The 122,857-nt window shown below is 39.4% G+C and overlaps 27 protein-coding genes across 32 annotated transcripts; 10 read left to right on the plus strand and 17 right to left on the minus strand.

The window, feature by feature from the left end:
• Positions 1 to 5,821: 5,821 nt before the first annotated feature.
• LOC119560307 lies at positions 5,822 to 7,641 on the minus strand. The gene is made up of 2 exons (XM_037873680.1): positions 7,608 to 7,641; positions 5,822 to 6,594 (listed from the first exon to the last, which is right to left on the minus strand). Exons 1-2 carry the CDS (start codon positions 7,639 to 7,641, stop codon positions 5,822 to 5,824), a joined length of 807 nt encoding a protein of 268 aa, XP_037729608.1.
• Positions 7,642 to 8,831: 1,190 nt separating this feature from the next.
• LOC119560308 (sulfhydryl oxidase 2-like) lies at positions 8,832 to 9,716 on the minus strand. Its single transcript, XM_037873681.1, has one exon. The coding sequence runs from the start codon at positions 9,714 to 9,716 to the stop codon at positions 8,832 to 8,834; it is 885 nt and encodes a 294-aa protein (XP_037729609.1).
• A 384-nt stretch (positions 9,717 to 10,100) lies between these two features.
• LOC119560309 (sulfhydryl oxidase 2-like) lies at positions 10,101 to 10,988 on the minus strand. Its single transcript, XM_037873683.1, has one exon. The coding sequence runs from the start codon at positions 10,986 to 10,988 to the stop codon at positions 10,101 to 10,103; it is 888 nt and encodes a 295-aa protein (XP_037729611.1).
• A 262-nt stretch (positions 10,989 to 11,250) lies between these two features.
• Positions 11,251 to 13,049, minus strand: LOC119559882 (sulfhydryl oxidase 2-like). The gene has a single exon (XM_037873019.1). It carries the CDS (start codon positions 13,002 to 13,004, stop codon positions 11,373 to 11,375), a length of 1,632 nt encoding a protein of 543 aa, XP_037728947.1. The 5' UTR covers positions 13,005 to 13,049; the 3' UTR covers positions 11,251 to 11,372.
• Positions 13,050 to 13,195: 146 nt separating this feature from the next.
• On the minus strand, positions 13,196 to 14,993 carry LOC119559880 (sulfhydryl oxidase 2-like). Its single transcript, XM_037873016.1, has one exon. The coding sequence runs from the start codon at positions 14,963 to 14,965 to the stop codon at positions 13,298 to 13,300; it is 1,668 nt and encodes a 555-aa protein (XP_037728944.1). The 5' UTR covers positions 14,966 to 14,993; the 3' UTR covers positions 13,196 to 13,297.
• A 257-nt stretch (positions 14,994 to 15,250) lies between these two features.
• LOC119559881 (sulfhydryl oxidase 1) lies at positions 15,251 to 17,012 on the minus strand. The gene has a single exon (XM_037873017.1). The coding sequence runs from the start codon at positions 16,990 to 16,992 to the stop codon at positions 15,328 to 15,330; it is 1,665 nt and encodes a 554-aa protein (XP_037728945.1). The 5' UTR covers positions 16,993 to 17,012; the 3' UTR covers positions 15,251 to 15,327.
• A 110-nt stretch (positions 17,013 to 17,122) lies between these two features.
• Positions 17,123 to 18,196, minus strand: LOC119560313 (sulfhydryl oxidase 2-like). The gene has a single exon (XM_037873689.1). The coding sequence runs from the start codon at positions 18,194 to 18,196 to the stop codon at positions 17,123 to 17,125; it is 1,074 nt and encodes a 357-aa protein (XP_037729617.1).
• An 8,628-nt stretch (positions 18,197 to 26,824) lies between these two features.
• On the minus strand, positions 26,825 to 48,329 carry LOC119559883 (RCC1 domain-containing protein 1). The gene is made up of 5 exons (XM_037873020.1): positions 48,132 to 48,329; positions 46,875 to 47,394; positions 46,490 to 46,565; positions 45,913 to 46,433; positions 26,825 to 26,959 (listed from the first exon to the last, which is right to left on the minus strand). The coding sequence occupies exons 1-4, from the start codon at positions 48,214 to 48,216 to the stop codon at positions 45,999 to 46,001; spliced, it is 1,116 nt and encodes a 371-aa protein (XP_037728948.1). The 5' UTR covers positions 48,217 to 48,329; the 3' UTR covers positions 26,825 to 26,959; positions 45,913 to 45,998.
• On the minus strand, positions 44,299 to 44,893 carry LOC119559885. The gene is made up of 2 exons (XM_037873022.1): positions 44,776 to 44,893; positions 44,299 to 44,712 (listed from the first exon to the last, which is right to left on the minus strand). Exons 1-2 carry the CDS (start codon positions 44,778 to 44,780, stop codon positions 44,448 to 44,450), a joined length of 270 nt encoding a protein of 89 aa, XP_037728950.1. The 5' UTR covers positions 44,781 to 44,893; the 3' UTR covers positions 44,299 to 44,447.
• Positions 48,330 to 48,436: 107 nt separating the features above from the next.
• On the plus strand, positions 48,437 to 50,266 carry LOC119559884 (ADP-ribosylation factor-like protein 3). Its single transcript, XM_037873021.1, has 4 exons — positions 48,437 to 48,574; positions 49,502 to 49,630; positions 49,694 to 49,825; positions 49,884 to 50,266. Exons 1-4 carry the CDS (start codon positions 48,572 to 48,574, stop codon positions 50,157 to 50,159), a joined length of 540 nt encoding a protein of 179 aa, XP_037728949.1. The 5' UTR covers positions 48,437 to 48,571; the 3' UTR covers positions 50,160 to 50,266.
• Positions 50,267 to 50,473: 207 nt separating this feature from the next.
• On the plus strand, positions 50,474 to 51,377 carry LOC119560708 (ADP-ribosylation factor-like protein 3). Its single transcript, XM_037874305.1, has 4 exons — positions 50,474 to 50,702; positions 50,765 to 50,899; positions 50,953 to 51,189; positions 51,246 to 51,377. Exons 1-4 carry the CDS (start codon positions 50,562 to 50,564, stop codon positions 51,291 to 51,293), a joined length of 561 nt encoding a protein of 186 aa, XP_037730233.1. The 5' UTR covers positions 50,474 to 50,561; the 3' UTR covers positions 51,294 to 51,377.
• Positions 51,378 to 51,608: 231 nt separating this feature from the next.
• On the plus strand, positions 51,609 to 52,030 carry LOC119560950. Its single transcript, XM_037874688.1, has one exon. The coding sequence runs from the start codon at positions 51,625 to 51,627 to the stop codon at positions 51,985 to 51,987; it is 363 nt and encodes a 120-aa protein (XP_037730616.1). The 5' UTR covers positions 51,609 to 51,624; the 3' UTR covers positions 51,988 to 52,030.
• Positions 52,031 to 52,081: 51 nt separating this feature from the next.
• Positions 52,082 to 55,364, minus strand: LOC119560949. 2 transcript variants are annotated; one of them, XM_037874687.1, is made up of 3 exons: positions 53,372 to 55,364; positions 53,043 to 53,312; positions 52,082 to 52,991 (listed from the first exon to the last, which is right to left on the minus strand). In XM_037874687.1, the coding sequence occupies exons 1-3, from the start codon at positions 55,308 to 55,310 to the stop codon at positions 52,306 to 52,308; spliced, it is 2,895 nt and encodes a 964-aa protein (XP_037730615.1). In that variant the 5' UTR covers positions 55,311 to 55,364; the 3' UTR covers positions 52,082 to 52,305. The 2 variants fall into 2 exon arrangements, 1 of the variants encoding a protein (XP_037730615.1); XR_005221049.1 differs by having other exon boundaries at positions 52,850 to 52,991; positions 53,043 to 53,308.
• Positions 55,365 to 55,562: 198 nt separating this feature from the next.
• LOC119560682 (delta-1-pyrroline-5-carboxylate dehydrogenase, mitochondrial) lies at positions 55,563 to 58,189 on the minus strand. The gene is made up of 3 exons (XM_037874256.1): positions 58,060 to 58,189; positions 56,883 to 57,463; positions 55,563 to 56,822 (listed from the first exon to the last, which is right to left on the minus strand). The coding sequence occupies exons 1-3, from the start codon at positions 58,137 to 58,139 to the stop codon at positions 55,627 to 55,629; spliced, it is 1,857 nt and encodes a 618-aa protein (XP_037730184.1). The 5' UTR covers positions 58,140 to 58,189; the 3' UTR covers positions 55,563 to 55,626.
• A 30-nt stretch (positions 58,190 to 58,219) lies between these two features.
• Positions 58,220 to 58,886, plus strand: LOC119560685 (uncharacterized protein C15orf61 homolog). Its single transcript, XM_037874258.1, has 2 exons — positions 58,220 to 58,404; positions 58,562 to 58,886. The coding sequence occupies exons 1-2, from the start codon at positions 58,248 to 58,250 to the stop codon at positions 58,690 to 58,692; spliced, it is 288 nt and encodes a 95-aa protein (XP_037730186.1). The 5' UTR covers positions 58,220 to 58,247; the 3' UTR covers positions 58,693 to 58,886.
• On the minus strand, positions 58,871 to 61,416 carry LOC119560683 (lysosomal acid phosphatase). The gene is made up of 7 exons (XM_037874257.1): positions 61,104 to 61,416; positions 60,934 to 61,029; positions 60,356 to 60,484; positions 60,144 to 60,257; positions 59,942 to 60,079; positions 59,307 to 59,711; positions 58,871 to 59,248 (listed from the first exon to the last, which is right to left on the minus strand). The coding sequence occupies exons 1-7, from the start codon at positions 61,242 to 61,244 to the stop codon at positions 59,084 to 59,086; spliced, it is 1,188 nt and encodes a 395-aa protein (XP_037730185.1). The 5' UTR covers positions 61,245 to 61,416; the 3' UTR covers positions 58,871 to 59,083.
• Positions 61,417 to 61,841: 425 nt separating this feature from the next.
• On the minus strand, positions 61,842 to 63,158 carry LOC119560905. The gene has a single exon (XM_037874604.1). It carries the CDS (start codon positions 62,736 to 62,738, stop codon positions 62,073 to 62,075), a length of 666 nt encoding a protein of 221 aa, XP_037730532.1. The 5' UTR covers positions 62,739 to 63,158; the 3' UTR covers positions 61,842 to 62,072.
• Positions 63,159 to 63,216: 58 nt separating this feature from the next.
• On the minus strand, positions 63,217 to 66,343 carry LOC119560906 (cell adhesion molecule-related/down-regulated by oncogenes). 3 transcript variants are annotated; one of them, XM_037874605.1, is made up of 5 exons: positions 66,022 to 66,343; positions 64,824 to 64,982; positions 64,434 to 64,549; positions 64,155 to 64,368; positions 63,217 to 63,986 (listed from the first exon to the last, which is right to left on the minus strand). In XM_037874605.1, the coding sequence occupies exons 2-5, from the start codon at positions 64,927 to 64,929 to the stop codon at positions 63,343 to 63,345; spliced, it is 1,080 nt and encodes a 359-aa protein (XP_037730533.1). In that variant the 5' UTR covers positions 64,930 to 64,982; positions 66,022 to 66,343; the 3' UTR covers positions 63,217 to 63,342. The 3 variants fall into 3 exon arrangements, with proteins under 3 accessions (XP_037730533.1, XP_037730535.1, XP_037730534.1); XM_037874607.1 differs by having other exon boundaries at positions 64,824 to 64,992; XM_037874606.1 differs by lacking the exon at positions 66,022 to 66,343 and having other exon boundaries at positions 64,824 to 65,926.
• A 2,515-nt stretch (positions 66,344 to 68,858) lies between these two features.
• Positions 68,859 to 69,961, plus strand: LOC119560759. Its single transcript, XM_037874380.1, has 4 exons — positions 68,859 to 69,107; positions 69,162 to 69,316; positions 69,381 to 69,503; positions 69,566 to 69,961. The coding sequence occupies exons 1-4, from the start codon at positions 68,955 to 68,957 to the stop codon at positions 69,771 to 69,773; spliced, it is 639 nt and encodes a 212-aa protein (XP_037730308.1). The 5' UTR covers positions 68,859 to 68,954; the 3' UTR covers positions 69,774 to 69,961.
• LOC119560760 (protein chibby homolog 1) lies at positions 69,923 to 70,879 on the minus strand. Its single transcript, XM_037874381.1, has 2 exons — positions 70,719 to 70,879; positions 69,923 to 70,580 (listed from the first exon to the last, which is right to left on the minus strand). Exons 1-2 carry the CDS (start codon positions 70,779 to 70,781, stop codon positions 70,251 to 70,253), a joined length of 393 nt encoding a protein of 130 aa, XP_037730309.1. The 5' UTR covers positions 70,782 to 70,879; the 3' UTR covers positions 69,923 to 70,250.
• Positions 70,880 to 71,131: 252 nt separating this feature from the next.
• LOC119560757 (paramyosin) lies at positions 71,132 to 73,324 on the plus strand. Of its 3 annotated transcripts, none has more exons than XM_037874378.1 (5): positions 71,132 to 71,243; positions 71,326 to 71,695; positions 72,156 to 72,653; positions 72,704 to 72,903; positions 73,036 to 73,324. In XM_037874378.1, exons 1-5 carry the CDS (start codon positions 71,209 to 71,211, stop codon positions 73,238 to 73,240), a joined length of 1,308 nt encoding a protein of 435 aa, XP_037730306.1. In that variant the 5' UTR covers positions 71,132 to 71,208; the 3' UTR covers positions 73,241 to 73,324. The 3 variants fall into 3 exon arrangements, with proteins under 3 accessions (XP_037730306.1, XP_037730305.1, XP_037730304.1); XM_037874377.1 differs by having other exon boundaries at positions 71,194 to 71,243; positions 71,323 to 71,695; XM_037874376.1 differs by having other exon boundaries at positions 71,216 to 71,243; positions 71,298 to 71,695.
• On the minus strand, positions 73,254 to 74,721 carry LOC119560758 (vacuolar-sorting protein SNF8). The gene is made up of 3 exons (XM_037874379.1): positions 74,177 to 74,721; positions 73,536 to 73,682; positions 73,254 to 73,469 (listed from the first exon to the last, which is right to left on the minus strand). Exons 1-3 carry the CDS (start codon positions 74,644 to 74,646, stop codon positions 73,322 to 73,324), a joined length of 765 nt encoding a protein of 254 aa, XP_037730307.1. The 5' UTR covers positions 74,647 to 74,721; the 3' UTR covers positions 73,254 to 73,321.
• A 10,764-nt stretch (positions 74,722 to 85,485) lies between these two features.
• LOC119560423 (gliolectin) lies at positions 85,486 to 93,497 on the plus strand. Its single transcript, XM_037873860.1, has 2 exons — positions 85,486 to 86,303; positions 92,226 to 93,497. Exons 1-2 carry the CDS (start codon positions 85,808 to 85,810, stop codon positions 92,363 to 92,365), a joined length of 636 nt encoding a protein of 211 aa, XP_037729788.1. The 5' UTR covers positions 85,486 to 85,807; the 3' UTR covers positions 92,366 to 93,497.
• Positions 93,498 to 100,996: 7,499 nt separating this feature from the next.
• Positions 100,997 to 102,188, plus strand: LOC119560314 (putative gustatory receptor 93b). Its single transcript, XM_037873692.1, has 2 exons — positions 100,997 to 101,968; positions 102,030 to 102,188. The coding sequence occupies exons 1-2, from the start codon at positions 100,997 to 100,999 to the stop codon at positions 102,186 to 102,188; spliced, it is 1,131 nt and encodes a 376-aa protein (XP_037729620.1).
• A 436-nt stretch (positions 102,189 to 102,624) lies between these two features.
• Positions 102,625 to 103,868, plus strand: LOC119560422 (putative gustatory receptor 93c). Its single transcript, XM_037873859.1, has 2 exons — positions 102,625 to 103,659; positions 103,710 to 103,868. The coding sequence occupies exons 1-2, from the start codon at positions 102,625 to 102,627 to the stop codon at positions 103,866 to 103,868; spliced, it is 1,194 nt and encodes a 397-aa protein (XP_037729787.1).
• A 261-nt stretch (positions 103,869 to 104,129) lies between these two features.
• LOC119560424 (putative gustatory receptor 93b) lies at positions 104,130 to 105,859 on the plus strand (the record flags this gene model as incomplete). The annotated part of the gene is made up of 2 exons (XM_037873861.1): positions 104,130 to 105,140; positions 105,479 to 105,859. Coding segments are annotated over 2 exons (1,170 nt in total), but the record flags the coding sequence as incomplete, so codon positions are not given.
• A 9,942-nt stretch (positions 105,860 to 115,801) lies between these two features.
• LOC119560315 (gustatory receptor for bitter taste 93a) lies at positions 115,802 to 117,139 on the minus strand. Its single transcript, XM_037873693.1, has 2 exons — positions 116,045 to 117,139; positions 115,802 to 115,990 (listed from the first exon to the last, which is right to left on the minus strand). The coding sequence occupies exons 1-2, from the start codon at positions 117,137 to 117,139 to the stop codon at positions 115,802 to 115,804; spliced, it is 1,284 nt and encodes a 427-aa protein (XP_037729621.1).
• Positions 117,140 to 122,857: the final 5,718 nt, after the last annotated feature.

The following is a 122,857-nucleotide window of genomic DNA, read 5'->3' on the forward strand; positions in this document are numbered from 1 at the left end:
GGTTTCTTCTCGTTCTGGCCATGCTGCAGCAACATTAATGGGCACAATAGAATGCCTGGCATTCATCAACCCTATAAGCCAACTCATCAGCAACAATTTTTGTAGCATTTTTAAGTTAATTTACCCAACAGGAAAAACATTCGAGATTCCTGTCGCCATCTCAGTCTCCATCGCCATCGCCATCTTCATCTCCATCTGCAACTCCATCTCCGTTTCCATCTTCATCAGCGTTTCTAGTGTCTAACTAAAAATCTTCCTCTGCATTCGATCATTTATGGCATTTTATTTGGCGCGTCAGCAAATGTTGCTAAGCAATTTATTTATGACATTTTTTTTTTGTGTTGCCCCCAGTTGTTGCCACTGCTGTTTAAATGCTGCGCGCCACATTTGCCAACTCGGGATCGTGCGGCAATGTGTGGCACAAAAAAAAAAAAATAAAGAAACTGGCCGCATGACGCGTCCAAAACGCGCGACAACTCAAATCTTGTAACAGCCGCAGCCACAACATGACAAGCGACTCAAGTTCCATATTCATTAGTTACGATAAAAAGAAAAAAAACTCAAAACGGAGGAACGAGGAACAACTACAGTAAGAGCCATGATCATCAGGCAACTAAATGTGGCTAATGACTGCCAAGGTGTCTTGGCTAAAATACCCTTGATACGCTGGCCTTCAAATTGCCCAACTAATAAGCCAGCATAAAAATCACAACCAATTCAGGCCTTTCCTTCCCACAAATTGAATCTGTTTTCTATCATTTTTTATGATCTTTAAATTTAAAATACCCTTGCGAAAAAAAAACAGAATGGGAACAGGAAAATGGGGGGAAGAAAAACATCGAAATCAGAGGGGGGGAAAATAGTAGCGAAAATCAAGCTGGTTCAACATTGAGTTGGACAAGTGAAGGAAAACCTGATTTTTCCTTTCGGCCCAGCACAAACATCGCCGCCAGGGGGGCCGGATATGGCCAAATTGCTAGGGTTCCCGGCCGCCGGTAATTGGCATTGCCAATGCCAGCCAACAACAACAACGGGCGACAGCAATAGCCACAAAAACAAATGCAAGGAGAACGACAATTTTTTCTGTAGTTTTTAGCAAAAATAAATATGAGTCCACCGCTCTGGACCTCAAGCTGGTCTAAGGTCTCTGGCTCTCTCTCTGTTTGGGCCCTTTTGTTATAGGTTTTTATGGTTTTCATGCCCTCTCTAAAGGTCTATATAAAGGGAATGTCTGCAATCTTAGGATCAAATATAAAAATAGGGATTGGGAAATCTTTTTTAAATGCAGATTCCATCACATTTTATTGGGTCTAAAATAATAAAATTATAAACTATACATTTTTACTACGTCCATCCAAGTTCTTTATTAAATATTTGTTTATATATACAAGTTTTCCCGTTAAGCTCATCCTGCCATATTTTGTCAAGACTTGGTAGTCCCAAATAGACCAGGTTTACTACCCAGTGTGTTGAAAAATCTTGGGATAAATAATTACTAATACCAACCAAAACCTCTGCTTTATCTAGGAAATAAGCTCAAATTCATGTATAATATATAGGTCACTTAATAACTAATATGGAAAGATGTAGAAATACATTCTTAATTTTGTAAGCAATGTAAGACAATAATTTTTTTAAACAATTTCGAGTATTTTAATTATTTTCATATTTGAGTTAATGAATTGTAAAAATTAATAGAACTTTTTAGTTTTCATAAATATATTTTGATGTTAAAGGTGTTACTTATAGAAATATACTAAGTACTTACAATACTTTATTTTTTTTCATATTTGTGTTTAAGGATTGTAAATATTAATAGTTAATATTCAATAATATATTTTAATAGTAAAGGTGACACTGTCAAAAATATGGATAAATTCCCAAACAGCTTATTATACTTCAAAATTTTTAAGTTCCCAGCAAGGGTATTACAACTTCTCCCATAATAGTCGTCATCAATTTTTTCCGAACTTTTTTAGGCAGCGACAAACGCCAGGGAAGACAGATGTGCGACATTGCAATTTGTTACAGTTGCAGTTGCATTAACGTTGCAGCAGCGGCGGGCGGGGAGGCTGCGTTTTAGCCAGGGTCTGGGTTTTTTTAGACCCCTTTCAGACCCTGGAACCGAGTCTTAAACTGGCACTGAGACCGGGAGACTGAGTTTGAGGCTTGGGAAGAGCTGCGAGCAGAGCAGCGGCAATAGCAACCTAAATATTTTAATGCCCCGGCCACATTGATGGTTTGCTTTTTGCTGATGATGTTGCCTCTGCCGCTGCTGTTGCTTCTCTGGCAATTAACATTTTTTGCGTGCACAAATATTTTCGACTTGGGAGAAAGAAGGCTGTGGCAGTTGCAGCGGCAGATGCACGTGAAATTCACAACAGAAGCTGCTGCTGCAGCAGTTGCATGAAACTCAAACAAATTAAACCTAAGGTGAGTACAAAAAAAAAAAAAAAAAGGCATAGAAAAATGAAAAATACATGCCAGCCAACTGAAAAAACAGCAACAATTGACTCTGGCCCGGCTGAAAACGTAACGAAATATGTTAAAATGCAACCAAGTGAGTAAATTGTGCGCAACAACTGGGAGAAAGGGGGTGGTGTTTGGGGGTTTGGAGGAACTGTTTATGTAGCCCATGCAGCTCACCCACTCAGACACACACACACACACACACACACACACACACTCGGGCACTTCATAAACTAAGCAAATTATTATTTAAAAGCCCACCAAGGGGGAGGGTCTGAGCCTTGGGTTCGGCTTTGGGCTGCACTTGTACAAAAATTATGCACAAATTGTTTTAATTACGCGCTGCCGCAATTTGTGGCAACTCGCGGGGGGTAGGTGTGGCGGCATGGAGCATCGGGCTCAACTGTGTGTTGTGGCAACAAACTTTGGGAAAATTGTTGCCAAATTGCATTCGGTTTGACGATTTTTTGTTCCCTTTTTTTTGGCTACCCAGATTAGCTTCTCTTGGACCAAGTGGGCTAAATAGGGCTGCCGAAACATTTAATTTGAAAGAGTTTGGGGATTTTGGGTATCTGGGTTTCATAGAATATTAGTGGATTTGAAAAAAAGGCGAACATATTCCTCAATCGTTCTTTAAATCACTGGTAAACATGGATACTTAATATAAGTTCTTAAATTTAATTGACTTTACTTGGAGATTGAAAAACATTATTAAATGCGCCTAAAAGCAGGCAATGATATATTGGTCTTAGCTTGCATTGTATTTGGTAAATTTTTTTCTGGAAATACCAATTGTTGTTATAAAGGTTACACTAAGACAAATAATAAAGGTATTATTTTGATCATTGCTTAATTGGGAAGTAAGAAAAGGTATTAGGAGTAATTGGCCTAAAAGTATGCAATAGATATTTCAAAAATAAAATAAATTTTCAGTAGTACAATATTATTCTTTGAATGTACATATGTACTTTAAACTGCACCATTTTGAATTATTCTTAAAAAGAAATTTGAGCAAACGCTTTTAAAAAATATACCAATAAAATCTTTGTTCAAATATTTTATAATGACCCCTTATAGAGTACCCGTGGAGCATCTGCAGCTTCACTCAATCTTCCCCGAAGCCCTGGTTTTGTGTGCCTGATGTTGTTTTTTTTTCGTTCTGTTCTATTCATATTGTTTTTAATTATATGTAGCTACATAGAAAAATGCTCAAGTTCGGCATAGAATATGGAGTGGGTGGGGGGAGCTCGGCAGCCAACGGCAAAATGGGACCCACCCATTTGATGGTACCGCTTCTCGTCCCACCTGCACTGTCCTACAAGTGCCTTAAAAATATTTTCACTTTACATTTTTTGCGTGCGAATTGTGGGGGTGGGGGGGTTGGATGGTCGGTAGGTTGGTGGGTTGGTGGGTTGGCAGGGGGTGGCTAGCGAACGGTAGCGCCAAGATACACAGACAATGTTGCTTGCCGCTAAGGCCTGATAATTACCAGGTTGTTGTTGCAACGAACCGCCCCCCTCCCCACTCCGCCCTCCCTGCCACTAAATTTATGCTGCCTTCGCATGCACACTCAGGTGTAGCAGGGGTGTGTGTGTGTGTGTGTGTAGAAGTCAAGTCAATCTTTAGACTGTTTTTACATAATTATAACAACGAGCTGCCTCCACCGATGATGATGCTTCTTCAGCTGGCATTTTATTGTTTTCGCTTCTCGTAACCCTTTTTTTTATATTTCTTCTGCCGCTACTGTTGCGGCAATTTAAATGCCTAAACAATAATTTGTGCATAATTCTGGACGGGGTTATTGTTTTTGGTTAATGCATGCGCTTAAACCAGCCCAACCCAACTCAGGCATGCCAAGTCGCGATCTCTGCCAGCTGGCAATTACGTTATGCAAATCTTTTTGGGCCAATTAGAGAGCACTTCCTTTAGGGCTAGGGCTGCCCAAGGATCTCCTAAGCCATCTCCCTTACAAGACAAAAGCCACAATATCCGTTTTCCATTAGAGGGCCACCATACATTTTGTCCATATTTTACGCACTTTACGCAGCGATTCGGGCCCTAAACAGTAAGATGGATGGAATGGCAATGCTATTCGTTCAAATGGGCGCTGGTTTCCGGTTTCCGGTGCCGAGATATGGTCGAAAATTTACGGCCTACCTTGTGAAAGACCTCGAGTGCTATTCGCGGAACCTTCAATTTCCTGGGGCACGCACAAAAATCCAAGGAAAATGAAGTACAGTTGTGTACAGTTGGCCCGGGCATTATATGTTTTTTGCCACCCAACCCAAAGGATTTTCCACATTTCCACCATCGATGGGTGAGTGCAAAAATATCGATAAACTGCACACTGACCCCGCCCACAAATCCCAAACTGCGTGCATTTTATTTATTTATGTATATTATAAATTTTACATACACATCATTACGTTGGGCCCAGAGTTAGCTCTTTTTATGCGGTAGGGTTTTAGGGTGGTTGTTTGCGGGGTGCCAATTTACGCACAATGAAGAAAGTTTCGTGGGCGTTCCACCATGGGGCTCCATGGGCGGGGGCTCTATCCAGAGGGAGGGGTTTGGGGGGTTTCTGGTAATTTTTAGCTTCCGCTTGCTGTTGCTTATTTGGGCATGACTGAACCGCCGCGGATGGCCCACTACCTCCCACGCCCAACCGAATAAGTCAGTCCGTTTGTCAGGTGGTGGCCACCCCTCAGGTGTGCATGCGTGAAAATTTTTCCACCACATCGATTACTTTACGCAAATTAGTGCGTAGATATTTTGCAAAAATGTTCTATAAATAATTCATGTACAGTTTAGTTTGATGTGCGGGTAATCGGTGTAATACGAGTGCCGTTGCCTTTGCCGTTGAGGTTACCTTTTGCCCGGGTCAGTTGACTTGGCCCCTGGCAGGACCTAAATGGTCCTTCGATTGGACATGGATATGGAGATGGGAATGGTTGGTGGGTGGTGGGCGAAGGCACACACACGCATTGTCGCTTCATTTAATCTAAACGCTTAATTTAGAAAATTTATGCAATTTTCATGTCACTATCGGGGGCCAAGCAGGCATACCTCTTTTTTCCATATTGCAATGAAGGGAGATTTAGGAGGTTTCAGATACTTAAGTCCGTTTGATTCTTTGCTATATATATTTATAATAGAAATCGCTGTCATATAAGTCTAAAGAGCTTTGAAAAGTCACAGTCACATGTTAATTATTTAGATTGGTATTTGTCAGATAAAGTAAACATGAAGATAATCTTATCACAAGATTACTTAAACGTTTTCAGTTAGATAAAACCTAACATAATCTTAAATCCACCATTTTTCGAAAACCCTTAAAATAAAACACATAAACTTAAGCGAATTCATTCAAAAATGTAATAACAGCCATTGCAAAAGATCTTCCACTGGCGCTCTTTGGATACAGTTTAATGGGCCTGCGGAACCGAGGGATAATGGCCAGTTTATGATCCTTTCTCAAGAACTTAAGACCGAAATTTCCAAAGAATGTGACATTGTCCACAATGCGAACCAATATTTTTTCCCTTTTCAAGAGGGCCAGCACTGTGTCTCGGCCCACTGTGGATCCCCTCTCGGATTGATCGGCCAGAACTATATAGGAGATGCACTTGCAAGCTGTCTTCCTAAAGAGCGATGCCACCGTATCCGTGCTGAGAATGGGTTTGAAGTTTGGAGAGCCGGGTGTCTTTAGTTCAACCGACACCAGGGCGTTCAAAATAAAATTCCGCAATTTATAAGGGGGAGATTTATTCCTGTTTTCAATTACTTTGAGAATTTCTTCCTTTCCTTTTTCCCTCTGTTGTATGCGTTTATACTCGCTGGGAAAAAAGCGAACTCCGGGCACCTTGAAGTCATAGTTATCACAATCAATCTTGTTGATCGGACGGTTGCAGTTGATCAGATAAACGTCCAGGAGACGGGGTATATCAGTTAAAAAACTGGGAACATCCGCCTCCACATCTCTAATCTTCGATTGGCTAAAGTAGACAACGGAGGAGACTGGACTGTGGCTCAAGAGGTCGTCCAAGTCTTTGTTGATCCACAACAACTTTCCTTTGGGCCGCACCTGAATTATTCGGAATGGCTCGGTCAGAACAGCTCTGAATTCTGGAATCAGAGCCAAGATTAGTATTAGTATCAGCATTTTCCCCGATCTTTTAATGATTACTAACTTAAAAACCAAAAAGCTTAATATGGAACTTGCTTATCACTTTGTAAGAAACGTGTATTCTAAAAAGTTCAACTAGCCCCTAATTACCATAAATAATTTAAACCGTTTACCGTATCAAACGAATTTATTTGTATTTAACATTTAAGCCAAGTGCTTCATGTCCGTTCATTCAAAAACTTTATTACAGCCCTCGCAAACTCATTTCCATTCGCCTTTTTAGGATACAGTTGAGTGATCCTCCGCGACCAAGAGATAATGGCCAGCATTTTATCCTTCTCCTTGAATTTAATGCCAAAGTTCCCAAAGAATGTGGCATTGTCCACGATGCGCACCAATACTTGTTCTTTTGATAAAAGAAACAAGATTGTATTACGGCCCAATGTGTCTTCCTTTTTGGACTGACCAACCAGTACTAAGTGGGTAATCTTCTTGTTTCCTGCTTTTCTAAAAAGCGATGCTATGGTATCCGTCCTAAGAATGGGCTTAAAGTTTGGTTGGCCCGGTAACTCCAGTTCCATTCGCACCAGGGCATTCAAAATGGCACCCAGCATTTCAGAGGTGGACTTTTTCTGGATTTCCAGTCCGTTTTTATTTATTCCCTTCATTTCCAAGCGTTTAAATTGGTTGGGAAACACACGAAGTCCTGGCTCCTTATAGTCATAGTTTGTACAGTCATTCTTGTTGATCGACCTTTTACAGTTGATATGGAAAATGTCCACAAGACGGGGTAAGCGAGTTAGGGCAACGAGGACTGGAGAAACGTAGTCAATGCCATCCCTCTTGTCTCCCACTTCGGCGTTGTTAAAATAGACAACGGACGGAAATGAATTTCGGCTCAAAATCTCATCCAAAGATTTGGTACGCAATAAAAGCTTCACTTTATGAGTTAGTTGCAAGATTCGTGAGCCATTTACCGGATAAAACCCGGAATAAAAGAGAAAAAACATACCCAAAGATAAGATCCCCGCTGTTAATGTTCCCATTGTCTCGGCTTAAAAAGAACTCTGACTAGAAAACAAAACAAGAAAACACCTTTGGGGTTCCGCTCATTTGTCAATTACAACGTTCCATTAAATTATTTATTAGATGAAATTTAATAGAAACTCTAATTTATTACATAATCCTTATGTGTGCCTTTGGGAAAGACGGTCCGAATCAGTTGAGATTTTCGATACTAAAAATTCTTTTTAGATATTTCAACACTTCATCGTTCCTCCACTCGTAGTTTTCCTTTCGACATAGCGGACAATCTTGTTTTTGGGGAAACTGAACTTTCGCCAACCGTCGATTGATATCATTATGGGCTTCCCACAACCAGAGGATCTCATCGTCTTGGGTCTTCACGGCATCAATGCTTCGATACATAGAAAACTCCCAGAAATTCACGTAGCACTGTTGGCAACCCAAAAAGTAGTTGGCATATCCATGAATTGCCCACAGTATATCTCCTGGTTTAAATATATGTGGTGTCGTGGCAGCTTTTATGGTCATAAAATGAAACAAAGTCCATATGGAACAGTTAAAGTCCCGGGAATTGGGTTTAAAAGTTATGCAGCCAGAGAAGTGACCACCTTCGATCTTGTCTTTGATAGAACTATTAAAAGAGCTCTGCAGTTCGGTTCCAAAAATGTCTCGATCATATTTCTTCGACGATATCATGGACTTATAAAGCTTGTTCATCCCCAACCTTTTGTCTTTGTTTAATGGATTTAAGTAGTTCAGAAGCGTCAAGATGTTGCGCAGAACTAATAGCTGTTTTCCACCCATATCATTCACCTTGGGAAGCTCAATATTTAGTATATTGAAAATTGCCTGCTCTATATCGGCCTGGTAAATCCTAGTTGTTCCGAAAAGAGTTCCTTGGGATATGAATAAAATGGCGAAAAGTAAGCCACAAAGCTGAAATTGCGAGGATCTATCCATTCCACTAAACTAATGAGAGTAAAGTTTTTCTTTGTTTAGTTAGGTAACCGAAGCTAATTAAGTTTCTTTGCATTTTAGCTTTCCATTATTACAATAACACTATACCCGTTACCCTTAGAGTAAAGGGGTATATTAGATTAATCGAAAACTATGTAACAAGTAGAAGAAAGCTTGGTGAGTGCCGAGCTAAAGAAACGAATTTTTGAAATTTGAAACAGAGATTTATTTTTAATTTTCATATTCGCTTTCTCTATCCATAAATATAGTAGCCGCTTACGTTATAAAAATGATGAAGACCACTTAAATATTTCACCACTTCGTTACGCCGCCAGCTGGAGTTCTTGTTCCGACAGGGTGGACACATATCAGCAGTGGGAAACTGGACCTTCGGGAACATAGGATCTCCGGGTTGATTAGCAGTGAGTTTGTTGAATTCATTGTGGGTTGCCCACAGCCAGAGTATCGCCTCTTTATGTGTCATTTCGGAATCTATGGGCCTGCGCTTGAACATCCCCTCGAAATTGTCAACGCACTGCGGGCATTGATAAAAATACTTGATGAAATTGCGAAAAATTGATAATATGTCGCCAGGTGCGTATTGGTAAATAAAGGGAGGTGTGGCATACACATTTCGATCTAGCAAATGGTGAAACAATATCCACAAGGCGCATGGGTAGCCCCGCTCATGGGGCTTGGAGGATGCACAGCCAATGTAGTTCTTGGTATTGAAGACTCGTCCAAAGTCTTTTCTGGACTTTAATTTTTCAGATAACTGCTTCCCAGTCAGACCATTAGATTGCTTTACGTCCCACTGAAGCCCATACATCAGATCATCTTCTCTCTTACTTAGTGGCTGAAAATTTTTAAGAAGTCCCATGAATTCATCCAGTGCGTTCCTACTTTTCCAGTCTATAAGTGGTACATTTGGTAGAATTGTGACAATAAAGTCTTCGATACCCTTGAGCATATCGGCTTGGTAAACCCGCACAGTTGTGGATGGTTTTTCATCTGATTTGACTCCGAGACTCTTTAAGTTCTCTTTTACGGCAACTTCGTGGAAATACTGGGACATCACTCCGGAGCTGAAAAGCAGGACACAAAACAGTAGTACCCATAAATCTGCTGAGTTGGCCATGTTAGATCGATCCATATCAGGCCCTCTGAGCTCCCCTGTTGGTCTTCTACTAATATAACCTGCTAACGAACTCTGTGTATTTATAGACGTATTCCAATTTTCCTCACTTTAGTTATGCAAACGATTCAAATCGTCACAGATTACGATTACGATGTTATGATTCTTTGTAATAAAAATCTTCAGAGCTTGGAGATTAAAACACTCCAAAGGGACCCATTTGCGAAATTTGATATGCAGGAGTTTGTCGATTGAATAAGAAAACTAAAGTTAATATTGTATATTTCCTGCTTTAGTTAGCTTAATAGCTAATAATAGATACTAATAGAGTCCCACTATTATAAAACACTTTAATACATCGATTTTATATGTCTTTTATCTTAATATTTACAAATTGGGGATTCCGTAGCGGCTTAAATTATGAAAGCGATGCAGACGCTTTAAATATTTCAGCACTTCGTTAGTACGCCAGCTAGAGTTGTTGTTCCGACAGGGTGGACACATATCAGCAGTGGGAAACTGGACCTTCGGGAACATAGGATCTCCGGGTTGATTAGCAGTGAGTTTGTTGAATTCATTGTGGGTTGCCCACAGCCAGAGTATCGCCTCTTTATGTGTCATTTCGGAATCTATGGGCCTGCGCTTGAACATCCCCTCGAAATTGTCAACGCACTGCGGGCATTGATAAAAATACTTGATGAAATTGCGAAAAATTGATAATATGTCGCCAGGTGCGTATTGGTGAATATGGGGAGGTATGGCATACACATTTCGATCTAGCAAATGGTGAAACAATATCCACAAGGCGCATGGGTAGCCCCGCTCATGGGGCTTGGAGGATGCACAGCCAATGTAGTTCTTGGTATTAAAGACTCGTCCAAAGTCTTTTCTGGATTTTAATTTTTCAGATAACTGCTTCCCAGTCAGACCATTAGATTGCTTTACGTCCCACTGAAGCCCATACATCAGATCATCTTCTCTCTTACTTAGTGGCTGAAAATTTTTAAGAAGTCCCATGAATTCATCCAGTGCGTTCCTACTTTTCCAGTCTATAAGTGGTACATTTGGTAGAATTGTGACAATAAAGTCTTCGATACCCTTGAGCATATCGGCTTGGTAAACCCGCACAGTTGTGGATGGTTTTTCATCTGATTTGACTCCGAGACTCTTTAAGTTCTCTTTTACGGCAACTGCGTGGAAATACTGGGACATCACTCCGGAGCTGAAAAGCAGGACACAAAACAGTAGTACCCATAAATCTGCTGAGCTGGCCATGTTAGATCGATCCATATCAGGCCCTCTGAGCTCCCCTGTTGGTCTTCTACTAATATAACCTGCTAACGAACTCTGTGTATTTATAGACGTATTCCAATTTTCCTCACTTTAGTTATGCAAACGATTCAAATCGTCACAGATTACGATTACGATGTTATGATTCTTTGTAATAAAAATCTTCAGAGCTTGGAGATTAAAACACTCCAAAGGGACCCATTTGCGAAATTTGATATGCAGGAGTTTGTCGATTGAGTAAGAAAACTAAAGTTAATATTGTATATTTCCTGCTTTAGTTAGCTTAAAAGCTAATAATAGATACTAATAGAGTCCCACTATTATAAAAAACTTTAATACATTGATTTTATATGTCTTTTATCTTAATATTTACAAATTGGGGATTCCGTAGCGGCTTAAATTATCAAAGCGATGCAGACGTTTTAAATATTTCAGCACTTCGTTAGTACGCCAGCTGGAGTTGTTGTTCCGACAGGTGGGACACCTATCCGTAGTGGGAAACTGTACCTTCGGGAACATAGGATCGCCGGCTTGATCAGCAGTGAGTCTATTGAATTCGTTGTGGGTTGTCCAGAGCCAGAGTATCGCCTCCTTATGGGTCATTTCGGAATGTATGGGCCTGCGCTTAACTATTTCCTCGAAATTCTCAACGCACTGCGGGCATTGATAAAAATACTTTATGAAATCGCGAAAAATTGATAATACGTCGCCAGGTGGGTGTGTGTCCTCATCTACAGAATATAAATTTTGAACCAGCAAATTGTGAAACAATGTCCACAGGGCGCATGGGTAGCCCCGCTCATGGGGTTTTGAGGATGCACAGCCAATGTATTGTTTTACATCGAATACTTTTCCAAAGTCTTCCCTGGACTTTAATTTCTCAGATAACTGCTTCCCAGTCAGCCCATTAGATTGCTCTACCTCCCACACAACACCAATCATCAACCCATCTCCTTTCCCATTTAGTGGGTGACACTTCTGAAGGAGTCTCATGAAAGATTCCAGTGCTCTCTTACTTTCCCCGGCTATAAGTGGCACATTTGGTAGAATCGTGACAAGAAAGTCTTCAATACCCTTGATCATATCGGCTTGGTAAACCCGGAGGGGTCGCTCAACAGCTTGACTTAGGATCGCTTTCTGTTTCATGTCGAAAAGCTCTTTAGGACTCGGGGCTTTTGTTGTGGCTGGTTTTTTTTCTATTTTGACTCCGAGACTCATTAAGTGCTCTCTTACGGTAGCTGCGTAAGACTCTCCAGTCTCAATTTGTGGTTTTAGGAAAAGGTGGCTTCCATAACGATTTAGGATGGCCAGGTTTTGTGTAGAAGGTTTCAGGCCAAATTTTGCAAATATCTGACGGTCTTCTATGATACGCACTTTTAATGATTTCAAAGATAACAGCTCCAGTAGAGTTCTTACACCAATCAGTGAAGATTTGGGTTGATAGACTAAAACCACATTTTTTATGCTATTATATACGGAGTTTTGTGTGATAAATACACCGTCAGCAGAGTCTTCCATCGTAAATGGTCTAAAGAGATCCTCATCTTCTAGACTGAACTTCAGTTGACTTAAATAAGAAGTCAGATGCTGTTTAATTTCATCGGGCTTTCTGCTAGCGATCTCGATTCCCACCAAATTTCGATCGAATTTTGGAGGATAGTAGCGCACCAAGGGGGTTTTTCTGACTTCCAATTTATCACATATTCTGATATTCTCGTCCTTGGCACAGTCAATGGCGTAAACCTTAAGCAGCCTGTCCCAATCTCTCAATTTCCTGGCCAGGCTCTTAAAGGTGGGAGCAAAACTTATGCAATCTTCGTTTAAGGAGTTATAAAATTGGACTAATTTTGATGTCGGCAGGTCAAGTACAAACCCCACTTCCTCTGCGTTAATCTGATTTACATTGTCGATGGGATGATATAACCGAAGCTGGGACTTCACTCTAGAGGAGAAAATCAGGACACCAGATAGAAGTATCCATAAACCTGGTGATGTGGTCATAGTTTGTGATCTGACGAGTCTCGATCCATATCAAGTTCACAGAGCTCCCCTGGGGTCTACTCATATAACCTTTTAACAAACTCTATTAATAAATTACATTATTTCGATTTTCCTCACTTTCGTTATGCAAACCAAGTCAAATCGGTGGATTTTACAATCATAGAAAACCTTGAAAGTAAATCAAGCAAATGTTATACTTTTTTTTATTTTTATTTTAGGATCATTCCAATATAGGTTTTTGAGATTATATATAACAATAGTTGTTATTTCCATTAGGATTTAAAAATACATCATCAATCGTAACCTTGTGGAGTGGGAAGTCCGTAGAAGCTTAGATTTTTCTTATCATAGAGTGTTTTTAAATACTTGAGAACTTCTTCGTTTTGCCACTCTGAGTTGTTGTTCCGGCAAGTGGGGCAATTGTCGGGGCTGGGAAACTGAATCTTCGGGAATTTGGGATCCTCTGTGGAGTCGCCAGCAATACGTTGATTGACTTCGTTATGAGCAGCCCATAGCCAAAGGATTTCCTCGTCGTGCGTTTTAACCGATCTCATGTTCCGACGAATGGCCATCTGTTGAAAGTGCTCGGAACAATCCGTGCAGCCAAAGAAGTACTTGGCGAAACCGTGAATGGTTATTAGTATTGAGCCCGGTGCAAAGTAGTTTGGTGGCTTGGCAGCCTCCACTGTCAAATAATGAAACAATGTCCACATGGAGCAGGTAAAACTCCGCAATAAGGGCCGTGATCCAATGCAGCCAACGTAACGCCTTCCCTTAAAAATCTTACGATTCTTTTCTAGGGAATCAACCAAGTCCGCAAACTCAGCTCCTTTAATACTCTGCAAGGGTTTTAGCGAATTGCGCAGATCACCCATTAATAACTTTCCATCTTTGTTTAATGGATTCAGATAGGTCAAAACCGTAATAATATTCTTAAGGGCATTCAGGTTATTACCCTCCAAAGAGAGAGTTTTGCGAAGTTCGATATGCAGGAGTTTGTCGATGGCCTGCTCCAAATCAGCCCGATAGACCTTCGGTGGCGGCTTGAGGACCTCGGCAAGAATCGCTTGATGTTGCTGGTCCAGGAACTCAGTCATATTTGAGCGTGCCATAATGGGAAGAGGTGGATCTGGTTTATAGTTCAGGTTCTTAAGGAAATCCCCTACAGTAGCTGCGTAGGCTTCACTTGTATCCGAAGAAGCTGTCAGATACTGGGCACTTCCATTTCGATCTATTATGGCCAATTTCTGGTTGGATGATTGGAGTCCAAAGTTGGCAAAATCTCCTGCATCCCCAACGATCCGCACTGCAACTTCTTTGAATGGAAGCAGTTCCAGTAGAGTGTCTCTGCCAATCTTGGAATCCTTTGGCTGGAGGACAAGAGCAATGAATTTTACCGGACTTTCCAGATCTTTAAAATCAAGCAACAGAGATTTTGTATCGTCATTTGGTTTTAGAGGGCGAAAGTTTGGCTGGCCGGGTCCGTAGTCATTTTGGGATAGCATTTCGGCCAGCACTGACTTAATCAACTTGGGATCCTGTCCTGGAACGACAGCGCCAAGAACTTGGTGGTTCTTTTGTGTGTCGGGACTGAAGAACCGCAGTGAGGGCGTCTGCCGGATATTGAAATCCCTACAGAGCCCTGCATTTCTCTCCTGGGCGCAGTCTACGCCGTAAATGCGGAGAATTCTACGCCACTTGTACAAGTCACGGGAGAGGGTCTTGAAGATAGGTGCGAAGCGTTGACAGTCGCCGCAGAAACTGTTGAGGAACTGCACCAGCTTGCCGTTGCTCATGTTGAGAGCCGGCCTCAGCGATCCGATGTCCAGCATGATCACATTGTCTGTATCGCTATAGAGACTCGCCTCGTTCGCCGACTTTCGGGCATTAATCCGAGCTGAGACTTCCGCGGGGGCGAGGAGCAGCAGGCCATAAAGAAGCGTCTTGAGTAAGAGAATCATTTCCACACTGTGCTCACAACTCAAATGAGCCACTTCAACTGATTCAATCGCAAGGGCTCTTTGGTAATTATAGCCGCATTTGGATTCGCCCTGCTCCGGTTGTTAAGACCCCCCCCCATTCCCAATCTCTCTTTCTCTCAAAACAGGTTTTCTTAATTTTGTGACTCGCTATTCTATGCAGGTACGCCCAAAAGAATTCACGAATTTCATATTTGTTTATATGTAGATACAGAAACAAAACATCAAAAATCTTAGCTCAAGGTAACATTGGTAGAGAAGCAGTAAATAAAATAAAAACTTGAATGGCATTAACTTGACTTTTATTCACATGCTGATAAACGCTATACTAGGTTTGTCAGTTTCTAAGAACGATTAAAGGTGGGCAATCCGTAGAAGCTAACTCTTTTGAGATTGTAAATGCGTTTTAGGTATTTTAGAACCTGAGCTGAGTTCCATCTTTTCGATTTATAGCAGGCCGAGCAGTGTTTCTTCAGCGGGAACTGCACTTTGAGGAACTTGGGATCTTCTGTGGGATCCCCTGACAATCGCTTATTCACTTCGTTATGGGCTTCCCACAGCCAAAGGACCTCCTTGTCATGTCTCTTGACGGATCCTATTTTTCGCCTTTTGGCCATCTTTTGAAAGTGCTGAGAGCAATCCGTACAGCCGAAAAAGAACTTGGCAAAACCATATAGGCTTTTTATTACGGTGCCTGGAGGAAAAGCACCGGGGCTGTTCGCCGACATTACGGTAAGGTAATGGAACAGGGTCCAAAACGAGCAGGTAATACCTCGCGTAAATGGTTTTGAACCAATACAGCCAACGTATCGCTTGCCCTTGAATATCCTTCCCGGACTTTTTTCAATTTTGTTTACTGCGGTTAGGAACTCTTCTCCTGTGATTTCATTAACCAAAAAGAGGTGGTTTACGAGGCGGTCGATTAATTTCCTTCCGTCTTTGTTTAAAGGATTAAAACGCTGAAACAACTTAATAAGCAGTCGAAGAGCCATTAAGCTATCGCCTTTTATAAGTGGCGTCTTGGGTATTTCAATGTGGATAAGTTGGTCAATAGCCTGTTCCAAGTCCGCTTGGTAAACTGTGGGTGGAGAGACCAGCATTTTTTTCAGTATAACAGCATCGAGCCCCATTGGCAAGACCTCTTTTGGACTTGTTGTGGTCGCCAATCGGGGAATACTGGTAATCCCTTTTTGCCCCAGAAATTCTACAACACTGGCCACATAGGCAGAGCTACTTTCATTGTCAGGCGTAAGTGGCTCTACTTTACCAGTTCCATCTAAGAGGGCTACTTTTTGGTCACTTGGCTGCAGTCCGAAATTAGTGAAGAGCTGCGCATCATTCAGTATCCGAACACCCACATGTGGATAAGGAAGCAGGTCGAGAATCGTTTGAATTCCTATCCAAGAGTTCTGTGGCTGAAGAACAAGCAAAATATATGGCAGATTGTGGCCGAATCGATCGAAGATGGTGGAAACATTCTCAGTCGACTGAATCGGCTCGAAGATGGGCTTCAGTTCCTTCGTTCCACTGTAGTCATTTTTAGCCAGATAGCCTGTAAGTAATTTCACGATTTTCTCAGGATCAGTAGTGCCAATATTGGTACCGAGACCCATTTGTGACTTTAGAAATTTGGAAGGATAGTAGCGCAGAGTGGGCGTCGATTTAATGGCAAAATCACGACATAGCCTCACATTTACCTCTTCGGCACAGTCCACGGCATATATCCGGAGAATTCGGTTCCACTTTTGCAGTCCTACTGCCATTTTCTTAAAGGTGGGTGCGAATCTCCGGCAGTGTCCGCAGAAAATGTTCATAAATTGCACCAACTTTCCGAGAGCGGGGTCGGTTAAAGTTCCCTGTAAAGTGGTGCCGGTTACCATATGAACATTATCATATTTTGAGTACAGAGTTTCCTTTTCAGCTCCCTGGATCCCAATCAAAAGTGTTCCTTGTATAATTAGGGTAAAGAGGAGGCTCTTACCAAACGATAACCCTAAGAGCCGAAGCATTTTCTAGAGACTGTTTTCAAAATGCGAATGCAACCCTCCATATTGTTTTAAAATGAAACGAATTACATTTATCTCATTAGCATCGCTCATTATATTGTTGTGTAAGTAATTACCAAGGTTGATGAATATTTTACCGTTTCATACATTTATCTTTTCGACTTCTTTTGGAGGATTTTAAAAGCTCAGTCATATTTTTTCCAACGCTATCCCGCGAATTCATAAAAAGACCTGTTCGCCTCGTCTCGCCATCCTTACCTTTAAGTCGAAACTTGCTCAGATTCTTTTTTTGGTAAATGTGCTTTAAATATCTCAAGATAACATCTTTTCGCCATTTGAAGTTCTTAGTTTGGCACTTTTTACAGTATTTTGTACTGGGAAACGCTACTTTCTTAAAGAATGGATCTAGACCCAGACCGCCTACTTTTTTTGAAAAAGCGTTGTGAAATTCCCACAGCCACATGATCTCTTCGTCATGGTATTTAAACCAATCGTATTTCTTTTCTTTCGCCATGTCCACAAAGAATTCACAGCAATCCGGGCATCTGGCGTAAAAGTTCTTGACGATATTCATAATCAGCTTGACCATATCGCCAGCTTCGTAGGGTGGCCGGAAGAATCCCTCTCCAAGGTCGGATCCCTGGACGGTCATGAAGTGAAAAAGCTGCCACAGGGTGCAGGTCCAGCCCCTTAACTCCGGCTTTGATCCATGGCATCCCACGTAGTCCGTGGCAGCAAACACCTTGCCATTTTTCTCCTCGTAGTCAACTATCCATTCGTGTATCTCGAATCCAAAGAACCGAACACCACAGATCAGATATTTTTTAAAATCCTTGAGAAATTGAAGTTGGAGGGGTGTGCTTAGGGGTTGTAAGGTACACAGGGTGTCAAGGAGCTGCCTCATAACTCGAAGACCCTCTCCTCCGAGGATATCATGCACCGTTATCTCATAGTTCAACAAGACCCCAAGTGCCAGCTCCAAGTCCGCATAATAGATCACTAACTTTGCACTCCCTAAATATCGAATGAGAGCCATGTCCTCCCGATTCAATTCCCTTTCATATACATTAGTCCGCAAGTCGATTGGTGGTGCTTTTTCTAAATATGTTAAGTTTGTGTCGTCGATTAACTGAAGTTCCTGGGCGAAAGATTGTTTTGCAAAGTTGGCCAATAGCAACAGCTTCAGATACAAAGTGGGCACAAACATTACAGTCGTCTTTTTCAGGTGATTATCGAGGTGAAAGCTAGGGACTACTAAAGTCGCCTACGAGTTGGGTGAAGTTTTAAAGTGGCGATTGAAATTGCTTCGATTTGATAAATTAAAAAGTTAATGCTTTCCTTGGTGAGAAGTAAAAAATCTTAAAAAGATCTGTACGACTAGCTTGTAAAAATTTTTCTGTGAAAAACCTACTTATTTAAGATAGTAAAAAAACTTTAATATTATTAGCAAGCTTTAAAAAATATGGGAAAGTATCTATTACATTATTTTAATTTAATATTTTAAAGTATATCTCCGCAATCTGTGGCAACTTCACGGTTCTCGGGGTCCTTTGTCAGTTTAATATCCTGAATGGCCCTCACACTTATTACATGTAAGTGACTCTAAGCGACCCCAATGGGTTTTCAATTATCAAAACACATTCAAATGTCGAAATGCCAGCAGGATGCTGACCCGAAACAACCACAAGTACATGAGCCGAATAACAAGCTGGGGATTTTCGCACACAAGCACTCGTTTTAGCCACTCAGCCACACAAAACACATGCAACAAGTTTGGTAATAGTTTGCCCCCCAAAGAGTGGCCAAAATATCAGATGCAAAATATGCCAAACTTTGCGGCTTGCCTGTCTCATTTACATGGAGAATCCTGCTAACCGCAGTTGACGTCACGGATTATGGCCATGAGAAGATGAAACAAGACAAGCGCCACTCGAAACTTTCCTCGCCGAACTTGTTCGGGTGTGAAAACAAGCCTCAAATGCAGCTTAAAACTTTTTGGCAACAGTTTATGAGGGGCAAAAGGGGTTCATTTTTCCCCCCCGCAGAATCCTTACCACTGCCACAATCTGGCCAACTTTCAACTGGCTAATTTAATTTGGCCCAGAGTCCTGGAGGCTGTTGTTTCTGGCATATTTTATGGCGAATTAACTGTTAAAAGGCGTTGCAGCGGAAGTTGTTTTGATATTTATTGGGCAGATAAGATTGTTAAGGAATTAAGGAGTTTATAACGCTATTAAAATATTTAATAAATTATGGGATGCTGCAGAAATGCCTATAGTTTTGAAATTACTTATAATGAATATGCTGTTAAAAAAATAACATCGTCTTTCTAAATAAATCCTTTAGACTTGTCAGTTTGTAAAAGAGCTTTGCATACTTTTAAAAGATTTTATGATCCTATCTTTGGCACCCTTTAATAAATTCTAAATATTTTTGAATATCATCTTTATTTAGCTCGATTAATTAATACAGATTTGATATATAGTTGTACTTTACAATATGTAAAATATTTATATATATGACAAATAAATATAGTAAAGATTTGAACATTTATTGTAAATATAAATACCTAATGCCCTAAGATTTTAAAATCATATTTATTACTTTGGCTCCAAAAACTCCAGTTGTTTTATTCACTATCATTTTCTAGTTAGATTAAATAATATCGATTTTATAAATAACCGTCGATTGCAACATGTTAAATAATTAAATACAATTTAGTATAATAAAGATTTAAACACTCCTGTAAATATAAATATCCAAATCATCTGTAAATGATTAAAATATGAATAAAAGACCCTCCTCCCACTGATCATAATTCTTTGCACACCATTTATGCCCAGCAAGCATTTTGTTTAATTAGACTCTGGGCCATTTCCTTTTACCGCAACAATTGTCGCACAAACTTTCAATCAGCAAAAAATGAAAAAAAACCGAAACACAATGAATAGCTGGGCAAACACGGGCTTAGTTCTCAGCCAAACCGAACACCAATCCCCGAACCCATAACCACCCATCCAGATCCGGGCACTGATAATCAACAATGCGCTGACTGACATGAACAATGTAGCAAATCGGTTTGCAAATCAGGCAGCAGAAAACGGAGCCAACTGAGTCACTCAGACATGATGGCAGTCGTCAGTAAAAATTGCGTAAAATACAAATATTGTGCCAGACTCATTCCACTACTTTTTCCCCATTTTTCTCGATCCACATTTTTTTTTTTTTACTTTTTGTTTTCGATGCTGTTTTGTTCTTGTGCCAGGATGCACTGCGTGAGCTTGATATGGGGATATGGGATAGGATATGGTATAGGGATAGGGAACTCGAGAGGGGGAAGTCCATCAAAACGATTTGAATGCGTCGCTGACGTTGATGAGTTTGAGTGAAAAGCGGCAGCGTATGGCAGGACATCGAGGGGCGTGGTGGGGGAGGGGATGGGGATGGGGCGACAGGAAGAGGGACAACAACGAGCCAAGTTCGTCAATCAAAAGCTAAACCGAAATCTCTTCATGCGTGGAACAGAGCAGGCAAAGCAGGGCATAACGGCCAAAGGATGATGCAGGATTCAGGACTACACTGGAGGAAAAAATAAAGTTGAATATTCACTTTGATATTATATTCATATTTATTTCAAAATTAATAATTACACTTAGCCCCTGACAATCAAATATAGTAAAAAATATACCAAAAATAAATTATTAAAGATTTTTATACAATGCCCGACTATTATTTTCAGGGAATGTAAATAATGATAATTCTTGATCTGTTTTTTGATTCAAAAATCACCCACTTAGCATCGACACTCGTGAAAAAGGAAAATATCATGATTTTTGAAGTTGAGATTTTAATAATGTTCCTCAAAAATAATGTTTATTTTGTATTTTAAAACTCAAAAATAAGGAATATTTCTGAGTTTTATTTTTTGGATCAAAAATGATTTTTTTTTTAGTTTTATTCATAATGATTACAGTCCCCGATTATTTTTATTAAAGCACCTTTTTTTAACAACACGATATCAGAATGAAATTTTTGGATGTTCCTAAGTAGTTAGATTCTGATAAGCTTTCATATATAATTTACTTTAAAATTAAAATTACCAGAAAATATTTTGTTTATCATTAAGGCCATAGAGATGTTAATAAAATTCCCTCACAATTTAAAAAGTATTTCCATCAGTAGGCTTTAGGATATGATAAATTAAATCTGAAAATGTTATTATCCTTAATCCCATAATTGTTTCTTCCTGTGCATAAATGGCTGATGACGCTGAGGATGCGTTTGCTGTTTGTTTTGTTTTAATTTTCTCGATTCTTTTTTTTCGCCTGACTTTTTCCCTTTTTCCGCAGCCACTCCCCCACTTGCCAGGGTTCTTGCTTTTTTTTCGTTATTTGAAAAACTCTTCAGCTGGTGAATTGTAGCCATGTTTTTATTGTTGTTGAGTTTGGTTTAGTTTGTGCCGCTCTAAGCGGTGGCAGCCACCAGTTAGCAGGCATTACCAGTAGCCAGTATCTGTTTACATTCGCCCACTTGGCCGTGTGGAGCGGGAAACGCATTTGACATTTCATCTGATGACTGTCTGAAATCGCCGCTGATGATTTGATGCGTTTGCAGTGTGTGCGTGTGACGGGAGGTTGGGGGGGTTTTCGGATTGGGAGTAGGGGGGCTTTGGGGGGACTGCAACAATGCCCTGAAATTTGCATTGTTAGCAAAACACTACACAGCGAAATGAACGGGCCAAAGTGCCCGACAAACGCACCCACACGCACACTTGACAAGTCGCCAAACCAAACCAAACCCAACCAATCCTAACCCAACCGAACCGAACCGAAACCAATCCTAAACCAGAGAATCCCCCGCATGGGCATGCCCCCCAGCTTTTACTTCCGCTTTTAATTAAAAATAAAAAATATGTACACTCAGGCATAGAAAAAAAAGAGGATTTGCAACCAAACCAAACAATAACCTGCCGCAGCAGGCCAACAAAAATGGATGAGGGAAAAAATTTTCACAATTATTTGCGTACAAAAAGGCTGCAAAAAAAAAGAAGCCAGAGAGAGAAATTGAAAAACCACATTGCATCGGGGTGGTCCTGCAGGCAGCTATTTGCATATGCGTATCTCACAGATACGCACTTCGGACGGGGAGTAGCTGTGAAGGGTCCTGGGCAGGATAACTGGATGGCAGGACAGCAGCAGAGGCTCTTAATTTGTCTGCAAATGCAGCAAACTAATGAAAATTACGCAATTTGAAAAAATGGAAAAAGTTTTTGAACAGGTCGCTGGGAGAAAGGGGTCGAAAAGTAGGGGATGAGATTAATGAGAAGGTACAGCAGGTAAATGGGTGGGAAAACAACTCATATATGTTCGGCTTGATATATTGGCAAATGCACTTCCCTGTCATAACAAAATAAATGATCCGACTTCATATTAGATCTTATTTTGAATATATCAGAAAAATCAATAAACAAAATAATGGTAATGAAAATAAAAACGAAAATAGAAACTAATGCCTGTCAAATTTTAATTGGAATTATAAAGATACATTGTATTATCAAGTCGATGATTTTCGGGTTAAGTTCAGATCAACAAAATACCAGCAGACTTTTTAAAGACAATGCCCCATTGCGGAATCACAAATATTTAAAAGGTCCTGCGAATCAAGCTTTATACTTTTAATTAGAAAATTCGAAAGGGATTTCTCCCTTATAGATTAGAATTGTTTAATAATTTTTTTTGGTGGGTTCTTATAAATTCTAAAAATATATTCATAATTGAAAGGCCTTTACGATTTCGTAATAGATTTTTCTATTAAGCCAATATGACCCGCGAATGAACTCTTAGTTTGCCACCTCGACCAGCAGGGTAAACCAAACTAGAACTCTCCATTTCTCGTGCATTAGCAAACAGGACGATGCAAACACATCCTTCCTGGGCGCCGGCAGACTCAAATCGAATTAAAACAAACACTTTTAGTTGATTTTTTTCACATCAATTTCACGGAGCCAGCAACTGCAATAGACAGCCCGAAGCCACAAGAGCGGAGACTAATCTAAATAAGCTTAATAATTACCTGAATAAAATATAAAAACAGGGGGGAACTGAATCGAAATGAATCGCAGCCACATAGTTCCCAGCCAACAAACATAGCTGGCAGCCCATTTAAAATGCGTTTGTGTAATTGATGATGTACAAAAGTCGCGATGATGCCTCATTAAAATGCACTTAATTAAAATGCAATGGCAAAATCAACAGCAAGTGCAACTGCAACTGGTGGAGCGTTTAAGACGAAATCCAGTTTGCTTTTCGATAGAAAAAGTTGGAGACGAAAAAAACCCGAAGACAGGCCAAAGAGTCGAGCAACAAGACGGCAAAACACCAAGAATGAAGAGTGTCGCATCTGATGAATATGGAACTTGCAACTGACTTTGACTTTGGCTCTTGTTCCTTTGCAACTATTTCGATGCGTTGCAGAAATTGCTGCACGAATCCGTCGGAGCCACATCCACATCTATAGTACGTCCAGCTAACCGAACCAACCCAAGCTGGTCGGCAAAAAATGTCATAAATAAATTGCTTAGCAACATTCACTGACGCGCCAAATAAAATCCCATAAATGATCGAATGCGATTTTTAGTCTATGCAGCAACGGCGGTGGCGACAAAATGAAAAACAGAGGGAACAACAGCAACTTTAGAACAAACTAAACAAACAAACTACTGAGCCGGTGTGTTTAACAAAGATTTTGAATACCCTTTTAATTTTAGTTTAATATAGGTACTAAATACTAAATATTTAATACACATATAATATTTGTATATGTTTTTTAAACTTTTCTTTCTTTCTGTTAAATCCAAGTTACTTTTTTAAATTTGGTTTAAAAATTCATTTGATTTATAAATAAAAATATATTCCTATTTATTATTAAAAATGTCTGAAAAAATCGTAAGACTCTAAATGTTGTTAGGATGTTACTATTTTGTTCGATAAATAAATTTTATTTACGCCCAGAGATTGAAATTAATTATTGTCTTAGATTTTTTTTAAGGCCCACTGTTCGTCAGATGTATTTTCTTAAAAATTTTGGCTAATTTGTATACGTCTTGCAGGCATGGGTAAACATTTGTATACTTAAGTGTCTTTACTTAAACTTGCAGAACTTGGATGTTCTCATAAAAATAAAATAAAATTAATGATATAAAATAAAACAAAAAAGTATAAATCATCGAAGTCTTTAAAAAAACGCACATATAAGAAACGTACACGATCTCTGGTAATTTAAATAAATATATTTGGTTACAAATCTTCAAAAAATAACTTAAAGATTGGGATCTCTTTGAAATTCCGGTACCAAAAAGGGATAGACTAATCAAAGCTTAGCTGTTATAGCCAACTTTGCAATAGAGTAGGCCAGATAGGCGTTGTGTAGACAACGTTGTGATGTGACTTTTTCCAGCCGCCAAGTGAGCAGCCAACTTCTTGTTGCGACTTTTTTAAGAATTTCAAATGTTTTTCCTGGTAAATTAACTAAAAATGCGCTGAAAACGCTTGCAACACAGCAGCAGCGATCTCGACTTTGGCTTGGAGGCAACCGTTTTTGTGTCGCTATCGGCAGATGTGGACGAAAAAAAAAATGAGAAAAAGAAAAACAGATAGACCAGAATCTGGAGAAGAACAGCCGAACGCAGCAATTTCCTATTTTACCAAAGTGGTCGCAGCAGAAGCAGAAGCAGCAGCAGCGAGTCCGCGTCATTAATGTGGCTTTTAAATGCGTTTTTCATCGCACGAGGGGAAAATCGGTGGAAATTGGAGACGGCGACAATTGGGCGAGGAGGTGGAAAAGGCGGTGGACGAGGACGGAGCCAAGTCAAGTGTGCACCTTAATTATGTGCGGCTCTTGAGAGTATTGGCTGATTTTGTAATTAGGTTTTCATTAGAACTGGCCCACAACTATGGGTAGTCCAACTTGTTTTGTGTATGCCTACCAGATATTACAAGATACATGGCATTCCGCTCGCGGAGTTCATAACTTCCCGGCTAATTTGTTGCAGGTCACCTGACCCCCACACACATGGAGTGGTTCCTCCTCGGGCTGATTGAGTTATACCCGTAGCAGTGCCCATACCCATACCCCTTACACCTTGCCGTACATATGTAAACAACCAGTAGCCAAGTGTTTGGCCAACACGGGCAATAAGACAAGGCTAACGACTGCCGGCACCACAGTACCACCCATCGAAGAGCCCCACGAGCCCCACACGAGCCACACTCGCAGTCGAGACTCCCAGCCACAATCAAAGTGAAAGATACGGCTAAAGAGCCAGCGTCTGCATTTGTCTTGGCCACGATGGGATGAGGATGAGGATCAGCCGGTGTACAGCTAAAGCTCTTTAGCCGAGCCGACTTGAGCATCCATTGAGCCAAAGAACTGCTAAGCCGTACACTGTGAAAATTAGTTTTAAATCGGTATTGCTTATTACAATATAATATGTCTGCCTATTTGTAGATACCAAAGGGTTATGTGATAACAGTTCTCTATAGATATAGATACTTTGGAATTCAATCAATTATAATAGCAATAATATCATAAAACAAGGATCTATAATTTACATCTGTGTTTTAATAATATATCTTAAGCCACTCAAGTACATTAGTATTATAAAGGTATTAACTTGACTTGGTTTGTAGGAATTTAAAAATACTATTCTTAAATCATGAAATACACTACTTATATAAATATAGCATCAATTTTGCTTGTAAAAGTTATTATATTTATTATAAATTCATTGGGTTTGTAAGATATTGTATAATATTTAAGTTATACTTATAATCAGTCTTAGGTTATTAACATATTTGATATACATATTAACAAATAAGTAAGAAATTAACCGAAGTTACATTTAATAAGGCTTATACATTTTTATTTTATTAATTATAAATAAGTTTAATGACTCAAAGAGGACATACTTAATAACATTATCTTAATTTCAGTAGTCCTTTCTTCAGTGTAATTCCCATGTGCGGCACTTTCTTTGGCCGTGGATTATGCAGACAGAATCCAAGAGGAGGCTGGAGTATGGAGTATGGAGTGTGGGGTATGGGCTGTTGGATGATGATGATGCTGCCAGTGGAGTCGTGGATAGAAGGCGGCTCTGTTCACGTCTCGCAACTGCATTTTGATTTATCCACGCGCTGCTCCTGCCGTTGCTGTTGTTGCTGCTGGCGCTTCGCCTTCTGCTCGTGATTAGCGTGGCGTTTCAGAAGGTGTGTCCCAAACACAGACAGCCATAAAGCCATATAGCCAGAGCCACTGGGCCGCCATTGAGCCACCTTGAAGCCACCATTGAACCACCTAGCACGAGCACCTGAAGTAGCCAAATGCTGGCGAAGGATTCGCCGGCAGCCAGCATGAATGAATGAGACGAGATGTGGAGCCACCGCCACTTGGCGATGGCATCAATGAAATCGAATGGCGGGGATCGGAATGTGTGCCAGCCAAGATCAAATGCTCTTTCGATGGCCAATCCCACGGGCAGGTAATTAGCCCAGACCACACAGGCTGGAATTTACATATTAGGCGGGCTTTTAGCTGCCAAAGAAGCCGCAAGATGGAGAAAAACTAATAAAAAATATATAAAAAGTCATGACGTTATACAAAACAAATAAAATACAACAGGAACACAACTAGTAACAAATAAAACTATCCATTATGTTATATAATATATTATTATTAATATTTAACAAGCTAAACAGCTTCAAGAATGGAATGTTTGAGAGTCTCTGTAAGAATCCAAATAAAAACCAATGACCTAAATGAACCATTAACTATGGTGTTCAATGGTTTTACAGGGTTAGAGATGTGAAGAACAGCTTAATCACATAAACAACCATTAATGACCACTCTGGGCTAAATATTTGTATTGGCATAACCTTCAGAGCGGTTAAAGCACTCAAGAAAATATTCGCACACCCTAGAAAGAGTCCAATAAAAGGTTTCATTAGTTAGAGAGAATCTAAATACATTTTAAAGATTTTCTTTACATATTAAAAACACCTAACAGATAATTTCTAAAAATATCTCAAAAGACTATAAAAATATAACTCTTAACTTTATAATAACTAATTTAAAGCCTCTTTCTTTTATAGGGTATTTTATTTTCCCTTCTCTTCTTAACAAATGACACTCTCTAGGCCTCTTCTTTGGATACTTTTTGTAATAATGTTCTATAAAAATGCAAAAATTATGAAAATTATCTTGCTGTTTTTGTCTCTCTCGACCGTCTTCCCTCTCTGTTACCCAGCCCCAACGGTTTGCATTTCGTGGTAACTGGTTTTTGTGTGCTGTATTTTAGCTATTTTTGGCGCATTTCGTTTTGATTCCTGTTCTGTCCTCCGCCGTGGGACGCGTCAATGAACCTTTAAGCCGAATGCATTCGAGAATAACTACCGCATTTCAGGGAGTTGGGCTGAGTTGAGTTTCGTTGTCCGGCCGCGACACATGTCTATGAATTCTAATTATTCGCCGAGACAGCGGCAAAAATATGCAAATTCTCATTTTGTCTAATACCTTAAGCGGCCGATCATAAAAGCCAATCAAATTCCCTGACATTTCCTGAGTGTCAATCACTGGCCATAGGTATTCACTGGATACAGCTGAGAATACTCTTTTTTTTGCGTTGGAAGCCTTTGCCCGTGAGGAATATTTCCTCCCAAGTTCGAAAAACCACAAATCTCGAGTGCACCAAAGGTAATCACTCCTCTGATGATGATGATGATGATGATGGGGACAGGGACGATGAAGAGACGCTTTTTTCGCAGCTTTGGGCCCAACAACCCGTTCCGATCGATTCACTGACCACGGCCAAGGAGCCGCCAGTTGGCCACTGCCAGTGGGCAATCAAAAAATGTGTGGCAAAATCAGCGCTGAAATACTTTTTTAATGAACCTCTTCCTTTGCAGCAGCCACTCAACAATTTGGCGACACGAAATCAAAGTCATTGCATCAGTGGATGGGATGGTTTGAAATGGTATGGGATGTGCTTAGTTGGGTTGGGCCACAAAATGGGTTGGAACCGATCCTCAAGACAAAATGCGTTTTATAATTGCACACGCACTTTTTGTACTTTGGCAAAAATTAGAAGCAACGCCAGCGCCACACTCTTAAAAAAGAAAAAACAATATTAATACTTGATTAAAAATGAAAGACATACAAAAATCAGGAATGTTCTTTAATGGACTAATATGTTGAACGCAAAGATGTCATACAATGGAGATCACCTTTAAAGTGCAACTAAAAACACAGGAATTGATTCTTGATTAAGAGAGTTGCAATAAAATCACTAGCATATCGAAATTCCCTAAAAAAGGTATCTACAAGTATTCAATAAAATATTCTAATGCGGAAGTCCTTCGATCTGTTTTTTTCATTGCTTACTGTTAGACACATTCGTAAGTGATTTCATAACCCAAATGATGGCACCCAATATTTAAAAAAAATTCCATCTTTATATGAATAAATTATTAAATTATTTCAGCTTTAGATATTTATCTATTGTTCAGTGATGAGCGTTTATAACTTCGGTTGAGATAACCATTTTTTTTAGTGCATCGAGTACCTAGAACTGAATGAACATTAAAGCTCAAATCGCGCATCATGTTGCCATGTCAGCGGACGGAGGCAGGCGGCCAAGTTAATGACATTGCTGCAACTGGCCAGCTGAACAACAAAAAAAGAGCCTGGCGACAACTTTGGCCAAAGACGTAGTCAGAAAGCAAGAAAGGCAGCATTAACAACGGCAACAAGAACAACAGGCAGCCGGCGTTGATGAGCAAAAAGTGGACATTTTGATTTTAGAAAAATATATAGAGAACCACTTTTTTGTGCCTGCGGTTTTGGTTTTATTTCATTTGTTGTCGCACATCCACATTCATGTCGCTTGCCTCCATCTGAGTGGCTTCATAGTTGGCCAATAGCAGCAGCAAATGCAGCAGCAGCTGTCGCCTGTTGCCCGTTGGCCAATACATATATGAATTGAAAAAGCTGGCTAAAATATGTCCAACCCGCCTGGCTAAAAGAACTTTGTCAGCCTGCCAGTTTTTTTGTCCAGCGAGCGATAGCCAAAAATTTACGAGTGCCAAGTGCTATGGACAAAAAAAAAGCAAAAACATGGGTTCTTAAGGATCTGAGTTATGAAGGGGCATGTAAGGTGACTTTGGATCAGCAATCAGAATAATAATTCCATCATTTCTATCCGACGAAAAATAAAAACGCTAAGCTAGGTATTATTTCTTTACCTCCAATAAACAAGTTTTATAAAAATATTTAGGGGTTTTGAATAAAAGTTTTAAATGTCAATATAGGTTCCTAAAAGTATGCAGTGAATAAAGGACAGTCGTCTTTTGATTTAATTCCGTGTACTTTCAAGTTATAAAGAAATTGTTGCATACTTTCAGACACCTACAATTACATATATTTTTTCTGTTAAAATAAAAAATAGTTTATATTTATACTCATAAAATGTAATCAAAAAGTAATTTTTATACGGTCTTGTGATCTTTTTTTTAAAATTTGTGTATGGTTATGGTTAAAAAAGCCTTTAAAACTTACTTATCCTGTCCCATTCCTTACAATATTTAGCATTTAACCTAATTACAAATTTAAACCCAGTTGCATACACAAAATTGGTAAATATCGCTGATGTGAACCATTTTAAACGCTTTGCGTGTCAGCGGACCACTGGCGATGTCATGCAAAACCTGGCCATTAACAAATCGGGGGATGTCCATATATCTCCCTGGTGGGCCATATGAATATTCCGAAAACGCCAAATGCAATTGGCAGTCATCAGCATAAAGCGATGAGCGGTGAAGGACTGAGACAAGCGCCTAATTAAAAATCCAATTGAATGTTTCCTTTTGGCGCTGCCGTTGACGGTTTTTAAAACGGATGAAAAGAAGTTGAGTCTCGGTTTGTATTCGAAATGCAGCCTTAATTAAATATAATTTACAATTCGCCGGCGGTCATAACTTTCCAACAAAAGGCCGTGACAGCAAAGGCAGTTTCGTTGGTCGGAGGGGCGGTGGGCGGCGTAGGATGTGAACAAGGAGGGGGCGTGGCGCCTACAGGCCATGAAAATGTTTCGACCAAAACAACAAAAGAGCATGTTTCGAGGCAATAATGGACGATGTACTAATGTCATTCTATGGTCTCGGCCAACGACAGCAACATCAGCGGAATTTTTTCGTCCGAAATTATCATAAATTTGTCGTTGGCCGTTTCGATGTTGTGGCTGCATAGAAAAGGTTAACATGGTTTTTTGTATTTTTTGTATATTTTTTTAACCGCGTTTTAGCTTAGCCCGGATTGGCTAAGCTCTTTTCAAATATGCGCGGCCACCAAAAAAAAGGGGCCAAAACGAAAAGCGCTGAAATTTACGGCTAACAGGGCAAAGCAACTAATTCCAGAATTCGTCACACGCTAAAATTCTGACTTTTGGTAAAAAAAAGTAAAAAAAAAAAGAATAAAGAAAAAACCACCTGAATAAATGTATCTCTTCAAAATGGAAATATTTTAAAGTAGCTTAAAAGTCCCTAAAGGATTCAATTTGGTAAAATGTTTTAAATTTTTATAAAGCTATAACGATTGTCTTAAATATCTTTTGTAATAGTACATTAGCAACCATTTTCATCCTTCAGATACACTTAATTTCCAACCTTTGATAACGATTTGGTTAAGTGACTTAGCTTGCCAGATTTGCTGTTCCTTTGACTAAATTATCTCCCACTGAGAATCTTTATATCTGCCTCGGGGATCTCCGAGCCATTCAATGCTGCTGCCGTCCCTTATTTTTTGCTTAATTATAAATGCAAAGTTCTCTGTCTTTTTTCGAGCTACATTTTTTTGCCATCGCATTTTTCGGTTTGTTTTGGGCCAGAAACATTTTTCGTTTGGCCCTGAGTGACAGGGCTTTGTGCCCAGCTGGGGAAATGAATTTTACTTTTCGGCCGGCAGGAAGTGCCCCAAGGCGAGTGGCTCAAAAAAAAAAAAAAGGAGAAAGGAGAAGGACTTCTTGGGAAATGGGAATGGAAATGGGAATCTTTTAAATGCAATTTAAGGCTGAGCACGGTGCAGCAGTGCGGCAGAATGAGTCGCTAGAGTTATATGCATTGTGCGGCAATGGGAATGGAAAATATGATTATAATTATAAATATTGCATAAGCAGCACAAACTCACGCACTCAGGAGAAGAAGAAGAACAAGAAAGCCAGGAGTGGGAAAACCTCACGCAGGACGTGTGACGCATGCGAGCACAAAAACAAAAACGCACAACGAAAAGTGCGTAAGTTGTGCCGCAGAATTGCATATAATGGTCGAAGTATATATACAAAACCCCCCCCCCCCCCCCCCCCTCATTCACAATATATATACATATACCTATACTTCGAATGGGGGGGAAAAATTATACAGAAATGCGAATGCAATTTTCGAGGCCTGCAGCACTCTCTCTCGCTGTCTTAGCCAACTCCTTCTCATGGCGAAAAAAAAAAGTTTTGCGGCGGATGGTATGCCCCAACCAAAACACCCCAGTTCCCCCCATCTCTCCGGTAAAAATAAACCCCGGCTGATGCATAGCGGTCGCTTTGTTGGCTGGGGGCAGATCAATATCCTTTTATGCGTTTACACATGCATTATGCATGCAGACTTCAACCAACCCACCCAAAACCACCCAAACCCAAACCCCAAAGCCAAACCCCAAACCCTCTGCTGCTTAGAAAAATTACAAAAACAGCAGCACCGGCAGTAGCAGGGCTAAAAAGAAATGGCCAAACAGAACATCATGCGTAAGTGCCGGCGAACCCGGGGGCGTATACGCAATATTTGCTTTCAATTGCAGCTGGTTGGCCAATCGCAAAAAGAGTAGCTCGAAATAAAAAAAAAAAATGGAAAATAATCGTGGAAAAACCCAATGCAAATGGTCATCAAATTAGCCAACATCAATCGAAGTATGGACTGGGGTTAGGGGAAACAGATATTTATTTTAGAATATATATTCATCGGCATATCGAGCAGTGCGTCGAGTGTTTTCCGCCTGACTTTCAGCTCGAGTCCTATTTGCTTTAGTTTTTCCATTTGGCCCGATTGGTCGGTTAGTTGCGAAAACTTATTCGTGCGTTCATTTGCGGGCAAAAGGCCTTTGAAGGACCTCAATCGGTTTGGAATTTGAAAATGGCCGAAGGCTATTATCCACTTATGAGTTGCAGGCTTATGGAATTTGAAGGATGTACATATAATGAATAATTATAACAGCAGCGGATTTTATTAAGCTCATTGAGCAGATCAATAGGCTACTGTTTGTTCAAATCTATTAATTCGAACTGGGGGTACTTGTGTTTTAATTACATATATATTCAAATTATATTTTTAAAATATGGATGGAATGGAATATGAATATTTATTTTAATAAAATTGTTTTTTCTGTTCCTCTAAAATATATATTTGTAAAAACCCTCCACTGACAGATGCTTTTTAGAGAATAGGAGACCATCTGCTAAACACTTCTCCCCACATAGTCTGCATAATTAGCACCCTTGCAATGCTCGAAAAAAACAATTCAAGCTCTAATTGTGCAAGCCATTTACACGCCGAAAGTTAATTTCGCATAAGCTGAAATGGCTCACCATCCAGCAACCCACACCCCGCTGGCCCTCACATTTGGCTCACATTTTGCGACCTACAACAACAGAAAGCTTGTTAACAATGAAAACAACTTGGCCAGCACACTGGCACTCGCACTCGCACTCGCACACTCTCCAGCAGGGCGAAATACTGTATGGCTTCCTGTGGCAGGCTGTCAGGCATTGAGGCATTGAGGCAGGCTGAGCCGAGCTGAGGCAACCAGTCCGTGGCAGCAGCGGAGGCAAAGGCAGCAGCAGCAACATCGGCAACAACAGAAGCAACCACCGCACACAGGGAGAAAATATCTTTACAGATCGAGGATTAAATGGTATACTTTGGAGAAAAATTTAACAAAAAAAATAATTAAATTATAATTTAGTTTTTCTTAGGATATAATAGTATTAACAACCATAAATATATTTTATAAATGCAAATAAAAATTTCTTGGTAAGTAACCTCCAAAATGATATAGTACATTAGAATATACTGTCTTAAAATAATTTTAAATTAAATAACCTTGCACAAAAGCCAACATTTTACAATTAATAAGTATTATTAAACATAACACAAAATCTCAAGGTAAGAAACCTACTAAATAATACTGCTTAATATAATATACTGTTTAAATAAATAAAATAGCCAAGCATAGAACCCAAAATTGTACATGTTTTAATTTTTTATTTTTTTTATTTGAATGTTGAACTCAAGACAACTTCGGAACTTAGAACACACATTAGTAAACAATTTTTTCTTAATTTGAAAGTAATAACACAAAGTTCTATATAAATGATTGCGATTAAAGACAATATTCATTTATTTTTTTTAGATTAAATACCATTAAATTGTCATAATTTTCTCGCTGTGCAGCAACAGCAATACCTTTGACGCAATGTCAAACACCTGCTGCCAATGTTAACGCCAAACACGAAAAAAACACTCACACACACAGGACGCACACAAGGCAACTAAAAAGCCAAAGAGTAGGAGACCAACAACAATAAAAGCAACAAATACAAAATAAAATACAAATACAAAAACAATAACAATAGCAGCAAAACGGCAACAACAACTCAAATTGTCCGCCTGTGCGTTTGTTCTTCGGCTGGTTAGGCAACAAATTCTGCGCAAAAAGTGCAATGAACTTTGGCCAGAGCGATGAATTGGGGGAATCCCTGGGGAAAGGGTTAAGGGCGGGGGCGGGGTAGTAGCGGAAAAGTCACAGGCTTAGCCAATGTGTAAATAAATGCCTATATGTGCGCCTTGGAAAGGAGTGAGTGGCATTGAGAGTGCCGGCTGAAGAACCAATTCATTGAGTCCAGCCACAAGAGATATCAAATGCCCAAAATGCCAGCAGAAAAAGTATCTCGAAGCATAGGCATGGTAAAAAAAAGGTCAGAGAATAGCTATGATATACATGTTTATCACTCAATATAATATTTAATTAAGAGGTGTAGAAAAAAATGATAACTTAATAGTAAAGGAATATTTCAATATAAAACATCTATCTTTTAAATAAAGAAATTTATAGATCAATAATAAATAACACTCCAAAAATTAAGATTTATTAAATTACTAATTTTATTAATAGATTGCTAACCTTTCTTTTGTATTTTATTATTGATTGTAATTAAATCCCATTCGTAACCCTTACAAAACGTTAAATGGACTGTAAACTCTAGATGGTACAGAACATGCATACATACTTCCCTCAAGAGCTATTATGAACTTTTTTCGCATGCTAAAAAAAAACAATGTCAAAAGGAATTAATTCCCAATTCATCAAGTTTCGAAGCCAAAGGAACTTACAAAAAAAAACAGGCTAAAAAGAAATGCAAATAAAGAGAGTGCAAAGTAAAAATGCAAACCAAGAGGCCCAGAGACCAAGGGGCCGAAAAGACCAACAGACCCAAAGACGGACACCAGCCGAGTAGACGCTGAAAATAAAGTCAACTTGAAATGCGCCGCCAGTTGACGTTGTGTTGTTGTTGTTGTTGTTGGTGTCTCCTACCCTTGGAAGCGCCTACTCCAAAACCTAAGCCTAAGCCACTCCACACTATGCGATGCCACACCACTCCATACCATACTATACCACACCATACCATACCATACCATGCCATACCACCATACCACTTGGATCTGCTCGACTCAACTCCATGGTCGCTGTCAGTTTTCGTCGGCGGAGCCAAGTAACCAGCCGAAAGCAGATGATGAAGCCCTCAAAGTCAGTTACAATAGCACCAACAACCAGATACGAACTACCAACAACCAGCAACAAGGCGACATCGGTTTAGGCCTTTGAAAGCACTACACCATGGACATGGCCGCCGAGATATGTGCCTACAGTCGGAACTGACTAAGTAGAACTGGGATAGCCAGAATATTTTATATAATGTTATTTAGGGTAAGAATTATTGATGTGGGATTATTCTTTCGTTGATCTTTAAATAGTAGGGACTTTCAAAGACGTTACCATATCAAAGTTAAAAGAACAAATATTACAAAGTGACTAAAAGCCATTGAAATTTATAAAAGTGCTTACATATTTTTGGAAAAGACATATAAATACTTATAGTTTTTAAAAGTCCTAACAATATAGTAGCTTTGGTTGAAATTCTGACTAGGCCATACATTTAACTGATTGTTGAAATTAAAGTTATGTATACATAAAGCATTTTCCAATTTAAGTAGTTAATATTTGTATCTTAAAATACATATAAATAATATTAACTTTTTTTCTATAGATTAAAGATAGGGAAAGTTCAAGGACTTTGTAATATAAGTTACCGAAGTCCGACTGTTGATATCCAGGCCAGGCCAAAGCAGGCGACACATGTGCACATATTTTTCTTGCTGGATCTTTTTTTTACCGTCTGTACTCTTTCTTTTATTTTTGTTTTTCCCATGTAGTTAAAGCGCAAATGTTCTCAAATTACCCATATGCAAAATGAGCGTGGGGAGGGGTACTTGGAAGTAGGGAGCAAAGGCAGAAGATTGGTCTACTGGTTCCGACCCGGCTTCGTTTGCCATTTCGGTTGCGCCTCATATTTCGTCTATGAAAGCTTTGGGCCTCCGCCGCTCTGGTCTTCTGTCTGCAACCAACTGACTTTGCCTCAAGACGCCACCAATCCGAACTAGACCTCCTGCTGCTGCCCCTTTCACAGCAGATTCTGTGGTAAGTTGGCGTTGACTTGTGGATCTTCGTCGGTGACAATTGAAAGGCAGCGGAATCAAAGCAGAGCAGAAGCCATCAAGGCGTACGATTTCATAGAATAGAAAAAAGAGCTGATTTGGCAAACAGAACTAGATGAAAATATATTTTTAAGGGCTAAAAAACGGGCAAAGGAAGCAAATATGACGAAATTCAAAGATGGTAAAGTTGAAAAATCATAATAAAGAAAATTCTGCTTAAAGCTCTGGAAGAAATCCTTATAGAATATACTTATCACTTTGAAATTCTACAAATCATTTTTTTTACACTATGAGTTACCATTAAGTAAAGAAGTGTTCGATTGAGATTTGATACGTCCATAGCACTCGAGAAACGAATAGGTTCATTGGCCGTTTATCGATATCTTGAAAAAGTGCAGAACTGAGCCGCTGTTTGCTGTTTTATTTGTTTAACGATCGTTGTTTATGTTGTGCCCTACGCGGGCTGTCCGGCCCCCAAAACCCCCGAGTGACACCCCTTAACCCCCGAGTGGCTTAACCCACACTTGCCAAACATGCGACACATGGAGAAGGCTGCCCAAACGTCGTTTCCTCAGTGCCATAAAGTGCTCACTTATTGCTTTTTATGCGCTTTTGATATGTGCCCATGTATTTGTGAGTGCGAATGCATTTGCCATTGCACTTTTCGTCACAGTTTTCGTCAGTCAGTCAAGTCAGTTTGTCAACCAGCCATTCATTCATTCATTCACTCAGTTCGTCTTTTGTGCGTTCCCATAAATGCCATATACTCCGTGTGCGAAAGAGACAGCGGGGGGCAGTGAAGAAAGAGAAGGACATATGGGCGAAGAAAGAGAGGGAGGTAGTGAGGGTGCTTAACTCGCCGCAACTTCATTTCGTGAATGCACAATGGGCGACTGACTGCCTAACTAACCTACGACAACCGAATATTCGCCATTCCATTTGGCCAAGTTCAATGAACCGAACCTTTGGTTGAATAAACTTCCCACACACACACATGCATACACTCACTGGCACGCACACACACGCATTGCGAATCGGTGACGCGTCGAAGCGCACAAAAAGAAAATAAACAACAAAAAAACAGCAGAAACAAAAGCCAAAAACAACCAAAAGAGTGGAGATAGAATGTCTTTTAGTAGGGATGGTCAGGGTTATATTTCCGTACCATTATACAATATCCAAGGATCTTGAAGATAGTTCTGAGCATACTGATTCCTAGCCTTAAATGAACTCTTCAAAAAGGTGTCTAAAAGTATGCTAGAATTTTGAAAGTACTATGGAATCCTGCTGAAATACTAAGTTATTTTTTCACTGGATATATTACATTTAAATATTGTATCTATAATTTTTTTAACCACCTTGTTAAGGAATTAATGATTATATGTTATCTATATATAAAACTCTTTTTAAAATTTAAAGAAATAATCTATTTTCAAAAATAGTATGCCTAGATCACTCTAGTTTTTACCACATATCATCATTAAAGTGTAGGTTTTTTCTACGAAATGATATTGCCTTAAGTAACCCTAAATTATTTGTAAGAAAAATCGGAACCTGGTATTGTTTAGAAATAATACCATGCATGTATAGTAGAGTATACATTTATGGGTTTCACTGAGTATGGTTAAGAATTTTTAACGACTAATTCTGTTTGTACTAAATGTGCCCCTTACATCTGAACAACGGACGGTAAGCAAATAATACCCATCATAAACCCAAATTTACGAGCATAATAAATGGCACATTTGGGCAAATGGAATACCCCTACTGCCATCACATTTGGGGGCGCGATGTTTGCTACTTAAATGATATGCCATCGCGGTATTGGTGTGTGCAAATTGATTGTGCGGCTGTATGGGTCTGGTTCGCCAACTTCTTCACAGACACAGACACTTTCTGGTGTTTATCGAATGGCTGATTTCCCCTCTCACATTATTTTTATATTTTTTGCCTTTTTGACTCTTCCAATTTGTCTAATTTTCAATGACGTCGCCGTCGTCATCGACGCTCAGTCGATGCAATGAAGTAAAAACAAATTAGTTGAACTCCGAACGCTGATGGGAATATGTATGCATGTACATGGTATACCCAGATACGGAGATACGTACAGATACGAATGCTGGGTAAGATACTCAGATACTCAGATCCGGAATACATATGCTGCAAGTGATATGGCAGCCAGCGAGCAAATCGAATTTACCAGCTGCTGGCGAAATAATTCAATAATTCGCGCTGGCTAAGCCCCGGATCCCCGGATCCCCAGATCCAGATCCCCAGCCACGGCCAGATGCAAAACCCAGAACCGCAATGCTCTCTCACCATCCTCTTCCGCATAGATACATATATGTATCCACACTAAGCTGTGAAGACACAAATGAAATTTAATTTCAGCATGCAGTTTGATGGGGCAAATGGAGCAAGAACCCAACTAACCCGTAGCCAACCAACGAAAATAACTGCAAGATATATTAATAAAGCAAAAATTCATATATGAAATTTTAATATGCAAACGAGCAAAAAGCAGAGGGCAAAAAAAAAATTAAATAGGGAAGACCAGCAGAAAAATACCCATGCGCCAGGCGAGATGAAGTTGCTAGACGGAGTTGGAGAATCGCAAAGTATCGAAGCATGTAAATCGAATGGCTGGCTTGGGTTCGGGGAAGTAAGCCGAAAGACAGACGGAAAAACGAAAAAAAAAAAGCGAAAAACTAGACAAGACAGCCATGTGGACGGTTTTTGGCCAGACATTGGAAAAAATTGTGCATATTATCGTAAGGAGGGTGAGATTAAAAATGGGAATGGATTCTCGCATACGAGGGCGAAGACAACTTCAAGCGGAAAGTTGTGTAGTGGATGAGTTGAAATGGCACAAGTCGCCAAGTTCTAAGCACATTCGGTTCGACTTGAAGAACTCTTCGAAACTTTTCAACGCGACATGGAGGATTCTACTTAAACATAATGCCGTAATCTCCATTCATGCTCTTTCAATGGAATCATTGGATTTGAAACTCACGCGAAAATAGACCACTCGCATTACGTATACGCAGTGTGGCACTCGAATGGCATGCTGGCATGGCGGCATGCAACAAGCCAAAAATACAACCGTTGCAAAGTGTGCCTGCCTCTGGTGCCACACTTTCGCAGCCAATGTCAATGCCACCACCTCACCACCAGCATCACCGCCACGCCACCATCGCCGCCGCCAGAGGATGCAATGCCACACAAATCCGAGTCCAACTCCAGTGCCCGGCATCGCCCCAATGCCACAGATAAAAGTGCACAGGGAGAAATGTTTCTGTAGAATATTTTTCGAGTTTTTCAAAATACAATTCAGATTGGATAGAATAAAGATTAAAATAATAATTAAGTATTTTGAATTGATCATTCATTTCTAAATATAGTTAAGATTAAAAATATATTATTTTCGTATAAAATAGCTGAAATTCCAAAAAAAAAATTTTTAATTTTTTTTTAATTTACTTTAATTATTATTTTATTGTACAAAAAATACGGAGATTGCTTAGAATTTGTTAAGGCAGCAAGTTTAATCATAGATTCAAGCATTCAATAAAGTAAAAATCCATTTTCCAGAAAAAATTATTCAAAAGGTATGAAACCTACAATCATTTTGATGACCAAGGATGTTTTTTTTTGTTTGTCTGTGGTGTTGCTATTAGAATGATTATATTTCCAAATAATACTCAAAGTTTAGACCAAATTTACCCAAGAAAAAAATCTACGGATTATCCTTTTTAGATACAATATTTTGCTTGCAATTATACAACGTATATTTTTCCCAGTGCACCGCCAACAGGCAACAGGCAGCTGGTGGCACGCGGCCAGAGCCGGGAAATGCAGTCTGGCAGGCGGCACGTTTCGTTTCGTTACCATGCTGATGCTGCTGCTGATGCCAAAAATAACAACCGAGGGGCATGGGAGCCGGGCCAGACGGACTGGGACAGGAAAGGCCACGGCCATGGCCACGAATGGACGCCGTTTTGGGCGTTTTGTTTGGCCAAAAACTGCAGCCAGAAAGGGGGGTGTGGAGGAGGAAGGAAGGAAGAAGGGGTCTTCCCCACACAGTGAAGGTCGAAAAGTGGCAACACAGAATTTCATTAGACCGGCAGACGGAGTGCAATGCAAATGGCCAACAGCCAGAGGATGCGCTAGGCCAGAAAACAAGCATCGAAAGCGAAAGCCGCTTGGATTTTGGCCGGGACTCTGTGGGTCCAGGTCCAGGTCCCATTTGAGTGCCAGTACCCAGGCAGTGTAATCATGTAATCGGGTCTATCATTGCTGGTTATGTAAGTGGCTCTAACTGCAATTAGGGAGTGGCTGCCATGAACGGGACAATCAACTTGTCAACGCAAATTACGGCGACAAATTAGACAGCTGTCATGGAATTTTCACGAAGAGTGGGTGCCAAAACATGGAGTTCTGTTCCTGGGCGGCGGGTCAAGGGTTGATAGTTAAATGCCATTAATTGCAGTGACTATCTGGGAAGTTTTGTTGGGTTTTTCTTCTGGCATTACATTCCCTGGCAGTTGTGCGTAATGGAATTAAACCAATAATCGTGAAAAGTTTTCGCGATAAGAATACTGCGTTATTGCGACGATAGCTTTGTTTGAAGGAATTTTCAGAAACTATTATGTTTGTTTTCCAAGAATTTGCTAAAATAGGAGGAAGGGAAATCGGTTTCCAAATAAAACGAGTATTTCCAGAAAATGATAAGAAAGCATTAAGTCAAAAAGATTAGAGTTACCTTATTATGAGGTCAATGTGTTAAATCGATGATTTTATTGCCTTACACTGTAAATATTTATAAGCAACAACTATAAACATAACTTGAATTAATGGTAATTAAAAAATGTTCCTACTTATTTAAGTATTTCAAAATTATTCATAAATGCGGATCCCGAAATATGTTTCTAGTGATTTTTAGAAAATAAAGATTGCATCTTTTTGGAATACCAAGTTTTCATACATAATAGTTATCGAAAAAAATATCTTCCTAACTAAAAATAAGTTTTCAAAAGGACATCTTTGTAGATAACATCGATGGTAAAGATGATTTAGATATATATCATTGTGACATCATGCTTTTAAAATCATAAAATCCAAATAATACGTTTTCAAGAATTCTTTCTTAGTTCCCAAGCCCTTAGAAGTCTTAGGAACAATCAAACTGCCTATTTGAAAAGAAGCCAACGTCAACTTTGGGATCTGGCATCTGCAGCTACTTACTCGTCCGAGTCAGGGGCTACTTAACCCTAAGAGCACAACTGTACCCCAAAAAGAACAAAGCCAGCTAAATGAAGGGCATAGAAAAATGAAGCAAAGTACACACAAAAAAATGGCAAAAATGGAGAAAAAATGTGAGAAAAAAAATAATGGTAAAAAACGAAACATGCACATTCATACGCTAAAAAGTTTGCCCACTCGACGACAGACGTCAGTGGCGAAAGAGACGGGGATAGCGGGTGTGAAAGAGAGCGGCAATGCAACTTGGGCACACGTAGTAGACATTTGTGGAAAGGTTTCGGAGGAGCTGTACAAAAAAAACAAAAAAATGATATAGGGGGTACAAGGGGGATCCCGTGTGATGTGATGTACATGGGAGCATAGAGCATGTAGACAACCGGCAACAATAACGGCATTTTCGATGCACAGAGGCGACGTTGACGAAAAGGACGCCCAGGAAAAGTGGGTGGGTTTTGGGATATGGTTTTTTTTATGGAGGGGTTTGGGAAGTTTTGCTCGTCGACGACGAGTTGCCAACAGCCACTTGACACTTCCGTCGTCACATGAATGGAGCCGTAAAAATGCGACGCTTCTGCATTCGTTTCATTTTCGTACTCCCCTTTTTTTTAGGTTTTTACTTTTTTTCGGGGGGTGCGGCACTTTTATATTTGGCTAGAAAGTAAAACACAAAAAAAAAGTGCAGAAATGAAGCAAATACATTCATGCATAATTTTTATGGCACTTTGAGTGATAGGGGAGGTGCCACGGCCCCGACATCCATTTGGGATGCCAAAACGTTTTGGGAACACGCTCTCCAACACGACTTCCTTTTCCCTATACGTTTTTTTTTATTTCTTTTTTTGGTGCATTCAGTTAAATGGAAAACTCCACAGGGAGTTGGCGAATCCAAGGCGAGTCATTAACGCAGCAACAAAGTGATGATTAGTTGAGGGTGGCGCCGAGTTCTGGCCTCCTGCGGTTCAATGTACGCCCAAAAGCAAATAGGCGGTGGGCAAACAGATAGTGCAGTCGGGCTAACATGTGTTGGCCAGGCCAAGAAAGCCAAGGTAGGTCAGGAAGTGGGAGTGCGAGTGAGAATGGGAATGGAAATGGGCCAAGCCATGATGTTTTCGCGCACAACTCACAAAAAAGGCCTATGCGAGTACAGTAAAAATTCGGTAATTGGAAAATATGGACTTTAAAATTTAAATAATAAAAAAATAAGAGGAAGAAGATTATATTATACTATATTATACTGCATTAAACAAGACAAGATAGAATGTATTTAAATTCCATCATTTAAAAGATAAAATTTTTTTAAGTTTTTAATACAATTTATTTTTAGTTCTTTATAAATACAATATGATTTACGAAAAGTTAAGAAGTGCTCACAAGTGAAATTATTATTTTTTATTAATTTAACTTTAGGATCAAAGTACCAACAAGTTTTTTGTAAATTTATTTTTTGATCTCGGTATTAAAATAGTCATATGAACAGGTAAATGTTCATTTTAGCGAGAGTTCAAATCCTATAGGAAATTGTGTGATTTTAATTCACATTAATTTTTACCAACTGGATGTGATTGCCTTGTAGTTAGTTCAGAATAAAAAGCGATCAATTATTTTTACACCTCCTAAAAAATAATTTAATTCAACGTTCCTTCCCCCTAAAGTACTGAGCAACTTCCGAGTGCTACCTGTACTTTTATTGAGGCGGGTGTTGATGGTTCGGCTTCTGGACATGGACATGGATCTGACTCCGAATCGGCTACTGGTGGCCACTTGCTCAGCGTTGCATGCGGAGTGGCACGCACTTGAAGGGATCTCCCCTTGGACAGAGGCAAACATAAACACTCCCCAAACCGAAGGTGCAGACAACTCCCAGGCCGAAGAGGAGTGTTCTTGGGCACCTATTTTTTTTTTGTTTCTTTTTTTGGTTATGATTGACTGAGTTCTGTTGAAACTTTGGCGTCTGCTGGCACGCATGAAATATAATTTTCGAGTAACGAAAAGAAAACCCCTTTGAAAAGGGGGGTTTACAATTAGCACTTTTTCGTACTTGCTGCTTCGAGTGGTTCCAGTTGCCCTGATAAGCTGCAGACAGCAATTGCCTTGAGCGAGGCGCTTGAACTCCCCGGCGATCTGGCCCTCTCTTTCTGGACACATCTGGCCCTCTCTTTCTCTTAGTCACCGTGCGGTGGCAATTTCTAGCAGCAAATAGTTTCACGACCTAAAAGTGACAAGCCCCCCTTCGTATTCCGCCGGGAGTTTCTTTTTTTGACGATAACAAAGTTTGCCAACTCGAAAAAAAACGGTCATAAAATGAAAAAGTAAAGCCCAAAAGCAAAGCCTATTTACGCACCATGTGTGCGAGTCGCCAGAACTCCACTGAACTGCCACCCAGTGCATTATAAGATAAACATTTGTTTTTACTTTTTCATTTGGCAAATAACATAAAAGCGTTGAACTCGCTCGCAGACTATATAGCGGAAAATTCGCTTATGGGATCGAGAACGCAGATATAGGCATTAATAAAGTGTGAGACAGAGGAGACCATTTAAGGCGCTACAATAATCCGAACTTAGTGTTAAGAAAACTTTGAAAACTTAGGGGGGAAATCAATTTACTTGGGCGACCCGAAGCTATCAAATATTAAGAACCATTTTCTTGAGACCAATAAATGTCGTTGTACTAAGGATGAAAAATAATAGGAATATATAAAAGAAAATCTTTGGCACATGATCACTTTATAAAGAATTAAAATCTGAATAGATAATGTGCATACATACAACTACATTTCCTTCGCAGAAGTAATAGAAATTTCAGAAAAAGTCCACATCAAGAGGGATTATGTAATCAATAGAAGCATTTCCCAGTCGAATCACTAGAACAGTTATTAGAACGATTATAGCCCATATACCACGCATGATATTCCTATCGAAACCTTACCGTAGAACGCACTTCCACGAAATCGAAATAATCACGAGTTTCCGTCGAGTTAAAGTCAAAACAAAGAAAAAATCCCAACGTCAGTCATTCGTTCGGTCAATCAGTCGGTCGGTCGATCGGTCAGTCATCCAGTCAATCAGTCAGTCATTCAGTCGGTCGAGCGAACGGCTCAAGTGCTGAAAAGTTTATTGCACTGCAAGCGTCTGACTTTTGCTAAGGCAAATATTGTTTAATAACATTTTTAAAAATACAATTTACTGATTAAATGGGCAACGACGACGGCCGACGTCGACGAACGAACGTTGGCACAATGGCGGTCCTACCCCAAGACGAAATTATTTGAGCTCTGTTGTTTTGATGGGGCCCCATATAAACCGATGGGGGAGAGCAATAAACAGGGGCAGACTAAAGTCTGACGGCCAAGCCCATCGGCAGTCGAATATTCAAGGCTTCGTTCACCGAGGACATCATTTCCATCACTATCACGAGCATGAGCGTGGTCCGCAAGGAGTCCCTCATCAGCATCATCATCTGCGCCTCCAAGCGATCCCCCTTGCTCCAAATCAGATGCTCATTGTTTAATGCCTCCTGCAAGGAACAGCCCATGTATCCGTAAGGGTATAGCAATTGCACGGCTAGGCGCCAGATTAGGATGCAGAACATGCTGGGCCTGGAAGCCGAGGAATTGGGAGTTACTTGCCGGAGATCAGATTGTGCCACGTTCTTAACTTACGGCATGATCGAGGATGTTTCGTAGATTCAACCTGTCCTTGGTTTTAGTAATTTTGCTTAACTCAAGTGAGATTAAAAACGCTTTTCCTGGCCTATATGTCAAAAAAAGTGAGTCTTAACTGTCAAAAAAAAGTATGCACGCAATCCATAAGGGAAGAAAACCCAATTCGAACACGGAACCGATAAAACCGATTCCATAACACTAGTTCACAAAAACACATTTTTTTCGAGTTCAGCTTTAAGACTAATATGATTGTATGTTCTAATATTTCTAGGCTAATATGTTCTTTCTGTACACGATGGTATCATTAAAAAATTTGCCATAGAATCCTTCTTGAGATATTCGCGAAAAACATGTTTTTATGTTTATTGATTAAAGAGGTAATATCACAGAACCCAATTATCTAACCGTTTGGAAGTTGACGCAATCTGGAAGTAGATAGATGTACTTTACCGAGGACATATCACTTGTATGTACTTACCAAAAAAGTTACCAAAATTTAAATTTTCTAGCCTTTTTTTAAAACATAGGCTTCTTTTGAGTTTTATCACCTAAAAAAAATTGTATAAATTATTTTCGTCAAGTAAAACAAATGAAAAGTGTGTCCTTTAAATGTTGAGACCAACTTTGCAAAAATCGGTGACAAATCTAAAGCGCTATGGCTGCTATAGTAAAATTATTAAATTTCATTTCTTCACATTTTGATTATAATCATTGATCTCTTTACCGGTAAGGTGTACGGTTCCAGTACTGTCTTTTGGATAAAAATTTTATAAATACAAATTTTCAATTTTCTTGTCGATGGATATATAATTTACATTGAGCAAACCCCTACCCTTCCCCAAAATTTTGATTTTTTTTCTTTGTAGAATACCAAATTAGTTTTAATTCTTATCATTTTCAAAACATTGAAATCAATTATACTTGACTTTACATCCGTGAGTGCACTGGCACACAAAATGTACTGTAAAATGGTCGGTGTCTCTGCTATGGTAGCAACTAAAAGCTTTCAAACGTTTCAAAGCTCTTTAAATCGTTCAATAACGCTCACAGCCCACTCCAAAAAGTGAGATAACGCCCATGGGCGGCATTAAGTAGAAAATCATAAAAGGTTTTTGTTTTTAATATGAAACTTACCTTCTTAACTTGTTTAATTATAAAGATGCTAAAGTTAAAAAATGGGATTCACAGCCCCCTTTACGGGACGAGTGTTCATAATCTCCTCATCCCTTTAAATAAAGCAGCGTGGACCAAGGACCACAAAAGACATCATCGGAAGTAGTGTTCATAATGATTCCATCCAGGGCCTGAAATGCGTCTACGTAAGACAGGTTTTGGAGCTGCTTGCCCAGTTGACCGTGCTTGCACCAACCACTGGCCCATGGCCGCCCGCACCGGCGGATCAGTAGAGTGTGACGAGATCCAGCGAACACCCTCAGCGGTGCACAGTCATCGTTGCTCTCTGCCCCTTGGGAGCAGCCACATTCGGGCAGATCTTGCAACTGGGGCAGCGGATATACAGTGGGCTCTTTTAGGAAGCCACCGGGTTTCATCACACGCATTCCCAGTTGGCCGGTGCAGTTGAGGCCCCAGGTGTAGAGGTCTCCGAAGGCGGATATGGCCGCACTGTGCCAACCACCGGCAGCAATTTGAGTTATCTGCAAGACACTTGAATGTATGACAGCCAAGATAAGTGGACAAGACAAATATATACCTTGATCCCCGCCAGCGCCTCCAGCAATTGCGGCGTCTCCTCCACTTTCAGTACGGCCTGACCCAACTGTCCGCGCCTGTTAAAAATGACACAAATGTGCAGAAATCGTTATAAATTAAAATAGAAACTCGAAAGATTTTGGCTATGAAAATGTGAATGCCCTTGCAAAAAAATCTAATACTTGTTGGAATTGGAATAGTAGTTTGAATAGTATTCCTAAATAAAAGGTAATATATAGTATAGGGAATAGAGAATATTATATAAGGTATGTAGTACTTTTTGCTTATTAAGTTCCCCCTGTTTTTCACATACTTCCGTTAAACCTAACAGCCCTTTCTGCATAGGCACTTTTGCACAGCCAAGTGCATTCATGGCCTTTACTTACAGTCCGTTTCCCCAGGTGAACACGTCACCGTTGACATTGAGGAGTACGGCGTGTTCATGGCCACATTGGAGCTGCTTCACTCGAAACTGTCGCTCGGAAAACTGGTGCAGGCAGCTGGGAATGCTGTACACGGAGTTTTCCGAGCTAATCGCAACGTTTATATGCGATCCACAGGCAATATGCTCTATGATCGGCGACTGAGGCGCCTTGGGTGCCCCAAAGATAGAGCGCTTTGTTCCCTGATTGGATCGGGGTGGAGCTTCTAGTCTAACCACTAGTAGTTCCGCTTGCAGTTTCGGTTGCACTCTGTAAAGTTGACCGCTATGGAGTAGCACCAGGCAGTGGGTATCGCCAGCGGCCAGTGCCTTAATGTCCCCCGTTGCCTCGAGGGTCACGCACTCGTTTGGGCCATCATCCAAGAGCCCACGCAGCCACAACTTCCGGCCAAAAGCGAGGGCCGCATACCGCCAGGCGATCGAAATCGTGCACTGGTTTTGGGTCGAGACTTGCGCATTAATTTCTGTAATTAAGGCAGGACTGAATTAGTAAGCGTACGGTGAAAACTCTGCAAGTGATATTAATGTTCTACCTTTCTGACCCGTCTTCTTAAGTATGCTCTATTCTGTTCTCAACTATATTCTAAGCAACATAGGCTTTTACAATTTGAATCAGCCGTCTATAGTATATAGTATGTACTAGATATAGTGATATGCAGTGCTTAAGTTAATTAAAAATGTCGTAGGCTTTCGCTTACAACTTTATCAGTACAAATTAAAATACAGTCTCACTTCTATACACAAACCCAAACTTTGGGTTATACATTTTGTTACAATCCTATTGTTAAAAAAAAATTGTAGGCTTAAAATTATTGAAATGTATTGTATTGTATGTATGAAAAGTATTGAAATATTGTTTGGTTAGCTTAAACTCAACCAAATATATTATTACATTATAATGAAAATTTAAAAATTATAATTTTTGTGGAACTTGTATGCAGAAGTTATAACATTTTCAAAATATATTTTTAAACATGGGGTTCAAGGCTGAGGTTTGTAGATTAATAGATCATGCGAAGATATCCGTGGGTTCTGAACCATATTCAAAACCCTCTAAAGAAAAATAAAAAAAGAGAGTATAGTGGGGGTCTTCTGTGTTTCAGATAAATGTTCTAAGTTGTACAGAAATGTCGGAACAACTAGGGGGTTTCCACTGTAGGAACTACATAAGTGATCGTCGGCTTTGTTGCCGGTTACAAACCGCTGAAGCCGGCTGCGCAGTCGACGTCGCCGCTCGCACATTCATGCTGGCCAAATGCGTTGAAGCCCGTAAAAAGCAGGGGCATCTTCTTCCCGTTCCCGTTACAATTCCGATTCCGATGCCGCTCCCCCACCCGCCACCGCCTGCGCCCCTCTCTTTCGCTCCTTTGCAGCGGGGCAGCGGTTGCTCGGCGACGTACTGTTGTTGCTGCCGGAATTTGTTGGAGCGTTGAGCGAATTTGTTTTTAGTTGTTGTGCAGCGCTGAAACAGTGATGTTGTGTTTGGTGGTTGAAGGTTGAAGGCGATCCAATTCCCGAACTTTCCTGACTTTACCACCAGAAGACACCACTGAGGGATCGTCGGAACTCGGGGTTTAGAGATATAGTGACGCCGGAGATCGTGTTCCGCCCCCTGGCCAGCGTTCCCTCGTTGATTATAGGATGGTAGGTTATCTCCCGGTTCCGTAACAGCCAATTAAGTGCCTGTTATTCCGCAATCCCACGATTTGTTTTCATTTTGCGATCGTCTCCATGGAAACCCGCCACCAAAACTTTCCAACACTTTTTGGAATGCATGCTGAACGGAACTTTTTCAGCACTACCCTGAACGATTTTGGCGCGTATTTATCGATATTCAAATAGAGGGGAGCTTTGGTAAAGATTAAAAACGGTTTTTTTTTTAGGTTTTAAAGATTAAAAAGGTTTAATTTTTTTATCTTTATGAAAATGGTTTGCTAAATATATCTCAATATTTTAGTTAACACTTGTTAAGTTATTATATTCACATGTGTTTTTTTTGTTTATTTACAATACCTAACTAATCTAACTTACAGCTTTTTACCTTAGCTGATTGTAATATATCAACAGGCAATCACATTTCTTTTTGCTTTTGTTGTCCGTACTTATTTTAATTCAAACAATATATTTGTTTGTAAAGCACAAATTGATAAGGTAAATACCTTATATACCTCCCATCTATCTCTAAGGGCAACCTTTTCATTCAAGCTTTTTTTATTTCTATATAAAATAAACAAAAAACATTTATAAAAAAAAAGAAATCGATGATGCTTAAACTTGAAACTCATGAAACTAAATAAGTTTTATGATTTTTTCTCATGAAGCAATATTTAATTCGATATTTTTTATATACATATATGTTATCAAACAAAAAGCTTACATTTTTATTTTAAAACAAAGTTAAAATTTGTTGATAACATTTTAATAATCTCGCAGTTGGGTTTCCTATTTCTAAGTTTCAGAGGTTACTATCGGGACTAGACTTTTAGAAGAAGTCATTACCAGGAAGCAAGGTTCTGGACCTTTTTCTCCAAATATTTCATAATATATAAGTTAATACTTGAAATATTGTAGGGTCTGCTATCGCTGCTGCGTAAACTGAGACCCAATCCGGAAAAGGAGGCCCGAATCCTGCTCCTGGGCCTGGATAATGCGGGCAAGACCACGATACTGAAGCAACTGGCCTCGGAGGACATAACCACGGTGCGTATAAGGGCGGCGAACTTCTTCCGCTTTCCCCATAAAATACGGAGTGAAATCCCGCAGGTAACGCCCACGGCCGGATTTAACATCAAGTCCGTGGCAGCCGATGGTTTTAAGCTAAATGTTTGGGACATCGGGGGCCAATGGAAGATACGGCCTTATTGGAAGAACTACTTTGCTAATACTGATGTGCTGGTGAGCCAATGATGGGTTTGACTATTTTTTAGTTAATATAAAAATTACATTACTTCAGATCTATGTAATTGACTGTACGGATCGGACTCGATTGCCGGAAGCGGGCAGCGAACTGTTCGAGATGCTCATGGACAACCGGCTGAAACAGGTTCCCGTGCTGATCTTTGCCAACAAACAGGACATGCCGGATGCCATGACGGCCTCCGAGGTGGCTGAGAAGATGAGTTTGGTGCAACTGCAGGGAAGAACCTGGGAAATCAAGGCCTGCACTGCTGTGGATGGAACTGGCCTCAAGGAGGGCATGGACTGGGTCTGCAAGAACATGAAGAAGTAATCGAAAGAGTCCTAATCTTTGCCTGTTAAGTTGTCTCTAAGATCTAAATTATAAATATACGTACCTTCTTTTAGCTTCACTTCAATATAAAAGAATATTTAAATCTATGATTTGTCTTTATATATCTCAAATCTACATGAAGTCTACAGAAGATGTTTATTGTTCTTAATAAGATACAAATAAATTTAATGGTCGAAGCCTTCAAAGATTTTTAAGAAACATTAAAACTTGTTCCTAAAGACCAACTACAGTAAATATTGTAGTTCATGTTTAAAAAAAACAATGATTGACTAAATTTCAAAAACTAAGAAGGCACCCCTTTGTAACTCGTTTGTTTCCACCTCAAAACTCAATATAACTACTGAAGACAGCTTTGCAAAAAGACCCAATAATCGTATACCCATGTGCTTTTACGGACCCGTTTCTGTCATAAAAAAGATACTGCCTGCAGGGTCGCCAAAATCCTGTCTGCTGATCTTAGGACTAGATAATGCTGGAAAATCCACCTTGACAGCGCACCTAGCAGGATTTTTTAATGGCGTTGTAAGACTGCATAGATGACAGGACCTTTTCCTTGATACAAACTTATCCTAAACCGATTACAGCCTAAAGAATCCAACAAGCAGGCCAGTGAATGGAGCTTAACAATCAGTAACTACAAAGTGAAGTTGTGGGATATTAACGGGGAACTGAAGAACAGACAAATCTGGCCGAATTACTACAACAAAGCAAAGGTCTTGGTGAGAAGAGTATCTATAAAGTGAAAGATTTGTGTTTAATACCAGAACCCTAGGTATTCGTATTGGACAACAAGGATGCAGTGCGTCTAAGCGAGGCTCGCTGTGTATTATGCGATGTTCTGATGCACCAGGAGCTTAATAGGGCTCCGCTGCTCATAGTGTCCAACAAAACGGACTCTTCGGGATCTCTGCCATTATCCACAGTGATCGATTTGATGGGCCTGGATCGCTTAGATGGTCGAGTTTGGGCCATCAAAGAATGTTCAACGCAGACAGGCTTTGGTGTTCAGGTGGGTTTTGTGCTCTATATTTTATTAAACAATTTTATTTACTTAATTTGCGGCAGGGCGTTGTGAACTGGATAACCAATGAGATCCGTAGGAAGAAGCAGTGATTTATCATGTTTTACATATTTTGATATTCTCAAAAAGTAGCCTTATATATTAAATAATATAGATCAGTCTATTACAAACTTTAAGTGTGTGTATTTTTTGTAAATAATGACTCATTTGCCATAGATTGCAGTTTATATTAATTAATAAATTAATACAGCCATCTGCTAATCAGTGCTTTGACCTTGACCCTGCTAGTAATCGTGTCTAACCAGCAACATTGTGAGGACAAAGCCCTTTTACCCACAATATTTCCATTCGATTATCAGATGGCAGCCCTATAAAAAGGGTTGGCATATAGCGAACGGCCACAGTTCTACAACAGTCGTTGAAATGAAAACTTTCCTGGTGATTCTACTAATCTCCGCTTTGGCCTTGGTCCAGGCCAGTACTATTCGTGATGAGGACTACTCGGTATGGCCGGCTGGAACTTCAATGGAGACCCATCCGCACTCTTCCAACTGGCCCTGCGATGTGGGTCACTTTCCCCAGGCATACGCCCTAATGCACAAGGTGGACATGCGATTGAATCAGATTGACAACGAGGATCTCAAGAATCGGATCCAGAATTTCGCTGTGGATGCGTTGAGGAGGTGCACTACAAATGGACAGATGGACGAGCATTGCGTTAAGATTTCGATCGGTTACACAATGGCATATATTCACCATCAGAAAAGGGTAGCAAATCGGTTGTAAAAACGTTTAGGTGGCTAAATAAACTGTGAACATTAACTGAAAATAGCTCTTGGATCTTTCGTGCTTTATATAAATGGTGGTTATAGGGTTTCAGAGGTACAAAAAATACCCAACGTGTTGATTTTAAAAAATGTATGTAGGTATATAGGTTTTTTTTTAATTTTTTCAAAAATATCTACATTTGTTCTTTTTATCAAACTTTAATTGGCCAACCTTTTATTAATGGCAATAAAATATCTTTATAACATTAACTTTTTATAAAACGATTGAAATACGTATTAAACCAAAACATAAAATGAACATAATTTGAAATCAAGTCTAACTTTTAGAACTAGTATTATTGACGTATAAAGTGCTTGGGGCTTGAGACCTAAGTTTTTGGTACTTTTCCTGCTCGGCGAGCAGCCGATCTTTTTCCATTTTGGCGAACTTGCTGCCCATGTAGAGCTGCTCCTTGAACCGATTCTTTCGCCGCTCATCCATACTATATCGTCGCAGCATATCGCGCCTATCCACTATGGACATGCAGATATCCTGGCAGTCCCGCGACGGCTGACAGAAGCTCCAGGAGCCAAAAATGGTGTCTACACAGCCGCAGGTGCGGCAATAGCCCACAAAGTGTCCAATCAGGTTGGAATTGACCTTGCGGAAGGAGAGCGAAAGAGGTCCGCCGAGGATCATAAGGGTTTGGCCGGAAAAGTGCCAGTCGGTGAGATTATCGAAGAGATCGTGGGCTCTTGGCGGTACTGTTTCCTGCACACTAATGTTCAGTGGGATGCCATGATAATTGGGGGTTTTTGTTTCGGCTATACCCTTTAACTGGGTCTTGTTCATCTTGACGCACTGTCGCACGAATCTACGATGATTGGTGCGGGCATTTTTGTGTTGACTACAGGTGGGCTTTTCCTTTACTTCCCCATCTGGGGACATGGGTGGAGATTTGATATTTATACGAACACCCAGGACAAGGGACTCCCAGGAGCCGTTCAGGTCACAGGGGGAACCTTAAGTTGGTAAGGGTTATTATAAGTCTGGGCTCCGAGTAAGGAGCTTACCATCTGCTGGATCCACAAAGCAGCAGGGCAGATTCTTCTCCTCCTCCCCCTCATCCGCGGATTTATTGCATTTCGTTGCCTGAATGGTCTCCAAACGCTCCAGGATCTTGTCTAGAACCGGGGAAATCCCCGACTGCTCCTCTTGTTGTTGTTGTTGTTGTTGTTGTTGCTGTTGCTGGTGAGTTGGCTGCGAGGATTGACCCATCGATTGACATGGGACTTGGCACAAGATCTCTGGTCCTTTCTTGAAGTTACCTCCGATCTGACTTGCTTTTAAAAGGAGATTCATAAGTCAAAGTAACCATATAGCCGTAGTTTTACAAACTCACCTGGTTGCATGAGATTTTGTACAAGTCTAGCTCCATCGCCTGAGTTTACTGCACCATTTTGACCACCTCCCACAATTCTTTTAGCCAGCTCCACAGGTGAAAGGTTCATTTGAGTGGCCATGTTATCAATGACATTATTACCGCCCAGTTGTGGAGCCTGGTTGACTAGGACCTCGGGAAAGGGCGCTGGCAACGGAGGTCCAGAAGCGGCATTACCCATGATTATGTTCCTTTTCGCGGGTGTCCTGAGAGGAGACTTTCCCCTCTCCAACACCTCCTTCCACCAACTTTGCTTTGTTTTTAACGACTGATTAAGGTTATCGATTTGCTTCTGATACTCATCCACCAAGTTGAAAAAGGACGATTGCTTGATGGCCTTCAATCCGCTTATGATTTGCTGTGGATCCAGTCCTGAGAAAACTTTTTGCCAAGGGTTGGTGGCAAGCACTTTATGGTCGGCCTTGGGAACACATTCTATGACTTTGGTTTCCAGTTTAAGAGCAGGTTTCGTGGTAGGTGCCTTACTGACTTCCTTTTCAGGCACCACATTCTCCTGAATGGGAGTGCTAGAAGGCTTATATTTCGGCTTACTCTCCGAAATGTTCTTAGGTGTTTCACTTAGGCCTGGCTTAATCAAGGGAATATCATTCCAAATCAGCTGACGGTTTTTAGAATTTGGTAGGTAATAGGGCTTTAAGCCGCCGTTCTTATTACTCTCCTTGTTCAACTTGATGAAGGTTTCCAGAGCCCTTAAATAGTTATTGTTTGTATTCGGAGTTGCCACTGGAACGCTGAGCTTGGCTGGGGCTTTATTTTCTGGTTCATTACTTTTAAAAGAAATCGCTTTTGATTTATCAGACTGACTGGGTAAGATGTCCTCTCCATTCACCCTGCGACTTGATTCGCTATCCAATGGATAATCCGCTTCGCTGGTTATCAGCGACTGCCTAGTAAATTTATGATCGCTGAATAACTGACAGAAACCCTTCTTGTACTCATCATAAAGCCCACCAGCCTTAATACTTGATCTTCTGGAGTTGATATCATCTAGCATTTTTTTGAAAGCCACGGAAGCGCTTCCAGGCTCCACATTTTCAAAGATCCCAGAGAGATCATTTTTTTTAATAGCCCTCAAAGAGGCTCTACTTTCGGTCACCAGAAGGGCATCCTGCTTGATTTGATTCTGCAGATTGGGTTCCATTTCATCGCTAATCTTTTGTGCTAACTCTTTAACCAAATCGCTTTGTTGTAGGCGCTCGATGACATCCATCAAATCGGACAATGCACTCAGTCTTACAGATCCTGAAGAGCTTAAAGGTTTGGCTGGGACTTCAGTCTTTGGTGATGGCTGTTGCCAGGCTTTTAGGAAATCCTTGTATATGCGATTGAGTTCGAAAATTTTGCGCTCTCCAGGATCCTGCGCCTTTTCCTCGGGTTTTTTCACTCTTAGCATATTTTCCGGTACATCCAATTTTAGCAAAATCATACTACCCACCAAGGGGTTCCTAGCATCGACCTTCGCTTTAACACTTTGATTTTCTCTATTACGATATGGAAGACGGGCCAGGCATTTGCCCGATGGCATGGGCCGATCATCGGTTGCATCGATAATGGGTTGTACTTTAGAATCTTTCTCTTTTGAAATAGGTTCAATAACTTTTTTAGTTAGGGCAACTAGATCTCTTTGAAGTGGGGCATCTTTCGATTCCGATTTGACTTCGTCTTCGGATTGCTCTCCACCCTCTCCCTTTAATCGCTCCCGATAGGCGTCATACAGTCTATTATAATGCATCAGTCCCATGCCGCCCTGGATTCTCGATCTAGAAACGGCCTCCTTTCTAGATATACAAAGTTCCTGATCCTCTGCCTCCGTGGATCTGATTGGAACCAGATTGGGTAATAAAAGTAAGCACGAAATATAAAGGAGATATCTAAACATCTCATGTTTTTCTTAAAAATCTGCGGTTTTCTGGATTTTAAATACATATTTTGTGTAATTGTAAAAAGTATTTGACTTTATTTACAAAAGTATTTAGATGATCTGTCGCTTTGATAAAAATCTAAGTTAGCTTTATAAGAGAGTGCCATAGTTACCTCATTTTATGGAACTCATATTTAATTATATTTAAAAGAGTTATCTTTAAAGCAACTCTTTTTTTCCCTTAAGTTTTATAGTTTTAAAAATCACAAGTCAAGCTTTTTTTTCTTTATTTATTGCTGCAATAATTTGAATCATGAATGGCCATAATAAGATGTTATATCAGGCGATTGTCCTCTTTATTAGAATCCTCAAAGGTGCTCTTATCCTCGCAGACCACTTCACTTTGCCCGTTCTCCATGTGAACAACACCTTGCTCCAGTTCGTTCATTTTCATATACGGGTAATAGATGTTCATATGCGGCTTGTAGGATTCCTTGATCACCTGGGGCGAGGTCCAACGCAGCAGGGCGTGGGGACTGCCCAACTTATCGCTGGTACCAGTCATGTGACCCGCTCCAAAAGGCTGCTGAGCCACCATGGAACCGGTGGACTTGTCATTTACATTCAGGCTGCCCACATTAAATCTGAAGGCTTCGTAGGACTCCTCGACGAAGTCCTGGTCCCTGGCGAACACAGATCCTATCAGTCCATGATTAATCTCGGCCACCTTTGCCATCGTCTCCTTGAGCTTGTCATCTGGATAAACGTAGACACCGAGAATGGGCGCCAGCAGCTCTTCCCGACATATAATGTTGTCCAGATCTTTGACCTGCACCACCGTAGGATCCACATAGTAACCCCTATGCTTGTCGCAGGTTCCTCCGACTAAAATGTGACAACTGGGACTCTGGGCAATGTATCTTAACCACATGTAGATGCGATCGTAGGCCCGTCGATTGATTACCGCCGAACAGAAACAGTCGCAGTACGTGGCATGTCCGGTGACCAGGGATCCGGTGATTCTTAGAATGGGCTCCTTTATATGGCTCTCCCAGAGGGACTGTGGAACATACAACATGGAGCAGGAGGAGCACTTCTGGCCGGAGTACTCGAAGGCCGCCCTTATAGTGCAAGCCACCGCCGTTTCCGGTTCCGCCGAGGGGTGTACGAAGTGGAAATTCTTGCCACCTCCCTCGCCCACCAAACGGGGATAGTTCTCATAGTAGTGAATATTCTGGGCCACCAGTTGCCACAGTACCTTCAGCACCGTTGATGTACCAGTAAAATTGATCCCAGCCAGCTTTGGATGCTGCGTGACTACGGATGCGAAGGTGGTCTCCTCGGCGGGCACAAAGTTTACCACTCCTTTGGGAACACCTGCCTCCTGCATGGCCTGGAAGACGAAATAGTTGGAGAGGATGGCCGAATCGGAGGGCTTCCAAAGCACCGAGTTGCCCATCAGGGCGGGCGTGTAGGCCAGATTGCCGGCAATACCCGTGAAGTTGAAAGGACTAATGGCAGCCACAAATCCTGTGAATTTTAAGTTATTTACTAGCTTTGAGAAAACAATCATTTCTATAGAACACCCACCTGAAAGTCCTCTCAGCCGCATGGAATTCCTGCACTCCCTTTGGGTGTCGTTAACGGGTTCGTAGTTGGCCAACTCGCGCAGGAATACCGGGTTGATGCGCATAAAGTCCACCAATTCGGCCACATCCATCTCCGCCTGGCGCAGCGTTTTGCCCTGGCCCAACATCGTGGCCGCAATGATGTTGTAGCGGTGTCTTCCGCTTATCAGGTCCGCTGCCCGCTCCCATATATCGATCCGTTCGCTGAGCCTGGTCCTATCCCACTTCATCTGCGCCTCCAGACTCTTATCGATGGCCATCTGGATGAGGACGCGGTGGGCGTGGCCGTAGTGGGCTATGGGCTGCTTGATGTCGTAGGGTAGCACCTGTTGCAATTCCTGATTGGCTTGATACTCCTGGCCGTTAATAACGATGGGCACATGTTCCACCCGGTTGAGGACGCCCAGAAGGGCGTTTTCGAGTTCCAAGCGCTCATTTGAACCCTCCTCATATTGTAGCAGCTCCTCGTTGGCCACCTCTTCATCCAGCGTAAAGTGCTCTGTCAGGTCGGTGTTCTTGCTGGTACGTCTAACACCCAGGAATCTGAAAGGAAGGTTAAGTTTTTGAACTTTAACACCGAATATATTTGTTTTCGTACTTCTTGAGTTTCACGTAGCGCTCTACAAAAAATACATATAGTTTGCTCAAAAGCTATAAGCCTGGCAATAAGTTTCGCAATGATCAAGTTTATAAGCTTTTAAAAGTATGTATTATTAAATATCTTGCTGGGGATTTCGATCATAGTTATGGCCAATATAAACCGCAAAAAATAGAAACTGATTTTACATATTAAAAATAATTTGGAAATTTTAGCGAAATAATTATAGTTTCTCTTTGTCAAAGGAGTCTTCAAGTCACTATTATTTTTCCCTTTATTTTGGATCAACCAATGGTTCTTTTGTCCTTAGAAAATTAAATTAATGTTTTTAATTTAAAAATTTAACGGACCCGGTTCCTGGTTCCTGGTTCTTTGAACTGTTCAGTAGTTTCGATATGTATAAGAATTACCTGCCCAAAACTATCGATAGCAGAACAGCTGTTGGTGCGATAAGAGCACAATAATAAAAAAAACCTAGACCTTACCAAATATTTTATAAATTGGTTATAACTCTAAGATTCGATTATAAAATGCAGCTTACCCGCCTTTTACTGAAGCCTCAAGCGTCGGAAGTATTGACCGCATATTTGAAACAATGCCATGAGCCACCCTGGACATCATATTTCGTGAAGGTACGAATCGTTTGACTCCGCCGGAGGAATACTGCCGAAGCTAACGAAGATAGTGCTCCAAATCCAGTTCCGGGATGTGGCCAACGACCAGAGGGGAATGTCTCACTTCAACTGGACTCTGGACAGTGGAACCAACTACCACATACTGCGCACCGCCTGTTATCCGTACATGAAGTATCACTGTAGCAAGAGGGAGGTGCAGGATCTTTGGCTGGAGGACAAGTTCTTTCGGTTCCTAAAGGTTATTAATTTGGGTAAGTCTATATTAGACAGAATTCGTGATTTAGGGCTGCCAGAACTCAACAAAGGTCAAGCCAATACAAAAGTTCATATAGTATATGAATCCATATTGTATTTTTATGAATCGTTAAGGACCTGTATATCTTTAGTTAAAACATTCTCATATTCTAGGCTTACCAATGCTCTTCTATGGACTGGCTGCCATCCGTCTAATTAGCCACACGGAGATCGTTCATGTCAGCGAAACGGTGAAAGTTCCCATATATTTTCTATATGCTGAGGACAAAGGTGCCAGCTTTTGATTTTAAAAACAGCCAAAATGTGAATTGTGAAGAATAGCCTTCTGATCTAGTATGTTCATAATTTCAATATGTTAAACAATTTGTAAAGTACCAACTTAACAATGTTTCTGAAGACTACAAAGAACTTGCCCAACTCATTCGGGCAAATAAATTTAAATATGAATAGAATATATCTTTGTAAAATTATCATCCAATTTATTTGTCTTTTTGAGATAACTACACTAATCCCCTTTCCAAATCACATAACATGGTCTTCACTTATTTATCTGTTAAAACTATTTAATATAACAATTTATTTTATACTGAGTTTTTACCCAAAACAAAACATTTCTTTGAAATGCCCAGAGCAACACACTTTAAACAAGCAGAAACGATAACAATGGAAAAAATCTCAGTTTTTGCAGTCAGTAGGATGATTTTCGCAGGTCTCATCGTAGTTATCCAAGAGTAGGGCCTTCACAGAGGCTTCAAACTGGGTCAGCGAGCAAGGTGCATCGCAATTGGGAATGGTCAGCTCCTTGGGGAACTTGTCTTCGCTGTTGTAATAGTAAACCAACTGAAAAAATATAAAATGGATTTAAAATTCCAGACTTTTTAGCTATTCAATCACCAACCTTCACTTCGAAGTCACCATCACTGAAAGACTTGCTGTGATGGAGCTCAAACGCTAATGCCGATGCATATTCGGGAAGCTTTGTAGTCTGATCTAGTATTCCCAGGGAATTCATTACATTAACCAACGTCACATCATGACCTGAGTACAGGAATATTTTTCGATCGGGATTCAGGTTCCGCTTTCGCTTATTCTGCATTTTGATAAGTATTTCCGTGAGGAAAGCTCCACCTTTAATCCGCTTCATCAGATTGGTTTCTGTGAAAAGCGTATAGCTTCGTTCAGCCAGCGGTCTGATCTCTTCCGGATATATGTTCTCAGTCCAGTCGGGCAGCACCAGACCAGCCTCCTCTTCGGTTTTAAGCGTGCCGTATAGTAGTTCCACGTCCAGAACATTTGAAATGTTCTAAGGGATAAGATGCATCAAGAGATAGAAATTATAAATATTAGTAAGTAAAAAATATTACAGTTTTTCACTGTTCAAATATTTGTTTTTCATTTTGATACAGTCTCATATAGGTATAAAAAATTCCTGATATGGAATATAAGCCTTATGAGATATTTTCAAAAAAGATAAGAACCTCTGTGATACGATAAAAAACGAATTATCAACCAATATTGGTGTAACTCTCCCACCTTGCCTGTATTTTTTGTTAACAGTTTGTACAACTCCAGGTTGTTCTCGTTCAGTTTCTGAAGTTCCGCAGGCGGAGCTTTGTAGAGTTTCTGCAGGATGTGGTCGTACTTCAAGCAGGGTTTCTTTTGAGCCAACAGCTGAATGAGATATCTGTTAGAGTGATGACTGGCACTTGGTTTATGGATATACGATTGCACTCACAATATCATCATTTCGCGATAGCGTATTCACGGCCACAGGTTGCCACGGGATGGGCAGAACATTGTTATTCTCCAGCGGCGGCATCATGCCCGCCAAGACGCTCTGGGCGCTCATCTAAAAGATAACACACGGCCAACTGATTAGGGCACCCCCATCTCGGACAGATAGTTAATAGCTATATAGAGGGTTTCTTATCGGAACGATTGACGCACCACACAGCGTTCCGCCGCCGAACTGAGGACATGCACCTGCTGCTGGGTGTAGAGGCTGTTCGAGGGGAGCAGCCGGTAGTAGCGCATGCGCAGATTCTTCCCCAGGTTGTACGCCTGCAGACTGCCTTTCTATGAAACAGGATAAAAAGAGAGAAAGCGATCTATTAACATATATGTTTGGAATCATTTTAAAAATATTAATTATCACATTTAAAAAACAGTTTTATTTTTCCCTATTTAATAAATAGGTCACTCATATCACACCGCCTTACTTAACGATCTATTTATAGGTACTTGAAATAAAGCTGTCAGTATCTTGTTTTATAACTTAAATTAAATTTACCAAGCACAATTTTCCTAAAAAAAAATAGGTATACCCTTATTGGTAATTATGGAAGTGGGTTAGATTTTTAATGATTTCAATTTTGTAGATTAGATATCAAACCAATTGAAAAATACAATTTTGGCATTCATGATCTTGATAAATACTTCACATATTTTCTTTCAAGTGGATCACTGATTAGTTTCGAGTTGTTAAATGAGGCGGATAATATGGCTATACTATATCTAATACCAACCGGTGTGAGAGCCCCCATGCCGCCCTGCCAATCGTGGGCAGCATGCGGATCCAGCGGATAGAAGCCACTCGGATTCTTGGCCCCGTGTCGAAACAGCTGTTGGGGATTGATAAACACAGTACTCAGTTCGCGTTCTTTATGGCATTATGTTTGTCGCTGGTCCAGCTTACTATGGATATCATGCGTAGATTCCGCAGACCCTGCTCGTCGTTGCTATCGCCGAACACAAAGTATGCCATCATAACGAAACAGAGGGCGCTTCCCAAGGCGATCACCGATATTTTGGTGCCGCGACGCGATTTGCAGTCCATTATTATGGGTTCTATGCTCCTTGCTGCAGTTGATCGAGAAAATATATTTCAAATTTGCAGCCTAAAAATAGTTTTTTGTTTATTTTATAGCGAGTGTTTTTTCGTTTTCGCTGGCCCGTCTACGAAACAAAAATATCAAATAAATACAAGTCACGTCGTCCGATGGCATCAAAAGCCGTATAACAACTGAGCGGCTGTCGATGGATGGCAGTCTCGTCCCACAACTAGAAAGAGAGGGGGCGCTAGCCAGAGATAAAGAGGGCTATACAAAAAAGAAAGAGAGGGCAGAGAGACTGGGAGACACCTTTCGGCGGTGTGATATGAGAAACTGAGAGCAAAGTCGATAGACATGTGCGAATAATTAAATTAGTTGCTCAATGGGTGTGCAAATTAGGTCTCGACCAGGTGCTACTGTGTACTATGGGGGTCTATTAATTTGCACTTAAGTGAGGAATATTTAAAACAAAAGCTTTGAGTGATCGATCACATTATTCATTGTGCAGTTTATTTGCCTTCGTACTTTTAACAACAATTGAGCTCACATGCTAATTATTTTTACCTCCTAGTTCACTATTTATTCCCAATAAAAATCAGTTATTTTATGAAAATTTCAAATATTTTTTACTACTTTGCATATACTTTTTACAAAATATTTATACTTTGCTCACTACCAAATTGCAACGACTAATCAAATTTGAACAGCTTTTACACATTTTGATTGCTATATGTACATCTGAAAACGCATCTAAAAGTCGGTTTATAGTCGCATTAAAACTGCTCGAATTTGAAATGGGAACGCCAACTTTCTGATCTTGAATATATGTTATTCTAGGTTCTGGGTATGGATGGCTGTTCCGCGGTATCATCCTCGGATAGTTCGCTGGTTGGCTCCTCGACCAGGTAACCCTGCTCGGCCTTATAGATGCGCTTGCGAGAGACTTTTCTACGCTTTCTGGGCACCTCTTCATCGGTTTGTACAGGTTCCGCTGATCCCGACTCCTCGCTGGAGTAACTCTTTGATGAGCGCTGGGAATCACCAGACTCCTCCACTTGCTCCTGCTCCACTCCATCGGATTCGGATGTAGGACGCTCCGACCCGAGATCAAGCTGGGGGATCTCATAACCATACCCCTCATCATCCGTCAGATCGTCCTCCACTTGGCCATAGTCATATAGCGACTGATGATAATAAGAGTCCTGCGAAATGGAACTGATAGTCGTAAAGATGAGACCAGTTTCCAAATTTTGGATGGTGGGCAAAGCCAAGTGTGTCTGCACATCCGAAAGGTAGTTGATCACGCCCAATGGTCCTACCACATAGTTGGCACTCGCATCGGGAATGGACCAAAGGGATGAGCCGCTGTCCAGTTCTGAATCAAGCTGATAGGCACTGATTGTAGCCGCGGAACTATGGGTCACTGGATAGTCGTAGATCCCGGGCATGAAGTACTCGTAGTATCCCAAAATCCTGCGGCTTAGTACTGATCCAGACATTGCGTTGTCTAAGTATTTTACCTCTAACCCAAACCGAAACTTTTTTGGGAATCTTCCCTGCGTTACGGATAATATCCGATGGACGTCGCCTCGACTGGTTCCCACTGATTGACCACGTTCAGGCTAAGTCTCAGAAAGTATATGCGAACAGAAAACTGTCCCACTAAATGCAACTGCAGACAAATCTCAAAGATCATCAGTTCTGTGGAAACGGGTACCTGTTCTCTAGAGGATCAATCGGGATGCTTCGGTGATGACGATGTGGATGGTGCCCAAAAGAGGACTGTATCTGCCAGAAGCGGAGGACGAACAAATTTGGAATTTCATACGACGGAAATTTTGAACTTTGCTTAACTAGCTTGCCTTAGTAACATTCCAACACAACTATCACATTCAACCAAATGATACAAAAATGATTTTCTTCTAGAAATTGAAATGGAATCCTTAGTGAGGGAAGGTTCACAGCTGACTTGTTAGCTAATATTTAATCTTTGTATTTATTTCAAATCGAAGATATAACTTCCTTAACCCTATAGACAGTCTTTATTCATAGTCTTAATAAGCGTAATGCAGCTTCCACACATTTAGGCATTGGCACCAAGTACTAATTCCCGCCAAGGACACACCTTTCCGTGTCCAGGTCCTCATCCGAATCTATCCGCTGGCAATCACTGTGGCCTTCGGAGCAGCGTTTGTACAACACATAACTAAACCACACAGTTAGGGGAAGCAGAGCCAATCCCAGTGGCATAAGGAAGAGCAGCAGGAACTCCCGGGGATCGCTAGTTGGAACTCCCTCATCTCCACTATCGTAGTCCGACCAGTATTCCTTCTCCTGATCCGGATCATCTTGTACGGGCAGCACTTCGAGGAACGCCTCCCGGATTTTGTGACCCCGATAGCTGATGGCCACGCAGGCGTAGTGACCGCCATCTCTCAATCTCACTCCGTCCAGAATCAACTTGCTGAGATATATCTGGGGTGCCATCAATTTTTCGGGGTCAGTGGACAGCAGCTCATATGTCCGACCATTGTACCGGACAATATGCGTACTGAAGTTGGAGGCCGTTGTTGGCAAGGATGCCTCTCCAGCTGACAGAGTTCCCACGTAGGTTTGCCGGCGAAACCACTTGATTGTGGGATGCTCCTCGCTGTGGACACGGCATTGGAAGACTACCCGACTGCCCACCAAAGTCGTCTTGTTGTTAGGATACGAGTCCACGAACTCGGGAGCAGCCAGGGAGGTATCTAGAAATTAAAAGAACGAAATTGATTAATCAAATGTTTCATTCCAATAAATAAGTGTTCTCCAGAAGAAGCAGGCACAGCAGCGACAGAGCTGTTTTGTATCCCATGGGCCGCAGCTTCTGCTGTTGACCACTGCTTTAAAATAACATTTTCGGCTGCAGTACTTACTCTTAACATCCAGTTGATAGGTGCGCACCAGTTGGACATCCACGGATTGGGCTTTATCCCAAATGTGAGGATTAATGCTGCATTTGTAGAGTCCCGAATACCGTTCCGTCACATTGCGGAGCCACAGTTCCGGACGACAAAGACTCGGCTCGCAAGGCAAGGCAGTCCATTCATCCACAGACTCCAGATGATGACAATTATTCTCACTGCATTGCTGAAAGGAGAGATCCGTATATCAATGATTTATTGATTTTAATAGAAAGTAAAAACGATGAATACCTTGAAGTACCAATGTATCTTGATGTCATCCAACATGCTTTCATCGACCAGACCTTGGAGATTGCACTGCAGTTTGACATCAAACCCGGCTCTCTGTTGAATTAGCTCCGTGTTCTCTGCACCAGCGAAAAATATAAAAAAAGGTTACGAACCATTCAATCAAGGCAATGGCAATTGTTTACTATTTTCCGCGTCGGTGATAGTCAAATTGACAGTATCTTATCAAGCGCTGTGCTACCCGAAATTGCGATTAACCATCTGAACGTTTTGACGAATGACTGCGGAAACGTGGAGTTGACTAAATTTAATTGCACCTTTTTTATTAATAATCCCAACGACCTAGTGATACCCTCACTTAATTTTAAATTATTTAAGGTAACCCTAACTCACCTGTATAGTCCACAAAGAAACCGCGGGATTGCTCGAAGCCGCAGAAACAAATGAGAATCAATAGCCAGATGTGGCCAGACCACAGATCACAAATCATTGGATCCATTTCCACTTAGCATATCCGCGACATTGTCATCCACTTGTTATCGCTAAAGGAACCTGTCGAACACTTTGATTAGTTAGTTTGGGGCGCACACAATGGTCTGGCATTTATTTCTTGGAATTCCACTGACTGGCCATTCGTTTATTTCCCAAATGATCGATTTTCATTTAATTTCTTAGCAAACATGCGAAGCTTTCCAAGTTTGTATTTATTTATTTATTTATTTGGTCTACGCGGTTGCATTTCCACTTGCTCTAGCACATTTTTCACACATTTTATTGTGCGCTGTCGGCGATGAGTGTAAAAATCCACTTTTGTTTATTTACTTGGCCATTTGAAGCGAACGGGTGCTCTACATTGGCTCACAAGCACAAACACTGGGGCACAAATCCTTGGTGCCCATATATAAAAATTATCAGAATTTCGCTTCTCATTTATTAATAAATAGTGAGTGCCATTTATGCAACAATAAATCATTGCCGCAGCGATAATGCCCGTTTATCAATTGAACGGCGGGCTACCAAAGAACTTTCGGTGGCACTCAATAGATTGAGAAGCGCGTAGAAGGGCTGTAAATGTATGAAACTAGAGTTCCGTTTTGAACTGGCCATTGTTGGAAAATATTTATGGTGTCCATTGGGGATAACAAATGTTATAAATACATTTTTAAATACGGCTTGATTGGAAATAATATAGTTAGAAATCAACTTTATATTTATTTATTTTGGTTTTTTTTATAGCCCTTTGCCTTTGTCACTTAAATATTCTGTCTGCATTCTAATATAATAAATAAATTTACTTAAGTGGAATGTCAAGAACAAATCATTTCTCGATCACTCTGCCCGACCACAAAACACAAAACTCATAAAACACTTTTGATGGGAGGACGTTTGTTTATGCATTTCGCTTGCCTTCCAAGATCTGCGATCTCTTCCCATTGTGATGGAGATTTATCTGTGTTGCCCCACTTGATTGGCATCGACTCAATTGATTTATACGATATCATTTATTAGGTGAAAAGTTGATTGTTTAATAGACAATTTGTTTACCGTGCTGGCCGAGCAGTGGAATCAAAATAGAAGCAAACACACTCACTGTGGCTAAGAGCGGATGGACAACTGACACGATGATGGGTTCATAATCGCGTGGGCTATGCTGATACGGCGGGTTTTTATTTTTCAGTTAGAACTCCGGGTCTGCTTCTCCGGTTTCTGAATGCCACACACAGAATGTGTTCTTAGTCACTGGAATTTGCGAATTTAGCAAAAATGTTTGCTTTTCGCCGTCTGGAGCTCCAATTGCGTTTGCTTTCCTCCCGGCAATTGGCTATTATGGTCCGTAAATATTGTAGCCACATCGATCTCGCGATCGTTTTCTTCCGTACGCGTTCCGTTCGCGGGGCTGGCTATCAACAAACTACTGTAATACACGATTCGAACAAGTGTTACCCCTCGGAGGCGACGGCAGCGGCCATGGTGGGCAGTGCACTGGGAAATATTATATAAGAAAAATAATTTAAAATTAAAAAAATGGAGAACAAAATGAAAATATCGGATTATATGTGATATTATTTATAAAAATGTAAGACCTTTGATTTTTTGCCATCGCTGTTAAGATAAACATTTTTTTTTTGCAAACTATATTTGGGTTAAGGTTTAAATTAATATAGATCTTATAAAAAATGTGTAGCTAAACAAGATTCTCTTTAGAGCGAATGTTTATAAAATTATTTCACATATAATCCGATAGTAATATAGTAATTAAATTATAAAAATATTTTTTTTTTACTTTAATATATCCTATAAATATCATATAATCCGATAGTAATATAGTAATAAATTTAAAAAATATATTTTTTTGTGATTTTAATATATACATAACTGTTTTATAATAATGATAGTTTACGTGGTTTTCAAAAAAACTCCATTATCATAGTAAATCCTTTTCGAATACATTTTTTATAAAACTCCCACCATTGCTTTCCATTTCTCCCAGTGTTCTATTGCTATAGGTGCTGGCATTGCTGGGAACAACAAAATAAATGTGTTTTATAAGCAGTTTTGCTTATCGCATATCAATATCGGTGCGTAAATATACAGTAGTCGATGGAGTGGACCGATATGGGGCCTGGCCAGACACCTATGTACATATCCCGTGAAGGCACCCGCATTACCACTGCCCCCGAAGATTAGACTGCTGTGCGGCTATAGCTGCTTGCTAAGCTTTATCGGGGCTATCCGAAAATTTGTCTAACCCCGGACGTGAGATAGGAGTGGAGTTCTGGAGAAGGAGGAGGTCATGTTAATTCATAGCGCTATTTATACAGCTCTTGTGCGGCTCATCGGCGGGTTCGGTTTTATCACGGCATTCAAACCGTTCGATCGGTTTTGGTCTGGGTTTATCGGGGTGGTGGCTTATCAGGCGGCCTATAAGCGAAGCGGGAGCCACCGGCAGCTCGACGACGGAACTCGGCGATACCATTGATGGCGTCTATAGATTGATGCCAATGGCGACAACAATGCCACCAATTTGACCAGCTCCAATGCTCGCTCAACAAATCCAAATTAATGCCCAATGGGCCGGTCAACAAAAGCCCCCAGCCAGACCTCTTGATAACTCCCCCGATGGGCATGTGAAACTGATTAATGTGGCATTATAAATAGATCTCAAGTATGTGGTTGGGTCTTAATCGAAATTAGGTAACTTTGGGTCAAACTATATTTATGGTATTTACGATAAATAAACAAATGCGCTTGCTATTCGATTTGATTTCTCTAGAGCCCATAAGCTAATACGACTTTCGAAAAATCAGTATAGTTCATTAAACTGATATAAAAATGTATGTTACCTAACTGATTTACTTAACGTTTTATAACTTTAATATTGTACATTTTTTAATAATAATAATAATATTTAATTGTAATTGTTTTTTGATCAAAAATAAGTTTTTATACCCTTGCAGAGGGTATATTGATTTCAGTCAGAAGTTTGCAACGCAGTGAAGGAGACGTTTCCGACCCCATAAAGTATATATATTCTTGATCAGCATGACTAGACGAGTCGATCTAGCCATGTCCGTCTGTCCGTCTGTCCGTCTGTCCGTCTGTCCGTCTGTCCGTCCGTTTCTACGCAAACTAGTCTCTCAGTTTTAAAGCTATCGGGCTGAAACTTTCCCAAAAGTCTTATATCTTTTGCAGGTAGTATATAAGTCGGAACCAGCCGGATCGGACAACTATATCTTATAGCTCCCATAGGAATAATCGGACAAAAAAATGAAAAAAAATTATATCTTTGGTGTTTTTTAGCATATAAACTCCTAAGCTTGGAAATAACAATTTTAAAATAATTTTGAATTTTGAATTAAATTTTATCGAAATCGGACGACTATATAATATAGCTGCCATAGGAACGATCGGAAAATTTGTGGAAAAATAATATGAAAAAAATTTTAGCTTCGGTGTTTTTCAACATATAACCTCCAACGCTTGGAAATAACATTTTTTAATTAGTTCTGAATTTCGAATTAAATTTTATCAAAATCGGACGACTATGTCATATAGCTGCCATAGGAACGATCGCAAAATTGGTAGGAAAATAATATGAAACAAATTATAGCTTCGGTGTTTTTTAACATATAACCTCCTACGCTTGGAAATAACATTTTTTAATTAGTTCTGAGTTTCGAATTTAATTTTATCAAAATCGGACGACTATATCATATAGCTGCCATAGGAACGATCGGAAAATTGGTAGGAAAATAATATGAAACAAATTATAGCTATTGGGAATATCATTTTTTGTGTTTTTAAATTTAATAATTATAGCTGCAAGGGTATATAAGCTTCGGCTTGCCGAAGCTAACTTCCTTTCTTGTTTTTTATTTGAGTCTAGTACACTTTGTATTTTTCCTTCACATTTCACATGGGGATAGTTCATGAGAACTCATTGCTTTTTGGCTTTTATTCGAAGTTGATCTAGGCATTTCCAAAAATAATAAGTTTTTTTTTCTGGCAAAATACGAACTAAAAATGGATCATATTCCAATCGAAATGGACGAAGAGAGCATTAGTGCAATGAACAACGTTATTGGAAAGGCCACAAAATCCGCGACTGCAAAAATGAACCAATTCAAAAACGAATTGAAAAAGAGTCAGGACTATCTTATTTCCACACAGGGTCCGGTAAGATCTTTGTTGAGCCAACCACTTCCGGTTTTAATTAATAGTCCTTGTCAGATGGAACAGGAAATAATGAAAGAGGCTTTGAAGATCAGAGCTGATGAGTTTGAGGAGCATTACAAAAAATATATTAAGAATAACATATTTGACGACAAAGAAAAAGATTCCGTCAGTGATCAAAAATCGGATATGGAGGAACATCAAGCTGATAAGTAAGATCTTTCATTTATTTTTCTACAAAAATATTTAATTCAAATTGTTACTGTCATTTAACAGAATAAAGAATCGCTTAAAGGAGAAATATGAGGAAGCTCTAAAGCACGATGAGAAATTGGAGGCTGAAGCGAAGCGCTCTTTCAATGATCCTGATTCTGAAGTGGTAGAACATCAAACTGAATTGTAAGATCGAAAACTAGTTACCTATAAAGTGTAATAGCCATCGGCATTCTTAACTTTTACAGAAAAAAACGCCACAAGGATCAAGTAGACCTTTATAAGGTGGTGCAAGAAAAGTTGATGGCCAGCTTCAAGAAGGATATGGATAAGCTTATGATAAAGTTTGAGGCGGAGTATTCACGACTCAGTAAGGCCCATTCCGAGTTAATGGCAGATACTCCAATGCAACCGGAAATGGACAATACCGATGCCTCCAGCACTCATCAGCCTTAGAAAAATGTTTGGACCTTTTGAGCAGTTATACAGTTTTATTTACACAAAACAAACGCCACTGGGAGACGCCACAGAATAGACGCCAATGAAGAAATTCCATACCCGCCTTGTATTTTAAATTACCTTGTTTTAAATTTTATTTTACATATCTCAAGCAATTAATAAATACTAATTGAGAGATTAAAAAATGCGTTGTAATTATTTTTTAAGAAATCTTCGGACATGTCCTTGAACGTTTTTATATTCTTGTATGATATAGCGCTCAGTGAATTAACTCCCATTCTGTATATAATTTTAAAATGTGTGATATTTATTTTTTAAGAAACATTTCACTAAGTCTTATTGCATTCACCCGTTTTTATCTTCTATTGTAGACACAAAAAAAAAAATTAAATTGCCAGTAAATCAAGTCTTCTATATTTCCCTCTTTTATTATCGCAGATAGGTAAAGACTCCTTAAAATTACTCTTATTACTTCTACTTTGGTTTTAGTTCACCAAGTTCCGTGGCATGCTCCGCCAGGAGATCCAGCATAACCTCGATTTTCAGGTTGCACATATTGTTCTCCTCCTCGAGGGCCCGAAACTTCTTGTTCAGCCTGAGCATGTCGTCCACATCGCCCTTCCGGGACGAATGCATCCAGATGCCGTCCGCGAAACGCAGCTCCTTGTTGCCCAGGGTCAGGGAGATCTGGCGGAAGTCGTCCAGCTCCTCGGTGGCCAAAGGATGCCCAATATTGCAGCGACCCTGACGCACCGGAATGGGCTTCGATTCGAACTTCTTGTTGAAAAGCGGCATGGCAAGCGACTGAAACAGGGAGATGACCATATTCCGATTATTTCACCATTTGTTTTGACTGGCCCCGTTGCCCAGGACGACGGACACTTGTCGGGGGTCAGCGCCCGTGGCAGGACTCGTGCCTGGGTTTTTTATTACAAGTAATACCTGCTTAAAGGGTGGCAGGCGGCCACAGATTGACAACGGACAGCAGAAGTCTGCCAGTGGCATAGAACCGGTTGAATAGAATAGGTTCGCAAGGGTATAACTAAATTCATAAACAAATATATAAAAAAGTTCTTAAAAATTCTTGAAATCTACTTCAAAGCTTGCTTGATTATAAGGAACCTTTTAAAATGTGAATATGCAGTCCATTTCCAAAAAATGGTATCTAATAATCCTTTTATAATATGTGATTAAACAAAAAGTTAACGAAACCTCAATGCCCAATGAACTTAAAAATATCTATTAAAAGTATGTAAAAATAAACATATATGTTTGAAATTTTAAAAATAAATGGAACGTTTCTCAAAGTAAATTAAATAACATTTCTTTCAGATATAAATAAGAATGATACTGGAATGTAATAATGTAATACTTCAAGCTTGAAGTATTATTATGACAACTCGAAAAAATGTGATCCCAGGCAAAAACAATTATGACACAACACGAAAACAAGCATGCGTTTCCCAGGTAGGTAGCCCTAATTATTATTGGATAATATATATGCATGTGCTATATGGCCAGCAATTCCCCCCAATCCCCCATTAAGTAGCAGCTTGAGGGAAATGGCTGAAGGAGTGGAGCGCCTGGTGCGGGACACCAACCAGGACCTGCGCAACTTCCGGCAGGAGCAGGCCAACATGCGAGGACACGTCAACGATATGCTGGATGAGAATCGCCGATTGACCAGCGAGTTGGCCAAGTGCAGGAACACCCTGGCCAGTGGCGACTACCAGGATCTCAAGCAGCGCCTTCTGCTGACCAACAATGCCTTGGACGCAGCCAAAAAGCAGGTGGAGGAGCTCCTCAAGGAGCGGAAGAGCCTGCAGGCCATGCAGGACTTCTCAAAGAGGACCATCGAGAACATGGAGCTGGAGCTAAGGACCTACCGCGTCCAGCTGCAACAGTCTGGGGATGATCAGGTATTAATGTCATGAGTTTAAATACTTAAATATCAACTAGTCCTTAAATATAAAAATATTCTTTAGAAACTTTTACAACATAAAAAGTACCGACTTTCATATTTACATGTCCATAAATATATGAAGATCCGAAGTTTTTCAGCACTATTAAAAGTAATTTCATATTTTAACAAAATATAATAAGCTCACCAACACTTTCTTTCTAAATACAAAAGTATATATATACTAAAATCTTCAAAAATATATATTAAAATTTAAATAAATAAAAACTTTTTATACAGAAAACTAAAAAAAAAAAAAAAAACTTGTAAATAAATCAGGAATAAATTAAAAATAATATTTCTAGGTACATAATATTTTGATTTTATAGTAAGCCCTGACATTATTGCTTATCCTAGGGACCAGAGACCAACCAAAAAATCCTAAATTCCACTTGACCATTTTCGAAATTTTATTTTAGATCGTCCAGCGGTACTCGAAGGCCCTGAAAATGCTGGAGGCGAAGGTGAGCGCCCAGCAGGAGGAGCTGCGCACGCAGGCGGAGACCATAAAAGCGCTCCACGAGCACAAGCAGCGCGGTGGTGAGCAACTGCTGCAGCTGCAGGCCCAACTGAGGGATATGGGCCAGGATCACGTCAAGGTGTCCAGCCTGCAGAAACAGCTGAAGGAGTACGAGATCTCGCTGAGCCACACCCACAACTTGCTGATGGAGAGCACAAGGCGGGAGTCAACAGCCATGCGAAAGGTCGAGGAGGCCATCACAATAAGCGAAGAGGCAACCAGGGAGAAAATGGAGGCCAAGAAGCTGGCCGATGCATACAAGGAAGAGGTCACCCAGCTGGCCACCAATATTGGCACCATCATGGAGGAGGCTTCCACTCGCGTGGACTCCGAAGTGGCCCAGCTGAAGAACAAGCTCAAGCAAAAGGACAATTTGATTATCTCGCTGAAGGAGAAGGTAAGAAAAGGATGTTATTATAATTTTTACTTATGTTATCTGATTTTTAGCTAAAAAAGGATTCTGTCGAGCACAAGTTTGTGGTGCACCAGCTGGAGACGCGAAATAATCGCCTGGATCACAAGTACAAGGAGGTGCTTAAGCAGAACGACAAGCTGGAGGCTGAGGTGGAGGTCACCTGCCGACGACTTAGCGAGCTGGAGCGATCCCTCAATGAAGTCCAGTGCGAAGAGGCTGAAGATGGAAAGCTGTGAGTAAACGAACTGGAATATTTAAATTTACGAAGCCTTTAATACAAAATATATTACATTAAATCATAATATGCACCGGTGTAGGTTAAGTAGAAATAAAATCTCCTTATAAACATGTTTTACTCCTATAGAAAACGGCAATACGAGTCTCAAATGGAGCACTTCCTAGTGTCGCACAAGCAGATGAAATCCAGCTACCGTGCAGCGATGGACGACATCACGCAGCGCTTTGAATCGGTCATTTACGAGCTGCGAAAGGAGAACTCCGAGCTGCTGGCGGACAACCAATTGCTGAAAAGCGGCGCCGCCGGAGACGGCTCCAGGCAGCCTCTGTAGACCTTGCCGCTGATTTTACAGTTGTACAAAGATATATTTTATGCTTACTATTGTACATATTAAATTAATTTTATGAGATCACTACGTGGCGGCTGTGGTCTGTGCATTGCGACCGGGAAACAAACTGGGGAACCAGTAGGCAGGCTCATCCTGCGCCTGCTTGTCAATCCAGCAGAGACCCTCGCCGAGCACCTTGTCCAGTGACTGCTGGGCGCGGTATTCAGTCCAACTGAGGAGTTCAATAGAGTTTCAAATAAGCTTCGTATTGAATTTGATGTATAAGTAAAGCAAATACCCCAAATCGTTCATCAGCTGACTTTGCGTAACACATCCCTGTTCTGTATTGGATGCTGCGTTCAGGATATTGGTCTCCTCCATGCTCAGCTCTCCAGGAATGGACTGAACTATGTACTTGCCCTTTCCCAGTTTGTGCACCACAAAGCTGGAATAAGATATTGGAAATTACATTAATTGTTAAATTCGAATGTAATCCATTATTACTAGTATATATACGAATCAATTTCAAGAACTTACATATTTTGGGTATAATTAATATTTGATTTGAGTACAGTTCATCCTGGATTTGACTTCAATACATAGTTAATTTTAATAAATACGAAGTTGATTCAAATATAAATAATAGTTGATTTATGTGTGAGCTACGTGATATAATTACACCTGGTTTAATTACAAAATACATTATAATAAGTTACAACCTATAATTAGTTAAATTTTATCCATGATGGGTAAAAATATAGTAAATAGTGGATAGAAGTATTAGAAATAGGGAGCCAAACTAAAATAAGTAGTTGATAAATATATACAAATGCAGGGGTATTAAGAACATACATAGTTGGTTCAAGTATAAACATGCATAAACTATTCTAAATATGAGTTTAATGACTTCTTCATCATTATGAGACACAAAACCCTTACCCATTTCCAAAGATGGTCAGTTTCTTGGCGGCCATGAGGATGTCCTCCTTGGTGATCTCCTGGTGCACTGAACTCTGACCCCTGGCGGCGATGAGGCGTCGTCGCAGCTCGTCCAGTTCCATGAGGCCACCGGTCTTGTGATTGGCGGCCAGGCAGACCTCCACCACCTGGACGCCCAGTTCGTAGTAGAAATCGCCCATTCCCAGCACGCTCCAGAAGCCTTTGCCGGAGGCCAGGGGATCCACGCCAATGGCGGCGCACATTTCCTGAAACTGCTTGCGGAACTGCGAGTTCTTGCGGATGTCCTCCTTGTGTTTCATGGCAAACTCCTCGAGTTTCACACGGAAAACCTCCATTTGCTTCGTCATTTGCTCGAGCTGGTTTTCCTGCAGGTCGGTGCCCTTGTCCTTGTACTTCTCAGCGGCCAGTTTCTGCTGCTGAATGGCTCCCAGGCCCACACGTCGTCGCATTTTGAGTCCTTTTTGTGGAAATTTATTAACAAAGTTGGAACTTCTTCCAAGAGAATTAATCACAACAATGGCGAACAGCTGTTTATACGTTTTTGCACTGTTACGTTACGTTTAGTTACGTTATGTTAATCGGGTGCTGTTATGCGCAATGTTAACTATTTGAATTTCATGGAGGGATGAAATTATACAAATGAAGAAATAAATGAAAGGAACTTTTGTAGTTGCTATACAATTAATAAGCTTGTTATTATTTAACATCTTTTAGTGCTCTCTATTGACTATTTGATTTAAATACAATATTTATAAATCACTTTAATAACTATTATTATTATACATATAAATAAAGTTCATTGAACATATTTACATTTATTTTAATTTATTTTATCACTGTCTTAGTAAATCACATCATATAGCTTATTTAATTTTCCATTTCAAAAAGTTACCTTTTTCAAAAAAATTGTATGCCAGTATTTGGATAGTATATTTTTAAAGGGTGTCTATCTGGGATCCAATTTTTGGTATTCCCACAGTACAGGGCAGTAAACTTTTCCTATTAACTTAATAATAAATTAATTTTAATAAATAACATATCAATATATCTACATCGGAGTCAAACACCATCTGTTGGTAGACTTAGCCCTAATATAAAATTCATTTGTCACAAAGTCCGCTCAATTAATGCTTAATGGACCGACCGCCCCCATAGATCAATCAACGGGCACCTCGAATTCGTGGGTAAAAAATCCACTCGTAATATGACGAAAAACCATGACAAGAGGGTTTCATCGAGAGGCCCGCATGATTGGAAAACGTCATCGATTCAGCTGCTAATATATGCCATAATATACCCCAGAAAAGTCGTTTATGTTTATGATGCCAGCGGAAATCGAACCCGCTGATTAAATTTCTCATCTGCGAAGACTTTTACCCATCCCATACCATACCATCCCATGTGTGAATCATTCAAATGCAGATTCAGCGGATTTCGTCAGATATCTGTGCTGATTAATTATGCGAGTGGAGCGGAGAGCTGAAAACGGGCTCATTAATAAGCCTCCGATTTGTTTTGGACTCCGATTTCGTTGTGTGGCACTTAGCACCACTTAACGGTAGGAGAATCGGTCGATTAGCGAGGAACCTATACGTATTCGAAACCCAGACCCCAAGACAGACACCCAGAGGCACTCGACACCATTACGCCCAGTAGTCTGGGATATATTCGATAATATGCCCACAGCACACGTTCCAGGGATCATCAAGCGATTTTACACCGAAAAATTATGACCAGAGATCAAAACGATATTTATTTTTACTTTCAAGAAATCAATTACCCCTTTGTTTGTATGTAAATATAACATCCTTTACTAATTAAAAAAATATTTTATCAATTTGAAACATAACTAACATAAATTTATGTTAGTTCTAGTTTCAGTGTATGTTTATTTCCACACAAATTGATATTCAGAAATATTCATATGCGTGGCCATATGTCCAGTAACTAGGGCAAACATCGAACTCGGGGATACAACTCAATGGATTGCATAATGGCTTCGTTAATTGAAAAATCTTGGCATGTCTATTAATAATCCACAAGGCAATTTGCGGCGAATTTGTAAGTGTGGGAATGTAACAAGATATTATGAGGTTGGGTTATATACTTCCACATAAGACTTTCTATTAAAAATTTAAGACCATACTAACAGCCAATTATTTTTGATAGTTAATGTAGCTAACTATCTTTTGAAATTTTTAATAAGAAAACCTTTGTTTCCAACGTTTTTAAAAATGACCTCTAAGTTAATAATGGAAACATATACAAGCCGCATTGTGATTTAAAACCTTGATAAACAAACATGTATATAAATAAATTTATATTTGTGTGTAAACAAAAGTCAAGTCGCAGACCACAATATAAAATATATAAAAAGTGATGGTTTAAGTTTATTTATTTTACTTTTCAGACTTTTAAGTACCAGTAAACTACAAATTTAAGTTCTAATTTAAAGTTGTACATAGTGCTATATAATTTATAAATAGCAATGCATTCATCTAGACAAAGTGCATTATTCGTGCACCTCTTGGAGTACTTTATTTCTGAATTTTATCGCCCTGCGTGCATTTCCTTTTCCATCTGTTGGATGCGCAATTATTTAGACAGGAAGCCAGCCGTGATCGCTGCCAGAGATGAAATAAATGTACGGATACAGATACGGGTACGGGTGTGGTAAATATTTATTTATGTTTCACCGTAGTCGCCTGGCTGACTTGCAAATGCAAACCAAAACCAAACCAAATAAAACGCGCAGCCGCGCACAAAAATTAATGGAAATGCAAGAGGAAAACCGAACTGAAATAGCACCAGATAAAAATAAACAAAATGCCGCTGACAGACAAAAGGGCCAATATACAAGACACGAGCGAACGAGGGAGTCTAACTCTGAGGACACACAAAGAAAATATAGTGGCTTTTCATTATGCACAAAGAAAATATTTGGAATGGTTTAAAAAATGGTTACCAAAAATAATATAGTAAATTCATACTTACTTAACTTATTTGCATACTACATTATATTCATTAATATCATTAGGCATAGTATGAAAAAGGTTTATAAAAGGTATTTACAGATGGTTTAAAAAGTTAAGGCTTATTAAAAGTCCATTTTAGTTGTGTAAAAAATAGTTTTATAGAATTTAAAATGAAAAAAAATAAAATGGAATAGATATAAATTTATTGTAAAATACGCAAGTTATGTTGCTTATATTATAATAATATAATGTAAGATCAACATTTATGAGAAATATTTTTTTAGTAATTTTCTAAACAATATGTACGTATTTTTCTAACACGTAAATATGTTTTTTGGTTGTAAATACTAATACCAACATTTGTTTTCTGTGCAATAGTGGGTGATGCAATGCGGGGTGTTTGACAGTCGAGGGCGAAATATTTGGGCAGCTGACAAACACCCGGCCCACAAAAACCCAATCCAAAAGTGGACCATCGCATGTAATCAGCCGAATTAAACGCGGACTGCAATATGCCAGAAATAGTTTGCCCCGTCAGTTTTTGACCAGATGCTGTCAGCTTAGTGCTCTGCGATCTACTCAAAATTACAGAAAGATACAGATGCAGAGGGTCCAGCCTTCAGAGATGCAAAGATACAAAGATACATCAACTTCATGGGCTGCGACAGGCGGAGCAAAACGGCTGCCTCTCACACTGACCAGCTCACTTCATTTGATTTTCCATGCGCCGCAGATATCGCATTACGCATTAATAGAGTCCATTCACATCGAAATGCATATGAAATGAAGCCGCAGAAGGGCCGAGTAGACCAACCACCGGGGCAAGAAGAACAAGAACAAGAACAAGCCGGGGTCGGGGTCACCACTCCCCGGGCCCATAATTCATCCAAAAACTCTCGACGAGTCCAGCGGGAAAATGGAAAACTTTCGGCTCAGAAAACTCTTTTGTTCGCGGCGAATGGAAAGTAATAATAAAAAATTCAAAACGAAATGGGTGGAAATCTTAAACAATGAATGCCAGACGGCGGGCAATAAAAACTGGATAAAACTGGTGGGAAATTAAGGAAAATCGTTGATAGTACACTGGGCCAGGAATAAAACCAGTTGGAAAGTTGCTCGCCGCAGCGATCAATTATTATGCTGGCGGGTCTCAGTTGGTCGCTATTGTTTGTGCATTTTCCAAGTGAATGCACAGAGAAAATAAAGTTTTTTTTAAATATATTTTAATATTATAATTATAGGGGTCTATACATATGAGTAGTGATATAAATAGATGAATATTTATTGTTGGATTTTTCAAAATAAAAAACAAAAATCAGGCACTTAAAAATCTATAATCTCTAGCTAACCAGGTTTAATGTCATGTTTTTTAAAATTCTGATAGAATATTAATTACATATAGTTTTAGAGGCCGTTTTATCATCTGCATGTTAAACTGAAAGTACATTTTACTTAAGATATTTTTTTTTGGTAACACTGTACAACTTTTTCTGGATTATTACAAGTTTAAAGGCGACTTTTTTCCTTGTGTAACCCCCTCCCCCTTTATAATGCCAGCGACAATTGTCACTACTTTTCGCATTACCAACCAGTTTGGGTGTGAAAAGTAACGGACCGAGATCGCGAACACACCCAGGCAAATAAGATTCCGCAAGTGGGTCATGTGGCAACTTACAAATCGCGACTTGCAACTTACAACTGGCGTGTTGCATGCAACAAAGAAAACAACAACCCACCGAGGCATAGCCAAAGTGACCCACCGATTTGATTTATGCCCACGACCCACTTCAAAGCGATTTACACATGCGATTTGTCTTAGGTTTCCGCCGGCTGAATTATGATCTCGGTCAGTGGTGGTGGTCAAGACATTGGCTTTCCCGTTCGCCCAGTCACACGATCGCCGACAGCTGGGCGAAAGCGAAGGAAAACCTCTCCAAAAAACCCGAGATCTGTGTAGCTTCCACTACGGGGTTATCTATTATGTCCAGCGCTTAGAACTGGACACTCTTTTGCAATCGGAGGCCCGTGAGATTTATGGGGCAGCCAACAGACTCGCAGAATAAAAAAATAAACGGTAGAGAAAGAGTGGAAACCCAGAACGTAGAACCAGAACTCGAACCATCCAGTCTGCTGGGTGCAATTAAGCGCCCAAGAGTCACGTAGAGTAATTGTGGTGCATATTGGGATCAGACAGCCGGGGAGAAGGGAAAGAAAGGCAGTTGTCCGTCCGAAACCAGGAAAGATAAATGAAGCAAATTAGCACTCGGCGACCCGGTCGAGAAGGCAGGAGTGTGGGCATAGGGCAAAAGGCAATCAATCCATAAGGGGAACTTCATAAGCGAGGAATCTGAATCACAAAGACTGAGTGGTCTCACCATAATACTTTGGTAATGTCCCTTAAAAAACCATATCACTTTGGGTGATAACTAAAGATGATTCATTGTTAGTGGGGATTATTGGAAAATAACCGATCTTTAGGCAGAGATTATATGGTATGATATGGCCTAAGTGGGGGATGAGAACACTCTAAGCCCCAAACATATCTACCTACCTAACATTTTACAATATATATGAAAACTAAAACAGAACACATACTTAAAATCTTTGGATTGAATTTATATATTTAAATATCTTGGTGTCTCTATAAGAATAAACCACAAGAACTATCTTTGAAAACTCCAAGAGAGTATACTTCCATTTTATAAGTCAACATTTATTTTTCATCAGATCCTTAAAAACTCTTAAAATGCTGTGTAGAATTTACTTTATTGATTGATCAATAAAAAAAAGAGAACTAAAAAACCTCCCTACTGAAAACTTTCTTTTCATATCCGTCTGAATTGAGGAAATTACAATCGAGGACAATGCGAGCAATCAAGACCTGGCCTTAATTACAAACCTTTATAAACGGAGAGGAACGGGAACGTGTAATTCTATCTCTCGAGTGTCCAATTGATACGCGTTTATCGCCCCTCTGAAAGTTCCTGATTTGATCCGAGTCCCCTTCATAAAACCGCATGCCTCAACCCTTTTCCCCGCTTCATTTTGTTGTTTTTGTTTTGGGCAAGGCCATAATAAAAGCCAAAAAAAAGAGCTTAAAAAAAGAAACCCAAAGCGGACAGCGACAATTCCTGGACTGTCTATGCTTTTTGGGGAGCAGATGTTACTTTTGGCGGCTCAAAACGAGAATTCTTTGAGCCGTCTCCGATTCTCCGGCTGCTGCTCAAAAAACAAAACCAGAAAAAGGAAAACAAGACGGTGTTCGGGGCCGGGAGAAAGGAAAAAGCAAAGCACTTGTTCCAGCTTGAGCAGCTCAACGAGATATTCGAACGCGTGTGAGGATGTGGAAGTGCACTGGGAGAAATTAGGATCAAATTCGGTGATGTATGGAGACCATTACAAAAGGATCTCTTAGATCAAAGGATCTTAAATCAAACGGTTCAATATCAAAGTGTCTTATATCAATGATTTGATATGTATTATATGTAGATTTCATTAAAACTTGATCAATTTTATTTCATTAAAATAAGTAAGATTTAAATTAATAATTGTAAGCATAGAGCGTATTATTTGGATATTTTATATTCAATGTGAAATAAATATCCATTTAACTATTGATCATCATTTTTTTTTGCGATGTTGTGTTATTGTTATTTTTTATTATTATCAACAGTTCTGCCTATAATAGTTTTGTATACTGAAATTTTATATTAAAGGTTAGTTTAAATTTTGATCAATCAGACCGTTGTTCGTATTGTGTAAGATCTTAAAAGTGCATTGATAATGGGTTGAAAAAAACCGAAATGGTTAGAATTTTTAATAATATTTCGAGGATTAAAACGTATAAGCTAGCAGTTTTTTGCCAGTGTAAGTGGGGATGTATTTCAAGTGCGGAAACGGGAAGAAAGATACGCAGATATGGAGCGGGCGGGGCAGGGGAAGAGAGAGGGCGATTGCACCGGGCTGTGTCAGATTCAGGTTTTGGTTTTGGCGCAAAAAATTTGTGCTCAAAATTACCAGCAGCAGGTATTCGCACTCGTATTCGTATTCGTATCCGTGAGGCTCCGATGATGAGGGCAGCCGCATCCACATAGCCACATCCACATCCATATAGCCACATCAACGGCAGCAGCCGCAGAAATTGGCGCAAAATTTACAGATGCCTCAAAAAATAAAAACGCAAAATGGAAAGCAACTGCAGCGGGACAGGTTGTGAATGTATGAGTGCGGCGCCGATTTTGTGAGGCATTTCAAAGGCCGCTAAACCCCATTTCCTCACCACTTTCCATTTAAATCCCTACAGCACATATGTACAAATATTTACAAACCCCTGAAAACGCATTCGCGCATTAAAAATAGCTGACATTCGGTGACTCTACAGGGGGAAAAAGATACCGCTTTATAACAACTAATCCAATATTGCGTTCATATTTTATTTATCATATCCACTTTTCCCCTTCTTTTTGTTAAACAGATTTAGTTTCTTAAGAAATCAAAACTCATTAATCATAAATAAACATATTTTTTTCCGTTAACAGATGGAAAATCACTGAAATGCAGTACTTCAGGTAATTAGAGACACCTTGTAAACAATATATCATAATTTCAGGCTTGTATTTCTTTTCCAAACCTCCCCCACATATTTACTTAATTATGAGTCACCAATCATGACGAACTGATTTCAGCATAATTGACACATTCAAATTCTCCTTTTGTATTCTTTTAGGATTAAATGGGATAAAAAAAGAGTATGGCTAATAAATTCTCAGATATAAAAAAAGGTTATTAAAATGTTTATACTTTATAGGATATAGATGAACTAAGTACAATGAGGTTACCCTCAAAAGATCATTGTTAATCCTCTTTTTTTTGCACTTTAAAATCATTTTTAAGATATTTATTTTTAAATGTAAAAAATCCATTAAATGTTTTAAGAGCTATAATAAAGTTTGCTCTAGGTCTTAAAGTTTCTGAGCATGTGAAAAATTTCATCGACCGAAAAGTATCTGGTGGATACATTTCACCCAACCGTATCTGTAGCTGCTGTTGCCACGCGCAACCCGGCAGAAATCCACATTGCACATTGCACACAACAGCAAATTGAAAAAAGAAAAACAGCTGACGGGGGGAGGAGAATGGTGAAAGGAGAAATGAGGGGTCTCTTTAATGAGCTCATTTATTAATTAGGCGAACGTGACGTCAGCCCAGACGAAAGACCTCTCCGGGCATTGTATCTCGTACTCCCTCCAGTAATTCGGCACTAAAACAGCAGTTAACCTCATGGACAGCGCGTGCGACAGTTCCATTGATCGGTTCCGTTTCTTTTATTTTTTCAGTATTTTCATTACACTCCGACCTCTGGGGTTACATGGTACGTGGGCCATAAACTAATTTCTGCCAGCCAGGAAAAACAGCTTGAGTTTTCCGCAGACAAGCTGCGTTCGGCGGAAGTGACGGCGGAAAAGTAGCCCATCAGTAGACCCAGACACGTACCCAGAAAACATCTAAAAGATAAAAATATACACGCACAGCACACACTCCCCTGACATGCATTCAAATAATGCCCAGGGAAAAATCAGCGCAGCTATATATGAAATCAAAATAACTAAAGCTGAAACGCATTTCGGTGGAAATGACGCAGCAACTGGGTCTTGGAAAAGTGGTATTGGCAGAGGGAGATTCGGGAAATAATCGAAAAAGAGGGGACTTTCACACATTTCCAACTGCATTGTTCCCCCTTCAAGTGCCTGGTTTTTATATAGATTTTTTGGCGCGAGGGTTGGTTTTTGCATAGAGCTATATGCGCTATACTGTGGCACCACTCCGACCTGTCCTGTGCCACAGATCCTCCACCCGAACCCATCTGAACCTCAGTCGCAACCCTCAACCCCTGTTCACCCCTCAAGCAGGTAGTTGCCAATCCGAATTTGGACATCGCGCCAAAAAAAGAAGAAAGGGAAACCATCAACTATATACAGTGATTGCTGGTGAATTGGAATTCTTAGATTTTAAAATTAAAAAAAATATATAAATATATATATATATTGAAAATAGAATATGAAGATGGAGAAAATATGGTTGACTGAAAGATAATTAAGTTATCCAATAAAAAGGGCGATACAACGAACCATAGATTCAGTAGAGTTCTTTAAACGTTTAAAAAACTAATAAAAACCTTAAAAATTGATGATCCAATATTATCGTACCTATTTTTTTAAATATATTCAATATATTGAACATTTAGCTAATTAATTTTGAAAGATTTTCTATCGTGATTTCAAATTATTTGTACAAATTGATTTTTAATATATAATTATTCTTAGATTTATATTTATTATTATTTGGAATTCTAAAAATACTTAGATTTTGAAATATAATATATAAAAGCATCTTCAAAATAGAATATGAAGATGGAAAAATTATAGAAGTCTCAAAGATAAATTAGTTATCCATAAAATAGGTCGACACAAAGAACCATAGATTCAGTAGAGTTCTTTAAACGTTTAAAAAACTAATAAAAACCTTAAAAATTGATGATCCAATATTGTCGTACCAATTTTTTTTTTAATATATTCAATATATTGAACATTTAGCTAATTAATTTTGAAAGATTTTCTAGGGTGGTTTCAAATTATTTGTAAAAATTTTTCATATATAATCATTAAGGAATAAAATATATTTTTCTATCTAAAAGAATAACTGATTCTAGGGACTCTTTCGCTTGTACAAAACAGGTTAAAGTATTCTAAATTTCTTGGTAAAAATATAATTCTTTTCTGACTGCTTTCCCTTATTCTTCGTTATCCTTCTGCGAGGGACCACTGTACAATAATAAATCGCAATCCTTTGGGCGCGGCCTTTGTCCGGGCCACTCTTTAAAATGACTAATCGGTTCGGCGGTCAAAGAGCCAGACGAAATGGGCCTCAAGACCTGACTCCTCCGAACCAGGGGCTAAGTAATACCAGCTGCTCTGATCTTTCGATCGGTTCCCGGTTCTGGGCTGACTCAGCATTATTGAAATTGAAATGACTTGTGGCCCACATAGATACGAGTGCTGCCCAACTCCTACCTCTATTTCTATGCGGTTTTTCAACTCTTTTCACTTTCATTTGTTCGAGCTACGCTTGAATTGCCGCCGCGAACGCGAAAGTGTTTTTTTTTTTTAATTTTAATTTTGCATATTTTGCCTCTCTATTATACAGATTGTTCCCCTGAATTCTTTTTCCTGTCGCAAGTAATTTGTTCTAGGCACGTCTGGTCAATTAGGCCGCTTAATGCCGCATGAAGCCCCCGTTTTGACCTTGAGTTAGGGCCCAAAAAGCGCTAACACATTCAGTTAGTAAGCGTTTAGCTTGGTATATGTTAATATATTTGTGTGAGCCAAACAAAAACAAGCCCAGAGTCTAGCATAACTAATTGTATTTACACGGCCCATAATTGGCACACAAAAACCAGATTCACTTTCCGTAATTGTTACATGTAAATAATCAATATCGTAGGTCCAAGTAGTGTTTACCATAGAAGGGGAAATACTTTATTCTAAATTGTAGAGCTAGAGATCTCGGTGACTCTTTAAGACAGGTACTCTTTGTAATTAGTATGCTCTCTTAGGGTAAAGTAGAAATTCAGAAGGTGAATCTTGGCTGGAACTACTCTTTAGTAATGCTTAAACAGATCCTATGATGTCATAGTGAAATTCGCGTACTTAATAAACTACTTTAAATTCATCATATCACATTGTTTTCAAGCAATTCAGTTTCATGACTAAGATTGCTTACAAAATATAAAAGCATAAAGAAAATCTTAAAATAGTAATGATGATAAAGTGCTAAAATATTATAAAATAAAAAAATAATAATTGAAAATATTGAAATAGGAGCCCCTAAGCTTGTATTGAATATCTTTCTTTCTTTCGTAACTCAAAGTTAAAATGCAGATCCAATCTTGTATTTCACTGTATCTCAGTTTCCTAACAAATTAAGGCTTTCAAAATAGAGGAAATCACATGTTTTTAGCATTATTAATTAGGCTAGTCTTTTTGTTTCAAATATTAGGGAAGTAAATGCAATCTATGACGTCACCGTGGGGCCTCTTCTCTCTGTCACTTGCGTCACCTTCAACTCTCCCCGCACATGCTGTTATAACCGAAAGAGAGCAAGGCCCGAGAGAAACTACTGTAGCGCGACTGTAAACAGCTCATTTTGAGCGAATGAGCATGTTAGGGCCCATGTTAACTAACAGCCTGTTAAGGCAATGTACATTTGAATTTCCCTGTGTGCAGATTCCGCTTTGGGCATTCATTCGTATTTCGAATTTCGCTTCGAACGGTCGTATCTCCCACAAATTTGTATCTACACTCTTTTCGCTCGCGTGAAAGTCGTAAAGTTCAGTCCGCTCTCCGCCTTTACAGAAAATACATAAAAAAATAAAGTGCACAAAAAGTTTGCCAGCGGTAGAAAACCAATTGAAACTGCAATTGCAATGCCTAAAATGCGTACGTGAATTTCGCGCAGTGTCTGTGTGAAAGTTCAAGTGAAAGCAGAAAGCAGAAACAAAGCGAGCATACTTGCAAACAAACCAAAAAGAAAGAAAAAAAGTATATAAGTAAAAAAAAAAAAAAAGAAAAGCACAACCATGGCAATTTTGTGTCCGCCTATGAGTTTGACCCTTCAACGCGCCCCCCCAGCGCCACGCCCACCGCCCAGCCCCTTGGAAACAAAACGCATCCGTCGAAATCTATTCGATACCATGCCCGGCGACTCGAATATCGATCAGCTGTTGGCCCAGGAGCAGTGCTCGAAGAGATTGTACGTCAAGGAGCGATATGGAGTCGATATCCTGCTGGAGGACCGAAGGGAACTAGATGCGGATGCGCCCCGGGGAATGCGATACCCTACGATGCGAACGATACCCAGTACCGATGCCGATGAGTACAATCCGAAGTCCATCAGTCAAGTGCCCAGGGGCGTGGCCCTAACCGCCCCCCAGATCTCCGCCAGCGCCAAGCTGATCCTCCAAAAATGCACACAGAACAGCAACAGCAACAAAAGCGACAGCAGCAGTGCGGACCTGGCCAACAGCACGAGACATGGCCAAAAGCCATATGCGGCGCAGCCACAAGGCCTTAAAGGTACGTTTTTCCCATGATTTGGATGGTCTGTTTTCCCATGAAACACCATAAAGACCTGCACAAAAGTATCTGAGAGATACATGGCTTCTATGTAGTTCGAAAAAGGAATACTCTTTAGCTCGGTTAGGTTTTGGATGGTAGACTTTTCCTTAAAGTCTAGACTTGTAGGTTGAAATAATTTAAAAAAAAAGGGGGCTTTGTTCAAAATATTATATTTTTATTACATCTCCCACAACTGTATTTTTCTTAACTATAACTAGTTGTCTAGACTAAACGAAATTTTGTGATACTATCTTTGACTTATCTGCAAGACAATCTAGAATTTATAAACACGTATGTGGTTTACATTAGTAGTACGATTTTTCTACGCATTATTTTTTTGGAGACATTAGAGGTTGAAAATAATACAGAATGTAGAAGATTCTTTAACTCCATTTGAGGGTTCTTTCGTAAGTGTCCAATAAGCAGGCACCTGATTTTTGTCTCTTTCTCCGTTATTCCTTCCTTTTGCGGTCCTTGTTTTGTGCTCGTCCTTTACCCCAAATGAATTTCACCCCTATGAAATTCCTTCCGTTGGTCGAAAGAAAACCACCCCTGTGTTCAGATTTTCCTAATATTTCCCTTCGTACGTTGTTTCTTATTGTCACTTCCTTTTGTCCTCTTTGCTCTGCTCCTTTTTGTGTAGTTTTTTCGATTCTATTTTGGGTTCGTTCAGGTGCGTATCATATAGATTTTCATTCTAGGTAAAAGAAAAAGATAATAACTTATTACTATCTAAAAATATAGTAAAATACATTGAAAACCACTACAATACTAGGATTAGATAAATAGTTATACTATAACTCATTGTACACCATTTATTAAAAAAAAAAGATTATAATTTATAACTATCTAAAAATATAGTAAAATACGTAGAAAACCCATACAACATTAGGAATAGATCCATAGTACTGCTTTAACTTATTGCACATCATTAATAATTCTTGAAACGGAACATTGCTAGTTTTCGGCAATAACTTCAAAGTATTCTTTATAATCTGAGGGTTCTAATCACCCAGGCAGTATGGTTTTTACTATTTGGCCCTTGTTTGATTACTTAACTGCACCAAGGGCCGGATCAATATTTGCAACAACTGTGCACACATAGTGCACTCTGTTATATGAGTTTGGAGTGGCTTAAGTGCCGTTAATGCCCCTTTTTTATCGGTTTATTTGGCAGGGCTCCCACATCGCCCCACTCTTTAACTTTCATATTCATTTCACGTTGTATTATTCGTACGAACTCGGAATCAAAAGCTTGTTTTTCGGTTTTTGTTTTGATAGAAGTTTGTTATTTTGCGCCTTTTCATTTTGCCATGCTGTTTTCTAACCACTTAAACATACCAAAACGATTCGAACTTTATTCACACTTCGCTTTCATCGTGGAGTCCCCGACTTCTTTATCAATTCCGCATGTCAAGGGCCCCGATTTGTATATATATTGACTCTTTCAGAAAAACTTGCTATTATTGTTTTGGCGCTGCTACAGTCAAACTTCTATAAGTTGAAATCAAAATTGTATATTTCAAAAAAATTATAGGTTCCTAAAAACTAAAATATAAGGTTATCTGGAAGTTAATACATTCAATAAATATACCAAATCGGATATCTAAGAGGAACATTAAATAAATTGAACTACTTTATTAAATTCTTTTTTAATAAAAACACTGATATCTTGGGTTAGTTTTCCAAATTTTTCAGTTTTAAAAAACACTTTTTCTTAATTTCGATGTACAGGCATTATATTCGAAAGGGATTGACTTTATTTTCTGACAGTTTGACATCAAAATGGTTCAATAGTTTTCCAAAATTCGAATAGTAAACATCAATTTATGGATGATCGAATGTACCTCTAGTTTCTAAAAACTTTAATATTAGGTTATCTGGAAGTTAAAACATACATAAATATATCAAATCTGATATCTAAGAGGAATACCTTAATGATACATCAATCATAAGATAATTAAAACTATTTTATTAAATTCTTTTTTTTTAATTAAAACACTGAAATCTTGGGTTAGCTTTCAAAACTTTTCTGTTTCAAAAAAAAGTTTTTCTAAATTTTTAAGTACATGCATTACATTCGAAAGTGTTTCACTTTATTTTCTGACAGCTTGAGATCAAAAGGGTTCAATAGTTTTCCAAATTAGAATAGTAAACATAAATTTATGGATGTTCGACTGTACCTCTAATTTTGACTTATTGTTATTTATGACTGCTTTACTTTGCGCTGATATTCCGCTGATATCGTGGCGAACGGAGAAAGAGAGAGAGGGAGAGCAGGGGAGAAAGAGAGAGCTTGTCGCCAGTTTGTCTTTGGTTTGGCAGTGTGTCAAAGCGAAAAAAGCTAAACAACAAACTGTACGCCAAAATAAAAACTGTTGAATAACAATCGCGCGCCAAAAATCTTTCTTTCTTTCAGTCGAAAGAGATTGCAGCTAAAAATGAAAATGAGAATTAATTGAGAGGCCTCAATTAAATTTAAATCAGCGCCAACGCCTTCTGGTTTTTAACGTTGCCGTTGTTGTTTTTGTTTTTGTTGCTAGCTGCAGTTTTGCAAAAGGGGAGAACAACAAACAAACAACAAAAAATCAACTACTTGGCACACGCCTGCGACTGTACATGGGTTCCGTTTGCTTGTATTAGTGGGCTCCCCACTTTTTGTTGTTGTAAAAGCCGCACCCACAACGACAAACGCAATCTCAACCGGAGGAGAGCAACAACAATCGCGTCACTCTTATACGACGACGTCAGCCCACTCGCACACAAAGCAACAAACATATGTACACTCAAAAGAGAGCCTGTTTGTGCTTCTTCTCTCTCTCACTCTCTCCTTCTCTCTGTTTGTCTGCCTGCTGATGATGTTTTTTTTGCGTTTTGGCGCGAATTTCTTATTTTCGTGTTTATTTTTAGTCGTCTTCGCTGATAAGCTTTCCGCATGTGTGTGTGTGTGTGATTATGCGTAGTAGTACTACGCACGCACGTTGTTGATGTTTTTCAAAACTCGTCGTGAAGGTCACCCACACTAGCAAGCGCAAATCGCGTAAGTACAGCAGCGCCAAATGTTGTGTTTTCTTGTGTTGTGCTGTGTACTTTTGTGGCAGGTCCGAAAAACGGGTCCAAAAGAGGAAAATAAAAAATAAAAACAAATCAATTAGACAAAAGTTCTGTTATCTCGTCCCTCTCTTGCTCTCGCTTTTTTTTGCCATGCTTTGGTCCCCACTGTACTTTTACGTCACAGTTGGCGCTCGTAAAGGAATATTTCCATGATACGATGATCAATTTAAAGATTTTAAAGGTTTATTTATAAAGATTTTTGTGATTTTCAATGAACTTTCTTATTACTATGAACGTTTTTAGTAAAATCTCTGAATTTTTTAAAGATTGTCAAATAATAATATCACTTTGAAAATTAGATTTGACTTTTTTGAATAGTTCCTACAAAGTACATTTCGATATCACTTGTTGACGATATTATTAAGGTTCAATAGGTTTAAAAAACAGTTTTTACATTGATAATAAGAAAGCTTTCATTACATAAATGATATTTTAACGTATGTATTTCATAATTCCCAACTCCAAAATTATATTTTCTATGCGCTCTATTTGGTTTTCGATATTTTGTTTTGATTGGCCTTTCTGGCCACGCCCCAAATAGCAAGTTATGTGTGTGATTTCCCCCTAAAACTTATGTTTTTTAATTATGCATGCAGAAACTCTCTCGTGGGCTCCCACATAAATATTTATAATGTGAATTCTTTGTTGCCGTTCCTGTTTTCATCGCCGCCTCTCTCTCCACACACATTTCGTAAACAAAACGCGTTGTGTTGTTGTGCAAGAAAGAGAGAGATGGAGGGAGGGAGAGCTAGTTGGAGCTGCGTGCTCATAATGATAACGGTAAACGCACTGCCCCCTACCCTTTCTCTTCCCCTCCTTCGCCACCCGCTTCTTTCAATGGGCGATCGTTTTTGCCGTTTTCCCTCCCCCTTTGCTTCCTCCGCCTCCGTTTCGCTTGACGTTCTTTGTCGCTGGCTTATAATTTTCTATAACTGTACATTTGATTATATCGCCGACAACGCGTCTCTTTGGCTGCCAGCGATTTCCCTTCTCTTTCTTGGGGCTTTCGAGCTTCAAGCACAAGTTTGTAACGCCCCAAAGAAAGGTTTCCCATCAGTTAACTTTTCTGATCTACTTTTGCACATATTTTTGCACGAGCTCTTAAAATTTTTGGGGGTCAGCCATAGGAAACCTTAAATATAAAGATCACTTGAAATAAATACAATATCATGATTACAAGAACATTTTAAAAAGTTTTTTGAAGAATTCTGGAATAAATTGAAATGGATTTTCTTAGTTCTAGAGTTCTATAAAACCGTATTAATAATAACAAAAAACAACAAAAGTTTGAATACCAGACAAAAAACGAAATAATAAAGATCACTTGAAATAAATGCCACATCATAATCTCAAGATCTTTTTTTAAAGTTTTTTTTGAAGAATTCTGGAATAAATCGAAATTGATATTCTTAATTCTAAAGTTGTATAAAATCGTATTAATATTAATAAGGAATAACAAAAGTTAGAACGTTGGAATGTTTTCCCCCACCCAAAAAAACACAGTCATATTGTTAAAACATATTTGATGATTCAAATTCCAAGTGTGCTTAAGTATTCGGTTTTCTAAACCAGCCTTGGGGATTACTTGTTTTTGTATTCCTCGCCTTTGTTGGTGTTGTACAGCTTTTCAGCTTTTAGGTCACTGCGCAGTGTCTGCGGTTTGGTGAGCGTCTTTGTACGATCGTCTAAGCTCTAGCGGTTTACGTGATGAGGCAACCGCAGCTGCCAGCGATCGAGGCTTGCTAGAAGTACAGTCGAACTACTCTAACTTAAACCGACAATATTGAATCTAAAACTAGTTTTAATTTGATGTAGGTTACCAAAAATTGGTTATTAAAATATATATCCAAGGCGTACACCCAAAAACGATTCGATTATAATTTCTAAGACCTGTTTTTAAATATTTTCACATTTGAATTTGGAATCTTTTGTGAAATTCAGATCCACAAATCTTAACGGATTTAAAGCAAGTGAATTTCATGATCGGTTGAAACTGTGGGGTCTCAGAGTTTTTAGAGATTTATTGTGCGGACCTGAAACGATATTTCGATATTACAATAGAGAAAAGTTAAAAATAAACGTTTATAAATATTTGAAATGTATTGCTAGTGTTCGGATCTTGAAGATTTAAAATACTATGCTAGAATGATCGGTACACTTGCTTATACTCAGTGCATGTCATTCAGATCGACTGTACTTGTAGCGATCGCAAAATTGCGAATTCAAAATCAGCAATTTGTGAGGTTGATGAGCCATTTGACTATCATTTGGCGAGAGGCGAATGCTCGCGTTTATAGATTACCCAAGTCTGGCCCCTTTGTACCCCTCCTCCAGGGTCTAGACCCCACCACAGCTGCAGTTTTTCGATTGCAGCTATCGCTGTGGCCATGACATTTATTATATCGGCCAGCCGATCACCAGGTATGGGTTTACTCTCCAAAACAAATAGGTTTACCTACTCTCCATGAGTGCTGGCTTGCACAAGTGTGCATAATTCCACCGCGATAAGAAAGCTAAGCTGCCCCTGTGAAAAAAAAACACACCCACTGACACGTATGCAATGGTATAGTAGTACCCCAAGTAATTAGTCTCGCTGCAGTTTGCGTTGCTTTCCCTTTTGCCTTCTGAAGGTCAAAAATGACGCTGGAACTTTTATTTTTGTTTTCCCATTTCCATTTTGCACCGTGATTAGTCACAGTATTTTATTTTTACTATTTCACAACACCGAATACTCAAGACTTACCCCTTTTTTTCTTATCTTTCCAGGCATTTACCGCGTTCGCAAGGCCAACAACAAGGGGATTTCGAAACCGAATGGCCAGAATAGTTACACCAACAACATCAATAACAACAACAACAATAATGTGGATAATGGTACTAGCGAATTGGGGGATAAGGAGCAGTAACTTTGATTGGAGGAGCAGGATATCGATGAGGATGGGCCCCTGGTGGAGCAACAATTGCAATATATGATATTTATTGTAAAAGTAATTTTAATTTCTAAAATAATTTGTTTATTTTTTTGTGTACCCCCCGTATGGATTGTACGTTTGTTTTAAACCAAGACTTGACGGTCCCAAAATGTTGTATGTTGCATGAGGCGAAAAGAAAGTAAAAGAGCCAACCAGAAACAACAAACAACTAAATGAAAAAACCAGAAAAGATCGGCGCGCGTGCACGGCCAAAAACAGGCAAAAACTAATAATAATAATAATAATAATAATAACAATATGTATATCCGGATGCATGGCGAATATCGATATAATTATGGAAATTATTAAGTTATAGATATGTGTATGTTAAATATTTATGTGTAAAAAGGAAATTATTTGTACATTGGCAATACGTAAATTGTGGCGAAAACGCGAAAGACTTTAAATTGTTGGCCGCAAAATGATCTGATTTACGGAGTAGATTAAATTGTAATTAGGCAATGCTAATTTTAGACAAGCGATCGGCGGCGCCATGCATCCATTATATAGACTCTTACCCCCAAATCCAAACAAATTCAAGCGTTCTCAGCGTGTTTTCGGGTCCTGATGCACGCGTGTGCCAAAAGTATTTACAATTTACTTTGTGTCATGATCTCAATCATTAAAAACAATTTTATTATTTTGTTTATCTAAATGTAATTATAATTGAAATTATTTAAAAATTCTTCTTAGCCCACAAACAAACTCACACTCACTCACACCCCACCCACACCCACACACACACACACACACACTCTGTACTCATATTTATTGTATGTACATTATCGATGTGACATTTTAAATTGTATGTACTATCTATGTATAATATTTCGTATCTATGGCAAAATTATTTCCCCTTTTGAACAACCAAACTGTGTATATTGTATGGAGTAGTTTCAAACTCCAAGCAGCTAAATGAGAAAAACCACAAAAACAACAACAAATACTGTGTATATTTCCTTAAAAACTTTTGTAAAACTTATGCAAACAAGCTGGAAAAAAAACATTTTTTACTGTACCTCTCAAGCGAAAAGAGCAGCAGAAAAAAAAACAAAAAACTAAAAAAAAAACTCTTAAAAATACAAATGTAAAACAAAAAACATTTAAAAGCTTTTTATTTGGTATTTGCCAACATTGGCTGGCTTGTTTGCGGGGGCCCTTTTCGGCCGAGATGGCGTGATTATTCCGAAGCGTAAAGAAAAGTCGGGGCCCACAAGTGGAGAAAGATAGAAATCTAAAATAGACGGAATGACTCAGCATTGGGCCTCGAGCTGCGGATGCAACAGTTTCTCCATTAGACAAGCTCCGCTGTAATGCTTCCCAGCACAGTAAACTCCCCGAAGTGAAGGATTTCTACCCATTTGGAAATGAGGCAAGTGGCGCCTATGTGTGTTTAAAAAATGTGTACCATGACATGCATGATGACTCATATAAATTTAAAGTAGTTTTTTTAATTTCCAGGTAGTAAACTCTAAACTTTGATGGAGGTTTTTATAATATTATATCATCATGTTCTTAATTTTCAGAGTTTATATTTTCTATTCATTTCTTATTGGTTTGATTTCTCGAGTAACTACTGTTGCAATTATGTACATTCGTTGCAGAGGCTACGGGTATGCAATCAAAAACTGAAGTGGAAAGGAAGTCCAACATTTTCCAATTAGTCTATTATCTTCTGTTCGCTTTCATCGCTAATCACCCGTACCATTTTGAGAGGCTTTACTGTGCGCACTCGAGGGTCTTTCAATGGGCACACATATCGCCCGCGGGCATTTCGGAAAATGCTTTCTAGTCGTAATTTGTGTGCTATACGTACATATGTGTGTTATATCTATTTGACTAGTGGAGTGGAGTGGGCACTTAACATTAGATTGGCTGCGACTTCCGGCGAACAAACGATCGTTGGGCGTTTGATGATGATTGATGCTGGCCACGTCCCCATTTCCACTCTTCAATCCTCTTAATCAAGCGGATGCGGATTCCGAACTTACAGAGAAATATGTTTATATTTTAGAAACTAAACCAAGGCTACTTAAGAGATTTCTTCATAAGTTATATGTTACGAGAATATTAAAAAGAGAATGGCTTTACGATTAACATGACATAAAATTTTTCTTGAAATTATAACTATTATATACATACATTGACTCGCCTTAGATACTTACATACACACGATATGTATCTTTACCTCTATATGTATCTAGACATTAGACCTTATACTCGTTTTTCAGGCATTTGGCACTGCTCTCTTGAGCGAATCAAGAATGCAATATGCTATAATAATGGCACTGCTGGCAGAATGGCAAATTACATGCTCTGTATTTAGTAACGAGCATGTACAACATATTTGCCCACTTAACTAGCGGGTACGGTTATTAGCATGCAATTTTTTCAAGATTTTAATGGCTCTGCACTCGAATTGCAATCACACACACACGCATTCCCGTAACGCAACAGAGCTCAGATATACAATTCTGGATGAAATAATAGCACTCAAGGTGATATCAATAAAAAGCCAAGATCTCCGTTTGTATCTATTTGACAGTCTTTATGGGCGGGGAATATTATAATAGTTGTTAAGTAGGCTCATAAACTATATAATATGCCACACCAGCAATCGCAACTTATCAAGATTCAGAAAATTGTTTTTGAAAATTCAGTGCTTTAATAAAACAATTTAACAAAATTCATTCTTTATAATTGGTTTGATTAAAAGACGATTAAGTTAAAGAATAGAACTGATAAAAATAAAATCATGATACATAGCATACTTTCAAGGACTATATAATTTTTTTGATCTTCGTAGACCGTTCTTTGTAATGGAACTATTAGATAGATTTTATTTAGCGCTTTCAGTTAATAAAACAATTTAATAAAATCCAATCTTTATAATTGATTTGATTAAATGACGATAAAGTTAAAGAATGGAACTGATAAAAATAAAATCATGATATAAAGCATACTTTCAGGGACTATATAATTTTGTTGATCTTCGTAGACCGCTCTGTGTAATGAAACTATTTGATAGATTTGATTTAAAATATAATACAAAATAATACAATAATAAAAAAAATATTTTTCGGTATATCTTCCTAACCTTACCGAATAGTAAAAATTAATCAAAATTTGTATTTTTATCAAACTAAAATGAAATTAGTTCATTATTTTCTTATTTTAGTTAATATATATCAAATTCGATTGTGTTCGTTTTTGTGTCTCCAAATGTTTTCTAAAAATTTTTAAGTGCTATTAATTTGGCCGCCATCGTAGGCTCAGCCTGTGCGAGAGAGGGAGAGGTAGATTGGCGGCTTGGCAGAGGTGTTTGTACTCTCGGCAAAGTCGCGTTGGCCGCAATTCGCGTTTTTTTTTGCATTCGCCACGCAATAAATTCAAAGCTGAAAAGCAAAATTTATGACGTCGATGATTTGCCTTTTCTTTTTGCGATAACGGTACTGCTAAGACAGTGTCATTAAAACAAAAAAAAAACCGAAAAACAGGGTGTCGCTTTTTGTAAGTATAGAGAAACACTCTATTCCTCCGCGATTTCACATTTTATTTGACTTTTTGTAAGCTGTGAAATCACAATAATTTATGGCACGGCCAAACGGCGGAATTTAATTGCATTCCGTTTTCGCATTAATCACCATTAATGTCAGCGGCTGCAGTCGAGTGGGGTGAAATGTCTGGAAAAGCGTGAAAAGCGAGCCAAGGCCATCTGACAGCAGTAAGTATATACATATGTACACACAGATGTAGCTGAAATTGAAATCAATCAGCCCTGAACCGAGTACCCCTACTCCCTGTACCCATCTCGCTCGCTATGATCACCTCTCTCGCTCCCTCTTTAGGCCATCCCGCATGACGTGAGGTCAGCAAAGGCTAAAAAATGGGGAGCTGCTCTAATCTCCTGACCAACTTGTGGCTTCACATCGTTTCCTTGGCCCCACTCGACTCGGATCATTGGCTTTACCATACCCTGCCAAGCTCGGGGATTAACATTTTCCATTGGGGGATTACTATATGATATTACAGCGTGTAAAGTTTTTATTACGCTTTAATTTACAATCCTCAGACTATTATGTTGTGCCGACCATAATATCCGATGATCATTATACCTAATCAAGCGGGAGCTAATCTTCAAAGACTTTTGATCATTAACTCGAATATTAATTACATTTACAATGGATCAACAATAAAAATATGATCACTTCTGCTTATAACAATACATCAAAATTAATATGTGCTTATATTAATACATAACATATTTTAATCTTTGATTGATCACATTTTCGATCACTTTTTTTAATAAAAGCTGATATGAAAGATACATCTGTATGTGTATTAAGCTTTTTTATCACGTTCTTTTTTGCTTTGGGTAAGTGATCATACCATCTGACTCAGAGACCTGAGGTATTCGAGTCTTCGTCGTGATAAGATAGTCTTTTTTTCCAGCTGCTGTTGATGCTGCTGTAGCCATAGCAATTTCAGTTGGCCAAGTGCGAGCAATTTGCTGGGCAAATCAACGACATGCAAAGCACTTTTGTTTATTTCGTTGATTGTTCCCACAATTTTCGTACAATGCCGGAAAATGTACGTGCCCAAGCGTTGTTACTGTAATTGCCCTCAAAAAAAAAGAAAAAAAAGGAAAAAAGAAACCAAAGCGAACAGAAAATAAAGAAGATGAGGGGAAAAAATAAATCATACAACGTGAAAATTCTTTTCAAATGTCAGACAAAGGCGAAATCCCAGAGGGGAAGCGTGGGTGGGGGCAACTCGAGGGGGGGATTCCCTGCTTGACAGACTCGAAAGATCTCTCAGATCTCTCAGATGCGGACGCAAATCGCTGGGCGCTGTAATCGTTCCCGGTTTTCGGATAGGCCAGTGAAGATGTTGCGCACAAGATATTGTATGGGAAGATCACGTACAGCATGAAATGGGGGCGTCATTTACATTGCCTTTTTGGAGGAGCGAGCTTAGAGCCAGGATCGCATCCCATCGCCTCGGATCGTGAGCGTGTGAATCAAAGGCAAACGTAAGAGATGAGCAGGCCAACTTTGGAGTAAGGGTCTCGAAAAGGGGCAGTCTGAAATATACGTACTCGTAGATTTCCGAAACGTGATCTTGAAATGAGAACGTGTTGCCTTGTTATTGAGATGTCGAGAATATGGCGTGAATAAGTCCACAACAAATTCTCAAGTCTGGGAAATGAAAGGAAAATCGTAACTTCTAAATCCCACTAATAATTCACTGTGAAAAAGTTAATTGAAAAGGGAAAATACGATTGTATAGCCCAAGGGAACTCCCTACAGCAATATAGTTTTGACAGCCGACTTATGATAAATTTCACCCTCACTTGTCACTGACAAAGCTACAAAAGATCGTTTAAAGAGTTAACTAACTTAATATTAAACCCATTTTAATTCAAATTTAAAGTCAAACCGACAAGTTCTATAAGTATGCGGAAGTTTCGAGTATCCAATATAAACGCCAATATTCTGCGCGCAACTTTTTTTTTCGCCAGATGCCTGTGTTTGGTTTTCTTTCGATTTAAGAACTCGAAAGATAATGTTTTGGTCTTCGAGGAAAGCGGATGGAATCGGAAATGGTGGAAGTGGATTACAGTCATCCTGCGACTTGTGCCTCTTTGTGGTGCCATATATATATTTACACTGTTGATAAGGAAGGACGAAAAACTAGACCAACTTATACAGACTTCTCAACTTGTGGTTACGATACCGAGCTACTTATCGATGATCCACCTACATTTTTTCCATGGTCCCGAGTTGATTAAGTTGGTTAACCGATACTTAAACCTCTTTCGTCAATTAAGATCCTTGACTGTGAGGAAGAAAATTGGATTTGGAGGTGGTCAAGAGTTACTGCTGATTACGATATTTTTTGTTTACCAATTTCAAGAATTCGTATATCTTTCGATTATTTTGCCCCTTGCCATAGGTGCTGAAAATATCGTATTCTCGGCCTGCTTATCTTATACAGCTTTCGCAAGTAATATGGTACTACGTATAAAATTTGTTTGGTACCTTAACTTGGGCGTCCTGTTCGCCGAGGTGCAAGAATGCATGTGTTTTGAACTCCAATCCCAGATCGTCAAAACCAAAAATATTCATCGAAGACTGAAACGAATTATGAAAATTTTCATTGAGATAATTGATGTGGTCTCTTCACTGCAAGGCATTATTAATGTTTATCTATTTTTAAATCTGTTCCACAAACTATTTTATATAGTCGTCATCTCAAACGATATGATTACTTTTTTGCATTTCTGGAAATTTGAGCAGTGGTTTCGTTTGATAAAAGTGACAATCGAAATCCTTGCTGTTGTTTTGGCAATTCAAGAATCAATTAATCAATTTAGATACATTCAAGAGCTCACTCTAGACCTTTTCCTAGCCGCCGAGATGAAAGATTGGAACAAAACGGTAAGAGAAGATTATATATTAGTGTTTAGGCCACTAATGAAATTTTGTGTTGCCCTTAGGTGCAAACATTTGTGACACATTTAAACCTAAAGAAGTTTAGGGTTCGTCTTCTGGATATGTTTGATATTTCCAACGAGTTTTTTCTGATAACCGTATCTGGTATAGTAAATTATATCGTTTTTATCGTACAATTTGTTATGCAAAGACGAAATATGCAGTTATAGATTTGCTTTAAATACTGTTTAATATTCAAATTTTTCACCATGTTGAGGTGTTTTTGCAATTTAATTATTAATGAACAGTTAGTTTATAGTTATTTTAATGTTTTAAATATAAATAAAATATTTAATGTTGTATCTTGTTTTTCTGGCTAGCCTTTGAAATCATTATGTGACTATAGATATCAATATCATCGAAAGAAATTGGACTTCATTATAATTCTAGCCAGAATATAAGGTTCGTATGAGTTTGTACCTATATTGATTGGTAATGGTACTATCTGTTTGACAGGTGATGCATGATGTGCTTAGGAGACTTGAGATCTTTTCAAAAGTTATCTTTTCATTAGCTAACTGCATTTCAGTTGAGTATTGAGTATTGTGGCTGAAAGTTAGCAAGTCAAGTCAAATTTTCGGGATGAATGTAGCCCATGCAATTATGCGTGTCATGTTTTTAGTTGCCAAATGGATGGGTTTGTTCCCCTTTCGTTTTAAGAACTCAAAAGATAATAGTATGATCATAGAGAATATCTGGAGCAATCGTTCGTTTTGGAAGTGGTTTACAATAATCCTGCGACTCGTTCCTCTTTGGGCCAATATTTATACCTACGGGTTGTGGATAATGCAGGCGGAAATTGTGCTTTCAGTACTGCACTCCACTCGCCTTTTAATAACGATAATCTGCTACTTATCGTGGTTTCATCTTCAGATTTGTCATAACAATGAGATAATTAACTTGGTCAACCAATATCTTAAGTTATATCGGCGAGTGAAATCGTTAAATAGCAGAAGACCTGCCATATTTGGAGGCCGAAGAGAACTATTTCTGATTGTAATTTCATTGGGCTGCCAGGCCCAAGAAATTGTGTTTCTGTTGGGATTAATGGAGTGGGTCAATAATTTTGGTGGTGTCCCTTATGGTATAATATCCTGGGCTTCATTTACATATGTCAGTTTGGCCACCAATATGATCATACGTATCTGCTTTATTTGGTACCTTAGCTTAGGTATTCTCTATACCGATCTAAAGAAAAAAATCAGTTTTGAAGTGCAGTTTGAAGTGGAGACCCATAAACTTAATCGAAAAGGAAACATCGACCAGCGATTAAAGAAAACAATTTCTATTTTTAAGGAGATTTCATATGTGATAACTTCATTGCAGAGTATTTTTAACGCTTACCTATTTTTGAGCCTGGTCAATTCATTATTGTACATTGTCGTGCTCTCTTACAATATGATTATCGAGTTGAACTTATTCGAGTTTTGGTTAAGTTCCGTTATCATTAAAATTTTACTCGATGTCTTCACCTTATGTTCGGTAATTGATGAAGCAGCCGATCAGTTTCGATACATTCGGCAACTCACCCTTGAAATCCTATTTACAGATGATCTTAAACATGTCAACCAAACTGTGAGTGAGTTTCATACTTGAGTTTTACTGAAACTTAAATTTATTTTTTCTCTAAGATAGAAATATTCGTCACCCATCTAATCCTTACCGAGTTAAACGTCCGTCCTTTGGGCCTTTGTAATATCTCTAACAAAGAATTCCTTTGGATTTTCTCGGGAGTAAATAGTTATCTGATTTTTATTATTCAATCTGTAATTCAATTACGATAAAAGTAGTGCTAGATATTATTATTGTCTCCCTTATAAACGTAAATAATAATGTAAAGTATGCCTGTTTACCACAATAAATGAATATTTTCTAACTTTATCGATACTCAACTGATTTATAAATATAGTTTTATCTTACATCACCTGTCGCAGACATTTACTTCCCCGCCTTTCACTCGGAAACCGAGATTTTATCAAAAGTTAAGTAGCCATTAACGTAATTCATTGAGAAAGACTTTTCAGTTTCGGCCGAGGTTTAACGCAATCAAGTCCTGCTCAAATTTCTGGATATGTATGCTTCTAAATTTTCTTCGGGAATCCTTCGCGGCATGTTTTTTTACGCCAGATGCCTGGGTCTAGTCGCTATTCGATTGCGGAAACCGAGGGATAAAGTTAATGGCATGGAGAAAACTTGGTGTATCCGTCGAGCGTGGTGGAAGTGGTTTCCGGTTATCTGGCGACTTTTACCTGTCTGTGCATATGTTTATACATACGGTTCATGGATTTGGAGCAGAAAACGTACAATTGATATAATACTGAACACAATTCGCCTGGTGCTCTCGATTGTCTGCTATCTGTCGATGATTTACGTAAGGATTTGTCATGGATCAAAAGTGGCTAAATTGATCAGCCGATATTTGGCTATCTTTATGCGGAAAAACTGGAGACTTGGAGGCGGACGAGAGTTATTCCTAATCTTTCTTTCGTTATGTTGCCATGTTCAAGAGATCATGTTTTTGTGGGGAATATTAAAATGGGTATTCAGTGTAAAAAATGTATTCGGATGGGCCACTTACACTTATGTAGTTATTGCCAGCAATATGATTATGCGTATAAATTTTATTTGGTACCTTAGCTTGGGTGTTCTTTATAGAAATTTGAATGAAAATCTAAATTTTCAGTCAAGATCTCTAAGATATAAGTCCTTACGTTTTCGGATAAATAGAACCCAGCGACTGAAGAAAACTTTTTTGCTTTTCCGGGAGCTTTCCTATGTAGTTCCCCTTCTGCAGGACGTTTTTAATGTGCACCTATTTTTGAACACAGTGCAGACAGTTCTACATATAGTGGTGATTTCTTATAAAATGATAATCGACCTAAACTTTACTAAGTTTTGGTTATGGCTCTTTTTTCTTAAAAATATGGTCGATTTGCTTATTCTTACTTTAGCTATTCAAGAAGCAGTTAATCAGTTTAGATACATTCGGGAACATATACTGGATATTTTCTTTGTCGGCAAGTCAAAAGATTGGATCAGATCGGTGAGTACATTAATTAATTAAGTTCTACAGGTGCTCATTGCAAAATATCCTTTGGCTTTAGGTGGAAATGTTTGTCACCCATCTGAACCTGAACGAGTTTAGGGTTCGGCTTTTGGGCCTGTTTGATGTTTCGAACAAACTATTTCTTGTGATTGCGTCTGGATTGGTTATCTATCTAGTTTTTATCGTACAGTTTGTAATGCAGATTCGAGGGAAATAGCTCGATTAGTGGAAAAATGAAACGGGATGCAAATATGATTATATATCGGAAAAAAATTAAAATAAGTGTTGGTATTGATGTAAATAAGTCTATATTAGACAAACAAATCCGCTAAAAACTATGGTTTCTATAATATAACTACTATTTACATACTTTGTTAATCTATAAATAATGCCTTAACAATATTCTTAAATAGTTTTAATATTTTTCATCACCACTGTCTGTAAGATATACATTTTACTTAGTAACGCTAAATTTGGACTATCAGTTAATAATTAATCATATTAATATTATTGACTTAAGGCAATGCACAACATTTATAACATAGTAGACACACAAATAAATAAACATAAAAGGCCTGCAAGAAAATAAATAAAAAAGGCGAGGAATTCATCGTGCTATGAATACAGGGACTTTGAAGGGACACTCTTCAGTCATGATTAAACGTCTGAGGAAGGTAAGCCTGCCAGCCGTTTCGGCGGCTATCCTGTCTTGCAGTTACCACTATGGTAGGGTCCTGGGAGTGATTTGCTTTGACATTGGTAAAAGGACCTCAGACCAGTCCTTGGTGGGTCGCAATCGGAACCGACTTAAATGGTACTGCCTGAGTTTGCGGCTCATTAGCGCCACGTCAGTATTGTGTTTCTGTGCTCCTCACGTTGCGGATATCGAGGATCTCTACATTTGGATTCTACAATTCCTGCGTCTTTCGGCCAGCCTCATATGCTCCATCTGCATTATAGTGGTTCAGATTGGCTATGAAAAGGAGCTGCTTCGGATGATCAACAGTTTCCTGCGGCTTTTTCGACGTGTTCGTCGTTTGTCGTCCTTGAAAAGGATTGGATTTGGCGGCAAACGGGAGTTCTTCCTGCTCACTATCAAATTCATCTGCTTGGTCTACGAACTGTACTGTGAGTTGTGCCAACTGGGCAATCTACACACTTTGCTACGGTTGTCCACAATGATGTTGGATATAATCCTGGAAATTGGCTCTCTGATGATTATACACATTGGATTCTTTGGATACCTCAGCGTAGCCGCTCTGTATTCCGAGTTAAATAGATTCGTGCGTGTTGAGTTAAGACGACAACTAAGATCCTTGGAGCGTCCTGGCGGAGGTCCTGTAAGTCGAAGGCAACTTAGGATCGTTGAAAATCGCCTGGATGAGTGTATATCAGTTTACGACGAAATCGAACGAGTGGGCCGATCATTTCATCGCCTCTTTGAATTTCCTGTTCTTATAATTCTGATTGTAAAGATATTTGCCACTACTGTTTTATCCTACGAGGTGATCATTCGAGCCGAGTTGTATCCCAGTAAGGCCGGTATGTGGGGTCTGGTGGTGAAAAGTTTTGCGGATGTTATACTCCTCACCTTGGCGGTTCACGAGGCGGTCAGTAGTTCCCGAGTGGTTCGGCGTTTGAGTTTGGAGAACTGTCCCATTAGCGATCACAAGGAGTGGCATGTCAAGGTGAGTAATCTTTTATTATTATGATAATAATACTATGATATACCTTTCAGTGGGAAATGTTCCTGAGTCGCCTGAACTTCTTTGAATTTCGGGTAAGACCCTTGGGATTGTTTGAGGTCTCCAACGAAGTAATTCTGCTATTTATATCCAGTATGATCACATATTTTACCTATGTGGTTCAGTACGGTATTCAAACCAATCTATTGTGAAATGTGTCCAAAACATATATATTAATTTGAATTGCGATTCTTTACTGTTTTAACCTATGTACTATATATCATTTATCAATAATACTCGCTTCTAAACAATTGTTTCCTTGTCATTAGCTAAATTGAAAACCAAATCCAGATAGGGGTCAAAAAGAACTGGGAGTGACGTGCTGCTCAACCAACCGGCAAACTAATTACTTAATGGATAAATAAAGTATATGGATATATGGATGGATACATGGCTTTGCCACTTGAGGTCTGTTAGTTATGCCGGGAATACAGAGCTGTCTAAACGTTTCCAGGATTTCTGGATTGCTGCTTCGAAGTTTCTTTCTCTATGGTACTGCTTTTGGAGTGATTACCTTTCGAGTCGAGAGAAAGGGTTCCCGTCTGGTGGCCATCAATAGTCGGGGTTACCTTTGGATCTGCCTGGTTATCCGACTTTTGACCTGTGGATTTTTTGGCAATAGTTACGATATATGGGCTGCCCAATATGCCGATTTCTATCTTCGGGCTTTCTTCGCCCTTCGATGGTTCGGGTGTCTGATCTGCAGTGCAATTATCCTGGTGCTGCAATTTTGGTTCGGCGAAAAGCTACTTATATTGGTCAACCGATTTCTAGAGCTCTTTCGGCGAATGCGAAATCTTACACAATGTCATAAAAATGGTTTCGGTGACAAGAATGAGTTTGCTTTGATGACCGTAAAAGTTATATCCTTAGTTTTTGTATTCATGCCCTTTCGGTTTAAGCTCTCACCCTGGGTCCTGTTCACTTCATTTTGCAATATGTACACCTCCATTGGCACTGGAATGATTATGCATCTGTGTTTCGTTGGCTACCTCAGCATTGGTGTCCTTTACAAGGACTTGAATAATTATGTGGAATGTCAGTTGAAGCCACAATTGAGTTCTCTGAATGAAGACGACATTGGATTAAATCAACAGCCCACTTGTGAGGCCATCTCAAATTTGAACAAGTGCTTACGGCTTTATGAGGAAATTCATCAGGTGTCTCGGAGATTCCAGCGGCTTTTCAATCTGCCACTTTTCCTCACTTTGGCACAATTTCTCTTTGCCATGGCCATGATTTCCTATCACGTCATTCTGCGGAGAAAGTACATCTTCAACCTGTGGGGTTTGGTTGTAGTATTACTCATCGATGTGGTGCTGCTTACTATGTCTGTACATTCAGCTGTTAGTGGTTCTCGATTGGTAAAGCGTTTGAGCCTCGAGAATTTCTATGTGACTGAGAGCAAGGGTCACCATCAAAAGGTAATAACATGTTTATTATTATTTCTAAGTCTTTCAGACTAATTTAAGATAGACTCAAGTACATACCACACTAAAAATGTGGAAGAGTTGTGTTTTACATTTGTTAAAAAAAATATATGAATACAGAAATGTAATTTTTAATATAAAACCTATAACATTGCATGAATAACTTTGAAAATAGTTGAGTCAAGAAATAATGTGATTTCATTAAGAAAAAGAGTTGCTAAAATCAAATTTTAAAATTATTATTTTGATTTCGAATTTTATTATTATTTACCTTTAAGGTATATAAACATATCAATCCCATACACCAATTCATATATTTTCCCTCCTTTCAGCTGGAGCTTTTCCTGGGCCGCCTTCATCACCAGAAGTTGCAGGTGTGTCCTCTGGGCCTTTTCGAGGTCTCCAACGAGCTGACCCTGTTCTTTCTCTCGGCAATGGTCACCTATGTGACCTTTCTGGTACAGTACGACATGCAGTCGCAGCAAATGTGATTCAGCGTCACGCATTGGTTGCGGTATTACACCCTCCCAAAACCTCGCGATACACGATACACCTGCTTGAGGCCATACGGTACAGCCCAGCCCACCTGTCCTGCGGTTGCACGCAAATAAAATAATGAATAAAGAACGGAATTTAACAGCAAACCCAAGCTGAAATCGGCAGTTGCAGGACCCAATTCCCAATTTCCGCCTAACCGTTTGTTCCGCTGCAACTTTTCCCATGAAACTTGGTCGCTGCATTAATTAAACATTCATGCTGACGTCAAGCAGAAAATTTATGCGGCACTTTGGAGATGGGGGAACTGAGAGGGGAATATCAGCGGACAGTTCACGCTAAAAGGCGCATAAAAACAAGGCCGAGGCCGTCGCTCTAATTAGCATAGGTTAGGGTACAAAGCCGGTCCTTAAAAAAAGAAGAGAAACCCATAAAGGTGCACTTGCCACTGCACTTGTTCTTTGGACAGTCAGGTTCACTAAAAAAAAAACAGACAAAGGGCCGGCGAACGGCGGCGATAATAAAAAATCAAATTGCCCCAAGAGCAGAGACCCAAGATGAGATGAACACTATTATCTCGGTAGTGAAACTGGGTCCGGAATAATGACACGATCGGTTCTGCTCCTGCTCCTGCTGAGATTTTGCTCTTTTAACTGGAATTCTGGGGTGCACTATATACCCTTTACCTTACAGGGTTTGCTGGAATAATAGAGACATCTTAATATTCATATTAAAATATAAAAATTTAAGCAAAAATTTAAAAAATGGTGAAATATTTTTTTTTCATTTCATTTAAAACATTATTTATAAGGGTAGTTTTTATTAAAGAACTTGTTCTATCTTGGCTAGTTTAAATATCTTTCTTGAAAAATAATATATTGCTTATGAAATCAAAAAGGTAGTTATATGGGTATTCCCAGTCGAAAGATATAATATTTAATTTTTATAGATTATATTTTAAGTACTATCATATGGACAATTATTATTCAAAATCTAAATCTTGCTCTTGTCTGTTTTAAATAACTTTCTTCAAAAATACTATATTGCTGATGACATTAAAAAGTTAGGTATATGGGTATCTCCCAGTCGAAAAACGACAACCCAAAATATGGCTTGACTTTAGTTCCCTCCTCCATTTTTTTGCGTGTTGTGTAAACGGCAAGATAATCATAAAACATAGCATTGCTCAAATAATTGTACTTCATAAGAGACATAACCGAGAGATGGAGAAAGGGGAGTGGAGGTGGGTCGGGTGGTATGAGACCGAGCCAAGTTATAGTCAGTTTTCCCATGATTGTTCTGCTGCCTGGGTAATTATGGGTCACTTTTTTACGGAATCTCTCTCTATCTCTCTCCTTTCATTCCGCAATTATCATACTTACCTGCAACTATGTGCCAGCCAAAGCTAAAGGCATAAAGCCGGAATCAAGAGAGACGGAAAAAAGAATTAATGATGCTTTCAACATTTCACTAGACAAAAGAAACAGCCTGGGCCCGAACTTGGGAGCTTGAGTGCCTGAGTGCAGGTAGCGGTGCTTGCTTTTGGCCAACAACCCATACCCCATACCCATACCCACAGCCATTCTGGCCAAAAAGTACAGCTACGAGAACGGATGAAACGAAGGAAATCTCATCATCATTACGATGATTATGCCGATGAAAGCCTCGATTTCAATCAAGAGTTCAAGAATCAGAGCGGCAACCGGTAGCAACTTGGAAATCAGCAGGGAACGAAGACCCATTAGCCCTAAAAGCTTTTGGGGCCCCCGGAAACCCATTGAGAATTGCTAAAATGTAACTGCTGGTCAGTTGATTGCTATAATTCCGCTCAAATTGAGTGGAGAAAACAGAAAACACCCGATAAAGCTAACAAACCGATCGACAATGGGCGTAATTAGTTCTAATTTATTTATGGCTCAATTAGGCAAAGGGCGTCGAGTTGGCAGCTTGATGATATAAGCCTTTTTTGCTTGATGATATAACAGCTTGAGGTAGCCGCAGGCCTGTTATCTAATCTGATCTACATGGGACTACATCTGGTCATGAATGTTTCAACGGAAGAACAGTCATGGCAGGCAAAAAAAAAAGATTCTAATTTTTGGGTTCCAGAATGTGAACAATAACTCGTGCTAAGAACCGTTGCGCAATCATGCAATAGATTTATTGTTGGGTTTTTCTAGTTAAGATGATTTAAGAGATTGTAAAATATTTAATTTACAGCAGGTAATTTAATTTAAAATTATAAATATTTTTGAATATTCGTAACTGTCTTGTTGGCATTTTTTTTAATATTATTATTTCATATCTTAGATCTGTTTTTGATTTATCAACTTAAGAATTCGAATTAACAACATCCAAGACAATAATGAGCTGTGAAAGTCTATCGTATCTTATCAAAGTTTTTTTGGAATTTATCACACCAATTTGTTGTTGATTTTCATAGTTGCTATGACTAGGCAGCTAGGAAGCCAATTACTGGGCTTCCACATCAATCAATTTAGGTCATATTCAATCAAGGTGCCGTCACGAAGTGCATTGGAATTTTCCATCTTCAGAATGCGCAGCTAAAATTGACTTTATTGCGTTTCGAACTGGAAAAGCACGTAGATCGCCATCGACCCCCATCCATCCCCTTTTTCAGGCCCCATTGGGTTGTCAATTTTATTCATGGAGCTAATTAAAAATGGCACATTAATGCAATTGCTGCCCAACCTTTTCTAGACGCGTTGCCATCTAAGTACACACACACAACTTTTATATTTGCTTATAAAGGTGGGTCATTATGAATATCGCAAACATATGGCATAAGTAAGTATACCATTTTACTTAGTGGACATTTTAGGATATAGTATGATATATCAAACAAGTTGTAGTAGCTAATGGGATTTTAATTGTCAAGTATCATACTTATCTTCACCATCTTTGATATTTCTCACTTTTAATTCTTAAAAATTATTGGGCCACACATACATATATCCTAAATTTATTAGTTGGATCTATAAAAATTCCATTTCATATAATACTTTTAAATAGTAAACGTTGTCATAAATTCTTTTTAACTCATTTTTAAATGGATAGCTTAAAAAATAGGGTTCCTATTTGCCAGTAAAATATTGCCTAGAATTATGCATAGGTTTTCACTATATCGACCCACCCTAATCTACCCAAGTATATACCTTGTTTATTTGTATGTGAATATTCGTATTTATATGCAGAAACCAAGTGAAGACAAAACGATTCGCAGGCGACTGTAAAAGTTCGAGGCCCCAAAGAAATTGGCACGAGCTGAGCACACGTCCCGAGTTGGGAGTTGGAGTTGGGAATGGAGTCGGAGGAGATTGGGTCTTGGGATGGGTATGGGGATGGGGGCATAGCCCGAGATCTGGTTGGGTTGGGGTACAGTTTCTGGCTCAGCATTTTACGAGCACACATATGGCGAATCCGAATCCGCAGCCAAGAATCGCGAGTGGCGGAATTGCGAAGGGGAACCCGTTTTGTGGGCTGTTTTGGGGGCGCGTAGGCGCTCGACACACGCCCAGTTGGAAGTTGGATGCTGGATGCTGGATGCTGGAAGAGCGCGTGTGCAACGTGCCAACATCTGGAGACGGATCCAGTTTGTAGACACATCCACAGCTACAGTCCCAGAACACAGAACCCACAACACAGGCAAAATCTATAGCTAAAGCTCTGCACAGTAGCCACGGGCCAGGTTGGATTGGGATCGGACCTGGGCGCAAGATAATCGATGTATACTAATTATTTGCTTTGGCTGCAACTGTTTGTCATGCTCCGCTCAGTGGCTGTACATCTGTGCATCAGAGCCGAGTGCCGAAGTGCCGCAGAGCCGCAGTGCCGGTACAGCAAAAACAAAAAGCCCCATCTGAAAGGCCCCACAACTTCGTCCGATCCGTCCGACGGTAGCCAACACCCCAAAGAAAACAGCGAGAGCGGACCCAATGGATCCACACTGAAAGAAATATAATACATGGTCTAATCTGATAGAAAAAGGGTTATATAGTTTCTAAGGTGTTCCTATTACATACTTTAAAATATAATATATATGGTCTCATCTAGCAGACAAATATATATATGGTTTCTAAGGTGTTCCCATTACATACTTAAAAAGATCTGCATCGCAAAAATGAAACTAAGTCTGTTTAATTTACTTTATGTTCATTCCTCTTTTAAAGACAACTGACAAATGATTCCCATTTAAATGACAATTAGCCTTGTTCTCGATTTTTAATCGTATAAAACTACATGTGTCTTTGAAAGTGTTCATGCACGATGCAAATAAATCGTTTGAAGGCGAATTGAGAACAAGGTTGTCTATGCTGCAAGCTTGTTAAACCGGTGAATGTTGTCCTACAATGTATTATTCAAATATTTATTATTCAGATATTCATTGGATGTCATTTTGTAAGCAATCAAAAAAAATTTATAGAAAGTTTACTAGATAGATAGAAAGTTTACTTACAGGATTACCTAGGTAAGTTAATCTTTACTAATTTTATTTATAGGGAACTTCTAGGAATTTCTTGGACTCCTTAAACAGAACAATAAAGTTTCTTTCTAGAAGAATTCCAAATTTTGAATAGAGATCAATATATTTTTTAATCTTACAGTGGGAAAAAGATGACCAAGAAATGATATCTTATCTGAAAAGCCTTGAATCCGACTAAATCACAGTTGGATGGTTCTAAATTGAAATTTCTTACAGTGTACGAACTCGGACAGACGCACAGATATGAGTTCTCCAGTGCCACTGCCCCTGTGCGAGTTGAGGCTGAGCAAATATATCGCCGTCAGCTAAAATAATGGTCATCGACAGCAGCAGCAGCAGCAACAGGAGTTGTTGTCTTGGGCAAGGTTGCGGATGATTTTGAGTTTTGGAATGGGAATGGTTCTGGGTTTCGGTATGGATATTGGTATAGGGTATAGCCACAGGTGTGGGGCGAGCAGGGGGACAGACAACTCTGCACGGTAGTCAAGTTTAGACACCTTAAGTACACAGGAAAGCGTCATTTATGCGCTCGTTTTCAAAAACGACAAGCACTAGGCGTGGCAAAAAGGGGGCCCTTCGAAGGAAAAGGGGGTTTCCCGGGGGGCCTGGGGATGCTGCCCCATGTTGGCTGCGCGATTAATTACACGGCCTGCAGATCAGTTTAAAGCCCAGCCAAATTATAGATATCCGCAGCTGCAACAGATTGCTGCCGTTGCACTGCAACAAGGTCAAATCCGACTAGCCGGCTGGAGTGACTAATGCTGCATGTTGCTCATTGCATGTTGCATGTTGCTCTGCCACAGATCGATTTCAATCAACACTCCCCCCGGCGGGCAGCACCAGCAGCTTTTGCCTTTCAAACACAAACAACAAAAAGTACAGTCCACAAAGATCAACAACAACAGCGACGGCGGCAGCAGCAACATCTCCAGCAGCAACAGCAACAGCAACATCAGCACGGCAGCAACATCAGCGGGGCAGAGCGAGAGGGGGCGATGTACGTCAAGTTTTCGTTTGGCTTTGGCCAGCTTTTTGATTTGGCCGAGACGTGTGGCAAGCCCAGGTCTCAAAACTGGTTTGTGATTTCAGATTTGGGAGCTGCAAAAAAAAATAAAAAAGTTCAACAACTGCCTGGCGAGCAGCGCTGCTGCAGATGTTGTTGATCTCGTGCTGTTGTTGCTGCTGCTGCCGTGTTGTTGCTGCTGCGGTGCTGTTGCTGCGGTGTTGTTGCTGCTGCTGCTGCTGTGTTGTTGCTCTCGACTCAATGCAAAGACAAGTAGCCGAGAGACAACGACAAACGAGCGAACGTTGCGTAAATTACACGAAAGAATAAGAGAAACACGAAGCTTAAAAAATCACTAAACAACGGCAACAAATGGGAAAGCACACTGAAAAAAATACCAACAAAATTAGGCATTAATAATTTTAAAGTTTTCTAAACGTTTTTGAAGTTGTACCAAAATATTAAATCAATCAAACCAAAAACCAACCAAATATATTATATATTTAAAAATAGACGACAAGTTGCAACTAAATTTTCTTGAGATTTACATTTTAAGAAAGCATTTAAAATTTTAAAAATGTATTTAAAAATGTTATGTAATGTTAGTTTTTCAGTTCCAAATAATTTCGATTTATTTTAATTTAAAAAAAAATTTTTTTTTATTTAAATGGAAATGTCTATTTGAAGAGGTCTCTGATATTGGCAAGCCTTTTCCTCTCTGCAGGAATAAAAAAGCCACTAAATAACATCAGCAAAAAGTAAAAATAAAACACTGTAACAAGCGAAACCCACAAGTCAATATTCTTTTACGATCGACTGTAGTCGACCTCAATTAATAAATGGCCAAGTTTGCCGACATCTCGCTTACTCTTTTTCATTCGCCCCGTCTCTGTCTCTAAATGGTTTTCCCTCTCTTTCTCTTGACTATGCTTTTTCTAACACTCTTGTGTGGATTCCATTTGCCATAAAGTGCGTAAATTTTGTAGGAAAGTGGGTCAGACACACACCGAATTTCGAATTTCGGTTCATCGAACACACAAAAAAGCCCCTCGATCACCACCCCTTCCATCTCCTTTTTTTTTTTCAACCATCACAAGTGACGCAGTGTATCGCAAATACGCCACCGATCGAGTGTAGGGTATTACGGATTTTGGGTACTCCCTGCCGCGGGGAGTTTATTTGAACTGTGTCGCAACGTTTGCAACTGCGGTTAATGCAACCGATAGATAAGATAGCGAAACTCTGATGTCCCAGCGGGTTCTTGACCTCATTCAATGTTCCCCTTTTGTAATATTCAAATTGTACGTCGTAATAATGATGTAGTAATAAAGATAAATACTTGAGTGGGGGTTTGATAATGAAATAATGCTTTCAGCCCATAGATAACGTAAACAAAAGGAAACAAAAGAACAAGCCATTTTCTATCAATACATGAAGAAAAATCCGTACAACTGGATAAATGGATAATAAGAAAGCTATGATACTTATTTTTTAAAGAATGTTAATATTCTTATATTAATAATATTTTTTTTCTGTCAGATTTGTTTATTAAATATTAATATACACAGTTTTAATAACACAAACAGTTGTAGAGTATCAGCATAACAATAATAATAATACGCAATTGAACAGATGTTGACCTAGTTAAGTAACTTTTCTAGGGAAAATTTAAGAACTATAAATCTTAGAGTTACAAGACCCCTTATATGTAATGTATATGTAATTTCCTACCAAAAAATCCCAGACCAGTTTAATGTTTACCTTGTGATTTGCGTAGGGCATCCACGAATTCGTGGAACTTATTTCTCGACGGTTAAGCAACTTGCTGTTGGTTGGCTTTGTAGGTTTTTAGGCCAAAAACGGGTATTTGGCATTTGCTGTTTTTGGTGTGTGTACGTACGATCTCTCAAAAGCGTAGTACGGGGCCAGTGGGGGTCACTCCCCCGCAACTCTGTCCCGATATCTCTATCTGCGAGATACGAACAACACCACCTACAGATGTTTTTCTTTCGCGATCGTATTCTTTGGGTATTGTTGTGCCTGCTCGCGTATCTGTCGCCCACTTAATTTACTATGCATTCTGATCGTATGTAGTCTCGAGCGCAGTAACAACAGGCCCCCACAATCAGGGAACTTATCGTACTCGTTCTGGGCTCGGTAAAAGTGGCAATGTCTAGACTCCACGGCTTGCTCCACAAACGAAGTTCAAACAACATTCGGGCACGCTTGTTTGCCGATCTCCCCATTTAACGCATATCTGCCCCCTTCCCGATTCCTAGTGTTATGACAAATGAAGTTGTTATTTTGTTTATGTCACGTTTATGGACACACGATCTCTTTCTATTGCCCCCCACTCACGATCACGTTTCGTTTTGATTGCGATTGTGGTTTCTATTTTGTTTCAGCCGATCCGTAAGTGAAAGTATGTGGAACATGACGTAGCTGCTGCTCCCCGCATGTTTGGCTTCTGCGGCGGCTTCTGTGGATCTACAAAGGTCAAAGTGTTTGCCGCCGTATTTGCTCAGCAGCCCACTTGATAAGACCCCCAAAGGCAACCCACGGAGTTTCATTCAATAGAATGATGGATGATATCACTTTTGTTACCTATTATTACCACAGTTCATTTGAATAAAGTTACAGAAAAAATGGTGATGCAGATAAACATATTTTTGAACATTGTTTTAGGGCTAATTACTTATGTATCTAAAGGATAATCAAAGATGTTAAACATCAATATTTTTTTAATACATTCCCTTAGTTCTGATTATTATCAGGTGCATGTATAATAATGCATGGAAATATGAAGTTAAAGACCCTAAAACTTGAAATTTCTAAGAAAATTCTATAAATCTAGGATATAATAATCACATAGGATGAAACGTTTTTGGTTTGGAATAACCCTCTATTGAGTTTTTTTTCGGGTGTAAATATAGACAATCTAATGTAATAATACCACACCCAAAATATCTTAGAAATGATATATTATAAGATATTTAAAAAATATAATGATATAATCTAGGACAATTTAAGAGGTATCTGTTAGTTCCAACTATCTCTTTGTGTAAAAGCAATGAGCTTTAACTGCGTCGCTAGTTACATGTGTACAAATGCTCAAAGACAAAAAGTGGGCGGAGGGGCAATTGGGTGGTACATGCAACGCGACTCTTTGGCGGCGGCATCTTTCAAGTGGCGGCGGCATCCCGGCAATGCCGCAGCTCCAGCTCCCAGCTGGGTATCCAAAGTGCCGGGCCAAAGTGGGGCTCCCATTCCCATAACCTAACCATTCTCGACTCAATCGCAGTGCCGGTGCCAGAGCTTCCGAACTAATTACATTGCAAAATACCTGAAATGTTGCGAACGGCAGGAAATCAGCGAAACGGGAACGCTGCTCAGTTTTCTGGAATGGGTTCTCTGCTCTGGGTTCCTGAGTGGGTTTTAGTGGATCCGGTGATCAGATCGTAGCCCCTGACCGGCCGGAAATATGCATGGCTTGGCCAGAGCTTTTGGCCAGCTCTGTGGCTCCAAATGGGCGCAAAAACAAGCGAAAAATTTGAATGTGCTCTCGTCAGTGTCAGGAATTGGAAGATCCCCACCTCCAATCTGGAATATACATACTATAGATCTCTGGTAAGCCCCTGCCCCTCCAAAAACAAAAAAAGCGTGTGCAGCCGAGCAGAGAGCTCGGAAATTAATTCAGTTGCAGGCCAAGGCGCGTATTTCTGCCGTTGTGTTTGCTTTGTTTCCATTTCGCCACCGTCGCACTCACGGGTCAGTTGGGATCGAATCCCGGGTTCAGATGCCTCCACTATAACCCCTCCGCATGAATATGTCTACTCTACATATATAATAGGCGTGACAAGCGCGTTACGCTCCGCTGACGCCCAAAATAATCAAAGACTTGAGTCGAGACGATGGCGATGACGATCAAGTGATGGAATGAATTGGGGGTGGGGATGACGGGGGCGTACACTGATGGAACATCCTTTAAAAACCCACTAAAATAATATTAAAAATAAACAATATTTAAGAATCTTTAAGAAATCGATTCGATTTTGTTAATATTGTATACTCAATTTATAGTATTGTCTAAAAGAATATAGTTTTTTAAGATCATATTTGTAAGATCTCAAGATCATACTTAATTCGCAATTATAGTTGATAAAGGAGTGTTAATAAAATGTTTTTTTTTGCACTTAATTAATCATTAGTCCCAAAAAAAACATAAAAAATATACTATTTATCCACAAACTTGTGCATTTCTTAGTTTAAAATTCTTTTTAGTGTAGTGGGAGTAATGGGTGTGGGATTTGAGTAGCGGGCTTAGGAGAGGTGGAGGAGCTATGATAATTACACCGTGTCAGACGTGAAATTTCAATTTTTTTCGTTGCTCATTCCCATTTCTTTAATTTTTTGTTGGTCGCTTAACGAGCTCATCTCAAAGGCACTCCGAAAATTGTATCAGAATGTCTTGTGGTATGAGATATAATGAACGATAATGAACTCAGGGCGGTTCAGGTGAACTCCGTAGGTAGAGGTTAACTATGAGCAGAGATACATAGTTCATAGAAGAGGGTGTTGGGAAAACTTGGAATACTTTACATATTTAATTTTTTATCTTTGAGGAAAAACACATTCGAATATTGTTTTAGTTTATTAATCAAATTGATTTTTAATATCTTCGGATGCCTCAAAGCCACCTGTAATGCCAAACTGGAGAAGAATAAACAAGTACGATATAATGGCAGACAGAATGAGGAGGATAAACTCATTGTTAAGATGAAAAAAGCCCAATACTTTCATCTCCAGTCTTTGTGTTTGCAGCTGACTGAGAAAAGTTTCAACCTAGAAAAGTTAATAAGTTTAAAATAGAGATTTTATAGAGGATAAAGTACCTACACTTTTATCCCAACGCTCATCCATATCGCTGCAAACTATTTCCAAGGGCAATCTTTTAGGTTTTTGGGACTCGCTGACCGTATAATCTGCACACATAATGAGCAAAACTAGATTAGCCAACTTTACGGAGGCCATGACCAAGGAAACCAGAGCCACTTCATCGTCGTTCAGATAGTGTAGAATATACTCATATAGCATGAGGCAAATATTTATAAAGTTATAGTAGACATAGAAGAGGATCTGCCATTGCAACATCCTGCGAAAGGAAATGGTGACTTCGTAGAGTTCACTGTAGATGGCGGCACATTCGTCCAACTCATCCGCAAAATCGCAAAGGAGGCGCATCCGGCGATAGTGGGTCATGCGACTTCCTTCCTCTTCCGACTCTATGGGTTCCATCCGCTTCAGCATGGCCATAATATTCGCAGCCATATGTTCGTACAGGATCCCAGAGACCAAAAATCCCAGAAAGCAGGCATCCAGGACGAAAAGCGTACCCAGCCACATGTAGATGCCAACAACTACAGCCATTATCATACCGACGTTTTCAAAGTGTTCGTCTTTCAGCAGAGGTATCACCTCGTGGAAACAACCGCATAAGGTGAAAAAGAGTTTAAGCAAAAAGAAAACCACAAATTTCGGTGGGAACAGCTGCTGCAAACGGGTAGCCGAGCATATTCTTTGGTAAAGGCATAAATATCTATTTAGCACCTCTCGAAATTTGCACTCTTCCTTGGCCTGGATCATAAAGGATATGACTGCCAGAACGGAAACCGAAATGGCCTGAATGAAGGCAAATAGATCCGCATAGCTCTCCAGACGTTTGCCAATAGTGGATCCCGTTAGTAATGGCAATACACCTGTGTAGATTAGAACCACCAAACAGCGCCACACAATACTAAGGATGCGATTTCTGCTACCCTGTTTTGGGGACTTTAGCTGCAGTTTCTCCCTGTCCAAGCTCGAGGAGAGCAGCGAAAGACCCCGAGCAAAACGATATAGCCATAAGAGCAAGAATCGCGACCAGCTCTCCACTCTTTTTCCGGCCATAACCGAGGACCAACTGAACTGAAGCCTGGCTAATGACATGTCCATGTCCTTGCGTCCAGGGGGATTGCGATAAGGTGCCTGTTGATTTTATTAATTGAATGTGTGGATATCGGCAATTGCCATTCACGCTCCACTGAGTGGCTCGCTGACTGATTGGCCCCAAGAACAACAATCGGGACTCGGAACCCAGAACTCGGGAATCGATGATGATGGACAGGCCAGCCCCGAGACCCATAGACATAGCCAGACCCCGACCCATACCCATACCCAGATCCACTTGGGCACTTCGACAGGCCCTGTTCTTGCCCTTCAGGCACACTGGATCGCAACAGATGGTGCTCGAGAAATAAAACCATCATCGGCACAAAAAAAATGGGCGTAAATTGATATTTATGCCCGTGTCAATAGAGTGGCTTTGCCTTGATGGACAGCCGAATTTCTCTTTGGAATTTTGTAATGAGGTGAATGCACGAGTACTCCGGAAAATGTATTCCTATGAAATAACTTACCTAGCGCGTTTGTTCATAGGAAAATAAGTCTTTGAAAAGTACTTGGTAAGTAGAAATGTAGATCACCTTTTTTTATGGAGCTAAATATTTTTAATAAAATCCTTTTTAGAAATAAAATAATTCCAAGTAACCTTTTGAACTTAAATATAAATAAATATCACAATGATACATATAAATGTTATAATCTATTTTATAAATGAGTGTTCTTTTTACACTTTTGTTCTACTAATTTTATGTGTTTATCAACCAAAAACAAATTGACGATCAATCTCCTTTGGGTTATTTCTTGTGTAGCATGTTATTTAGAGCTATTAGTTACGTTAATTCTATTCATTATGTTGGTTCTCCTAATTTAAATGTTGGCACCTGATTACTGAAATACAAGTTAGAAAGCCATTAACCTACATAAAACAGATTTTTATAAACACGATTATAAAGCAAAGCTGAAATATATGTTATTGGATAATGTATATTAATGTGTATTTAGAAAACATATCCATTTTGTAATAAAAAAAAACTTTATAAAAAGCATCATTAATCTGAAGTAAATATTACGAAATCCCTTGTGAGTTCGATGGATGTAAGCCAGAACCACCATTAAATATGTCACAATTTCTTATCAAGAGAATCCAGTTTATTGGCGGACTGAAAACCTCGACCCGTTTTCCTCGTTCGTTCCCATTTAAATCGCTTTAGTTTGCTTCAATGTGCAATTCATTTGATTTTCCCTTAACGCTTCAATGCGAATTTCATTTCAATTTCAATTCACTCGTGGGCAATTAGTAAGGCGATGACTTCTCGGGCTGAATTGTTTTTCGTTGCTGTGGAAATGAAAATCGGAGGAGTGGGAGTTGGACTTGGAATAGGAGAAGGAGTAGGAGTACGAGTGGATGGAGCTCTGTACCCACTCCCACAAACATTTTCCATTTCCCTCACTCCCCAATGGGATTGCAAGTTGCCAAACACGTTTGCCGGGCATTAGAATAGCTCCACTTGGAGTCAACGAACCCGCAGCTGTACGAGTTGTTTTCCAATATCCCCAGCTAGAAGAGCCCAAGAAGGAAGTCGTGAGCCTCGAGAGCCCCTGAATCCGAACTGGCAACTGGCAACTGGCAATAGAAAAACAACGGAGTCAACAGCCTTCGGCAAATCCAGTTGGGAGTTGCAAGTTGCGAGTTGCTAGTTGCTGGTTGCTGCTGGCTGCAGACAGCAACATCGGCGATCAGCAACCAGCAACCAGCAACAGGTCTAGTCCTGCCCCGATCAACAGCAACTATAGCCACTTTAACTTTAACAACCGATGAGGAGGAGCAGCCGAAATGGGCGTGCAACAAGCCTGGGCCCCCAATAACTGGTTTTCCTAGATAGATATAGACAGATAACGCCGGCTAGAAAGTCGCTGCCCGGCTCCAGGTCTCCAGTTTTCCAAGTTGCAACAGCAACATCAACATCAGCATCAGCGGGAGCAGCATCCTGCAACCAGTTTACGTACAGTTCGCGTCCGTGTTATTACAGTCCCAAGTACATGGAGTAATTGCATGGACCATGGAGCATCAGTTTTAGTCTTTAGTCTTCGGTCTCCAGTCTCCCCAGTCTCCAGTCCCTAGTTCCCAGTTCCCGTGATGACCAAGCTGGTGATGGGGATCGCTTTTGGGATGGGGCTGCACCGGAACAAATCAACATTGATTTAGTTGTTTTTAAACACAATGCTAAGCTTATTGTGGAAGGACAGCAACTTATAAAAGTAAGTAATACTAAAATAATAAGTATTGAATAATAAACCTTTTAAAATTTTAATGAAATATGAACAAGAAATGGGGTCATTTAATATAAATGCTTCCTTTATAACTGTTCAGATCAATACAATTTGTATGTTTACCTTGTTGATTTGTAATACCAAGTCCTTTTTGTATAATAATAATAATAAGTATAGAATAGTATAACCTTTTAAAATTTCAATGAAATATGAACAAAAAATGGGGTCATTTAATAGAAATGCATCCTTTATAATTTGTTGATTTGTAATACCAAGTCCTTTTTGTATAATAATAATAAAAAGTATTGAATATTATAACTTTTTAAAATTTTATTGAAATATGATCGAAATATTGGATCATTTAATAGAAATGCATCCTTTACAACTGTTTAGATCAATAAATATTCTTTGTTTACCTTGTTGCTCTGTAATACTAAGTCCTTTTTGGTATGTTTTTTCTCAGTGTAATTTTATAGTATGATGCTAGAGCTGCTGCATCTGAGCATCGGGCGTTGACCCAATGGAAAGACAATAGTAGCAGGTCCCTAACCAACAGCCAAGCCCCGATCTCGGACAGAGGCCCAATCTATAGCTTTGGATGCTTATGCTCTTATGCTCGACGCTGCTGCTGTTGTGTTGTTTTGCTAAATTGGAAATAATTGCCCCGAGGCAGCGGCAGAAATGCACGTGTGCACTTGTCAGGGGCGGTGGGCAAACATAGTTTAAGGGGGCTTTAGAAAAAGTTTTTTTTTTCACGATATGGGTTTTGAGATGTAACAAATAAATTCGATATATCTTTCCAGGAAATAGTATAATGGCATCAGGCATTTTTCAAAGTTTTAAAGACTAATAGTTCATGTCTTTTAACTTATATACCTCTAAAATGTTCTCATTCTGAGAGCTACTGCATTGATTTTTACTACTACCACTTGCAATTTTTAAGAAATTGGAAACTATTTAATATATTTATTATATATTTGATTTATTGTTTTAAGGATATTTTTTCTCATGTCTGGTTTAACTATCAAGATTCTTGGGATATAGAAAGGTAAGTAAGGAAAGTGCAATTTGGGATAAAAAAAAATAAGTATGCTTTATAATTTCAAGGGAGTTCTTTGAACCCCCATCAACCCCTTTTTGCGAGGCGCCCTTGTCAGTTGTTGTTTTGATGCTTTTGCTTTTTCTGCTGCTGTTATCATTGTCATCAATAGTTGTTGCTGCTGTTGTTGTTGTTGTTGTCCGCTATGACATAAAGTAATCCGAGAGAGAAAAGAGAGCGGATCCGTGCGGAAGATCCGCATGCGGAGCAAACAGGCGAGCGAATCTGCCAAGGCAAACACAATGAGCAGCAACAACAACAACAATAAACCGGAGAGTCGCGCAAAATAATAATAACAATAAAGGCGAGTACGGCACAATAAAAAAGTAAAGTACAGGAAAGGTTCAACGACATTAGGAGATTAGAGAGCATTCACATGCGACTACGCAACGCCAGCAACAACAACAAACACATAGGAGGAGAGAGTGGATACCATATGCACATTTAAATATGTAAGTGACGGAGAGAGCGGGAGAGAGAACATCGAAAAAAAGAAACAACAACGACAAACGCATAGAGCATGAAAACAACAAAAAAGAACAGGCAATACAAAAAAGTCATCGACATCACATGGATTTTTATGTTGATGTTTAATGGGCGGCCACCGGGGGGTTAAGTGGGGGGAGGGGGCAGCAAGGACAGGGGGGCGGGGCGGGGTGAGTCAGGGACAGGAACATCAACAACATCAACAACAACAACAACAACAAGGGACACAGAAACAGAGACAGCGACAGGAAAATGTTTTTCATTGTCTATGCCCATTGGAGAAAAACTAAAAGCAGCCAGATGGAGCCAAATGTGTAGAGCCGATGCACTGAAAAAAACACTGGGTAACCAGTCCAAAAATGTACATCTTAAGATCAGATATGATAGGCTGTGATATAGACCGTAACATATTTTAGAAGACAACAGGTTGGATCAATACATTTTTTTTTTTTGAATAAGTTCAGTCAATTAAAACCTATGAATAGATATGATATGATATGATATGATATGATATAGATAGATAAGATGATATGTTATATTCTTGGAAAAAGTTCGGTCAAATTAAATCTATAAATAGATATGATATGATATAGATATATAAGATGATATAAAATATTCTTGGAATAAGTTCAGTCAATTAAAATCTTTGAATAGATATGATATGATATGATATGATATAGATAGATAAGATTATATGATATATTCTTGGAATATGTTCAGTCTATTAAAATTTATGAATAGATATGATATGATATGATATAAGACAGATCGTAAAGTAATTTAGATGATAACAAGTTGGATCATTAAAAAGTAATAATTTGTACTTCGATCATTTCTGCGTATCTTTGTATAAATGGTACTTTATAATGTGTGTGTATTATAATTTAATTTATACATATGTAAATAATAAAAAATGTGAGAGAAATTTAAAAATTAAAACATTTTTTTAGCTTTAGTACAGATTACCTGAAGATTGTGTCTGGTGATCCCGATCATTTGTTGTTATTGAATATGTATCATTATTTTTTCCTAATTTCTTGGCTCAATGAAAGATTTGAAAGTTTTTTGATTGTACTACTTAAACTTTAGTTTTTGTTGGCTTTCAAGATTGCATAAATGGTGGTTCAATAGGTATGATGTAACGCCGCTGTGCGCCGTTTAGAGATCATTGAACTGAGCAGTACATGGTTTAATTGGAAATATAAAAACTGGATCATAAATTTCAGTGCAGGAGTTGGAGTCATTACAGTTGCGGGAGACATGCCCCATGCGTTTGCATAAGCAGCAGCAACAAAGAGACAGAAATAGGAAAGAGCAGAAAGTAAGGGAGTTGGTGGAGTGGGGGGGGGGGGGGGGGGGGAAAGTGCAAAAAGGCAGCCCATGCAAATGCAGGGCAACCCCCCCCCTCATAACTCAGCCCCCCAATGCCACCACCCCCTCGGACTTCTTCTTCCCATTTTGGCGTGTGTTGCACAAAATGCCTCACTTGGATGCGTCGCTATTTTCAGCCATAAACAGATACAGCTCCACATAAAGATCTCGATCTCGATCCCGATCCAGATCCGAAGATCCAACCCCTGCATAGCTGGCAGGTCTAGAAGTCGCCGGCATTTGCTTACACTCAATTTGGATATTTAATTACGAGTGCGGATGGGAAATCTTCAGGCCGTCAGTCGCCTGGTGGTCGTAAATAAAAAAGCTGGAAGTCGAGTGGGGAAAACTCGTAAAGCCGACCTAGGGATACCTAGTTAACAGAGATAATTTTTGCTTCTTAAAATTCACCTAATATTTCAGAGTCTATAAAATTAATAGAAATTAACTATCTTCTAACATAATTGAACCCAAAATTTTTACTATTTTATAAGGATTGGTATGGAAAAGCTTCTCAAAAATTATATTAAATAAGATATTAT

Source organism: Drosophila subpulchrella, unplaced genomic scaffold (assembly GCF_014743375.2).
Source record: "Drosophila subpulchrella strain 33 F10 #4 breed RU33 unplaced genomic scaffold, RU_Dsub_v1.1 Primary Assembly Seq354, whole genome shotgun sequence".
NCBI classification, from domain to species: Eukaryota; Metazoa; Arthropoda; class Insecta; order Diptera; family Drosophilidae; genus Drosophila; species Drosophila subpulchrella.

Excerpts from the sequence above, each read along its gene's own strand:
- LOC119560423 (XM_037873860.1), top strand. The coding sequence starts at position 85,808 with ATGGCAATTTTGTGTCCGCCTATGAGTTTGACCCTTCAACGCGCCCCC. Across the intron at positions 86,304-92,225 it reads GCAGCCACAAGGCCTTAAAG|GCATTTACCGCGTTCGCAAG; the intron begins GTACGTTTTTCC and ends TTATCTTTCCAG.
- LOC119559882 (XM_037873019.1), bottom strand. The coding sequence starts at position 13,004 with ATGACCACATCACCAGGTTTATGGATACTTCTATCTGGTGTCCTGATT.
- LOC119560759 (XM_037874380.1), top strand. The coding sequence starts at position 68,955 with ATGGATCATATTCCAATCGAAATGGACGAAGAGAGCATTAGTGCAATG. Across the intron at positions 69,108-69,161 it reads TTATTTCCACACAGGGTCCG|ATGGAACAGGAAATAATGAA; the intron begins GTAAGATCTTTG and ends AGTCCTTGTCAG. Across the intron at positions 69,504-69,565 it reads GTAGAACATCAAACTGAATT|AAAAAAACGCCACAAGGATC; the intron begins GTAAGATCGAAA and ends TAACTTTTACAG.
- LOC119560314 (XM_037873692.1), top strand. The coding sequence starts at position 100,997 with ATGTATGCTTCTAAATTTTCTTCGGGAATCCTTCGCGGCATGTTTTTT. Across the intron at positions 101,969-102,029 it reads CAAAAGATTGGATCAGATCG|GTGGAAATGTTTGTCACCCA; the intron begins GTGAGTACATTA and ends CTTTGGCTTTAG.
- LOC119559881 (XM_037873017.1), bottom strand. The coding sequence starts at position 16,992 with ATGCTTCGGCTCTTAGGGTTATCGTTTGGTAAGAGCCTCCTCTTTACC.
- LOC119560307 (XM_037873680.1), bottom strand. The coding sequence starts at position 7,641 with ATGGGAACATTAACAGCGGGGATCTTATCTTTGG. Across the intron at positions 6,595-7,607 it reads AGCGGGGATCTTATCTTTGG|AATTCAGAGCTGTTCTGACC; the intron begins GTATGTTTTTTC and ends CTCTGATTCCAG.
- LOC119559883 (XM_037873020.1), bottom strand. The coding sequence starts at position 48,216 with ATGCCCCTGCTTTTTACGGGCTTCAACGCATTTGGCCAGCATGAATGT. Across the intron at positions 46,566-46,874 it reads TTCACCTGGGGAAACGGACT|GCGCGGACAGTTGGGTCAGG; the intron begins GTAAGTAAAGGC and ends CATTTTTAACAG. Across the intron at positions 46,434-46,489 it reads AGGCGCTGGCGGGGATCAAG|ATAACTCAAATTGCTGCCGG; the intron begins GTATATATTTGT and ends AGTGTCTTGCAG.
- LOC119560905 (XM_037874604.1), bottom strand. The coding sequence starts at position 62,738 with ATGTCTGGATCAGTACTAAGCCGCAGGATTTTGGGATACTACGAGTAC.
- LOC119559880 (XM_037873016.1), bottom strand. The coding sequence starts at position 14,965 with ATGATTCTCTTACTCAAGACGCTTCTTTATGGCCTGCTGCTCCTCGCC.
- LOC119559884 (XM_037873021.1), top strand. Across the intron at positions 49,631-49,693 it reads CCTCGGAGGACATAACCACG|GTAACGCCCACGGCCGGATT; the intron begins GTGCGTATAAGG and ends GAAATCCCGCAG. Across the intron at positions 49,826-49,883 it reads TTGCTAATACTGATGTGCTG|ATCTATGTAATTGACTGTAC; the intron begins GTGAGCCAATGA and ends ACATTACTTCAG.
- LOC119560308 (XM_037873681.1), bottom strand. The coding sequence starts at position 9,716 with ATGGCCAACTCAGCAGATTTATGGGTACTACTGTTTTGTGTCCTGCTT.
- LOC119560313 (XM_037873689.1), bottom strand. The coding sequence starts at position 18,196 with ATGTTTGTGCCCACTTTGTATCTGAAGCTGTTGCTATTGGCCAACTTT.
- LOC119560422 (XM_037873859.1), top strand. The coding sequence starts at position 102,625 with ATGATTAAACGTCTGAGGAAGGTAAGCCTGCCAGCCGTTTCGGCGGCT. Across the intron at positions 103,660-103,709 it reads ACAAGGAGTGGCATGTCAAG|TGGGAAATGTTCCTGAGTCG; the intron begins GTGAGTAATCTT and ends TATACCTTTCAG.
- LOC119560758 (XM_037874379.1), bottom strand. The coding sequence starts at position 74,646 with ATGCGACGACGTGTGGGCCTGGGAGCCATTCAGCAGCAGAAACTGGCC. Across the intron at positions 73,683-74,176 it reads CTGACCATCTTTGGAAATGG|CTTTGTGGTGCACAAACTGG; the intron begins GTAAGGGTTTTG and ends ATCTTATTCCAG. Across the intron at positions 73,470-73,535 it reads CAGCTGATGAACGATTTGGG|TTGGACTGAATACCGCGCCC; the intron begins GTATTTGCTTTA and ends TGAACTCCTCAG.
- LOC119560708 (XM_037874305.1), top strand. The coding sequence starts at position 50,562 with ATGTGCTTTTACGGACCCGTTTCTGTCATAAAAAAGATACTGCCTGCA. Across the intron at positions 50,703-50,764 it reads CAGGATTTTTTAATGGCGTT|CCTAAAGAATCCAACAAGCA; the intron begins GTAAGACTGCAT and ends AACCGATTACAG. Across the intron at positions 50,900-50,952 it reads ACAACAAAGCAAAGGTCTTG|GTATTCGTATTGGACAACAA; the intron begins GTGAGAAGAGTA and ends CCAGAACCCTAG.
- LOC119560309 (XM_037873683.1), bottom strand. The coding sequence starts at position 10,988 with ATGGCCAGCTCAGCAGATTTATGGGTACTACTGTTTTGTGTCCTGCTT.
- LOC119560760 (XM_037874381.1), bottom strand. The coding sequence starts at position 70,781 with ATGCCACTGGCAGACTTCTGCTGTCCGTTGTCAATCTGTGGCCGCCTG. Across the intron at positions 70,581-70,718 it reads GCCTGCCACCCTTTAAGCAG|TCGCTTGCCATGCCGCTTTT; the intron begins GTATTACTTGTA and ends TCCCTGTTTCAG.
- LOC119560949 (XM_037874687.1), bottom strand. The coding sequence starts at position 55,310 with ATGTTTAGATATCTCCTTTATATTTCGTGCTTACTTTTATTACCCAAT. Across the intron at positions 53,313-53,371 it reads ACAAAATCTCATGCAACCAG|CAAGTCAGATCGGAGGTAAC; the intron begins GTGAGTTTGTAA and ends TCCTTTTAAAAG. Across the intron at positions 52,992-53,042 it reads CTTTGTGGATCCAGCAGATG|GTTCCCCCTGTGACCTGAAC; the intron begins GTAAGCTCCTTA and ends TACCAACTTAAG.
- LOC119560315 (XM_037873693.1), bottom strand. The coding sequence starts at position 117,139 with ATGGACATGTCATTAGCCAGGCTTCAGTTCAGTTGGTCCTCGGTTATG. Across the intron at positions 115,991-116,044 it reads ATGAGCGTTGGGATAAAAGT|GTTGAAACTTTTCTCAGTCA; the intron begins GTAGGTACTTTA and ends TAACTTTTCTAG.
- LOC119560906 (XM_037874605.1), bottom strand. The coding sequence starts at position 64,929 with ATGGATCCAATGATTTGTGATCTGTGGTCTGGCCACATCTGGCTATTG. Across the intron at positions 64,369-64,433 it reads AGATACATTGGTACTTCAAG|CAATGCAGTGAGAATAATTG; the intron begins GTATTCATCGTT and ends CTCTCCTTTCAG. Across the intron at positions 63,987-64,154 it reads CTATCAACTGGATGTTAAGA|ATACCTCCCTGGCTGCTCCC; the intron begins GTAAGTACTGCA and ends TTTAATTTCTAG.
- LOC119560682 (XM_037874256.1), bottom strand. The coding sequence starts at position 58,139 with ATGATGTCCAGGGTGGCTCATGGCATTGTTTCAAATATGCGGTCAATA. Across the intron at positions 57,464-58,059 it reads GAGGCTTCAGTAAAAGGCGG|ATTCCTGGGTGTTAGACGTA; the intron begins GTAAGCTGCATT and ends CCTTCCTTTCAG. Across the intron at positions 56,823-56,882 it reads GCGGCTGAGAGGACTTTCAG|GATTTGTGGCTGCCATTAGT; the intron begins GTGGGTGTTCTA and ends TAAAATTCACAG.
- LOC119560757 (XM_037874376.1), top strand. Across the intron at positions 71,696-72,155 it reads AACAGTCTGGGGATGATCAG|ATCGTCCAGCGGTACTCGAA; the intron begins GTATTAATGTCA and ends ATTTTATTTTAG. Across the intron at positions 72,904-73,035 it reads GAGGCTGAAGATGGAAAGCT|AAAACGGCAATACGAGTCTC; the intron begins GTGAGTAAACGA and ends TTACTCCTATAG.
- LOC119560950 (XM_037874688.1), top strand. The coding sequence starts at position 51,625 with ATGAAAACTTTCCTGGTGATTCTACTAATCTCCGCTTTGGCCTTGGTC.
- LOC119560685 (XM_037874258.1), top strand. The coding sequence starts at position 58,248 with ATGTCTCACTTCAACTGGACTCTGGACAGTGGAACCAACTACCACATA. Across the intron at positions 58,405-58,561 it reads CCTAAAGGTTATTAATTTGG|GCTTACCAATGCTCTTCTAT; the intron begins GTAAGTCTATAT and ends CTCATATTCTAG.
- LOC119560683 (XM_037874257.1), bottom strand. The coding sequence starts at position 61,244 with ATGGACTGCAAATCGCGTCGCGGCACCAAAATATCGGTGATCGCCTTG. Across the intron at positions 61,030-61,103 it reads ATCTACGCATGATATCCATA|CTGTTTCGACACGGGGCCAA; the intron begins GTAAGCTGGACC and ends AATCCCCAACAG. Across the intron at positions 59,712-59,941 it reads TAACAAAAAATACAGGCAAG|AACATTTCAAATGTTCTGGA; the intron begins GTGGGAGAGTTA and ends CTTATCCCTTAG.